The sequence below is a fragment of the Colossoma macropomum genome, unplaced genomic scaffold (assembly GCF_904425465.1).
Source record: "Colossoma macropomum unplaced genomic scaffold, Colossoma_macropomum, whole genome shotgun sequence".
NCBI lineage: Eukaryota > Metazoa > Chordata > Actinopteri > Characiformes > Serrasalmidae > Colossoma > Colossoma macropomum.
In genome coordinates, this window is record NW_023494802.1 from 34,368,259 (window position 1) to 34,482,217 (window position 113,959).

The window sequence follows — 113,959 nt, forward strand, 5'->3', positions numbered from 1 at the left end:
TAGCTATAGATTTATGAACCAGTGTTTTGAACAACTTACCAGATGACATAAAGCTTGTTAAGGGACAAAGGCTGCACAGGACATGGGATAACTAACAAAAAGATGGGTCACACAGTACATGACAGAAGGTTAATTTGTGCCCATACTGCAGTTTAAGGGATATCTTTTATCATTGATTTTTGGAAGAGGATCATGTTAGTCTCAAATTGAAACTATAACACCAAACTAAAATTGGACTCTTATTCTATCTATGAAGTGAATGGAAATATAAATAAATCCATCACTTATGGATTTGGTGGCTCTTCTCAACATGAGTGTAGATGACTACAGGTAGATGTGCATTTCTTTTCGTTCATTCATCCATCATTGTAGCCATGTGTAACAAGCAACATAAGTAAAGGAAAGGGTCTGCATTTTCAATAATCGTGGAGCAAAAACACTGAAAGGCTTTATGTACTGTAGATGACAGGATATTGCAGTAGCGCTTCATGAATTAAATGTCTAGCCTCTCGCACATGGGGTCAGCACAGCTTGTTTGTTCAAACATTGTAATTGTACTGTATATTTAAATATATATGCAACAGGATTGTCATTACAAACCTCATACTTTTTTTCCTTGTCTGTCTTTGTCCCTAAGTAAAGAGTAAAACAGTAAATGATGGCCAGTTAAATGTACATGATGTTACTGTGCTATGTTTTTTAGTTAACAGACTTGAAGGAAATAAGCAGTTCCAGAGGCCTGGGGCTTTAAGGGAAAGGTGAAGTTGTTTCAGACGGACGTTTACTTCCTTGATAGGGTTCCGTTTCTCCCAGACATGACTCAGAATATGCTGGAAAGAACCTGGACTGTAGCACTGTTAGGTCAAGTGTTTTCCATCTGTATGAAGTGGCTAGATTCAGAAAAATTCAGCTCCACACAGCTGTACTAGTGCTGTACAGTATATCGTTTGTTAATCTTTAGTGCAAATGTGTGAGTTACATGCATGATGTGAACATCCTGACTACAGTTCCAGATAAGTATTTTTGTGGGTGTTTAGAAGTATCAAGCAGTTCAGCAAGGTCAATTATTTTGGTTAAAATAATGCTAGGCAGTCTTTATCTGTGTCACTCTATTGATTCACTATGTTTTTAATATACTGCTAGGTGAATCTCAATAGCAATATGTAGCAATATAACTGCAGTACTGTACAGTGAATGCCTGTAGAGGCTGCAGCACCCCTAGGGGAACTTTAACATTAAAGTGCCTTTACTTAAAGTCAGATTTACCAGTGCTGATTGTTAAAGCAGGTCCCATGCTAGACAAATAGGTATACATATTAGAAACCCTGGTAGTTCTCAGCAGTCACTCCAGTGCTGCATAATCACCCAGGTGTTTTTCATTTAAGCAAAATAAGACATTAGAAAACTAATATGTACTGTAATACAAAAATGTATAATATAATATAGTTTCATGATATACTGTGGCATACTTTTTTTTTAATTAAACTCAAAAGCAGTAGGCCTAGTCAAAGACTTAACTAGAAATGCATTGTAGTGCTTCAGCAAAATTGAACACATCCACCGCTGGTCAGTTACTCAATGAAGTAATGGACCAGATAGCCTTACAAGCTGAACCCTTAAATTTGGTATTGATGCAGGAAAATGCGGCACATGGTTTTGTAAAATGCATTTTATAAATTGAGTATATCCGTAGACAATCAGTGATTTTACGGCACGGTAATGGAGTACCAACATAGTGACCAGGCAACCTCGCTTCAGTCTAGGTCTCTCACATGTACACCTGTGATTAGAACCTGTAGCCCAGTGCACTCTTTCCAGGTCCTGTGTCCCTTCATCTGCACTGCATGTATTTGCGTTTTTTCTTGCTCCAACACGCCTTATTCAGTATTGCAGTGTTTAAACCAGCAGCCTTCCAGTCACAACACTGCTGCCATTCCTACTGAGCAGCCTCCAAGTACCTCTGACAGTTTACAGCTTGAAACCGTCTGGCGTCTCTTGGCTGCTTTGTTTCCAGAATTGTGGGGAGGCAAGATGAAAACCTTTTTTCCTTCATGCTCATTTCACAATGTTCTTCCAGGAAGAGCCCACTGAGTGGGCGGGAGAAGATGAGGGAGGAGCGGTTGTGATTTAGTTTAGGCTTTACTGTACCTGAACATTTTGTCGTGCCTTATTGAGCTGATTTTACAGGTCAGTGGCTGCTTTGAATGCTTTGGTAGAGACAGGAGTGTGTTATGAACATGTATTATGGGTTCCTGAGACTTAGGAGTAGGTCGAATGGTGTTTAAACTGACCTCCATGAGTTAAGTAACCTAAAAGAGTACTAGGCATGATATGTTTCAGATAGTGTACACATAGAAGATCAATAGTAAATGTTTTACAAACACTGATGTCTGCAGTCCAGTCCCATGTGGTTATATGACTCTGTGGGGCAAGTCTCCGTGGGAAGATCAGTTTGAATCCAGCCATGCTGAGTTATTTACCATCCCTAGAGGACCAGTTAAACTTACAGCCTTGTAAATATTTGTTTGTGTGTTGAACGTAATGAGTTCCTCAGGAAGTGCTGCAGTAGGCCTGCTATTTTGGGTAAACTTGATGTAAACATGCATTAATAAATGAATAGTTCAGTGACAAGTAGAGATAGTATAATGGTATCTTTGGATATTGGTATTGGGACAATATCAGCTGAAAATGCTTGATGGGATATTGGGAAAAGAAGAATGAATTAGATCAGTCCTCTAACAAATCTAGCCATTATTTATTGTTATACACCGATCAGGTATAACATTATGACCACCTCCTTGTTTCTACTCTCATTGTCCATTTTATCAGCTCCACTTACTATATAGGTGCACTTTGTAGTTCTACAATTACAGACTGTAGTCCATCTGCTTCTCTGCATACTTTGTTAGCCCCCTTTTACCCTGTTCTTCAGTGGTCAGGACCCCATGGACCACCACAGAGCAGGTATTATTTGGGTGGTGGATCATTCTCAGCACTGCAGTAACACTGACGTGGTGGTGGTGTGTTGTGCTGGTCTGAGTGGATCAGACACAGCAGTGTTGCTGGAGTTTTTAAACTGTGTCCACTCACTGTCCACCTTGTAGTTGTAAAGTCAGAGACGATAGCTCATCTGCTGCTGCACAGTTTGTGTTGGTCATCCTCTAGTCCTTCATCAGTGGTCACAGGACACTGCCCACAGGACGCTGTTGGCTGGATATTTTTGGTTGGTGGACTATTCTCAGTCCAGCAGTGACACTGAGGTGTTTAAAAACTCCAGCAGCACTGCTGTGTCTGATCCGCTCAGACCAGCACAACACACACTAACACACCACCGCCACATTAGTGTTACTGCAGTGCTGAGAATGATCCACCACCCAAATAGTACCTGCTCTGTGAGGGTCCATGGGAGTCTTGACCATTGAAGAACAGGGTAAAAGGGGGCAAATAAATTATGCAGAGAAGCAGATGGACTACAGTCTGTAATTGCAGAACTACAAAGTGCACCTATGTAGTAAGTGGAGCTGATAAAATGGACAATGAGAGCAGAAACAAGGAGGTGGTCATAATGTTATGCCTGATCGGTGTAATATAGATATTTATTGTTATTGTGATAAATTACATCACAGTATGTCACAGTATGCTTTTCTGAAAATATCATGGATAGGGCAATATTAAAAATACTTTCCAACTGCTTGTTTGATTAAAAAGAGACTATCATTAGTCCTAGTTACCTGGATTTTGTGGAGCACAGTGTGTGAAATGTTCAGTACAGATAATTGGATTAATAGTTTTTGATAGCATTTTTTAAACTGTAGCATTGCTGAGTTCAGTATTCCAACTTATACAGTGTTCCAACTTATCAGATGTCAAAAAAATATTGTTACATAATGTGTATCGTGGAGTTTAGCTCCAACCCTAGCCTAACACACCTGATCCAGGTAACGAAGGCCTTCAGGGAGGATCTGAAAACTAGAACCAAGTTTGTGGGATCTGAACTCTCCAGGGTGGTAGATCCCCAGGACCAGGATTGGGCACCCCTGTCATATAGTTTCAGAAACCACACAAGTAAGTCTGTTTGAGATTACATGTGTTCAGCTGTGTGATGTTTTAGGCATGTCGTTCAGACCATAGACATACATACCTAGATGCCGCATTGGGTCCAGCCAGGCACGTCAACGCCGCCACCTTTTTATGACGGTCTACATCGCTGCTGGACAGCATTACAGCATTACAGAGCAGCAGTTTAAGAAAGATACTGTCCAAAATTACACTATTTCAAGAATATTGCACTCAGAAAGTGGGCTATGATTATATAATGGAAGGGAACACAGCGATCCATGCTAATGTTTGTGTGATGTGTATTGTTTGTGTGATGTTTGTGTAGATATGGCCGTGTGGTTGGTGAAGCACAGAGAACCTGTTGATGTGATTGTTTTTCCTCTGGTTTTATATTAAGCTTATTTCATTTAATAGTCTATTCAGGGGATCTTAACTGTGTGCAGTAGATATTTATTTACAGTGATGGTTAATGTTTTGTAGCTAGGTAAATTATAGCATTAATCCGTGATATTCATAATAGATCAACTTAAGCACCTTCTTACAAGAACCTGAAGTTAGCTTCTTATTTGCCAGCTTCTTGTTGAAATTTTCCCGTTCCACCTTAAATGGTGCATCAGCCAGCTTCTTGTTCGAATTTTCCCGTTCCACCTTAAATGGTGCAGCTTCAGGCACCAGAAAGTGACAGCTGCACCATTTAAGGTGGAACGGGAGAACTTGAACAAGAAGCTGGTGAATAGGAAGCCAACATTAGTTTCGTCCTTCTTACTGTGTTTTGGGGGGGTTTATTTTATTTTTATGTGTATTCAGATCAGAAGTGATTCACACATTGATGGATTTGCTGGTTGTGGGATTATGTTTCTCGCGCTAAACTCAGGTTTTAACATCAGGTGCACACTGAATACTTACCTGCAGGTCCGGCTAATTATCACAATCAGTTATTAAAGAAATGACAGCTACCGAGAGCAGTCTGTACATTTATCTATGTCTGAGGATTATAACAAAACAAATTTGGTGAAAATCGGTTGAGTAATAAGGAAGTTGTGGATGATTTAATCCTGAGATTCATCTCTCAATGTAAGTGAATTTGTTCACACGCGGATTTTGACCGCTCCAACGTGGCAGACGTTCAGACGTATCGCCTCAGATAGAGAACAACAGGCAATGCGGCATCTAGGTATGTATATCTATGGTTCAGACAAACTGGTGCTGGCTAAGTTAGCCTCATAGGTCCATTGCAAAACCCGTGAGAAGCAAAGACTCTAAACATGTCTTGACTGATTGAATGTGAAGTAAGGCCAAAATAGTGGAAAAAATGATTTTCAGCCAGATGTTTTTCTTCGTTCAGAATGTTTGCCCCATACAAAATGTTCACTGGGCTCCACCTTAAACAGTGTGAAGTACTGCGCCAGAGCTCTAAATCCCCTTTTAAGATGTGCTTCTGTGTCGAGAGAAGTTAGCTCAAGGCATGTAGTGCCAAGCCCACCCTCACACAAGCCATCCATGTGATTAGGATTATGGTGATGAGACATTCATGTAGACAGCACTGTTGGCCAAGACAGAATAGGCTATCCCCCAAAAGCTTTGCCATGGGATGGTTATTGTGCATGTCTGCACTACTTAACAGTTCAAATCTGTTTAAGCTTCAACTGTCTAATGCAGTGCTTCAGCCAGAAGCAAATTTACTCTGTTTTCCCTTTATCCCAAATGCAGTTAGTTGGCCAAGACCTGTTTGGTGTTCAAAGTTTTCCTCTTTCAGTTTTCCACTGGAGTTACAAGGCTAATGTAACAAGTAATAGAAGGTCACACCCCACTAACTAGCATCATGCAAACTGCATATCCAAACCACACGCTAGCCTTAACGTTTTCAAACAGACATACTTATGTGGTATTTTACATACTTTTGTTTATATAAACTGGTACATGCACAGTGTACAACAAACAATATTAGCAGTGGAAGCCTGAATTTTGTCCCTACTTTTTGTTCATTTTTATGTATAACAATGATGGGTGGTGATTTATTCAATTTACATAATTCTAAACTAGTGGCTATAGGTTTCAGTTACTTTTTAGATGCATTAGCCAACTCAAAAAAGCAAATATCATTTGATTACGTAAAGGGCAAGGACAAAAAAGGAGAAAAAACTGATTTTTGGCTGAGGCAGTTTAGTACAAGTATTGTGGCACTTTTCTTTGCACTCTTTCAGCAACAGCTACACTTTGATTTCTGGGTTTCCCCTTAACTTCAATTCTTTCCTCTGGACAATAGTGTTCCATGGTCTTTGTTTCTTCATATTAGGACATAAAATGAACTCTACATAAACTTAACCTACTTTACAAAGTCAAAAGATTTTTTCCATTAAGTTTCTCAAGAATTGTGATTTGTGCTTGTTTTCAGATTTATGATTTCATTTAGAAGGAAGTGGAGACTAAATGCTATTTCCAGGAACTGTGAGGGTTATTCCCAGTCCACCAAGGGAGTCTGGAGTTGAGTCACCCTGATTGGCCACGCTGATAGTGTCTGAAAAGATGGGGGTGATGATGCATGCTTTGAATGGATGAAGCTTTACCTGCTAGGTGAAAGACAGCTGTATCCTCATTGGCTGAGAGGAGCCACAGTATTTCACCCTCCCACACATACACGCTCACACAGTGTGTAATAGCCAAAAACCGCTCAGACTGAGCTCACACACGGTGGAGGACAGCAGCAGCCTGCAATCAGTGAAGGAAACAACCTAAAACCTACATATTTCAAGCATTTGACAACAAGAGGAGGATTGACCAACTACCCAGTGCACTTGTTTAAGGTATGTACTCTTGTGGAGCAAGTCATTATTTGTCATGCCTGTTTTGTACTGTCAGTTGATAGTAGTACAGGACAAGCAACTATCTCTCCTGCATTTTACAAAGTATTCTCAGTTAGCAAGATAACTAAAGTCCAAAGTCAGACCAGTCTAATAAGTGGAGAGCAAAGGGGTGTTTCTATTGGATAGTGCTTGCTTTTGGCTTAAATTACCAAGCTTGCTGGTAAATCCTGCTTTGTGAAATAACCCCTGGTGATATTCATGAAAATGAGTAAATTAATAGGCTAATGTCAACATGAATAACATCCTCAGAATTTTTTTCTGTTGTGTGTTAATATTTTTTTCCACTGCTTCTCAGCTCTGTTTTGAATGTAGTTCTTCTTAATTGTAACATCTCACTTTTTTGTTTAACTGACATTTAATGTCTTTGTCACCAACAAAAGATGGGACACATTGTGTCTTTGCTTTGCAAGTGTGGGACATGGAGGAAGGCAGCAGGATGAGTCTTTCTCTGGGATGTTGGGGGACTGTCATATCATGATGTGCTGTTGGTGTGGTTTTGTTGACCCAATGCATCCTGTCATTACAGCAGAATGATATGGTGGACCAGCCACACTACTTTAGCTGTGAAATTTTATGAATTACCGTAGCAGGATGACTGGCTAGCAAAGCATCCGTCTTCAGCACGTCTGGAAAACCCCTGTGTTGAATTTGATGGCTTAAGATGCTGACCTTTGACCTCTCAGGGTTTTGTGTGGGGGGAGTTTTGGATGTAGCAGGATCTGAATCATATCCTGTAAGCCAAGGGCCTCAGTGAGCCAGCACTTCTCAATAGAGCTGCCTTTCCATGTGTCATGGGACACGGTTCACTCATTTTTTTTCACTCATCACGTCCCCTTTCACTCTGTAGTGTAGTACTTTTGGAGTCTCCCATTTCATAGTGGTGGTGAAAGCAGGCAGTGTGACTGTTACCACAGAGTGATGAGTAAACCCATTTAACTGTTCACAAATCATTTGCTTGAATTACAATTTCTGTTCTTTATAGTAGTGTTCTGTATAGTGCCCTTGGTTTTTACAATATATGGAATTATGATTATGGGCCCATTTCAGACTTCTCTTATCTTGCCTTGTCTTGTTGACTGCTACAGTGTTTTGTTTATGAGGACTGACTGAAGATCAGGCCAGATAGTACAGAGTAAGAGCTAAGGTGGTGTTGCTGAAGTTTACCTGAATAAAATGCTTACACAGCAACTCCCCTTAAGGAAGTGGGGACAAAAAAACATGACATTACAAAAACTTTTGAGGGCCTTAAACTCACTGTAGTCCAAACTTGAATAGCTTTTATATTGTGCTACAATGAGTCACAATGAGCTTAGAATTGACAGCGTGAGTCAGCTGCTGTGTCAGGGCTTGCCATGCTTCTGTCTGAGTGACACACAATTCTCTTCAAGTACACCGTTATCTACAGCAAGACGGTGAACTTCTTTACACATGGCATTAGTGCAGTATGTGGTAATGATACTGGGTCAGGAATTTGCTTTATCGCTCATATGCTATTTTAGCCTAGACTTAGAATTATAGCCTCAGTACCTCAGTAGTCAGACAGCAGTTTGTAGGTGGTAGCAGTAAGTGAAGCAATAAGTCTGTAAGACAGTAAGTATGTTCTGTGAGGCAGTAGTTGTCATCAGCAGTAGTCACCAGCCCTCCTCCTGGAGATCTGCCTTCCTTTCACCTTTAACCCAAATATAATACACCTAATTCAGCTAATCAAGGACTTCTTAAGGCAGTAATTAGATTGATCAGATGGGGTCAATTTAGGGTTGGAGCTGAAGTCTGCAGGAAGGTAGATCTCCAGGAACGGGGTTGGTGACTATTGATATAAGATAATATGAGCAGACGTGGGTAATTCAGGTCCAAAAAGTAAAAATTCCCCCCAGGGCTTGGTTCCATCTATGTGGATACCTCTGTTGCTGAATTGGGCTAACTAAAGGAGCTAGGCAGTTGGAACAATTGAAAATTGTTTGAAAATTGCTAAGAATTGAATTTTATTCAAAAATGAGCACATACTATGTTTATTATTGCTATAATTGATTCTAACATTGCTGAATTAATGCAGTTAAATTACCACCTTTACGTTAGTTTTACATCCCGAGTACTCAGTAAAGTATTGAATCAGTAATTAGACAAGCAATAGCTGCTGAGACCGTAGTCAGTAAGGCAGTAGTCATGAAGAGAATACATACATACCTGCCTGTATCTTGACACACTTCTCCTGTGAATGCATCATGCAGTGTTTTCCATTTTCCATTAAGATTTTTCCACTCTTGCTGCTGATTTAGAAAGAAGATCTCACCTGTAAGTCAGTCTGCAGGTTAAGTTTTCATGCAAGTTTCCACTTGCTTTCAGCCAGTCTGTTTCGCCACTATTTCTCACCAAGTACGGGCTCAGACGCCATGCCCTGAGGTACGAGTGACACCTGACTGACTCCTATCTAAAGTAGGTCATAGCTCGTGAGAGAGTGGGTGACGGAACCCCAGGTGAGCAGCAGGTGTTTGGAGCCGAATCAGAACAATGATTCATTTCCTGGGTAAGAGGAAGAAAGTAATGTTCCCATAAAATTCTCTGTTTTCTCTATGTTGTCAAGACAAGTCAAATCAGGTCCCTTTGTGTCATAGAGGCTTTATTTTAAATTTTGCTGCCAAAAGCTTTTTGAGTAACAAAGAACGAAAGTAAATACTTCATCATCCTTATCAGTTTCCCAGGTTTGATGACTGAACAATACATGTACATAGCAGTTACATTTCAAGTATAAATGTACAAAATTGTAAAATAAAGTATCAACACGAAACAGTTACAAACAACACAAACTCTCATGAACAGTATCTTTAGACACTTAATAGTTTTTTTTTTGTTTTTTTTTTATGTGAACATTAACTAAGCTTCAAAACATACCTCACTCCCAGCCCACATAATCTAAATATGATAAATAAGTTAAAACAACCTGTTTTGACTTTTTCATGGACACAAGGAGGCCGTACAAGACTTTATTTGCTGATGTTTTCTTTCTTCCTTCCAGCCTCAGAATCAGCGATGGCAGTCAGCTCTTTCGACAGAAGACAGTGGGCCTCCCAGTCCCTGCGCGTCACAGCCAAAGAGCTGTCCATTGTGGGAGCACGGGGCAAGAACACAGCTATAGCTGAGCGCTTCTCTAAGTACGTACTTGCATGCTTATCTGAAAGCACATGCCCATCCATGCACAACTCTATCACTATCTGTTTGGCTGCATTTTGCTTTTTGACTCCCCATCAGCATGAGCAGACTGGCTCTTATTTTCACTTTTGCTTACACTGAATCTTCTTGCAGCCTTACTCTAAAATAGTATCCAGCTTAATTTCACTTTTGTTTGCTTCTGTTTTTGAAAGTGGGACCTTCAAAAAAGTCCTTGTCGTTTACCATGCTGTTATTTATAAAAATGGACAAAGGCAAGTTGCATAGACAAAAACAGTTATAGCAGCATTCTTGAACACTGAATTATTTCTCTACTTTTGTTCATTTTTATCTACCAGTCTATTTCAGATAACCGCTTGACACAGTTTGAGGTTTGAAGTATGGGATGATTTAAAACATACAGTTTGCTAATTGGTGGGGCGTTCCAATACTTGTTAGCTACATTAGGGGACTTTTGGACCACGCCTAAGATCACATAAAACCCAATTTTATTATTATTATTATTCTTTTTAATTAAAGAGTTTGATGTAGCATGCAAACATTGTACCGTTCCCTCCACAGCCAATAAATGGAAACAGTGCTGCAAAATCAGCTTGTTTTGAATTCGCTGATTTTTCGTTGTCACAAAACCCAATGTATTATATATATCCAGCTATTCAGCCTACAGCAGTTAGTTATATATTATTATATTATATAATATACAATTATGAATGTTTTTGATATATACCACACAAACCTTATAAGTGGATCTCAGAGGAAAACGGCCCTTAAGCATGGTGTGTCTTGTGCTTAAAAAGAAACAGGATGTGCTTAAGAGGCAGGCTAACACATTTAATTGACATGTAGGTAAACACAAGACAGCAATTTTAGAGAATATGAAAGACTGTAGATAAACATTTAGAAACTGTAACAATAGATAGAACATGTAAAAAATATTTTTGTAACAGAACACATATAAAAGATGACCAAGAAAAAAAGTACGAATACAGTCAGTTGTGTTCTAAAAACTAGACTAAACCAGCTTTTCTGTCGTGTTGGTTGAGTGACTAGAGAAGGTATTCTTGATGGTGGTTGAGCAGCTGGAACGACGTATGCTGCTTTTTCATGCCGCTCAGCTCAAAAGTTGACAGCATATTCCACAGAGGAGTGCCTTCGGTTGCTCAATAGACAACGATGAAAAGAAATGTGCCTTAGATAGTTTAAAAAGATCTGAACACCTGCTTAGGTCAGGCGTGAAGCTAAAGAAGAGACCTTGACTACATTTGAAATAAGGCAAAATCATGTAAATTCAATTAAGCTGTATGAAGAACTCTGGGCCATCTCTGCTTTAGCTGTGATTATGTTGTTAGGTCTGTGCTAATCTTTCTTTTTCCATCCTTCACCGTTCTGGCCAGCAGACTGTCATACCTGATAATTATGCCTGTTTCTGCATTACATTCCACTTTAACATAACAAACTTGTTTCACCAGTGTGTCAGTGGTACAGAGTCCATATGAAACGGTATTACTTTAGAATAGAGGAAGAATTGGTGGGATTTGGCCATGAATAAATTGTGGAGAAATTTGGTACCCGTCACAGTTAAAAAATTACCTTCGGTTACTATCTGAATGAATAAGTAATGATTAGTTAGGAATGATGATAATCCATAATTTAATTTCTTGTGCTGTTATTTCTTACAGTAAGAAATATTTATATTCATTATTTGCCCACTAAGCTTTTTAAACTAAGTATTTTTGGACTATCTAAGTCTGTTTTAATTGTTTGGCCTGCAACTCCATTTTTCATCAAAATAATAAGTAGAGTCAATAGTGGCAGCTTTCTATTACAAATCGACCACATTTTAGTCATTTGTCCCCTTTACACTGCCATTTTGCACCACCTGAGGCCACTGTTGTTCTATATAAAAGGGTTTTTGGCAGCCACTTTTATGTGAGCTACAAATCTCCTTATCTTCTAAACTTGGATAATTTGCTTAGATGATTAGATATTATGAAATGCACTCCTCAGTGCCACTGGTTAATCTGTTTTCAGTAGCTGATGTGTACAGGATTGTAAAGAGCACCAAAATTTTGCTTTCTATGTTGATTCTATTCTAACCATATACCACCTAACTATTTCTCTGCAGGTACCAGAAGGCAGCAGAGGAGATCAACTCGGACAAGAAAAAAGTGAGTGTCTGTGATTTCACCTCCTAGAATTAGAAGCAAAATGGGCATTCTGGACAGCACGTTCTGTTCAGTGGGAAACCACGTTAATTCTCAGATGTCGTCATGCAACAACTAATGTTTCAGCATAAATGATTCATTTGGTCTCATCCATCTAAAACATGCATCAGAATGCTATAGCATTTTCTCAACCCCTAACCATGCACACAAAAAAACATATCTTTTTACTTTTTTTTTTTTTTAATAATTGTATTTTTTGTGTACAAACATGCACATAAACAAAACCCAAAATCCCTAAAAAGATATTTTTAGATGTTTTATTCAGTAACTCTAATTTTGCGAATAACAGTGTTGCTCAGTGAATAATGTACTTTATCTATTTAGTCATTTTTGTCAAGTTATCTGCCTCAGGATTTGATCATGTCTTACCAGGAGTTCTAGATGTTAATTTTAACTTAATTGTTCGTACAGCTTTCTCAGTTACTATTGACAGCTCTGTTCATCATCCTGGATGGACTAGAATTTTACACTTGTTTATCACAGCTTCCAAGCTTCCTATTGATTGATATGAAAACCTGTGAAGTTGCACTAGCATATTAGAATTAGTTTATGTTTATCTGCAACCAGTATGGCCTTATATCACTGACAAGATTGATTCTGAACTTTTGAACTGTAGTGCAAGTATACATTCAGTCATGCCGTGAGCAAACAGACAGGCTCACACGTGTTGTTTCCTTCCCAGCCACACACTGCAGTTAGTGGCTAGTCAACTTAATCCCTATTTAGACTCCTTAATCTGCAGGTAAGTCCCCTGTAGTTGAACAGCTCCAGATATTTTATGCAGAGCCTCATAGCATGGAAAACACAGCTGGTGTAGCTGAAGAGAAGAAACTGATTGGCATGTAGGCCCAGGATCTTTATCAGCATAAAGACAAGACTGCAGTAGCTGATCTGAAGAGGCAGAGAATGACTCTCCACTGGAAATAAGCAGGTAGCAGGAAAAGAAGGCGTTTGTGAAACAGTCTTCAGCCAAAGCTAGATCATTAACTGATGTATGTTTTAAATGTTTGAATGTGAGACAATACGTTTCTTAACATCTTCCAGTTCAGTCAGTGTGGGAAATGGTCTTTAGTTAGCTAGTTAAAGATGGGACAAAGCCAGTAAACAAAATTATTATACATTTTCACTCATAACATTGTTAAAATATTCAGAAGCTGATTAAAAAGCACTAATAGACCTTTTAAATTTCAATATCATATTTTTAGTCTTTGAGTCTTTTATAACACCAATAAAATCAAGTACAGTTTTAATCAATATGAAATCAACAGCACTGTTTTTTACTGTTAATTATAATTACAGTACAATATAACTGTTTTCCTGGTGTGTGCAGGGAGACTATAGCAGTAGTCTTATTAAAGACTTAATTATTAAAAAACAGTAATTATACACAGTTGTCAAACAATAATTTGATTTGAAGCAGTACGATTATCACTGGGGATTGTACTGCGGTATATTATTAAACTCCTAGAGCTAATACAGTTTCCCGTTAATGTTGCAATAGTGATGACAGGGTTATTGTTTTATTTTTAATTTTATTTACTTTTGCCTTGGAGACAGGGAGGTCAGGACACCTGAGGTCAGCCAGAAGACGCTTGAGCATAAGAGCAGGAAGGAACATATTTTCTCTTGTTCTGTTCCTTTTATCACTCAAAAGTTTGGTAACACCTTACTTTTCAAAATAAATTAAATAAACAAGTTTGTTACAGTAACCTTTTGCAAAACGAGAAAACTGACAAAAGTACTACCTTGGGAATAATGCCAAAGCCCACATGTTTTCTCCCCTTTTTAATCCACCTTTTAGCTGTTTAAACCACCTTTGGGGCAAAAGGGGGATTTTCATTCATTCATTCATTCAGTCAATACTTAGGAAAAACCTGCTCTTCATGCCAGTTAAGACTCGGCATAAAGTTGGGTGTTGGAAAACACGCACAAGTCTGTTAACAAAATGGAGGTATTTTCCTTACTTTACTGAGAAGTAACAGTGAGAAAATTAAACTCTCTTGACAAGATATTGCCAGACTTTTGAAGGGTTTTATTTTGGTTCCACAATGCTATTTAAGCAGGTCCTTATTTAAGCAGGCAGACATACGTGGCCTGTAGTAGAGTTCTCCCATGAGACTAATGTGAGTGTTTTTGGGGCTCATGTAGTAGAAGCTTGTATGGTTCAGTGGTTTATTATAGGTGGGTTCTTTGTTTCTCTGGCAGAGAGCAGAGCCTCTGCCAGTTTGCTTTGAATACTGAGGGATCAACTGGGTTTGGCCTCAAGAGTGAACCTGAAAATTATCTAGTATTGTCTAAGTATGGAATATTATGTGATAATGGGTTTGAGCTATTTTGGCATCAACTGTGAAAAGTCTCTAAAAAAGTGAATGGCGGCTTGTTTGTGATACTTTGGAGGCACACGCTGATTGTCTTGTAGTGTTATTATATGTGGAAGAAAAATTTTGAAGCAGTATATAAAATTTACACAATTTTCCCCTGACGCAATTCTGTAATATTCTGCAGACTGGGGTTCAATACCCCGCCCGGGCACTATACCAGCAAGAGTCCTTGGGAAAGACTCCTAAAGCTACACCCACCTACCTCTAACATGATTAAAAATTTCGCTCTGGTTAAAAATGTCTGCCAAATGCGGTAAATGTAAATATGTGTGCATCTTTGTTTTAAAATAACAATCAAATTTTCTTATTAGCTCCTTCTTCAGCAAATGTTTCAGACTTTCACTTTTCATGTATTGGCTCTTCTTTGCTTTTCAATGCCTCTTTTTCCTCCATTCTCCCTGTCTTTCTGTGTCTCTCCTCCACTCCCCTTTTCCCTCTTCCTAGTTCTCCTCCCGTACCATAAGGGGGGTGGGCTGATAATTCCTAACAGTTCACATCTGGGACAGCTTTCTTTCACTTCCACCTGCACAGGGAGCTGAGGGAGCTGCTCAATTCACCAGGTTTTCTTCTTTTACTGTCCTTGTTTCTAACATACTAACCAGATCATACTGTCCCCTGGTACTAATTTACTTTATGCAGAAGAAATATTTTAGAGCATGTAACTAAAACTGTTTTCCTTTCTCTGTTCCCAGTTTCTAAGGGAACACAGTTATAGAATGACAGTTTTTTTTTTTTTCTCTAAGTTTGTTGTCTGACCCATGTCTGCAATCTCAATGAAGAATGCCGAGATTTTTAGATACTTTCACTTGTCAATGCTTTTCTGTAATCTTTTTTGATTATATGTGTTTATTGAAATGCACTCACATTAAGCTAATATATTGGTATATCATTTTAGTAAAATTAAAATTGTGGTCTCTTTTTGTCTTATTCAGACTAATGTATATTGTCTCTGTCATATCAAATTATTGTATCTCAGCTTTTTAGTTTTTTTTTTATTAAACATTTGAAAACTACAGCAGCTATTAACATTGTATGAACATTTCATGACGCGTAGACCAATAGAAAGGATCTGAAATTACTTTGGAAATCAACGTACATTAAACATGTGTACTACATAACGTACGTTAAAGTTAAGGATGTTTTTCCTTCTACTATAAAGTTACCATTTTGGACATAGAAAGTTTTGTTGCAACGGTAACAGTATGCTATCTGAGAAGGAAAAAATGCTTTCATGTCCTGAAGGCTACACTACATTGAATAAATCAATTCTAATAAAGAATCGCTTATGCTTCCAGTCTGGGGAGGGTGTAGCCCCTGCCCTGCGCAGTGGCAACCTCAGTGTTCTGAAGAAACGGTGGGAGGCCCAACAGCCTCTCTCCCCTGAGCCTACAGCCCTGCAGCCCAGGATTCAGGACCAAGTTAAGGACCCATCTACAGACACTCCACAAAATTCTGTAGGCTCTGCCTACAAAAAGACTCTATCAAAAGCTGCAGATATCGATATAGACACGCAAGACCAGGTTAGTCAAGAACCACCTCAGAGCCCCAGAGAGCCAGCTATGGAAGAGTGGGTGCAAGAAGATACAGAGAGTCCAGAGGCAGCAGAAGTATCCAGCACACCAAGTGACAAACCCAGCATACCTCTCAGCAGTCTCAAAATGATGTTTGAGAACAAGGTGGGTAGATAATCTTCAGTCATTTTTATGGCCATGATAAATAAATGTCATGTCTCTTTTTTTCGGGGGTTGTCGTCCAGTCACACCACACAGATAATAGACCAGTGAGGTAGAGGCTGGATTTTACTATAGTCACCTTTCAAAGATTTTGTCGTGGCAAGTTCCTCAAGAAATCATGAAGCAAAGGAAGGAAAAACCATTTGAGTTTAAAAGAAATTGTAAGTCTTCTGTTGGGGGATGCAAAAATAAGGGAATTGTGGGCTGATGCCCATATCTGATATTTTTCATGTATATATCTGCCAATGCTGATATATAAACATTTTTTAAAAGGAGATATTTGGACCAAATGCACCTGGATCAGCATTTTGGAAAAATATAACATTTTTAGTAGGTTTTTAGTAGGTTTACAAATGCCACTGACATTTTCCAACAGTAGCTTGGCGTCATCTAAGCATTCAGTACTTCCAGTAAACGTAACGTCAAATACCGGTTTGAAATATAAACATCTGTCTGACAGAGATCACTTTTTATGCAATTATCAGCTTATACTGATGTGATCCTGATATTGTGCATCCCTAATTATATGTTTATCTATCAAATTTGTATGTATCTGTTGAAAGAACACTATGGTAGTATATGAGTGTGTTATATGTTTGAGAGTGTGTGTTTCATAACTGGTCAGTGTTGTGCGTATTGAGAGGTCCTTGATACCAAGATTCAAATCACCTCAATAACTAGGTAAATATGTTTGTTGACTTTTAAAGAGGCTTGTCATGGTGCCAGTCACATGTCCTATCATCATGAAGTCATAAATATGCCCCTTTTTTCTGAATGAGCAAATGGCTCATACAATGGACTCTAGGACCCAGTTGTAACAGTTACTGAATTGTTATGGAAAAATATTTCAAGCAGCACTTTTACAGTTTGATCAAGAGAGTTTATACCTATAACTTAACCTCCTAAAAGGAACCATTTTGTTCACAAGATCCTGCAGCCCCTCAGTGAATGCGTATTGCACATGATTGCTTTTACATTTGTTGTACAACTGCTGCTGGAATTGTTGTACTAAACTGAATCCAGTCCAGATCCTCAAAGCTGTTAGATGTTTCTAAACATCAAATGTGTGGAATCATTCACAGTGCTGGCTTATATATTTGATGTTTTACCAGCCTGTGTGGGAAAGAAGGAACTTTTGTGTGTAGACTTCTTTTCATCTGCATTCTTTAATCTCATTGCTACTAACTCTCAAAAGGTTATGTGTTCAAAATAAAAAGGGCCATAACCAGAGACAGTGGCTCTTTGTCTCTTCGCAGGGTTGTGAGGGCACTCGTGGCCAGTTTCTCATGTGGTAATGAGAAAAAGAGAGACAGAGATAGGGAGGGTGGGAGGAAGACTGTAAAGGAGAAAAGAAGAGAATATGGATGCAAAAGCAAGAATAAGATTAGAGGCAGTAGTACTGTACATCTTAATGCCTGAATTTAGTTCATACTTGTAGAAAACAAGATGTCATACAGTGTCAGAAACCACCGAATCAGCTTAACATATTTCAGGAACAGTGGGTGATGATTCAGACTGCAGTTTGTAAAGTGGAAATTGGTGGGATATAAACTTCCATTACTTGTTAACTGCATTCAATTTGTAGCTCCAGTACAAAACTGAAGAATTGAACTTCGACACCAAACATGTCCTGACTGATCAACTACATTTGGGATTACATTAAGGGAGAAACTGTAAATTTGATTTTCTCCCAAACTATTTTTTGAATCTTAGACTGGGCCTCATAATTACATTCTGTCTAAAACATTACAAACTTTTAATGGGCTCATATCCCACATTTTTATTTTACTTAAGTACCACTTAACATTTATGTGGGTATATGTACTCAAAACAGCCATAATTTACTTTTACATGACCATCCAACCTCTCTTTATGCCTTAGAATTAAACAGGCTGCTTTAGGTGCTCAGGCCTTAAGACTGATGTATGTAACTGAGCTTTGTTCTGATTGGGCCTCATTCAAAATGCAGTACAGGGTGAAACACTCTTTGTAACTTCAGCGTAAATGAGGGGGCCAAACTGCTGTACGCTGAATAGGTGGATATGCATATATATTATGGATTTGTGTGGCCTCACATAAACGATCCAAATCATTTTTGCAGCTTAATTTCCATATATAGACTGGGGAGTGAATGGTGCGTTAAAATCCAGTTTAAAATTATATTAATCATTGAGCCCAATCACACAGTGGTGGTTTTGATTTTATTGTTGTTAGGGGTGGTGTTTTGAGCTTTGAATCTTAATTTTTTGCCATCTGTATATGTGCATATGTTCCCTTTTGTGTTCTTTCCCCTATATTCGCATATCCTTCCCAGCCCTGCTGCCTTTGAAAGGTGAGATGGTCTTGATTTCCTCCATATGGAGGCACTGAAAGAACACATTCCTGGAGCTGCTATTAAGGCCTGACTAAGCATCCCTCCTGCCCTTGCATGGCCTCAGCACCCCCTGCTCATCACCTGACCAGAGGTCATGGTCACTCTACGCCTAGCTGCACAATGCACTGCTCCCTGGGGTGATGTCATGGGATAAGGCTCCACATGACCACAGCAGGGCTGAGAGGCACAGGCCCTTCCTCAGCACAGCTCTTTTCAAAGCCCGGCTTCTCCTGCGTTAGCTGGAGGGAAGGTCATGAGGCAGAGAGATTGAGCGGACAGAATGAAAGGAATAGTTCAGCAAAAATTATGGTACACAGTTTTCTCCTTGCCCCAAATGTAGTTAATCAGCCAAGGCATGCTTGGTGTCCAAAGTTTGCATCTTTAGTTTTGCTCTGGAGGTTAATGTAATGAAACCGTATATTCCACCAATTAGCACTATGCAAACTAAATCATCACACAATTGCTTAAGCAATGAAAAATACAGACAAAATATGAGCAAAAATATCCATATTCATACCCTAGCTACAATGACTTTGTTGTTCCAGTACAGAACTAAAGGACCAAACTTTAGACACCAAATAGGGCAAATTAGATTTTTCACTGAACTGTCCCCTTCCCTCTCCTTCCTCTGCATACTTTTTTTCTGGAGAGAGAGATCGAGATTGAATGGCTTGCTCTGAGAAATTAACCACCTTATGAGCTTCTGGCAAGGGTGGTCATTATGAGACAGGTTGTGCTTTTGATTAGATTTCAGCCATATGCTCTTTCTTGAAAGGGCTTGTTGGGTGGCTGTGATTGCTCTGCAGTGATTGGCTTCTTTGTGAGATTCCTGATGAATCAGATGTTATATGATGATGACAAAGCACAAGCTCAGGTAGCTTGAAAGTCACTCATTTATCTGATTATACTGCATGTGAGGAGCCTGTGTTTACCTAGTCTTTCATTTTCAAATTCTTTAAATAAACAGTTCAGCTAAAATATTGGTCCCTTCAAAGTTTTCACCTTACCTTAAATGTAGGACACTGCATAGCTAAAAACTACTAGCAGCCACCTGAATTTCATCTGCACTTTTGTCCATTTTTGTAGATAACAGTATGACGTATAGTATCAGTAACCAGCTAAGAGGATCAGTTTAATATTACTTAACAAAATGTAGTTTGAGGCTAGTGTGTGATGATTGACATGCAGTTTGCACAATTTAAATCCATTAAACGTCCATTACTTCTGAGCCACATTTGCCTTGTAGCTCCAGTGCAAAACTCAAGAACCAAATTTGGGACAACAAACATGTCTTGGCCAGTTGTCTACAATGGGTAAAATTTGTTTTTTTTGCAAATGATTCCTTTAAACCTCAGCAGTTGTTTCTTCTAGCTTTGACTGAATCTCTGCTTTGATGGAACAAAAAACTGAAAGTGTTCCTGGGCTCCCCTGTTTCCTTTTTGGATGCAGTCATGGCCAGCCTGTCTCAGATGCTCTGACTCTTTTGTATGTTGGATTAGCGTAAGAGGCCTTTGTCTATGCTACCACCCCCTTGGGGCCTTTGTGCTACATTTGCCTCCTGCTCCCCTGGTGTCAGCACTCAGTCTGGAGACTGTAACCGCAGGCCTGGCTGCTCGCCTCCCCGCCTCTCCAACTGATGGCTAATCCACGGAGGGCTGGAACAAGACCGTTTTAACCCCCCTCCCTGTAGTTAAAGGCTGCACCAGCTGCTCGGGGCCCATCCCAACCCCCTTTTCATCCTCCTGCCAACAAAACACAGACAAGCTCCCCATCTCTAATCTGGGGATGTGAGTACAGTCAGGCATTGGACAGACACTCATACACTCACGCACGGCTCTGCGCGGCTCCAGGAATCAAATTTAAACTGGATTGAAGACTCTTTTAATAGGTAAGACATAATTAGGGAGCTTTGGCTGAGTAATACCTGCTTGAGACTATGGCAATTTGAGCAGTGGTTTGATGATGACAGGAGTCAGGTTGGAGACTGTTTTATTACCTAGTCAACTCAAACCATCGACTTGCCAGTGAGGAAATTTTGAATATTTGGCTATTGTGAGCAATGTATCTCTTGCACTGTAAGTTGAATAGTATGGGCAGTTCAGTTCAGCTTCAAGACTTCTGCAGTGCTTTTAAATTTTATTAGTAGTCAGTTTAAGTTTGTTTTGCTGCATTGTCAGTTTAAACCATTAAATTGCTAGCATCACTAGGGGCTGTTCTGTTTGAGCAGTGTTTCTGTTGTGCAGTAATTAAAAAATAGCACATCCAAAGTTGTCTTGTTTTAAAATGTAAAGCAGTCAAAAAAGTTATAAAGGCCATATAAAGACACGTTTTTATATTTCAGTTTTAATGTTAAAACATAGTAGGAGTTAATTCACAGTGTGATGGGTCTTTTGCAGGCTTCCCCTGAAATTTATGTATTAGCTATTGTACATTTATACTATGTTTTCCACATTTAATATATTATTACTGGATTTTATACTGACACCTTGACAGTTGTACGTCTTGTACTAATCAAATGATTCTGATTCTGGATTATGTGTTATGGACATTATAAAAATGATTAAGGAAAAGCTCACCATGTTCAGTGGGCAGCAATATGCAAATCTGTCACACAGTCATAGAGAAGTGTGACTGGCCTGTGGTTCCTCTTAGCAAAGGAGGTGAGGGGGGGGCCTGGCACCCATCCATTCTGATGAGAATGCAGCCAGTCTTTCGGGACCCCCAGTCATGACTCCATGGTTGGGATTCAAATATTAACTAGTAGTAGGGTTCACGTCTGCATAATTAGTGAACCTGAAAGAAAGTGCATTTTATGAACACTGTTTAGCGTTTGGCAGTTCCCGACGCTGGCCTTGGAGTACCCTTGACCTGAATGTTGTTTCCTCTTAAAGCAACACAATGCCAAATTGAAAGTGGGTGATATTGCAAAAATATGGCATTATGATATTTGAACACATTTTCACAATATATGATGTATATCACAGTTATTTAGAGGTTGGCAAGACAGAATGGACAAAGTAGAGTAGTGCCACATTTTAAGAGTCATATGAAAAACTTGAGTTTGCAGCAATACACTCAGTAAGAACAAAAAAAAAAAGAAAACATCAAGACAATTTGTAAAAAATCAAATTAATAAAATAGAATGGCATCCAGTGAGCTAATTGTTGCTTTGCATTTTTTGTTACTTTACACTGGCTGTTGTGGTTTACAAGCTTTCTATATTGGTTTAAATGTCTTTTTAAAAAATTCTAAAAAGAATAATGTTCTGTCAGTATAGACAGTATCCATAATATACTCAGAAAAGCATGTTTTGATACAATGTATCATAATAATAACGTCATATTCCTCACCCCTTTGCTAAACCAAAGAGAGCAGACTAATCCAATGGTTTCTGCAGCTGTGTTGTCCTCTGCAGGCCCTGTCTGGTGTCCTCGCAGCAGGCCCAGCTGTAGGGGCAGGCTGAGGTTTAGCGGGATTGCTGGTGGCTCTGGCAGTGGCCACGGTGTATGTGGCCAGACGGTGGTGTCTAGCCATGCTTCCGTCGCTCTGAGCTCATTAGTGGATTATTAACGGCAGGAAAAAAACAAGAGGCTGGCAGGACATTGCAGAGTCAGGGTCAGTTCTGGAGAAGCTTTTACCACCTCTTTAACGTCATGGAGTGGCTGTAGGACAGCAGACACTTTGCACAAGCATGGTGCTTTGTCATAGCTACTGTTATGACAATTTTCTCTTTACCCCAACTGTGGTCTGCAAACCCAGATGTTTGGTGTATAGAGTTTGCATTTTAAAGTTTTCCACTGGTGCTGGAAGGCTAAAATTACAAACAGTGTTAAATAATTTGAAATGGACTTGTTTATATGGTTTCTGACACTGTACCGTTACCGTTATCTAAAAAAACAAATACAAAAAGAGCAGAAAAATTCAAGCTTCAGGATGACTGCTACTGCTGTTTTTGCTAAGCACAGTCCTTCTGACCATTTTTGTCATGTCTTGGTTGAATGAGTATATTTGGGGTAAGAGGGAATTTGTTTACATTGTTTATCCCTACATATTTAATACTACACGATACACCTGAGTGTTTACCATCTTTTCATGCTATCTCCTTCTCTCATGTGGATCTAGATTGCTGAAAGAAAATTCCTTCCATTCATAGAGTACAAATGTTTTACTATAGAGATTCTACAGTCTTATTCTTTATATTCATATATCAACAAATACTGTGAAAGATTTACGCAGTTCATCGCAGTCCTTGTCCTGTCTCTATGCTAATCTAGCTCTGTTTTGTCTCTGCAGGTATCTGTGGAGCAAGTGAAAACAGGAGGAAGTGGCCCTGAGAAAATGGAACTTGGAGACAAAGGTACTGCAAAACATCCCAAAACACTATGTACTGAAACTCAGTACTTAGATAATGGGTGAATTATTGAAGTCTTGAATTACGTGTCATTTCCTTTTGGCCAGAGCTGTCAGTGAGAGAGAGTTCAAGGGAGCAGTGGAAAGTGCTGATGGCAGGCTTAAAGTGATCTAGTACTTTTGGTGGAAATGCTTGTTTTTCATTCATGACCTGACCTTGTGTCTTTCTCAATGTCTCTTTTCTGTGTCTCTCAGGAGGTTTTGATGCAATGGTGGAGACTACTCCTCTCAGGGACAGAATGGCTCTCTATCAGGCAGCTGTGTCTAAAGTAGATGTCCCTTCTTCCACTCCTGTGAGTGTCCTGCTGTCAGATTTACTATTTTTCTTTCACATCACACACTTCTATTTGCATTGAGTTGCTAATAACCTTGTACTGATGCTTATGCCAGTGCAGCACGTTACAATTTGACTACAGTGTTAGTGTGCCAAGGATTGTCCGCCACCCAAATATCTGGTCTGGGATGGTTGTTTGGTGGTTCCAATCCAATAATAAAAGAGACAAGAGATGGCCTTGCAAAGTGAACTTACATGGTAGATGTACCTGAAAAAATTGGCAGTGAGTATAGGGTAGATGTACCTTAGAAACAGCCCAAGTGTGGTGATTTATTTCAAAGTGTGGTGATTTCATTTGAAAGCTACCTTTTCTGGTAGCTTTCGTCAATTAACATGGCCAACAAACACCTACTTTGACAGAAAGGGGCCATTTGACTGACATGTGAAGGGACCATTGTTTTTACATGACACAAGAGCAGGAAATGTTCAAAACGGTGTTTCAAAACACCTCAGGAGTGTAATAATTAAAATATCTTTTAAATATATTTTAATATTGTCAACTTTACTACTTTTAATCCAGCAACTATATCCTTTTACGAAAAAGGAAACTCGCTTGCTACTGATTCAGGCCAGTATGTAACTTTAATAAAACAATAAATTTGTTTTCAGTTAGAGTGATGAAATCAGTGCATTGAAGTGCAGATAGCCAATCAGAATGCAACTGAAAATCCTTGATGTTGCATGTATGTGTGAGCGAAGCATCTGAGGCGGAGACAAGGGCTACATTGGCTCAGAATTAATGACAATAGTAACAACCAGCTGTAGCTCTAAACCATTGAATCTCGCATAGTTCAAAAGCCTCTGCTAAATTCTAAGAGGTCTGTCTAATTGATGTGTAAGCACTAATATGTGGTTTCATTGGTCTGCATCTTTTAGGGACCCTTTTTACTCAGTGGCACCTTTTTTCTGAAAAAGGTACCACTCATTTAAGTGGTTTTACTGTGAACTTTACTATGTTTTGTTTCTCCTCATGTGCAGAGTGAACTGGACATGGAGTTATGCAGCTCCAGTGTGAAACAGAAGGAGAATGTCCCTCCAGCTTCAAGGGATGTGGTACGTTCATAATGACCTTAATGTGCAACTGATGGGCGAATATTCTGTTTTGCCTGTAGGGGACACTATTGCTACTGCTTTACTCAGTATCTCTGTTCAACAGATCTCAACCTCTGAACCCAACAGCAGAAAGGGTTCATCAGCAGAGAGCAATGGTGAGACACAATTCAGCACTCATTGGTAGCCTCTGCAGACTCAAAGGCATTTATGCTTCTACTAGTGATTGTAATCCCAGTGGGTGATGCGTGAGTGTGTTCTTCAGTATTGTACTATTGGAACCTCTAGGGAAATCTCATGCTCCTTTCTGGGAGCAGGATTTTGGTAACGGGTGATTTAATGCTTAATTGTTTTAAAATCTAAGGCACCCGTATATCGCCCACACTTCAATTACTCTGTCTCATAACTAGGTAACTTATTGTAGTACTTTTTAATAGTAATTACCAAATACTTCATAGTAGTTTATGAATAATATATCCTAAGATTAATAACTGAATACTACTGCAGTTTAAGGAGTTGAGCATGAATTTTAACAACGAATAATGTGTTCCAAGTCCACTGGCTCCTTCTAGTGGCCTCAGTTTGGTATTGCTCAGTGATGGCTTTTCTCTCTAACCAGGCCCTACTGCGACTACTCCTGACCAAGGCCAAAGTAAAGCTTTCAAGGTGATCAAGATTTCTTAGTTTGATTAGTTAACAGCTCACGATATTGCAGATTTCTACTTATTTTTACCACTGTGTGAAGAAAGTATGGTTTTTGTTGAATCTTAAGTAGAATCTTCTAGATAATTTCATATAAAAAGGATTAAAGGATTTTGAACATGCTGAAACTTATTTTTATGTGTGTTCAGAAGTTCCGCCTGCCTGTGCGTGAGACCTGCGTGATGTGCCTGAAGACCGTGTATCCCTTGGAGCGCCTAGTAGCCAATCAGCAAATCTATCACAACACATGCTTCCGCTGTGCCCACTGCAACACCAAACTGAGGTGAGTGAAATGAGACAGATTTTATAATCAAACTTAATGTCACAGAGCTCAGAGGTCTTGATCATTTTATGTTTGAAGTCAGTCTTTGCTTTTTTGATGTGTCACTCTGTGTATAGTTTTCCCAGTGATTTATTGCCGCATTTCTCTCGTCGTTCTCTTTTCTCAAATCGTGCTTTTTGTGCCCTCTGCTGGTCAGTATTGGGAACTACGCCTCTCTGCACAGCAATGTCTACTGCAAGCCCCACTTCTGCCAGTTGTTTAAGGCAAAGGGCAACTACGATGAGGGCTTCGGTCACCGGCCTCACAAGGAGCTGTGGGAGGCACGGGGAGATGAGTTAGAGGAGCAGACGAAGGATGTCCCAAAGGAAAGCACAGTCAGTCCTACAGTAGAAGAGTCTCCCCTGGAGAAGGTCAACATACTTGCTGCCACTTTAGAGACACGGGCCCAGTCTGCATCAGAGTGGGTGGAGAAACCAGTGGAAACTGGCCGGCTAAAGATTTCCTGGCCTCCAAGGACAGATGAAGGTGAGGAAGGTTCACCTAGGGCCTCGGTTGAGGGTGCCATCCGTCCCATTCTCCCAAAATGGCCACCAGAGGGCGACTCTTCCCCAATCAGCCCTGAGAAAGCAGAGCTGTCCTGCCTCGGCAGAAGCTCCTCCCTCAAAGAACGCAGCCGGCCATTCTTGATCACTAACTCCGCCTCTCCAGTCATTCAGCCTAATGTTCAACCAGTAACGAAAGGGTTCCTATTTGAAGACGAAATGACAACCACAGACTCTCCCCTGAGTGCTGAAGACCCTATGGTTGAACTGGCCAGTCCCGCACAGGACGAAGAGGAAGTAGTGGCTGAACAGGAAGAGGAGGACAAGAACAATGAGGAAGAAATGGACAGAGGAGAACAAGAGGAAGAGGATGTTACAGAGGAGAAAGATGGCCAACAGGAAGAAGAGGAGCCAGCATCTTTAACATGCCAAAGTACTTCACTGGATATCACGCCCCCTTCTTCACCCCTAAGTGAATCAGAGCCAGGCTCCGGATCTGAATCAGAGCAGCAGAAATGCTCTCAGGACGTGGGATTCTGGGAAGGAGAGGAAGACCAGGCTGACGAGTCGGTGGAGGAGCTGATCAGAAGGAATCGTCATTACGATGAGGAGGAAGAAGATTGATTGTTCCTGACTCACGTTTCCAATAAAAGATCAAAACCAAACCAGTCTATTCAATTCCACTGACGAGAAGGGGGTCAGCATTTTTCATTGTCTTTCTGTCCAAAGCACAATAGGACATTTTCCCAGACGTGGATTAAAGGAATAGTAAAAAAAAACAAAAACAAAACAACTAGTAGAAAAATCTAAACTTCTCCTTATCCATAATGTAGTCCAATCAGCCATAACATGCCTAAAGTTTGGTTCTTTAGTTTTGCACCAGAGTTACAAGTCTAATTTAGCAAATAAGCAGTGGGACCTTGTTCCCCACCAACTGTGCAAACAACTACATTTGGATAAGAGAAAAACATATATAAATTAGATTTTTCACTAAACTATGCCTTTAAGGCTAGTCTCGGATTAAACTGTGATGCCAATGCTGATTCACAATTAAACCTGTAAGCTGACCTAATATGGGTGTGGGAAACCACATATTATTAGATGTGTATCGTCTAAAGTGTGCCAGTCTCGCACACTGTGCAATTAGGCTCTTTGTCCTGAGCTTTCTTTTTTGTGCCTGTGTATTTGAATGTAAGTCAACATATACAGAAACCCTCAATAATCATTTGGCCATCCACAAAGGTTTTTAGGGCCACGTTATATGCAACCAACACATGAAATAGATGGACAAGCACAGTTTCCAGGAACACTGATGCATTTGGTACTTTTTACATGTATATCTTTGTTTGTCTTTTATTTTCTTTTTTTGTATATTATAAATGCATGCTTCATGCCACTTTTATGGTGTTCTAGTCAAAACCTATTTTGTAGGGGCTTTTATCATGTTGCCTATTAGTTGGTTTTAGATGGTGCTGCACAGTCCTGAATAAAAAAGCAGTAGATATATAGAAAACAGCCTACTGTTACTACAATACTTGTTAAGGTCGTTCATTGTGGTTCATATGCAAGGTTCTTTTTGTTTTTTCATCAACTAAGACTTTGTGGTTATTCAACTGCTACATGTGCTGAAGAGTGGTGTATTACATTTGCACAGAGTTTGGATTTGGAAAGGAAATTTATTCTCCAAAAACAAAGACGTTTGCGTTTTAGTTAGGTGCGTAGAAATACTGTGGGACGCAAGTGGTCTTTACTTGCTGTAATGAAAAATTGTGTGCACTATTTGTGTATGTCAACCTAGAATCAGTTACTTTTAAACTTTTCAATTGCACATTTGATATTTTTTATCTGAGGACCAAATTTCCTGCAACACTGTTGTTCAATAAATATTTAATGTATAACTGTTTCTTTGTTTTTTACCAGCATGTTTGTTGCTGTACATTTGCTTCTTTAGTTTTGCACTGTAGCTGCTCTACATGGATAAAAGTACATGGACACCTGAACATTATAGCCATGCGTGCTTGTTAAACATTTCATTCTTAAACCATGTGCACAAATATGGAATTGGTCCCTTTTTTGGTGCTCTGACAGCATCCCTTCTTTTGGAAAGGCTTTCTACTAAATTTTGGAACGTGGCTGTGGGGATTCACTTCCATTCAGCCACAACAGCATTAGTGAGGTCAGGCACTGGTGTTTGGCGAAAGGGCCTCGCTCACAGTCTTTCCAATTCAACTCAAAGGTGATGGATGGGGGTTGAGGTCTGGGCTCTGTGCAGGCCAGTCATATTCTTCCGAAACCATTCCTGTATGCACAATGCTTTGTGCAGTAGGGTGCTGTCATGCTGAAACAGTAATGGGCCTTCCCCACGCTGTTGTTATGAAGTTAAAGGAATACAGTTCTGCCATTGTATGCTGTATCCCCTTCAGTAGAACTAGGTGTCTGCGCTGTTCAGTGCGACCCATTCTGTTGCCACAATGTCTATAAAGACTGCATGGCTTATGCTTGATTTTATGCCCTTATTAGCAATGGTTGTGCCTGAAATAGCCAAACCCACTGATTAGTTGTGGTTGGCCATATCATGTATGAGGCAAATATAATTAATAAGTAATGCCTGTTGGTTACCCCACCATTCAGCATTTTGCAAAGCCTATCACAAATGTACCTTAAACCATGAACATGTGCTAAGTAATATCTGACATGCAGTTATATCTAGAAAAATATCAAAAGCACAGACACAACTCGGGCTTTGAAATTACCGCTGCTGCTGCCACTACTGTTTTCAGCCATTTGGCCAGTGTGTTAATATGTGGGTATAAGGCTGTCAGCTTCCAATGCTTATTAGCTACATTATCATCAAAGCTCCAAGACACAGGGCTCTATTTGAATTCAGACAGAAAGATCTAAAGACAGCATCAGAGGCATCTGTTTAAGCTCCACTGCACAACAGTACAAAAGTAGCATTGCTGTGGATGCACCATGTCTTGACCGATTACATATTTGGGGTAAGGGTAAAATTGTGAAAATGTTATATTTCACCATTTTAAACTTTTTGACCTGGCCCTGTATTCACTAAGCTTGTGCTGATCTAGGATCAGATTCTGCTCTTATTTACTGTGACTGCATTGACAGGAACAGGCCTTTGTAGTCTTTAAGCCTCAACAAAAAAAAGTGACCCCACTTTGAGTAATGAGTAGGTCTTGTGTATGGGCCCTGATCTATCTTATTTATCTAATTTATATATATATATATTTATATAATCACGCACACCCCGATCAGGCATAACGTTATGACCACCTCCTTGTTTCTACGCTCATTGTCCATTTTATCAGCTCCACTTACTATATAGGTGCACTTTGTAGTTCTACAATTACAGACTGTAGTCCATCTGTTTCTCTGCATACTAACCCTTTTACCCTGTTCTTCAGTGGTCAGGACCCCCATGGACCCTCACAGAGCAGGTACTATTTGGGTGGTGGATCATTCTCAGCGCTGCAGTAACACGGATGTGGTGGTGGTGTTGTTAGTGTGTGTTGCGCTGGTACAAGTGGATCAGACACAGCAGTGCTGCTGGAGTTTTTAAACACTGTGTCCACTCACTGTCCACAGGACGCTGCAGGCTGGATATTTTTGGTTGGTGGACTATTCTCAGTCCAGCAGTGACGGAGGTGTTTAAAAACTCCAGCAGCACTGCTGTGTCTGATCCACTCAGACCAGCACAACACACACTAACACACCACCACCACATCAATGTTGAGAATGATCCACCACCCAAATAGTACCTGCTCTGTGAGGGTCCATGGGGGTCCTGACCACTGAAGAACAGGGTAAAAGAGGGCTAACAAAGTATGCAGAGAAGCAGATGGACTACAGTCTGTAATTGTAGAACTACATAGTGCACCTATATAGTAAGTGGAGCTGATAAAATGGACAATGAGCGTAGAAACAAGGAGGTGGTCAAAATATTATGCCTGTGTGTATATGTGTATATATATAAAACGTATGTCTTTGAAGGAAATGATTAAACTCGCATTCCTAAAGTGCGCTAAGCCAACCATAACTAACACGGCTTGCGCTACAAATGCTCAGTGGAATGTGACCTCTTTATTCACTGTACAGTTACACACATTCTGTTCATACGCAGAGTGCATAATTCTGTCTGATCATGGTTCTGTAGAAGATAAATCTCAATCTTGGATATGGGGTTATAATTATGAAACGGAATCTCACTGAAATGCTGGACCCCAAAAACCCATATGGAAATAATAACTTTATAGTTGTCAAGACCATATGTTTCCAAAACAGTGCATGCCACAATTAAAGATTTCTTCATTTATAACACAGAGAGATCCCACATAGCAGCAGCGTTCATGGCCATATCAGTCATCCATGATTTGCCAAACACACTGACCAGCCACATTCCAACATTAGAATTTGAAGTATTCTGCAGAAGAAGACCACTTGACTGTCTGCTTCTTGCACAATCTGAACTGACAAGAGGTATTTGGTTTTGGCTTCCCTGCACAGTGCTCATTTATGAGTTTTTTTTTATTTTATTATACATAATGGTCCAGTCAGGTGTTTTTCATATTATGGACAGCATAGAAGCTTTAGAAGATGTGTATTCATGTCAGCACATCAGGAAAACTTTCGCTTATATGCATATATGAGTATTTCATTTTATAGAACCTGCAAAAGGAAATACTGAATGGAAACTGAAGAGACTGTTGAGTTTTCATTGCTAAAATTAAGTCATACAAGCATGCTCTGCCTGGAGTCTCTTATCCAAAAAGGGTCCCGAATTAGTGACTCTACAGAAACATACTGATCAAAGTCTTAAACTTGATCAATGTCCATGTAAATGTGATCTGTTACTGTTGTCTTACCTTTTTTGGAGACTGAATTTTAGGCCTGACGTCCATATGTAGATTCTCGGTATCTTATATTCTCAGTATGAGGAAGAAAAAATCTGAACCACCACAAAGTGAAGCAAACACTGCCAGACAGATGTAGTTTAATGTAATCCTTCAATGATTGATATGCAAGACAATTAATCAAATTCTCTTTTTGTGAGATGGGTTGAGGGTGCTAGACACAAGCTGACGAAATGCGACAATTTTGGCATTGAACAGTATGAAAAAATACATCTAATTTTTGTGTGACTATCACAAGAAAAAGACAAAGCAGGCTGAACATTATTACTGTGTCAAGTTTGCAGATTGGTCTGAAGGTGCAAAATGGCATTCGTTCAAATGGTTGGAACAGAATTTCTAATTTCACCACCACCCCATCTCCAACATTCTTCAATACAAACATACATAAACTCACAGCTCTATTCCTCTCTCCTCCATACGTTTAGGTACACACAGCTTCAAATCAATCTGCCCTAAAGTGCTTGTGGCATCAGTGAACCGGAATAGCTAAACTGAAGTAATAAAGTGATCATGAGGACTGGGGGAGGGAGGGTTGTTGGGGTACAACCTGATGCAAGGTTAAGACTATAGCTTAGAACTGATTGAGGTTTTTCATTAACTGATTTGCACTGAATTGCATATTTGTGTAGCTATACCAGCCTAGAGAAATGAAACCTCTCTCACTTGCCTGGATTTGCTGAATTTTGCTTCATAGCAGCCGAGTAAAATGTGCATCACTGGAAGCAAAACGTCAATTTCCTCCAACCTTAGCCCTCATTTCAGGCAGAAGAGATAACAAAGTGGCACATGATTAACTCTGACATTCAGAAATAAAGAACAAAAAAAGGACGGAAATGTCACTAGCTTTAGGATTGGCTGAGGGGAGGGGGAGTTTGCGGCAGTGAATGGGAGTGTGAAGACGATGCTCAGGGACGTGACTGCCCCTTGAATGCATGCTATTTTAAACCGAAATGCCAACCTCTGCCCATTCACCCCCTGCATTCATTCATTCATTCATTCATTCATTCATGCATTCATTCAACATTTTCCTGAAGTGATTCTTTGTTACTTTCTGTGGCATCTTTTGTACAGCAGCCCATATAAATTTACATTATGTACAAGCACGTTAAAAATATATAGTAACATATGGTCTATGCATTTTACAGAAAAAAAATCTTCATACAATCTGTTAATTCTCTCGTTAGTCAAATATGGTTTGGTTTCATACAGAACCGTCAACAAAGAACAAAGAACATAGACCTCTGTCTGAACTCAGACAAAGATCTAAAGATGATATCAGAGGCAACTGTTGTCTGTGTTTAAGTGGAAATCATGCTTTCGCTGTTTTTGGGGCCATGGCAATTGATATGAAAAGCATTCACCTCCTCCTACAGTGTCTGTTTTCACCCATGAATAAGAAAAAAAATAACATTAAATCGATTTGCAGATTCTGATTCAATCTCAATCTGTCCAATCTAACCTTGTGGTTCTGCTTTAAGCGACAGACAACTGAAAGCCTGCAGACTGGCTCGTGGCATAAGGTGCTGACACCAGATTGGCTGCACCTGCTGTCTTGTCAGCCACTGAGAGGATGCAGGTCCACTTTCACCTTCTCCCCGCTGCTGAGCATGCCAATGGTGGGGTAGAAGCCCCCTGCTGGCACCATGACTTCCCTCTTCCCAATTATCTTGCCATTCCGGGTGAAGAAAACCTACCAGGTGCACACAGGGGGCAACAGTGAGTCAACATTTTCAGAGCCACAGGGCTTGAGACGTAGCCAACAACAGCTGTCTTTTAGAGCAGACAGAGCTTAGTTATAAAAGCTGTGTCTCAAGCCCTATGTATTAGACATACATAAACAAAAGATTCTGTGCTTCATTCTTTGGCTCAAAAAGCTCTCTCAAGGTTTACTTGCTATTATTCGCCAATCACCCTTTTACTCTGATTAACTAAAGTACTTTTAAGAAACAAAATTGAAATCTGTTTTTGTTTGCCAGGTATGTTAATACATTTGTATTCATTTGCTGCATGGCTGCATGATATGGACATACATTTTTGAAAATTCTATTGAATATCATCTCGAATATTAGAATATTCTTTTCTAATAAGAAAATACATTTCCTTAAAATTTGGTGAAACCACATTTTTTATTATTATTCTTTTGTTTTTTTTTGTACCAGTGCAAACATTCTATTAATTTTCTTGTTTTGTTTATGTCTTTCAATGAAGTCTAACAAATGGTACTAGGTACTGATCAACATTAACATCATCACTAATAAACAATTATTTTTTTAATAGCAAGTGGTAATCCAAGGGATCTGACCCAATCTGGCAACACAGCCACAGAGAGATGCAGGAGTACAGAGGAAACAGCAACTTTTGAAACATCACTAGCCAGCAGGCCCTCATTTATTCTTGGTATTAAATGTAACTCAGACCGTGCTAGCTATCTGGTGCAGCAAGAAGCTTATTGGGACTGAAAGTGGCTAAGACTGACATTACTGACTCAAATTTAAGCTCTAAAACAGTAGTGCGGAACTCTTGCAAGCTTCTTCTGACTGTCGCCAGAGAGTCTGAACAGTTTTGTCGAACAGTGAGAAGAACAACTGGTAAGTGGGAGCAGGCGATTCTTTGGGTCAGTGTAAAAACATTGCTACAACAAAAAGCTGACCTGCCATTTCCTGGTGAGCACTGCCATGACTCAGTACTCACCAGGAAATTATGTGCTGGTAACACCAAAGTGTCTTACAACTACATTTGAGACTGTATCTTGCTCTTAAGGCTTGTCACATTGTGCAGAACAAAAGACTACCTACTAGCTTGCATTTAGCTTGATACACAAAAGTTTGTTTCCAGAAAGCAGAGCTGTATTTTCTTTAAAGCATTATGTTATGAAGTATCATAAAACGTTTTTTAATGGCTTTACTGTTTCCAAATATTTGTATTCTTTTGATTATTAATTGATATCCATTGCATCACTAATTGTTATGGTGTTAGAAAAAGAGTCAGCATTTCCCTTACAGTATTTTTCTTATATAGGCTTACCAACACAAATATGTATGAAACACCTTAAAATCTCCTATTTTGAAACATCTCCATGATGATGCAAGTTTGTTGTAACACTTGCCACAACTACTTGCCATGTTTTACACAACACAGTGCAGAGAGAGTAGTCAACCAGTTTAAAGTTTTACAGGCTAGTAGTAATGGAAAGCATAGATTTTCAGTTGTGAACATGTATGTACATTAGGGGTGTCAAACTGAACCACTAAAAGGACCATTTTAAAAAATTGTAATAAATCCGTGGGCCAGAGAACACTTACGTTTGATTTCATTATTAACATGCTATGACCTGAGCTGGCCATTGTTTATTATTTTATTCAGCAAAATAAAATAAACGTCTAGCATATATGGCTACAGATAACTTAAACCTCTAAAATAGTAGGTAGGTTTTTAAACCTTTCTGCTTGCTTGAACTTCACATCTGCCATCTTTTCTTTTTGTGGCATAACTGCTGTCCTATAGATTGCTGTTGGGGAGAGTGGGCTCAAAACACACATTACGTAGCAGTGCATGCTGGGGACTGTAGTATAGCACACTGTAAAACAGGCTAATATTAATAGAAAATTAAAAGAATTTGGCAGGCTCTATAGGACCACGCCACTGCTCTGATGTTAAGCACGGCTCTTAATGTCACTCTGTACTGGAGATCTGTAGAAGTAATTTGATCCGTTCTGTTATCACAAGCCTTTGCAATGTGTTTAGAGCACAATGATGATAAAAATGTGCAAATGTTCCAAACAGAGTGCTGTTTTTCTTTTTCTTGCAGCTTTTTACCATCAAGCAGCAACGCACTGCCAAACCTAGTGCACCAATCAATATTCTTGTGAAAGTGTGGCAAGGCACGTGATAACCCTTTCCCAGTGGGCAAAGCTGAAAGGCTCTGTGGTCAAGTGCTCGTCCAAAATCCCCCATGAATAAGACTGGCACTGCTCAATTTTCACACCCATGGAAATGAAAAGCACTCGGAGAGTGCATGCTCAGAACTGGCACATAAAACTCTGCCCTTTGCTACGGGAAAACATTGCTGACTTAAACAAAGTTGTGTGCAACCAACTCCAGCCTACATTTGAAGCAGCATCTAACAAAGACCATGACGATTAATTTATGTAGCTGTCAAATTAAGGATTTGAGGTTTTGCAGTGACAAATGAGTGCCTGTCAGGGAGCAGTTGTTATAAAAAAGAAATATGGATGATTATGCTTTTAAAAAACACCACTGCCCATGATGATGAAAGAGTCTGGGTCACACGCAGTCATCAAAAGCGAAAAAACACAGGGATCTCTGTCAGATGGCCAACTGCTACAGCAACAAATGTAAAGCAAACCTTTTAAAAGAAGCATTTGCCTGTGGGTCTTTGGATGGGCGTGGGTGTGTATGTTTGAGACAGGCAAGACAAAGAAGCAGTTTACCAGCTTGCCAGTAAATGATATTTAGCTAGGAATAAATAATTAATTAACGGGTAATTCATTAATTCACTATATTAAGCAAAAATGGCATTAAAACTGTAACAGATATTTATAAAATGCATCAATAAAATGCATGACCTAGATATAAAAACAACTTCATTAAGATACATTACTTTCATCAGAGCATAAACATACTCAATAAATGTAAGGTAATTTGTGGGCTTTGACTTGCCAATTTGTATGGGACAAAGTATCTGTGTAATTTCCCCAAATCACCACATACAGTCCAAATATTCACATTGGCATTACAAGACCGCATCACATTACAGTCACGTCTATTAGCAGGTTTTATTATATTACTATTACAGAGCGAGTTCCGCAATATTACAGAAGGCCATTTGCCCTATAATTATTAATCAGACTTGCAAAAACTACAGCCATTCCAAGTTCATACTGGATTAAAATCACTGATCTCATCAGTAATTACTTAAATTACACTACTTCCCCAGGTAAAACTAATCACGCTCAGAAAGGGCTTATGATTATCGTACTGTAACCTTTTTATATTGTCCTAGCTCTTGTGTAGTCCAAGGACTGGAGTCAGCATGAACGTCAGAACCGCTTACCATAACTTTCCTGCCTTCCTGCTCCTGATCTGCGTCATCTCCCTCTTCCTCCTCGTCCTCATCATACAGGTACAGAAAGTTCTGTACACGGCCCGGCTTGGGGCGTTCATCCGCTGCTTCCCCATCATCAACTTCATCTGAAAGAGAAAAAAATATATCAGCTGAACACAATTAAACACACACTACAGGAATACTTTACACAGAAATGCTAACATGGCTAACAATTAAAAATAGGAAGGCTCAGTATGATCTTTATTTTAGCTTCCATTAAGCTCCTCTAGGAGTACTATTCATTAAACATTATGAATTTCTGCACACTGACCATGAATTACTAAGAAACTGGAGAATTCTGGAAAACTGCCACAATTTGACAACCCTCATCAGCTCTAGCCAGCATACTGGCACATCTCTGCAGCATGTTTCATTCAAACAGTTGAATTACCCTCAACTATAAAGATCTCCATACTGGATAAGGTAAGCACACTATTAAACTAAGACTGTTATGATCAATCAGTTAAACTTGATAACTCAATTGAAAAAGATTAAAATTTACTTTCTCAGTGATTTGCCAATAATTAGTTGTCAGAATAAATAATATTTTTAAAACCATATTTTTAAATTTTCCTACTGCTCTCTTATTAAGAGAAAAAAAAATGACACACCCAATTATATGCAGTTTTGTCAGTGTTTTTATACCTTTTATGTATACTTTATGTATCTTTAAAGTATTTTTAAAGTCTCTAGTTTCTCTACAGAATTTTTGAAAGGCTTTTTATGTCTCAAGTCTCTAGTGTATCTATGGAATCTTTATAAGGCATGGTTTGTAATTGTTCAGTTAAGTAGATAAAAAAAAATATATCAACAGCCCTATATTAAACATGAAGTCTGGGAGGAATCTTACCTTCATAGTCACGCGGGAACATGATCCCACAGCCCATGATATCCCCTTCAAAGCAGCGAGGCCCAAACGGATCTCCAACTCCACTTCCATGGAAGATCTTTCCATCATCTATTGGAGACAGTGACACAAACCAAGCAACCTAGTATTGGTTAATTTTATGCTTCTACATCATGTACAACAACAAAATACTAGTTTTATCTATCAATTACACAGTTTCAGGTCAAAGTGCAGTCCAGTCTACGGTCTTACGTTCAAAAGGCCTATAAGGCCATGGCTGACTGTGGCAGTGTTTGAAACTCAAAGGAATTTCTTGCCCACCATTTGTCTTATAAAGGCTAAAGTTCTCTGGAAAACTAGGATAGCATTAATAATTTCTTTGCACAGCTGATGCTTGGCGTAGCTTAAACCAAGGCCCTGAAGAGTAATTTAGTGTGTGACACAGACAGATTATACTGTCAAGCTATGAGTTTCAGCAGGGCATTATATTTTATTTTATGTACAGCACCAGCAGGCCTATACAACTAACATTTATTCTGAAGACAGAACTTCACTGACAGCACATATACGGCAGACTGAAGTGACTTCATGGCTACAGGCTACCAATGCAATTTTACAGACCTATTCTCAATTTACAATGACCCACTCGAGGCCCTGGCTATGGAAGAAAGATCCCCTATCTGCTAAAACTAGAAAGTACAAGGGCTGAACAACAGAAAAGTTTTTTTTTGTGATGTGTGATGTAAAACAAAAAAAAGTATTCAAACATTTACCTAGATAAAGCATTTCTAATGCAGATAATTATGACTCTATTAAGAGAAAAATTGTGTGTAGAGAGTAAAGTAAGGTAGTTCAGTGTTTTGGTTAGGATATGCACAAAATATCATACTGCAGTTATATTGCTACATATTACAACTGCAATATAAACCCCACAATTTATCAAAGTGAATTGTAGATGTGACTTGGTTACAGTCTGGCCTGCATTATATATGTTTATGTTTTTTGATAATGTGAATGCCTTGATTCATTCAAAACAGTCAAAGCAGATTTGTGATTTGCCAGGATGCTCAAAGCACACAAGAAAATGTTCAGTGATTGGAAAGAGGATCACTGCACACTTCTGTGAAATCATTACTGCAAAATCAGATGTCGCAATGACAATTAGGGAAACATGTTGTACAACCCTAGATACTATTCATAAGACACAAATGCATCTGAGAAGTTGCAAAGAAACTTGCAAGAGAAAGAGACAATGCCAGAGCCAGTGGTTTTCCGCACCTGCTCCTCCACGTTGAGACCTTGTCTGAACTTAAACGTCCCTGTACTGCTAGAACATTCCGCTCGTGTTCAGCTCTTAATGATCCCAGAACTTGTTATGCTCTTGATGCAGAGACTGACAGGTCAAAACAAAACATAGCTCTCTCCTCTCTATCTAAACTTCTTCCCCGCTCTTTTATTTGAGCGCTCTGGCGGAAAACAAAACCAAAGAAAAGATGCCAAGATGAGGCAACAACAACAATAAAAGAGGGAGTGTAAGAGAGACACTGAAAAGGTAGCCTGCAGAAAAAAAGCCTATTGCACTGCGTGGCGGGTAAATATTTGTGGAGTTGTCATGGGACCCGTCCCCGGCTCAGGATACTGTTTAAACAATCTCTATCTGAATACGGGGAGGGCGATGGAGACACTGTATCATTAAGGCTCCCATGCGGGGCCCTGTCACAACACCACACACTCAGCAAACACCACAACCAGTGTGGGAGAGGAAGATGGCTAAAAATAGATGAGGGGGGCAAGTGGTGGAGAGGGGTGCTTGGGCGTGCTTTCTCGGCCTGCTGGAACACTTTTAGGCCTTCTGGCACCTGAGCAGATAGGAAACGGTACACCAGAGAATGCACAGGGCTTTCCTCGTACGACAGGCCATTTCCCAGAGCCCTGTCTGGAAAAGACGAGAGAAGACATCTCCGCCGGGATGCTGCTGACTCCAATGCTTCCATAAACAAGGCGAATAATTTTATGGTCCTTCGGACTAAAGAGCAAAACCAGGGGCAGAGGTCCGCAAGTACGTTTAGTACAAGATACAGGGCGTTCTGGAGCCCTTGACAAATGCTTATCATGCCTGCGGAATATGGTCAAAAACGAATTTGTTTTCAACAAAAGACCTCTCAAATACTCCTGGCACACCGAACACCCTGGCTACATTCATTCAAAATGTAATACTTGTGAAAAATTAGAGGTAAAAGGCTATTGAAAACAAAATCATTAATGATTTTAAAGTCCTTTGCCTGCCAAATAAGGACAAGTTAACAGTTTTTCCCACACACAGATACACAGCCACCCAATGCCAAGATATTCATATTGTTATGTATAAAAATGGTCACACTTCACGTAGCATGTGATATAATATCTGTTTGTGCATCAACATTTGTTGTTCAATTCTGCATACTCGTGCATATCTGTATATATTAATTTACCCTACAATGCTACCCCAGGTTTATTTCAGAACTGTGGGAAACACTGTTTGAGGTTGTACCCATTGTAAAAATTACTGTGCGTACCACTGGCCAAGGGGCTGGTTGCGCACCTGCATTTCTCTGGAGTAATGGTGGATTTTACAATACTTAAATCAAGCAGTTTGGGGAATGCCAAAAGTTCTGGCCCACTTGGCAGAGTCAGGAGTTGTATAACACTCTGAGGAGAAAAGTGCCCCTCCCAAAATGTTTAGCTACCACTATCTGATAAGACATTACTGCTTTACTACACAACATCTTTTTCAGATGAAAACCTCAAACCCCAAACTCATAAAGCTTCTTTTATTATGGACAGGAATCACGTACCAGCACAGAAGAAGAGCAGGTACGTGATAAAACAACAGACGGTTTGGATTGATCCCAGTGAGGGCTTTGCCCCAGGGGTCTGTATAAGACAGTACCAGTCTCACAGATGGGGGCTTCATATACATCGGGGTACCTTAATGAGGCATGGCCTCCTCATCTAGACCACTGCTGTGACCTTGCCAAAGCTCCTTCAGGAGACACGCGCCATAAACATGGCACTGTGAAGCATCCCAGAAGCAGCCTCCTCAAGAAGCCTCCCAATAACAAACAGCCATGGCTTGATGGATGTGATAAGCAGGCAAGCTCCTTCATAGCATAGGGAACAATAATAGTGGAGGAGCAGGGAGGATATGGCAACCTGAAGCAAAGCACAGGTTTGATGGGTAAAATCCTACGCGTCCAAACTTTTACTACACACTCCTATTAATTAAAACTAAGCCAGTCTGCACTGTGGTCCATATAGTTACAGAATAATACGCCTTACAATAAGCCTATGATATCAAGGGATTAATGCCATCACATTCATGTAATTGATATTGTAAAAATACTCACTGAGGGTACAGACTAGCACCAGTAACAAGTCACATTCTCCTAAAAGCAGGCAGAATCGGTAAATCAAATCCAAAAAATATGAAGACAGTTAAAAAAACAGGACTGATATTTTAGGTTATTTTCAGGAACAATTTCTTGGTCTTGGTCCATCAACTACATTTTGGTTGAAGGGAAACTGTGTAAATGTGATTTTTCACCAACATATCCCTGAAAAAAAAAAAAGCTGTCAGACATTAACATCAATAGAATCACTACCTGATTCTTATGCACAAGAAACACAGGCCTTGTTCACGCTTGGTATTAACATGCATCTCAAGTGATCTGATCATAATTGGACAGCAAGATGTGTAGCTGTTCACACCTAGCACTTCCATGGTTCTTAAATGCGTCTCCGGCGATCGGATTTCATGACTGGAGGAAAGGTACCACTCACATTTGCTACATCAGTCTCTTGCTGCATTTGTTGTCAGACAAAAATGTACCGCAAGTTTGTGTTTGTGTAATTAAAGGGCTGTTACATGAGTTTAGACCACACAAACCACTAACACGACTTGTAAACAAATGATAAAAGAGGCAAAAATGAAGCTACACAGCTGCTCATTGCTAGCGAAGTGTTTTTCAGCACACAGAGTTTTGTGCCATTTCCACCATGCTAGTGCATTAAGATTCTCTGAGCTCTCATGTGCTGATGTAGGAGTTAGCACTGATGCTGAAGAAACCATGCAGAGGCATCTGCTGGAACTGTGGAACCATGAGCACACTCCTGCATTTGAACTCAGGCATGGTAAAGCAAACCTCGCGCAATGCATGGAAAACCACATCCATCATTCACCTCACAAACAAATAAGATTAATGGGAGCTGTGCTGGGGCGCTCACATTTTTGCGGCCTTCTCCAGCTCTGAGGCCAGGAGCTGCGGGAAACCACAAAACCCCCAGTGAGTGGCAGAGCCCTGAGTCTGTGCCACATAGGTCGCTGCAGGGGGACGCACCGCACCAGCCACAGTGCACAGCGCTTAATTAAAACCAGCACCTTCACAAGCTGGGGCATAAAAACACATTGATGCGTTGTGATCCATCAAGCTGAAGGTGGGGATTCAACTACATTGATTTTGCACGATAAGTATCATTTATAAGTATGCACATGTTTATTTTTGACTGAAATAAAACTCTCTGGTTATTCACAAACGTAATAAAAGCTTCATGTATTGTCTATATCGTTTTAGTTTTCATGATGCATTCAGTCATCTCCTGAAGAATCATGAACAATCCAAATTATTGTCAGATTTACACCACTAGCCAGCACTTGGAATGTTTCACCACATCAAGCTCCTGCATCCAGGCCCAGTCTGGTCATGGAGATATAGTGGGTCATCCTAGGCAGGCTAATCCCCTCAGCACAAAGCCTTGGTGCCATGACAGATGTGTGGAGGGATAGCACAGAAGTGGCTGTCTTCACGTGGGGCCAACTGTGCATGGTTACTCAACTCTATCTGATATAGCGGAACTGCCTTTCTCTACTGTGTGGAGATGGGAGGCTGCAGGCTAAGATAGCGCTTTTTATCCTCTCCAGGTCTTCAGAAGCCCCGTTTCCCTTGCTAATCAGCCTTCCATCTTCCATCTTCTGAAGCCTGCTATCAGGCCTTCGGTGAGCTGCAGACATAGAGCTCACAGATTCAAAGATACATGGCAGCCCTGAGGCTCCTGACCACACTCAAAAGCCCCTAACAGGAATTCAATGTAATCCATGGATGAGCACAGGCACATGAAACAGGAGCAGATTATTGAGCAGATTTACAGTTTTAGATAAAGCCGGTTCTAAAAAAGAAAAAAAAAGGGTGTAAACACTACAGTACCAAAAAGATTTGTTTGTCTTGATTACTAATTGTTTTTTATGTGTGGCAGTGCCTGAGGGCATTCTCAATAGTTATTAGGCCTGGGCGATGAGCAGTTACACAGCAGTTAATCAGCTGTTCACCACCTATTTAAGGCTGTATTTGACTCCAGCCTTGCTTCACACATAGAACGTTTCTTCTTTTGCTCTCAGCCTCGCTATCTCAAACTTCTTTGAATGATAAAACTGATGCTTTCTTTCTGAACTAAGCATCAACACAAGGAAAGAAGGCTTCACAATAAGATGCCCTGTAGAAATAAACCCTGAAAATTACTGCAGCTGAACATATAAACATATAAACATTTTTTGAAATTGCTACAACATGTTGGGAAATTGGGGTTCACATTTAGGAAGTGTGCAAGTGCACACCCCAACAGTGAGGTTTTTTTCCTGTGTGTGTGTGTGTGTGTGTGTGTGTGTGTGTGTGTGTGTGTGTGTGTGTGTGTGTGTGTGTGTGAGAGAGAGAGAGAGAGAGAGAGAGAGAGAGAGAGAGAAGAAGGAGATTGTTAAGAAGCTGTCTGGTTCTCTCTGGTATGCACTGTAATGCGAGCTTTACACACAGCTTCCCCTTCTTGCTTGACGTTAACTTATGCTTTTCTTCAAAGTGACACACTGCAGTAAAAGAAAAAAATGAGCTAAAATGACTGGATATTACTCTAAGTTTGCTCTAACCTGGAGAGAAAGCCCTTCTGATCCCCATCTATGGCCGGTGTTCTCAGAAAAAAAGGTAATAAATAGTACTGAATGGTACGTTCACATAATGTTTTATTCACTTTTACTGTTAAAACACTGCATTAGCTGAATTATTAAAACGCTGCTGTGTGGACAGAAAACGCCTTGTTCTTAATGATGAAAGCACGTGGCCATGAAAAACACTTGCAGTCTGAAGTTTCTCCAGCAGAGGAACCTACTGAAGAAATCTACAATCAGAAAAAGCTTGTGAATGCTCGTGAATGTGTTTGCAGTAACATCTATTATAAGAAAAGGTGAAGAAAAGGTTTCCAAAGTTATTGGGTTACTCAATATGTAGTTTCAGATTTTCATTAGAACAGTTAATGTTCAAAAAAAGCATATACACAACTGAAAGTAGGTGAAAGCTGCAGCGGACCATATCTATGTGTTTCACGGGCATGTGGGGTTCACAGGGCGGGTTCAGGCGATATCAATAATCCAGATTTTTTTCAACTAGAAATTATAGTGCTAACTGCTTTTAGAAATCGCCCAGGCCTAACAGTTACAGCTGACCAGTAGGCTTGTAAAATCATACGCAATACGGCATCATCTGATTGCACACGCTAGCCATATTAATAATCGTGGCCTGGGGTGGAGCTTTTTAGGTATGGCAGCAGGCAAATGAAAGTCACTTTCCAAATGACTAACTAAATAAATAAAGAACATTTATAAAATTATTAAGAACAACAATAAGAAATTATTACTTATTATTAATAAATATGTTTTAAAATAAAATAAGAAAATAAAAAGAAATATATATTTTCTACAAGAAGAATATTTATTAAAGAATCACCAATATGGGAATTGTGTACCAACGCTGATATATTTTGTAAAAATGTAAACATCTGCTAATGCTGATACCAATGCACATATGTGACTAAAATGCAAATATTTTAGTACAGTAGCTTAGTGATACTTAAACATTCTGCTTTTCCGGAGCACAATAAATATGTCATCAAATATTATTTTGAAATATCACTCACATCTAAATGTTGCCAATATAGTGATACGACTGTTGTTGTCATGCATCCCTAATATTTACGTATATGCGCCGCGAGCACACTATCTGAGCACGTTTTTAGTGTGTAAAGACAGATGACAGGTGCCATGAGGCTGTGCAAAACCCTAACTTAAAGCTGAGGACCTTCTGAATCCACATTCGCTGCACTTTTCTTCGATAACCCATTTCAGCATGGCAAGTAACACAGTAACACCACTGAGAAGCCTTCTTAAACAGGAGAAAATATGTTTCCTGGTCAGAAACTTGTAGGTTAACTTTGGTAATTCTTGCTGTAGGTTAAATAAATAGTACATTATCAGTCTATAAATCGCTTCTTGTTAAAAATAATAATATGGCTAAAACTTACCATGGCTTATCTATTTAGCAAGCACATCCAAAGCAAAGAAAAAGTGCTACCTTGTATTGCTGTTCAAAGATAGTCAACATATTAGGGCCAACATAGGACATGAGCTACCAAATATTTTTGTGCATTTAAAACTTCCCATCACAAAAAATGTTATCTGATTCATTAATGTTTATGGCAGAAGGTCTTGCTTCCGAAGGTCGTTGCTGTGCTAACAGAACGTCATTCATAGAACATTTTAGGACATTTTTGTTGTACAATGGTTTACGAAAAACTTTGGACTACTGCAGTACACAAAAAGAAGGTAAAGATACGCACCTGCATGATATGCTACTGAGCCTCTGCTCCAGCCAGGGTGTCTGTTCTTTGGGTAGTCCTGAAAAAGAAATAAAAAGAAGAAGAAAAAAAAAACATTATGCTTTCTTATTACGGATTCCTTCAGCATGACCACTGAACCCTTATTTATATGCTCTATGAAAGCCTTTAATATGGTAAATGTACAAGATCATTAAAATCAAAACATCTCACTCAACACTTCCACATCACTTTAATTACTCATACTTCAACACTAAAGACATAGAACAATTACTGTGTTACACTTGTGTGTTTTGGGTTTTTGGGGAACGGATTGCCAGAGTATTGTCACATTGCACAGGATACGTCTTTTGTATGTAGCCATGCCACGCCAGCACAAACATTCAGAGCGGCCAATTTGTTCCTTTTTTTTTGTTGTTGATAAGATCAGAGAATGAGTCAGAGTTAATTATATGAAATGTGTTTTCGCATTTTTGTGTCTCCATAAGGGGAGACAACCAAAGCACCTGCACAAGTAATATGCAACCCTTATTCATTCCTCAAATGTTTCATCTCTTCCTAATGTCTGAACACACAGATTGAGCATTCATTCCTTAATGGTGTGATTTATGGGGATAGTCCTATCAGGATCTGAAGGAAAATTAAACAGTGGACCTTTTTCACCCTGGGGAGCCACAGCTGCATCCTGTGGAGCCAGAGCTGCAGTCTCAATATCATTGAAGACATACATTAAATGTAAATAGGGAAGCATCAATACCGATATTGGTATCAGGTATTGGGCCTATGCAGTGCTCATTTACTCGTACTCATAAAAATTCACCAAAACCAACATTTGGATACCAGCTTTGATGTAGGCCAAGTGTACACTGCCATGCTAACAAATAAAGGCAGTGAAGGAGGCTCTGCTCACAGAGAAGTCTTAACTGATTCTGTGACAGTCAGGCACAAAGTTGCTGATCATGTTAAACATTCCACCTTGGGATATTCCCGCCAGCCCTACACTGTGTGATTTTAGCCAGTTTTAAACACAATCACGACTGCTTCCCCAGTAAGAGTGGAGAATCTTGATGAAAACTGCTTAAGTGTGTTTTAGGAGGAAATTTCTTCTTAAGAACAATTGGTGAATGAGGCCCAATGTTTAAAAATTACAGGGTGTATGTCTAGCTTTAGAGAACATTCAACTACAGCACAACCAGCCAAACGAAAGATTCTGAAAAGACATAAAACTCCACATGGGACCTCCTTGGAAGCAGTAACCTCAAATGCGATCCCTGTAGTCACTGTGCTTCGCACACCGATACTGAAAGACACAGATAAGAAACAAAACTACAAATAGTACTTTACTAACAGTTGTACAGAGGCACTTTTCTGACAAAGCCCACTCTTCTCCAATGAAACGCTTCCCTTGTAGTAAATGTGAGTGCAGAGAGTGTTCTCCATAAGTTAGTAAAATATTAAAAAGAGCAGTTTCAATGCCTTACTGCTTTTTTCTACTTCTTTTATGTTGTTCATTATTTATTACGGATGCCATTTGTTTAATATTCTTCAATTTTGTCCCTTGTTTCAAGTCGTCATAATGACAGGAAACCCTACCATTTCTCAGAAAGCAGCAACACTGCTGGGCAGTGGGGGGATGGGGGCAGTGTAGCGCCAGAGAGGATGGGAGACAAGGAAAGGAGAAGCGACACAACTATGTGAGTTACGCTCTCTGCTTTAGCCAAATCCTCATTCTCCACTCTGTAACCACAAGACCTGGTTTTCGTAAGCTCATCTCCAGGATTACGTTTCCTTATGTCTTCAGGAAATTGTCTTGGTTCAGGTTCATAAAAGAACGTGGCTGACAACAGTGTTGCGCTGAGGTGTTGTTTGATCTGTTTATCTAATTAGGAATAGAGACGAGGTCAGTGACCAGTGGAGTAAAAGCTGATGGATTTACTGTCTTGCTAAAAAAGCCACAGACCCCAGCCTTAACAAGATGGATGATATGCTTAACTATCCATTCCCTTATTTCCATCCTCTGGGTACAGTTAAGAACCATCTCAACGTAAGCATTCTTTGGGGTGTTAGGATTAGGGCATGAAGCTGAGCATAAGAATAATTTGCAAAAGAGGATTTAGGTGATGATACCTCAGGCAAACCTGACAAGCATGCAGGGACAATAGGAAGCAGTCTTGGGAGATTATACATGTCAAAATTAATCATTTTCATACGTAATTTCATTTTGTATGAGTTTTATGTCTGGGTTCCTGACAGTGTGATGAATGTTTGCACATTCCATACATCTGCTCGATTGCATCTGTGTTCCAGATCATGTTACGTACACAAACACACACACAAGCACAGGCACTTAACAATAATATTACACAGAGCACATTATCGTGTCAATCAAGCATGCTGGTAGCATAGGAAAAGAAAACACATAACCGTTGTAGGGCTTAAAGAAAAGCTTTCAATTAACCCTCTCCACTGCTTGACAGAGAGAAATATCCAAGCAGAGAGTATCTACCCTCCAACTAGGCTGCAAAAGCCATTAAAGGGAGGCATCATGCTTCCAAGGAACACAAACAGTAGAGCTTGTGTCAATGGCACAGTCCTATCTGATCCACTGGGGCATTTTATCTGCGTTATTTGAGCAGCCTGCATTTCCACACTGTGGCAAAATCAACAAGTGGCCGAGAGGCTGCTGATGGAGGTTGATGCCCATCTCCCAGCTACAAATTTAGCACAGAGATAAGCGAGGGAGAGTAAGGTACGGGCCCCCGACCGCCACAATGAGGGTAGGGTAGGAGTGTGAAAAGATTCCTTTGTGCCAACCTCTCGTCACTGTTGAATTATAAACATCAAATTCAACTGGAGACAAATTCCCTGGCCTCTGCTGGTCTTAGTATTGTGTTTCTGAAAAGCAGCAGGATGTTATGGTCTAAAGGGCACTCTGAGCTTATATACATACATACATACATACATACATACATATACACACACACACACACACACACACATATATATATATATATATATATATATATATATATATATATATATATATGTACACACACACAAACACACACACATATCACTGTTGTCTGAAGAAAACCTTGTATCTCCATTTTTGTCGTTTTGTCATTTTTGTACCCTTTTCATTGTGTGTAAATGTCATGATGACTGGACTAGTCTTGTTCCATTGATATTAAAAGTAAAGTAGGTTTTTTCCTTCTCCTATAAAGTTATCATCGACATATTTGTGCGATATACATCGCACTTCTTTGCTTAGAACTCTCTAAGTGCATCTGGACACGCGCACACACACACACACACACACACACACATACATACATATATATACACATATATACACATATATGTGTGTGTGTGTGTGTGTGTGTGTCCAGATGCACTTAAAGAGTTCTAAGTAAAGAAGTGTGCACACACAAAGATATGGAGGACGTTTTTTTTAATACATGGATATTCAATCTGATCTAAATAACTTTTTATTGGGGTGTTGCAAGAGAAGCATGTCTAAAATGAAATGAACTGTGTACTATCAAATATGTTTTTGACCTGAGTGTGCGATAACTACAAAAAATATTAGGGCACAAGCAGCTCATGTCACAGAGGAACGGTTACAGTTAGCTGTCTTTTATAAAACATAGTGCTGCATCATACCAGAGCTATGAAAAATAGCACCATCTTTATTATCAAAGTCATTTCAAAGAAAAAGCCTGGAAAAAAACAGTCTGTAAATGTCATTTTGTCTTTATCAATCAGAGAGGGAACTATCACGGTGCCATTACATACATGGTCTATCCACACCAACACCCTTCTTTCTTGCAGTCAAAACATCAGAAATGCAGAACTAGCCACTGTAGTTGCTGGAGCATACTATTAGAATATCTGTTTTTTGTGACTGGTGTCTACAAGGTCACCTTACGAATGCAAAATGAATTTACATTAGTACATTACAGGTAACTTTACTTAGGCAAATGTTCTTACATTTTGTAACTTCATAAAATAGGCTCTCTTTCTAGTCGCTGCAAAGTTTCTTGTTAGCCCGGGTTGTCTTTTGTAGTGGTTCAGAGTTCTAGATTTCACACTGGTTGAAAAAGTCAAAATTCTTAAAATCATCTGGCTTCTGAACATACATTTCTAAGTCCTTACAACTGTGTGTTTTCATTGATATTTAGGTTACCAATAGCAGACAACCACATTTTTTCAAATGCTTTCAATAGCATGTGATAAGACTGGCTTTGCATCCTGCACACTCTGCAACAGCAATTCAGCATTTTGACTGACTTAAAGATGTTCCTTATCTATAGCTATTAGCCGTTTGAAGAAGGGCATACCAATTTGCCATGGCTGTCACTAGCCTGGCCTCACTATTAGCTATATTTTAACAACAGGATTCAGCATATTGTCCCACATTCATCAGAAAAGTCATGAATTTTTAATAAAAAGATGTAGAAATAATTAAACACTAGAAATGAAGTCACTTTCTTCAACCTAACAGTGCTGCCAAAAAGAAGAACCTTGAAGTTTTGCATGGGCACAGGGCACGGATGTTGTCTACGAAGCTGTTGATGTTTGAAACGTACTTGCAAAGAAAATCTTCAGTATCTGGTGTTGTGGTATCCTGCAATACAACAGGCTGAATCTGAGCTCATGTCTGAATCATGTGTTAATAAATTGTTCTTGAATTGTAGTGTATCCACAAATAGAAAACGGTCAAATAGTGAGGCATTCTTTTCAAGAGACTCGAGGATACTGCAAATTGTCTTGTTTTATTCTGAACGCATGTTTAGGGGGCTAGACAGCTGATTAAGATTTGACTGTAATTGGTCTGTTTTAAGTGAAACACACATCTAATAAGAGCTACAAGCTAAGCAAGACCTGCTTTAAACAAAAAACAAAAAAAGCACACAGTGAGCACGATTCCTGAAAAACACCTGCAAATACTGACTGAGAGACTGCTCCATTCTGCAATAACCTGTTTCAGCACAGCAGGCTATATGGTAACACACAAAGAAGCCTGCTTAAATCAGACAAAATAAACTTGCTTGAGTTTCTGCTCAGAAACTTGCAAGCTAATCTTGTTTTTGGTATGGTTTGGTTTTTGCTCTAGATTTAATAAACTGTGCACTTACAGCATATAAATCACTTCATGTAAAAATAATAAAAAAGGCAAAAATTTCCTGTAAAGTCAGTCAATAAGCTACTGTTTTTGTAGCCTTCCTTCCTATTATTAGGCTTTTAAAAACAATATTTGTTTTTATTAACTTCGATGTAACCTCAACATGGAAATCTTTTAAGCCCTCATGAAGCTGAGCTAAGCCCCTGTTTCATGAGGCAAGGAGTCCAGGCTGTTGAAGGCTGCAACACGGTTTTATCTGTTTAACAAAAATGACCACGATAAAATACAAACACAAGGGCTGTCTTGTGCTGACACAGAATGTACTGAAATTGTGTAACAGATTGATGTGGACATGGAAACACACTAAAAGAACATATTAAAAGAAAGATTATGAGACAAATATGATTAGTGCATCTTAAAGCCGCAGCGACATGTTCTATGATATTTGAGTTGTTCAACTTGAATGCCAAATCGCAAGATGCAGTCTACAGGCATTTCATGATACTACCAATTAACTTAATCGTAAACTACACCACACTTATTAACACCAGCGATCATTTTTCAGGATTAATTCACATATGCAGACATTAATGAGCTAACATGACACACTATCAATGCCACTAATATTAATTAACGACCCTTCAAACTAGTTCCAGCTTAAACAGCCTAAAGCCCAGCTGCTTGCACACTGAAACTTGATTCTGTTGCTCTAGTCCTGTCGTTCAAATACAGCTACTGCCTTTGTGAATCTGTTTATCACCAAAGTACATTGAGTCTGCAGTATTGCTTCCAAGCAAAACATACACATATACACACACACACTGGTGCAGCAATGTCAGTAAAACCGGTAACTAAAGCACTGGAAGGCATCTTGAGTAGACTACACTGGAGAACTGTGGATAAATCAACAACCCGCAATCTAACAACAGCAAATTGGCACACTATAGTGCTCCTCAAAATTACATATAACAGCGAAATGAGAGCGAAAGGGCTACAATCGCAGAGGAGTTGGAACATGTAGCCACTGTTACTCTCATTTGGCTTCGGTGATGAAACTTGGTTCACTCTATTTTCATGTTTGCCCTGTGGTCATAAGACTTTCATGTTCGGGTTCGTGTGAACTCTGCGTTCACACAATGAAAATAAATGTTACTGAACAACTGAAAGTAATAAAGCCATATTTGCTCTTATTTTGTCCACCAGCTATAACAAAATGTGTACACACACACGCACACACACACACGCACATTCCATGGGAACTGTTGTAGAGTCAGCTGAAGTGGTGCAGCCGGAAGGGAAGAGAGGAAAGGGCCGGCTCAGGTCGGGAAGGCCAGAGGCCGATAAGGGACGAGGCCATTGATTCGGCTGTGGCTGCTGGGGCACCGGCCACCGGGACACGCCGCCGCCTCTCATTAGGGTCATGCAGACCTTTGTCCTGTATCCTAGCAACCGGTGTGTATTCCGGATGCAAGCAGAAGTGCTCCAGAGCTGCAAACGAGCTGTTGGCGGCACACGGGGTGGGGGGGATTCAGGCTAAAGCTGAAGCAGCTCGGTAGCGCAGTCTTCAGCCAGCGGGGTGAGGGTTCACTGATCTCAGATAACAGCCTTCTACCTTCACCTCAGCCCCCATGTGCCTCTACACATTCAAACAAACTCATACTGAACTCAGGAAAACACATTAGCAATCTCAAGAATGTAATCTATGCACATCCATTGCATGAGCTAGAGAATGAGCCAAATCTGCCTTTAGAACTCCAACCAAATCCAGGGGTTGCTGCATATTATTTCAACTTCTAATATGCCTAAAGTAGATAATAAAGAGCTGTAAAATCTTTATCAACTGGAAGAGGAGCTGAAGTGGACAAAGTGATAAACCTCTAATGCTTTAAGCACACATTGCTAAAATAACATTTTCAATATAACTTACTCTCCGTTATTGACATCTAGAGGGTTGAAATCATAGCCATCTGAATCAGACTGATAAAACAGCCTGTTCTTCTGTGAAGCGGCACTTTCAGGACTGCCAACTCTGCACTGGGTTTCCCCTTCAGTTCTGCCAGTACAAGAGGTGAGTAGGCAACTGAAAAGGCCAGCTATGACTCTCTCTGGGACAAGTGAACTTCCAGCTTGCAAGCGTACATGCCACAGTCTCTCAGACACAGGATGCTGTGAGAAGCCTGACATCCAACGCAAGTAAACAGTAATTAAGCAGCCCTGCAATTACCTGCTTTACCACCTTTGTTGGCCTTTGCCGTAAACGTTGTGTAACGAAACACAGATGCACAAGGACCACAACGTTCCAGTGGAAGTAACAGTATCGTTGATAAACCTCCCCTACCGTTCCCACTTCCCTTTATTCCCCTCAGAGGACGACAAGGCAGTGGCCTTGCTCAACCCTCTGCCTGACAAGTCTGTTTACCGTCTGTGGTTGCAGACCTGAGAGTAATTATCCAAGCTCCTGGTATGACTGTCCAAGACAAAAGACAAGGAGATGTGGAAGCTGTGCACCGGTCTCTGTCACACATTTACTGCACTTTATTACATTCATAACAATATAACAAGGTAGGGACAGTAAGTTTGTCATGGTTAACACAAAGAAGGCAGAGTGAAGCAGAGCCAGGGATATCCACAAATAAAAGTCAGTTGTGTACTAAGAAAGAGTATTTTTCTTTCATTGTTTTGTAGGTCAGAACACTCCTTTGATTATGCTATTGAAAAAAAAGGTTTCTGCTCTAAACACTCCACATGCTTTACAGACAATGCTGATTATTCTTTTCCTCTGACCATCTTTCGTCAAGGAAAGAGCAAGAGGTGAACCGCAATAAGGATGTGACTCATGTATGTGCGCTACCTTGATGCAGGCAAAAATGGACCCTGCATTATATTCTATCATACAGAGCCAATATGTGCAGTCCCAAGAGAGGCACTGAATATTTTAAATGACCTGACCATGTATCTTCTTTTGCTGAAAAAAAATCCTCATTTTAGACAGAAAGGCAACTTGCTTTGTTCTTTAAATTACTTAAAATAAACTTTTTACAAGTTCAAATGTCTTTGGAAAACGTTTAATTTTAACACTTTATTCTCTCTAAACTTCCAGCAATATTTCATCATCATAAACTAAACATATAACTACATATAAATAACGGTAAGGCTTCACTTACTCTTCGAGCAAGGCCCAAGGCAATGTAGCATTTCTCTCCAGGGTCCACAATCTCCACCTCAAAATAGTGGCTCCGTGTGCAGAGCGGCTGCCGAGCCTGAGCCAGCCCCACATCCATGATGCTTTTCCCCTTCCCTACATACTCCAGCAGCTGAGGAGACACATATCAAAAGAATTACGGGTAACCGAACACACGTGAGACTTGCAAGTTCAGTATGGTTATAAGTAACACAGTTGCTAATATTTCTAGCACAGTAAGTAAAAGTCTAGATCGTTTAATTTATACAAATGACAGGTATTAGGAACTTATGCCTGGAGGAAAAAAAAATATATAGAATCCCATGTTAACCTCTGTTTGGCTAAGGTGGCAGTGTATGAATTAGATGAACCTACGTTAAACCATAAAACTATAGCAGACAGAGGCAAACTGGTACATATTTACATTAAAACATTAATTTATTTATCACATATTTATAGCAGTTCCCAATTAAGGGGTTACACTGGCTTCGATATTGCCCACTACAAATGAAAAGACCAAGACAAAACCCCTGCAAATGATATAAAGCCTGCCAGTCCAGCTGTTTCTGTACTAGAGGAGTCACCTTAGTTTTAAGTCCAAAACTCTCAAGTGACCATGTACATACTGTCTTAGACCCAGTTTTTTGATTGCATCAAAATGTTATCTTAACCATTAGAAGGAGGATCCAATCCATTGCTACACAATGATCACTACAACAGTTGTCACTGTACTTCTCTAGAAATCAAAGTTTCAAAGAGTCACAGATGGAACATGCTCCAGATAGAATTCAATCCTGCACTGCTCTGCTAGGCACCAATTGTACAATAGGTGTGTCCTCTTTTGAGAAGTATGTCTACCAGATGAGTGATCTTTTTGAGTAACTTTTTCCATGTTTGTTTCCATGTTTATAGGTGTGTGCATAGAGATGCTGCTGTAATACGTTGACTTAAGAGGAGAAAAGGTTGACCATTCTAATAAGCTCAGAGAAGAACATGGGTGCAGCCACGTGAGGCAGGTGAGGTGGTGGCATTTATTGGCCTCACCTAACTTCAAAAAACATTTACTGAGCAAGCTAATTTTCAAATGATTCTGACTACGAACTAAATGTGAAAAATTAGAGTACTGTAAAGTCATCTCTTTGCTTTTTGCATCTGACCTACTCACAAGAAAGCACAACTCACTGTAACTGTGACTGGACTGCTGTACACCTTCTGAGATTATCTGAGATTGCAGGACACAGTCCATCTTTTACCTCATTTCTCTCCAGAACAAAGGCGCTTAATCTAATCCACAACACACCACTGTAATTACTTTCAGATTTTAAGCAGTCTTCATTAATTGCCCCAAAATTTCCGTTTGCAATGTCAAAATCACCATGTGCCCGAACAATGGAAACAATCCTCTGATGCCATTTACAACACCTGGCATCCTTGTTTACTCCAGAGATTGAATGCTGCTCAGACAGTCTGACAGACAGACAGGCAGACAGCCTCAGAGAGTGATGAAGAAGCTCATAAAACCATACACTACAGAATCGTGATAGCCCATATTTTTGTTCTAGCTCTATAGCAGACATATACCAAAAAAGCCAAATACAGCATTGGTCTAAACAGGTCACAGTCTCTAACCCTGAATTTATTTTACTACTTTCCACTGAGGCTTGCTGATCTGTTGGTCCTCGTCAATAGTTTTGAGAAACCCGGTCAAGGATAGCACATGGCATAGCTAGGATTCAAACCAGCACAGCACTGTCAAGCAACAATAGCACAAAAGGTGGTACCCTTTTGGGCAGTGTTTCTACTAAGCAAAACATTTATATTAATCAGTGCTGACATATCTACATACACCAAAAGTATTCTTCTTGAGTTCCATCCCCCAATACTTTTCATAATTCAAAAAAGGATTCTATTCTTATCTCTAGAGGATCAAGCAGGATTTATAACGCATGCACTTGGCTGTTGATTTCCATCAGTGGGTATCGACTGTGGGATTCTTTCGTTTTGTTTTTTTTAAGATCCTGCTACTGGTGCTGCTGCTGTTGTTGGTTCTTGTTCTTCTTGGCTCTTTAGATTCTCATCCACCTCCTCACTCTTCATGCCAGGACCAGTTGCCTGCTCCATTCTGAAGGCAGAGGTAAAATTGCACAAGTCACACCTTCCTGCCTACTCGATCCTGAGTAACAGGGGGAGGCTGGCCACTCCCAGTGGCTCCCAACAACTCCCAGCACGCTCTGGTGATGGCGCTGACAGATCCGACCACTTTCATCCATGGCCCTGCGTGGGGGTTTTCTGCTTGTTTTGTTGACCTGCTGCCCAGGCAACAGGTGCAGAGCTCTGAACAGCCTTCCTAGTTTCTGGAGCATCTCAAAAAGCTGTAAGAGGTGAGGAGGAGACTGTCTGGCACGCATCCATCAACACGAGTACTTCTGTCATTTGTGCAATGTGAGTCCTGCCTGTCAGTCACTCTTGGCCTGCAGAACGTGTTTTCATCTACCATCACCCTGTGATTGATTGCGATGGAAACGATACAGACAGCTCATGCCATTAAAACAAGAGTTAAATGGAGCTTCTGCTGGAACCATGCATGTCTCTGCACTCTGAAGGAGAGGCACTTCAATCTAATTGACACAATCTTCCATTAAGAGGCTTGATGGAACATTTTCATGCTGTCTTATGTGCCAGATACAACTGCCACTCAAGGTTTCCAAGGAGTTCCAAAATATTTCTAAAGTTCCTTAGCAAATGCACATCAACAACCAGTAAAGTAAACCAGCAAAAAGTGACACTCTAAAAAAAACACACAAAAAAAACTCCTGCAAGGCTTAAATACACATATAAGGCATCAAGTAAAGGACAACAGTTTTAATCTAGACCTACAGTGCTGATTAGGCATGAAAAGCACAGGGAATTTTTTAATGGCTTAGGTGATCATTTTGCACTTCTCAGCAGACGGTCAGATCAAAACAAGGGGGGGCTGTGCTCTGAGATCTTATCTATTACTTTTCTTGTGGAGGTTTTTACTACCTTTTAATATTGCCTGTACAGCCACTCTTATTATTCCTGCAGAGATGCTGCCCAACAGTAATAATGCTTCTGTCCAAAAAATAGTGGACGGATGTATGATGTTTTGGACATCTTACAGAAAGGTAATCATTTATGCATGTTTGAGGCTATAAGTAAGCTGGGTATGCAGTTATTGGGAGCAGTATGTCCTCTAAAACTCTAGAACTACATGGGTGAAAACTACATGGTTCAATAAGCCGCTGATGATGAGCCAATGCTATTACAGGAGACGTTTGTGTTATCAAAGACCTAAAGCATGGCTGTCCAGGGTCTGGCTAAACACAGCCCGTGGACAGATTTTAGCCATTCCTCTTTTTAGTCAAGACAACAGCCATAAAGCATTAACATTCAGCAATTTGGGTAAAATCAAAATTTCACAATTTTTTCATTGACACCCCCAACAAATGTATATGTCAAAAGACTGTAATGAATTTAATATCAATAGACATGAAACAAAGTATGTTACAAAAAAATATTTAGGGGAGGAGAGGGCAGGGGAAGTAAAGCAACTGCAAGCTACCTGGATCTTACAGCACCAACTTCTTATCAGAGCAAATTCGGCAGTTCAGTAAATAGTAACCCTTTAAAAATGTGGCGATTTAAGCTGTTTAATCTGCTCTACTTCTGTAATTAAGTGATTTCTGAAGACTGTTGTTGCATTATTTGATATGTAAATAACATGATCTAACAAAAACAAAAATTGAGATTTTTATCTAGTTTGTCTCACAAATTATATTTTTGAACAAGTAAATGCTTGAATACGTAATACATCAGTCATGTTTTGTTGTTACACCAATTAAACAAATTAATAATTTGTTACAAGCGCTTACTGATCCAAGTTGCTCTGAATGAGCAATCCAACAATAAAACAAGTCGCATGCATTTTTTATACAGTGATAAGAACCACAGTAGCACACAGAAAGCTCAGATTCTACATGCTGACTCCACTGGCGGCAGATCTGTACACATTTAATGGTCATCGTCAAATTCTTAGAATCAATCACTAGCAAGGTGCTTGGTTCGATTAACTGCTCTATACGGTATTTTTCAAATTCTACTTTTTTTTCTAATCTTTTGTGAATAATATTTTGGCCCTCAGGTATTTTGTCTAATCTGGCTCTCGGAAAAAAAGTTTAGACTAGGCTCCAAGGGTTTGCTTAAGCTGAAAAAGTACACAGCCAACGGTGCAGATGAACTCTAGAGACCAGGGGCCATATTACAGAAGCTTCCTATCTTTTTGTCTTAACTTAAGATTTGCAAGGTCAAGATAAGATTTTTCATAAATTCGTATTACAGAAGCAAATCTTATCTTTATTTAGGAATCTTATCTTACAGCATCTTATCTCAAGTTAGGAAATTTTAACTTACTCGACTTGAAGTCGACAATCAACTGTCACGTCTTTTACCTAACAACCGACTATATGCACACAGCTGAAACGTAAACACGTAATCAAGTTAGTTAGCCAGACAGCTAATGTTAGCTACCGTTACTGAGGTAAAAAAGTCAAATAAAACTAAAGCGCAATAAACTGAAAGTTAATAATGTTGTGACAACGCTTCATGCTGTTTATTAGAGTGCCGCTGCTCTCCACTTTCAGTTTCACTTCCCAAACACTTCAGCCGAGCATGCTAATGTTATTCCTCCTAATAAACAGACACACGTTCTGCTCTGTCTGCTCATTATTCACCACCATCCCTGTAATATTTTATCTGACGAGTTTTCATCAACATTAACACACAAAGGTAATAAGAGGGGACGGTGAAGATCGTGTCTGTAGCTTATGGGGCTTTTAAACGCTGTTAAAAAAAAATGGAACATTAACGTGATTATGCTTCTTATAGTGAGCTATGCTGCCTATCACTGCATAAAACAACAGAAACAGATGATTAAAACACAAGTTAAGACAGCTTTGGGGTTGTCTTAAAGTTAAGAAAATATTTAGGATATTTTGGCACCTTAGGATGTTTAAGAACTGTTGTCTTAACTAAAGTTACCATGACAACAAAGCAGATATGATCTCAGCCCCTGGACTGATTTTCTTTCTTGAGACAATTCTGGAAGCAGTCAAAAAGGAGACTTGTTTTATAACTAAAACTTCTTACTCCACTTGCTTTTGCATCCAGCTCAGTGGTACACAATATAAAATCTTTCCTCACGTGATTAGAGGACCATAACTGCTAGCAGTTGCAGGTTCTTCCTGCCTCCAACGCTCTACTGCTCATCGCTGTATTTCTCCAACGTGGCAGCACCTAATCATTTTATGATACTGAGTAACAAATGAACTCTAGCATTAGCTGTGGAAGTCTTTGTGATGCTTTCCAAAGAAGTTCTTCACATGAAGAAAATGCTTCAGACTCCTCTTCGGAGAATTTTTAGATGTCTTTCCAAAAATACAAATCATTTCTGTAGAGAAAACTTCCAAAACAACAATCTTGCAGGAGAGAATAATTCTACGCTTTCCATTGCCTTGGACTAATCATCATGACATCATCATAGAGAGATCACCTTTATATTTACATAAAACTGTAAGCACACCTATTCAGGACACAAAAGCCATCTCTTTTTTGATTTCTATGAGTACTTAACTGTGTAAAGCCTTAGTTATTGTACACTGACAATTTCCACACTCAGCAAGATTTATGAAATGCACATGAATACGGGAATTTTTTTTCTAAATGCAATTTTATATACTTACTGTACCATACTGTACCATAAGTGTTCACACAGTCCACGAAAATCATGGGCATTCCAGGAGAGCTCTGTACACTGAATAGGCTGGAATGTTTTGATCACTGCCAACTACAACTGCAAGCAATCATGAATATGATTTTTGTCAACCCTACATGGCCCAAACCAGAATCTTGACTCATTTTTCTTTAGTGTCATCTCACTTTCCATCATGAACAGGGCAGAAACAGTCACACCCACAGTGGAAATCTCTTGTTAAAGCAGGTTACCAGGCCTCACCCTGTGAGCGATAAAGTCTGCATTTCCTTTTTTCTCACACGCTCGTGTTCCTAGAGAAGAGAGAACTCAAAAGATTGTTCCACAGCTCTCACCCTTTGGTAGAGTTTCAAAAGGAATCAGAGGGTTTACAGGAAAATGATGAACCCTGTTTGACTGAAGGAGCCAGCTCATTGTCCGTGCATGGAAGACACCATCTTTAATCTTCAAATGGGTGCGGACTCAACAGAAAATAAAGAGAAGGGTCTTTGAAAGGTCACTACATGGAAAGGAGGCGAAACAGCCCAGGCACACAAAACAACATCCCATTTGCGTTAGCATATTTATATGCTATGCAGGCTAGCCAACAGTGGTTAGTGTTACTGTAATCCCAATAGAGTTGCCACAGTGATTTAATTCTCATAGAAATTTAATTGTTAGAAAAAGTGTACAGTAAGCATCTTGTGGCCCCAGCACTGTGCTCAGAGAGCCAGTGTGGTGAGAGCTTTCGCCACACGGGTGTGACCAGGATTGCAATAAATCAGCAGGCTGAGCGGGTGCAAGAACCACTGCAGCAGCATGATACACATCTGCCGCCACTGACTCTCCAAGTCACTGCATCTGCTGGCCGTTGCTAACCTCAGTGCTGACACATATGGGCTAAGCTTCTAACGCTCTACATTTGTGAAAAAGACCAGGCAACTACTCCAATTAATTTTGGATACTGGAAAGTTGACTGTGTATCTATAGTATCGTGCAAAAATCTGAGACAATCCTTCATTCATTTTAGTTTTTCTTTTGTCAGCATCATTGCACAGCAGCCTGAACAACTTATTACAATATTAAAATGATCAATATTTAATGTGCTCACCTTTTGCCTTTATTACAGTTTCCATTATTTTCAGAAGCTCAGCCATGAAGTGGTATACCACCAAACCTCTGCTGAATCACACACTACAAAGCTCTGCCTCTGGAAGCAACATCAGCACAAGGGCTGTGCGTCGAGAGCTTCATGAAATGCGTATCCACGGCTGAGCAGCTGCACACAAGATTAAGATCACTATGCACAATGCCAAGTGTTGGCTAGAGTGGTGTAAAGCATGCCGCCACTGAACGATTGAGCACTGGAAGTGTGCTCTCTGATGAAACATGCTTCACTATCTGGCAGTCTGATGGATTAATCAGAGTCTGGTGGGTACCAGGAGAACGCTACCTATGGGAATGCATAGTACCAACAGTAAAGTTTGGTGGAGGAGGAATAATGCTCTTTTTTCAGTGAAGGTTAATATTAATGCTACATCATACAAAAACATTTTAGACAATTATATGCTTACTACTTTGTGGCAACAGTTTCAAGAACACCCTTTCCTCTTCTAGTGTGAGCTCCATAAATACATGGTTTGATGAGTCTCGTATGGAAGAACTCCAGTGGCCTGCACAGAGCCCAGACCTCAGCTCCTTTGCTTCCTGCGTTAGTGCCTGACCAAATGCTCTTTTGACTGAAAGGGCATATATTCCCCCAGACACATTCCAAAATCCCAAAAGGATGGAGAATGTTCCAGCCGCAAAGGGTGGGTCACCTCCATATTAAAGCCAATGGTTTCAAAAATAGAAGTCCAGCAAGCTTATAATGGTGTGATCAGTTGTCCACATACGTTTCGCCATTGAGCGTATCAAACACTTGCCTCCAACCGCACTGATTTGTAATCGTTATTGGTAATAGTAGACATCGGTATTGGCAGATAACTGCTTTGAAAAAAACATCACTGGACTGATGGAAGAGCAGAACGTTACGATGGCACTAAGCTACTATGCTAAAATATCTGAATATTATTCACTTTCCTGCATTTGTAACTCTATTAAAATGAACGTTATATTTCTCTGTAATGCTAATCACCTGGATTAGCATTACAGAAGTAGTATGAATTTCTACATTTTTAAAATGTTTATGTATTGGCATCTGAATAGGAAAAATATATTGGCATAAGCCCACAATTGCCAAATCAGTGGATCCCTAACAGAAACATAGAAAAATTAGTTTTCAACATGGCTGCTACTACTGTTTTTAGCTATGTACTAACAAATGAACAGGGTTTCAGACGTGTGATTATTTAGGCATGCAGTTTGTATGATGCTAACTGGTAAGATTTAAGCCACCATTACTCCGTGAGAGTACAAAACTAAACAAACAAACCTTGCACACCAAATATGTCAAAAATGATTGACTACATTTAGAGTAAAAGGGAAAACTGTGTATCACTTCAATTGTCATGGGTGCGAAGGTTTGTGCTTGTGGGTGTATGTTTGTGAATGTATATAGGATTGTATAAATCTGTGTCTGGTGGCTGGCTGTGTACAAGAAAAGAAAAGAGAGAGATAGAGGCCCAGGTGGAGTCTGCCCGCTCCACAGCACAGAGGGATTAAACGGCCGGGCACAGCCGCTGCTGTGGCAACAGGCACAGGGATCTCTGCCTTGTGTTCGCATGGAGCGGCACGTACACACCGGCGCCAGCCAAACGCCTCCTCATAATACAAACAGTACAGCGGGGGAGCAAAAAAAAAACTATTAAATGACCTGAGTCTACTTATCTTGCGTTTAACACCACAGAACAGCAACAGCTCTAGGTATGGTAGTTAGGTCAAAATGCGTTTTGGGTAATGTCTCAACACTAATGACGTGACCATCATTACCAGCACCACTCATTAAATTTGGACAGAAACAGCTGAGGCCCTCAGTGTTAATGCTTCTCCACTCTCTGACCCTGCGAGTTTAAATTTAAAACACATCATTCCTTATCAAGACCACAGACACAAAATTAAACAATCTGTGGTTAGCTGTATGATGCATAAAACCTAAAAATGAAATTAAGCATGAGTGTCAGCAACTCTGCACTCAAAATATCTTTGTTTTTGGGAATGAATGTCAATGTCACTTCATGTGAAAATATCGCTCAATTCAAATATAAAGAATCATTGCCCTTGAGGTGGCAAGGCACTGATATTTCAAAATACGTCAAAAAGCACTGATATGTCAAATTATGTCAAAAGGCATCTTCACACTGCCTTTGAGGCACTTCCAGTAGAGCCAGATATCTTTGCTTCAGAACCAAGATGCTGGTTCAAAGAAGGAGATTAGAAATCAGACCCAGATAACAAAATGTGACACATAATTATTCCCCAGTTATTATCTGAGAGATGCCTATATGCAGAATATAAACAAAAAAAGAATGTGAGTGTTTGGGGTCGACCTAGACAGCTATGATGACAGTTAGCGCTGACTTAGGATGCAGTGCTCGCTTATCTACACAGGAGTGTCCATCCCACAGACAATGAAAGTAAACAGAGCAAACAAACGCCTAGGCTCCACAGAGGGCAGGAACTCAATATTATGTGCATTCTGCAACTAAGCCCTCCTCCAATCCACCTCATAAAATACATACCAGTCAGAAGGGTTGAGCATAGCAAACCAAATTATCTACACCAAGGTGATGGTACAAGAATCTATCAAGTATATTTATCATGTAAAATATAGGCAGGTTGTTGGACACACTGCATTAAAATGCATTCTGAGGCAATGATCCTTAACTTTTACCTGATGGCTATTGAAAAGATTACTGCTTCAAATAAACCAAGATCAATTAACACTTCAGGCCATTAACACTAAAGAGAACACAAAGAATACACAGCCAGTTGCAAACATATTGCTTGCTGTTGTAAGAGATCCTCTTCTAATGAATGGAAATCTTTTGGCCCTGGAAAAAGATACCAGTAAAACAAAAGCAGATCACCATAAACACAGAAAATGACTTAAGTGCTACATGTGCTCCAACAATTGGCCAAACCATTCCAATACAGCTCACAAAACTGACTATCCTTGTATCTCTTCTGACAGACTTTACTTGAACACCTGAAGCCTCAGTAAAGCCACATTATCAATACAATGTAAAGCCTAATGTTAAATGTTGACTTTATTTTTTAGTTTTATCTTTATATGTACATGACGCAGTTAGATACTACAAATTACCCAGTTACAAAGGGCTGGGCACAATTGTTTTTGTTTACTAAAAAGTACTAACCACACCAAATACAGGTACTGCGTAGGCCGACTTTAAAATACTTTGAATAAAAATTATTAAATTTTAACTGCTCTGATGAAAGCTGGTCTTACTTTGCCATCTATTGCGATGATGTATAAAAACACAATTTTACAAAACTACCATGTTTTTTTTATGTCGCCCTATGGCGGTTTCTAAGGCCTGCATAACCAGTAATTCTGCAGCCACTGGCATATGGCTGGGATTAGGACACATTTAATTTGTCCATGCCTACATGTACACTTTATTGAAAAGATCTGATCGTATGGAAGTCTACAAACAGGAAACACTCAGGTGTTTGGTGCTTTTAGGTAAAGCAATGTTCGTAGAGCAGGACCAGGCTGATGTCATCTTTCACAGACCAGTTAGCCGAGTAGTCTAACGGATATATTAGAGAAGGTAGCCCAAGGTAACACCTTAATAACCACTCAAGTTAGGTCAATAGGTCTGAAACTATTGATACCTTGGTTTAGTCACTTTAAAGCATTGCAGCACTTTACAAAGAGCACAGGAGCTGTTGAAAACAGCAGTATATGCTGCTGCCAGCTGAGAGGCACAATTGCTGAACACAGCAGGACCTGCAACTTTCTTCTTATTTAGTTTTTTGAAGGCAGTTCACACCTCTTTTTCCATGACAGTGGGCGAGAGGAGAAGAGTCAGGGGCAGAGGGGGGAGTGAGGTATGTAAATTATTAAAGCAGTAGACACAGAACTCATTAAGCCTGTATGGGAGCTCTGAGTCATCTCTGAGTGGGAATACTGGAGATTTTTTTGTAGTTCGTCACTTTCTGCAGGTTTTCCCCTACCATTCTGGTGTAAGTGTATAATTAAAACTGACATCCATCACACCACTCAGCATGATTAAAATTCGAACAAAACACAAATACAGAATGCAAACAACATATTTCAGTGGCAGACATAGGTTGAAGCTCTCACGGGAACACAACTGCAATGAGAACAACAGAAGGGCCATTTACTGTACTGTTCACCAAACATAAGCCGTCCTCTATGAAAACATTACTGCACCAAAGTTGATACACCAGAAAAGAGATGCTGCATCGTACAGTTATTAAAGAAAGTTTGCCCATCTGTTGGCTATGGAGACTTAAAGTCCAACCAGAACTGTCTCCTAGACTCCACAGAGCTGAAACATCTTTGCCTGTTTGCCTAGCATACGCATGTCATCCAGCTAAATCAGCTGTAATCAATTACTACAGTATTCCACCCTTAACAATAGCCTCTTTGATGTGTAACAATCCTATTGGATATTATTTAAAGAGTAACTACAACTCACTATTTTCAGCTAACTCTATCCCTAGCTCATCTTTGAAAAAATGCTCAAAAATGGGAGGGGCCCACTGGGAGGGGCACTGAGGTTAGCGACCAGAAAATATGGAGAGTGACAGAATCAAATAGTACCTTTGCACCCGAGAGGTCTTCCAAGGCTGAAGATTGTTCTCCACTACGATCCCTGTCTTCGATGGGGGAAATGTTTCTGATCAGATAATGTGTCTTGGGCCTTAATAGTATGAGTCACTGACTCAAACCGCTGAAGAGTTAACGTAGTGCCAGAATATTATTAACAGTGAGCAGGAGAGACATTAGAATGGTAGAACACTCCCTTAAACACTAACAGCTTCCATCTAATTATCTGTTCAGCAAGTTCCATATTCGATAAAACAAAGAAATAAGTTCAAGAAAAGCTGTACAGACGAAATGCTGACATAGTAACAAGCAGACGTCACGAGTTGAGTATGCAAATTGGTTGACTAATTTGCACAATGTGACATGTCATCGTACTCTGGTACGAAGACACAACATCCGTGCCTATAGCAGAGTTGACCCAGAGGGACGCTGCAGAGATGGAACTGGCCAAGATAAAAAATGTTATTTTTACAGTTTTGAAAGATGTGTTCACATTTCAAGCAAGTCTGGTACATTTTATTATCACAAAGCAATGCATTTCAGCTGTTAATGAAAAAAAGGTCTTAGGGTGAAGCTGCTCTTTAAACAGTGGCTGAAGCAAAATCCAGGTCATGGGAGGAGTTCGGCGAGGCCATAGAACAAGACTTTCGGTTGGCTTCAAGGAGGTTCTGGACAACCATCTGACAACTCAGGAGTGGTCGGGGTGGCTTCACCCAAGCTGTACTCAGTGGGGGTGGAGAAACTCTGACTTCAAATGAGAATATTGCTGGTCGGTGGAAGGAGCACTTTGAGGAACTCCTTAACCCGAAAGACATGCCTCCCTCACAGGTGTCATGGCCAGAGGTTTCTGGCATGTCAGACTCCATTTTCCTGGTGGAGGTCACTGAGGTAGTTGGCAAGTTCCTCAGTGGCAAGGCACCAGGGGTGGATGAAATTCGTCCGGAAATGCTTAAGGCTCTGGATGCTGTGGGGCTGTCGTGGCTGACACGCCTCTGCAATGTTGCATGGACCTCGGGAACAGTACCCTTGGAATGGCAGACCGGGGTGGTGTTCCCCAAGATATCCTGTGGGAGGTCCTTCGGGACTGTGGGGTGCCGGGGCCGCTACTCCAGGCCATTCAATCTCTGTACTACCAGAGTGAGAGTTGTGTTTGTATATTCGGCATTACGTCAAGCTCGTTCAGTGTGAGTGCTGGACTCCACCAAGTTTGTGCCTTGTCTTCACTCCTGTTCATCAAGGTGAAGCCGAGGTCTGAAGGGAAGGAGAGTGGCGTCTCTGCTATTTGCGGATGATGTTGTCCTTTTGGCTGGATCGCATGGATGCCTCCAGAGCTCACTGGAACGGAGTGTGAAGCGGTTGGTATGTGGAGCAGCACCTCCAAGTCCATGGTCCTAGCCCGGTAAAGGATGGCATGTCCACTCCAGGTAAGGGGAAAGGACCTGCCACCGGTGGAGGAGTTTAAGTATCTCGGGGTCTTGTTCACGAGTGATGGGAGGCGGGATCGTGAGATCGGCCGCAAGCTGGGACAGGCAGCAGCAATAATGCACTTACTGTCTACATCCCAGCCCTCACTTATGGTCATGAGCTGTGGCCAATGACCGAAAGAATGAGATCACAAGTACAAGCAGCCGAAATTAGTTTTCTTCGCAGGGTGGCAGGCTACATTCTACTTGACAGAGTGAGGAGCTCGGTTATCTGGGAGGAGCCCGGAGTAGAGTCGCTACTCCTCCACATTAAGAGGAGCCAGGTGAGGTGGTTCGGGTGTTCGATCAGGATGCTCCCTGGACAGGGGTTTACCAGGCATGGCCTACTAGGACGAGACCCTGGGGTGGTCCTAGGATCCACTGGAGGGATTATATCTCTAAGTTGGCCTGGGAGCGGCTCGGGGTCCCCCGGAATGAGCTGGAGGATGTTGCGGGGGCCAGGGTCGCCTGGAATTCTCTGTTCTCCCAACTGCTACCATGACTCTATCTGGATTAAGCAGTTAAAGATGATGATGATGATGATTATTTAAACCGACAAATAAAAATGACAAACGTCTAAAACACCCAGTCAGAGCTTGTACCAGAGGGAGTCATCCTGCCACCATATTTAAAAGCACAGATATAGATGTTATGCTCTATCATACTAACAAATTACAAGTCTCTTGTAAAGAAGATACATAATAGAAATCAGCATTTTAGTGAAATTTAAGTTAGCCGTTGAAAACAATTCAACCAGTACCCAGCCTTGCAAATTAGGCTTTACTGCATGAGTATATAGATGTATAAATGACTCTGGTCAGGACACAATAACTGATCATGGGCCAGCATTACAGGCTGAGAACTCAGTCAGAGATCACTGTCAAACCAGCATGATGCGACTTATCCACTATAAATAACCTGTTTATAACTATGATAACACTGACTGTTGGATCAACACTGTCAGACCACCCTTCAAACAAAACGCTTTTGTTATTATTCTACTCAATAGTGACTAGTGTGAAAAATGAACTTCAGGACAGTCGGTCCTCTATTTTCTGTGCCCAAACTCTCAATGCCTGTCAAAACATGCCTTTATCATCTCTGGGTAGAAGTGTTAACTACACTGAGGCATGCAGGTAAAGGCCTCTCTCTCCCTCTCAATGGCAGGTCAAAGCCAGAATGCATTTAAGGCCCCAGGTTACAAATCCTAGGACCGGATTTATACAAGGAGAAAAAGACCAACTAGGTCTAAAACTATGTTTCTAACACATTGAATTCAACTTTTTACTCTTAAAAATTCCTAAACAATTATTAGCTTGGATGTACAGTTTTAGGAAAAACCTTTGATTGGTTTAGAACTTTTGTAATATATAGAGATTCTTTAACCTTTGCAGAAATGTTCCTCATCTACCTCTCATTTACAAAACTGGTCTTATTCTATTGGTTCGTAATGTCACTCAGACAAGAAAAGAGGACTGGGCATACAGTATTTACAATGGGTGGTCAGGACAACCCAGGCAATCTCAGGAATGGCGCTCTCACCACTACAGGACATTTCCCATTCCAGGGTCCTTAGAAGGGGCCAAAAGATCATCAAGGACAAAACTCACCCCCAGCACAATCTCTTCACACTTCTCCTATCTGGTAGACGATATAGGAGTGTGAAATCAATGACCACAAGATTACGAAACAGTTTCTTCCCCCAGGCCACTGGGACTCTGAACACCTCGCACTCAATGGCCCTCCCTCCAACCACCATAACACCTCATTCTCCATAGGCCTCTGGCAAGTGATGTGGTCTCAGGACATGAAACTCTTGAATCTTGAATAAGAGCGAGCAGAGCCTGTCTTTCTAGAAACACATCTGTGAGCTAAAGTTGGGCTAAATGAACCATCTAAGCACAACTGCATGTTGCCTGCCGCACTTACTCTGGAGAATTATGGGTGAATATTGTCGCCACTGTCACACACAATTCTCTTCCATTTTGTCATAAAGGAATCTTGTGCGAAAAAACACACATGCCAAGCACAGCGCGCCTTCCTCTGTAATACTAGCCCTCCAGGTGCTTTTCGCAAGAGTGGAGATGCTGTAAACTATGTGTGCACAGGCAGCCAAGAAGAAATCTCAGGCCCAGTTCTTTCATAATTCACTCTGGTTTGGTAAAACACTAACTCACTATCCTGGGGCCAGTAAATAATTCACATATTTGAGACGCAGCCTTAATCACAGTATTGCAAGACCACTCTTTCAAAATCGGGAGGATCAAATTCGGCAATAGCAACATTTCCTGTGTAACTTCAGTAATATATTTGAATTGATAATCATTAAATCACGATTAACTATTAATCATCATTTATTTTTTGGAAAGAGAACAATGCAACGTTTTTGTTATTTTTTCATCCTAAGAAACCCATCAACCCAAGTACACCTTGCACTTTTAGGGAACTAGAGAATGGCGCTGTTGCCTTACCGTTCCGCTGACTCTGACATCATAGAGACGGCCCCACTCGTCCTCATGGCTGTCAACCATCATCACACTGTCTTCTTCCTCTCTGCCCCACTCAGCCTGAAGGTCTAGCCGCACCTCCTCCCCCAAAGAGTGCATCCCGATAGCGGGGAAGAGTCCATCCGGAGCAACTGGCACCACCACAGAGCCGACCTGCACCAACCACCCCCCACCGCACACACACACACACACAGGTTTTGAGTAAGCAGAGAATATTTGCACTAAAAAGATGAACTATTGAAAAACAAACAAAAATCTGTTGCTTACTTCATCGTTGCTTGTGTTAACTATGTGTGCATTGTAATTGTTTGCAGGTCATTAATACTCTAATGATCAAGGAGAACGAAAAGTCATAACAGGGCCGTTATTTACAAGTTACGGATCACTTGGTCATGTGAAAGTAGGCCGTAGAAGAACTTGCTGTGAAATGAGGCCTACATTTCTGTCGGCCTTGAACTTGCCCGATGGAAAGCATGGGTTTATTAAATGGCTTCAGCATGGAAGCTCACCATTGGTTGAGTGAATTTAATGGCATGTAAACATTTGCAATCACATTAGTGAAGTGTTTATGAACTTTCTCACAGCAAGCATTTACCCACAATGCACAACGGCATAGCTTGTTTGTTACATCACAGGGAGAATATCAACATGGGACAAATGCCAGCGCCAAATAACTTCTTCACAGTCTGCCGTAACCTCATTCATTTGAAGTTACTGTTCATTTCTGTGAAGTTCCTTTTCAAAGAAGGCCACATACAGGAAACACTGAACAAGAAAAATAAAGCCAGGAAGCCCTCATCTAAAAGAACAAATAGTTCGAGAACAACATGACTACTGTGTTGTGCTGAGGTGAACTGACAGCCAGCTAATAAGAATTATCTGTGGACACAGTTTACATTCATGTACATATATCTGTCATACAACAGTTTCAGAAATGGAAGATGTTTGTGGTGAGCAAGAGTGACTCACCTCTTTGCCGTTCTTGGTGAAAAACACAGTTGTTAGTCCAGCATCAAAAGTGTCTGCATAGATTCCACAGCCTATTCGATCACCACGGTTACACTTGGGGCCAAACTGCTGGCCAACTGGGTTGCCGTTATACAGTCTGAAAAAGACAGCAAAGACAGAGTCAGCAGACCTTCAGCACTAACATCTGATTAGCTGTTCATTTGGAAGGTGGGGGCTGAGAAAGCAGGAAGTGTTTCTCATTAACAGAAAAACAGCAGAACAAAAACACCATCAAATTACAGGGTGTAAAAGCCAAAAGCACTTATATAAGACGTTCACATTTACCTATACTACTTATTATCTACCTGGTTAATCATTTAAGGGAAGAAAAGAAAACCAAAAACTGACTGAACACTTTCAAAAATTCTAAATGGTAATCTAAATGGCAAGTTTTGTATAACTTACTTCCCGTCGTCAGCATGGTAAGCTATGGAGTGAGGTAGCCAGCCAGGCTGATGGTCAAGCTTGTAGTACTGAGGTACCAAGCCCACAGCAATCGTCCCCCTGACTCCCGTGTCCATTATGGTCACCTGTAGGACCGCAAACACACTTCAGCCCATTCATGCAAAATTGTTCATGTATTTTTTTGTGCTGGGTAATGCTGCCTTTTGACTGTTGGCTCTGCTCAACAACTTAAGTCACAAATTCAAAATTGTGATTGAATGTTACCAAAATAATTGGAAAATGACCTTAACACCCACTGGATGGAGATTATTAGCACTAGCGCTCATGACCTCAATTTGAGACTTAATAAGCAATATTATTGACATGACTTTAACACGACAAGGGGGGAATGGGTGGGGTATCTAAGAAAGCGCCAGCAGCTGTGTACATTTGAGGGAAAGGTTGCCAGGAATAACAGACCTCAGGTCTACTGAGTCAGAGGAAGAAGTCATGGCAAGTAACCTGCAATTAAGAATGTGACCTCCCAGCTACTGCTTAACTGCCTGTATGCAAAACATCACAACAGTGCAATACGCCCGACCACGCCCTACCAAGGTGCATAGTAGGAGCACCATACAATCGCAACTCAACTTGCTTCTGAACTTCTTCTTCTTGATCTCTAACAACTGGAGACTATTGACACTAATCACAATCACTAACCCTAATTAGACTCTTATCCTTCTCTGAGTAATCTTCTTGATTAATTTAACAACATCCTCCCATGCAATACTTAATTAATGATCTTTACAAAGATCAGAATAACATGAAATTCATGGCTTATGAGGACATTTGACCACAGCAGAAAAGCAGGTAAGATTCTGGTCCACGTGGCTTAATGTTTGTATCCATCTCCAGTAGAATGGCTGGTGTACAGCTGTTGGCTATCCACATCTTCCTGCTCTACAAACTAAACCCTACACACAGAGCCAAAGCTTATTCATAGCCTGAGAGAGTCTCCTCAGGTTCCTGCAGGTTTAAAGCCAAGTCCACCCATCACCTCCCACCCCTCGCCTGTTGACTCTTTCGAGGATTTGCTCTCCAAGCTTTACGAAGCTACAGTAAATCCTAAAAGCATTTCCTAAATATTAATGTTTGCTGTTCATTCTACAAGCATCCTACTGTGAATTTAATGTGCCATGAACACTGAAGACATGCCATTCCTCAAAAGGGAACCCTGCCGTGAACTCGGCAGCTAAGAATTCCGTCCCACACTTCCAGAGAAAATAATCAATTAGGCTAATAGAGAAAATTTCCACTTGACTAAGGACAAAATTGATTCACACACACGCTCCCTGAAAAAGCAGACGGCTTTAGATCACTGTGGAGGTTTTTTTCTTTGAGTGAATGAGGTTGTTTAAACAAGAGGAAGAGCTTAAAGAGCTAAAGGTTCAGCAGCGTATGTGCAGGGGTTTTGGGCGATCAGGCTGCTGCCTGGGGGCCAAAGGAGGTGAAATGAAACTCCTGTGAAAGTGTAACGAGGAAACTTGAGCGTGCCGCTGACGCATATTCCGCTAGGCACATGACCTTTACGGGAATCACACTCCCGTGATCCAGGGGATTCTCTCAGAAACGTGCGTCACAATCAGATGTCCTACATCACCCAGAAGAATCAATCCCACTCAAGTCATGGCTGAAAATGTCAAACTCGTTTCTGAGGACCGAATGTCTTCAAGAAGCATGCATGAAGGCTTGTGTGTGATTCTCCCCTTCTGGGGCGTTCTGTAACACCATTTAAAATAGCCAGACACTGCTAGCTATACTGCAAATACAGTACATCCGTAATCCGACGATGAAAATCAAGTGATGCAGCATATCTAAAAGACAATAACTACACGTCTGTCAAAAATTTAAGGACACGTAGCTTTGCCTTTCTCTTCGTCAGTTTTTTGTAACTTTTGTAATATTATATTGGTTTGCAATATTTGCTTTGACGGATTGTTACCATACTGCAGTCTTACCAGGTTTATACTGAGAAACAAAATATCGCATACTGGGGGTCTAACAATACACAAATTTCACAATATGACACGTATTGTCATTTTTGCATTACAATACTAGAAAACAAATGCTAAAATAACTTTACATTTATTTATTCACTTTTTGTAATTTTCAAAACATTTTTTGTAATTCCCACTGTTGTCCCCATAAGACAACAATGACAGATTAATGAATAACAAGTGCAAGTCATTTTCTTAAAAGACATAAAATTTAAAAATAATAATAACAATAATAATAATAACAACAACATAAACAAAAGTTCAAGATTTATGTTCAAGAAAATGTGTATCATAATAATAAAAATAAACCAAAAATGTGTAGACCATAAATTAATAAACTGAGCACTACAAGTTAACTTTCAATTGGATCTTGTGTTTCTATAAAAAGTGTGGCTCTTATTTTCTGGCTGAAATGAGTGAAAGGGGATTTTCTAATGTGGTTCAATCACTTCTAGCACACTGTGAAGTCCAAGACTCTCTACAACAGAGTAACAGCGCAAATCGAAAGCTACGAATATCCCTATGGAGCGAGTTATTTGTTTTGCCGGTTCAGAACCGATACAAAAAGCGGATGCCTAGAGAGAAGAAGCTCCTGCAACTTGTGTTTTCTCCATGCTCTGGTAACTGAAACATTTGAGTGAGGTCTTCACAAACGAGTCAGCATATTTGAGGTATTAGCACAGGTATTTGTTACTAGTGTTGAGCAATGTTTGCACACTGTAAATGTTCAATCAATTATTGTACTCAAACGGAAGATTGCTTTCTCCCCCTTTCTAACCATACAAGGTAGGCTAATCAAACTGATAGTACAAAGTATCTCTTTTTCTCTTTTTTTTTTGTTGTTGTTGCTATCGTTGTTGTTATGATTTTAAAAAAAATCATGGATTGTGTTAAACAGAACTATAAAATCATGTATTTAATAGCATGAATCATCTCGCAACCCCCATATCAAAAAAAGAATATTAACATGCATACCATGACACCCCTACAGCATATATAAATATCAGTACCGTTATCTGTGACAGTATTTGTGACGAGTGGCCACCAGAGGCATACAGACATACAGTACAGCACAACGTCTTCAGGTAACTGACGCACAACGTCCTCAGGTAACGTGATCAGAGAAGACAAGTTCAAACACTTTAAGTGGGAGCAAAAGGATGCATGAAAGCATTGGCCACGTACAACTATTTCCCGGTACATTAGACAAGGATATTAGACAAGGCATTAATAATTTCTGTTCACAGTAAGTGTTAATAGTGGATACAATACCAAAGAACTTCTCCACCTGAGGTTTGATAAAAGAAAACAAGACATCCAGATTAATACATAGTGTACAGCAAACAACAGACAGAAGAAAGAAAAGTCCCAGCTAGTATGCCAACACTATTTGTAATTAGTTTTAAATGATGAAAAAGTTACAAACAACAGTGTCAATGCGCTAAGTATAATTTAAGAAATAATGGAATTAACTCCCTTGGATGACCAACTGTTTTTGGTCGAGGACACAGGATTTTGTAGGCATATAATATAGCCTACATACTGTAATAATTTTAGTAGGTTTAACAGTTTTTATCTATTTTCACTTTTTTCCCATTTGTAGTTTCGGTTTTCAGCCTAGTGTGTCCTAGTGTATTTGGTTTTGGTCATTTTAATTTCAATCCATTACTAATTAAAATAATAATATTACTAGAATTACAATGTAGCAGACACTAAATGTCCTAAATCTAAATGAAATATTTAATTCAATAATACAAACAAGCATTACTGAGCAGTTGAGCAGTTACAGCTGCTAAGTGAGATTTTTATGATTTTTTTTTTTTTTGCATGTGCACATGCCGATATAGTTTTTCTCAGAATTAACCTGGTTACTATTTAACATCAAATGCTGTTAAGTTATAGCAAGCACGCTCATTTATCACAATTTTTGAAAACTTCTGACAGACAGTATATGAACTGAGTTGAGTGGGGCTGAGCGCTGGGCCACATGTATGTACAGCACAGCAGGATAATGGACAGGGTGTTACTTTCCAGGTCCAATGCCCAGGAGAGGAAGTCCATCAAACCAGGCTGTGCTGCCAGCAGCCCACAGCCCGGCAGCAGCTGCCTCTCATCCAGACGGCCTCAGCCCAGATCCATAAATCACACCCTGCATGCCCTCTCCCAAAACCTAATTTACAGCCCAAACTCACAGACTTTCCCGTATTAAATCACTTGGATCTTCTTTCTCCCAAACTGTATTTTATGGCAAATGTTTCAGGACAGGTAAAGCTTGTACACCTTCCTCAGCTCGTCAATATGTTCTGGAGAGTTGCAAAAACTGAACTTAGTTGTTTTTCAAGCCCTTGCTTGGATGTCCCAATACATATGAGCATGAGTATTTTTTATGGGTGTCAGTACTTCTGGAGCACTGCACAACTGCATGCATCATTAACCTACTTGTCCAAAGGCCTAAAAGGTACAGTAAAGATTTTTTTGTATTTGACCAAAAAAACTCATTTGGTGTCAGGTCACTTTGTCTCCTATTTCTGTTATTTATGCCAAGATTTCGTATTCTGTGCCAGTGTCTATCCAACCAACATTTAACATTTTTAATAGCAGTCATGTTTCATATGACTAATTTTACTGTTGTACTTTGTAAGCTTTAGTCAAAAATGAAATATTTGATATATCTGAATAATAGATTAATGTTAAATCCATCTCATTTTGTTAAACTGTAAGCTGACAAAACAAGACAATCTCAATAAATCCACTTCAACATTTTAATTATTACCCCACCCACACATTTCTTATACCGCAGGATTGCTGCTGATGAGATATTATATGAGTGGTGGACCATTCTCAAGTCAGCAGTGACAATGACATGGCAGGAGCATGGCAGTTTGTGTGTGGCACAGCACCACTGCTGGAGGTTTTTAAACATTGTCTCAGACAAGAAAACTCAAGAGAAGTGGAAAAAAGGTGACTGAAAATGTTCAGAAACCAATGTCCCTTACAGTTATTTTTAAGTATTTTGCCTAATTTGTGAAAATTCAGCTGCTTAACATAACAAGGTCAAAAGGCAGACACTCCACAGAAATCAACATGTTCTACATAAATTTCAGACTAAAACAAATCTGTACCTGACTGTCTTGGTCTTCTACACTTCAACAAAAGCTTCTCATTGAAATATCTTCCTATGTAACATACACTCCACGTTTTTTTCTTTGGTAAAGATTTAGTCCAATTTATGAGAAAGTAAACATGAGATAAATAAAACAAGTAAAGACTAAAGTATAGTTTTCTGATTTGTGCTCAGTTGACCTCTAAGAACAGCTGTAGTAAAAAAAATAACAACAACAACCAATGCATAGTAACTTTATAAACTGCATGGTAACAAGTAGTTGACTGGATGTCAGGCCATTATAACAATCTTGTTTAACAATTTATTTTTACCTTTTGTTTGTTTTTCCCTCCTTTTGCTTTTAAAAAGACTAAATAAAATTTAAAAAACAAAAAAAAACAAAAAAAAAACTTTTGTACTCAAGAGTTTTTCACAGCCTTTTTAAAATATGGCACTACTGTTTTGCTATTGAAATTTGGCCATACCAAATGGTATTCAAATCTCTGAAAAACGAAATATTGTAATATGTGTCATGAAAGCGTCTTCAAGTACTGTGATGATGTTTTGTTTTATGGCAGCCTAAAGCAACTCTGAGCAAACAGCACATAGTGGACAGGAGAGTGTGTGACTATGGCTTATTTAGTTGGTGTTCTGATGATGTGTCCTGCCGAACCACGTTTTAAAGTTTACAGAAAAACCTGTGGCCTGTGTTCCATGACTCTAACGGAAGATATCTAGACTCTTTTTACATGAAGACAAGGGAAAACAATTTTCAGAAAGGATAAAAAAGCTTGTGGCAGGATATTCATTATTATGTGATTTACAAGCTCAATTTTCATTTCAAATCTGTTTCCATCTGGAAATATCATAATTTGTTTGCACTGCTGTCAAAACAGGGGTTTTGGTTTTGCATAAAAGGAACCTGGAATCAATCTTGAAAATAAACCAAGTGTAGAAAGTAGCCCCCCCAAAAAAAAAACCTTACAGAGGCTACTGCAAGTTGATTTCAGCACAGTACTGTCACTGAATTTCTCAACAAAAGCAGCAAAGCAACAGAATAACACCATTAATTAATTTAACATCTGCATTGGCATTGTCTCTCAATCCTGACGTGCCACCTACCTCAAAGTAGCAGTTTCCCTTTGACAAGGGCCGTGAAGCCACATAGCAGCCAACCTCATCAGAGTTCCCTTGGTAACTACAGCAGGGAAGTAGAAAGAAACTCATTTAGAAACTCTTAATATAAAGCACTGTTGCTATAGGTACTTATATCCTGTCAAAGAAATAGCCAGTAAGATTGACAACAGTCCGTGTTTCTACAATGATCATCCTCTAACAACCTAACATGAATTCAGTCAGGTTTGGGAGGAATTACCACCCTCATATTAAAAATGCATCAGTGTTTCTCACATACTTACATAGCATCATCTAATTCCAGAATATGTTGTTTTTAAGAGTCACAAAGCTGTCTCTATCGCCACTTAAATATAACCTGACCTGCTGCGTTGTTAGAATAAGCCTGTGAACCTCTTTTAAGTTTTAGGCCTATGTCATTTTTTGAATGGGATTAGTATAACATCGAAAGGTTGGGGGATGTTATTTTTACCAGTGTTTTTCAGTGATTTTAGTCCCATGCGAATTCATCATGTCAGTTATTTTTACACACTGTGTGCTTCCAAATCAGTAAAAACTGTGGCGCCGTTTAAATTAAGTCGTAGAAATGGTTATATTAATCCGATGTGAATTAAAATGTCAATAAAAAGGTATCATAGCCTGTGAAAAAGAAGTATGGGGACACTCAAAGAAGCGTTTACTTGCATTCTCTGTGGCTAAAATCAAGCCAATATGTACTGTCCTACCTCAACTGTACAACACAAAACATTAAAATGGAGAAAATTACAGAAAAAATTTTTGATTACATACATTGATGTTGACGGCTGGCTATAAATTCACAAGCTAATGGTAAAGAAAACTACACAGTGCATTCACTAAGAGAGTGAGACAGATGGTAAAAGTAAATGAAATAAAGACATAAAACTACCTTTTTCTAAAAACTTACAAAAAAGGGAAAATTAACAGAAACCAAAAACACAAATAATTCTGCTCCATGCCCAACACTGCAATATTTATATAAAACTAAGTTTTGTCGTTAACTTGAGTTTTTAAAAATGTGAGCGCTGACCATTTAAAATTATTCTGACCAATATTATCAGTTATCAGAATGTTTAGCCCCTTGAAATCTGTATCCACATCTGCTACAGAGGTTTAATATCAATCAGGTCCTACATCTAAGCAGTCTTTAGCTGACTTAAATGAGTAGCAATTTTTTTTATGGGAAGCACAAATTTCCTCCCTGGTAACCTCCCATGAACATCACTATTGTTCAGTGTTTTCCTTATGCCAGACTCATGGACACAGATGTTATAAGGTGTAAGAGATGCCTGGAATCCTTTGGCATTTGATGGCTATTCGTCAGTTGTTGAAGGATTTTAAGTGGTTTCTGAATTTGTTCCATTTGTAAAACATTTGTCTGACAGCTGACTGGTGAAGGCTCAATTTTTTAGAAACACTTTGTAACGTTTTCAAAGACTTTTCTTCTCAAGGCCTTTTTTCTTTTGACCAGGCCATGCTGCACAGAATTCCTCTGTGGACAGCAGGCAATCAAAACTGCAGGTAATTTAATTTTTTAATATGGCAGCACAGCCTCTTTTCAACTGGTCATTATGCTAGAAATTCATGTTTTATACAACCGTGAGCTTGATCTTTTAAACTTTTTGTTCAAAAAAGATAATGCACTGTAAAATGTTATGTTTGTTAGATTAAACTGCATTTAATTATAATTCTAAAAGGATCACAAGCATTCCTGCAACTGTACATACAAGTCATTTGTAATTCAATATGACAGAGACAGTGAATCCTCATCAGAGGACTCAAATATCAGAGGAGTGCAAAAAAATAGAACATTTAATGTTTTGTGCAATTCTAACACCATATTGCACAAAGACTGATGCTTTTTCCAATACGTCAAATGTGCTTTCATCTTTTGCTGACCAAAAAACAAGCAGCCCATAACGTTCCCTGGGATTATAATTGTTTCAATCAGTGAGGTTGAGAGAGGCAGTCTTGTTTGCGTTTTTGGTAGAAGCTGATGGCTCGAATGCACGCACACATGATGCTTTTCAGTCCCAAGTCCACCTCGCTGACAAACCCCAGCATTTCCAGAGAAACATAAGCACTGGGGCTAGTTCTGACTGTGGCATTTAAAAACAAAGAGTGACAGATGACACTGACATTCAAAATCCTTAAATAAATGCTAAAGGCACAGACTGACAAACATGACAAAACACAAAAATCAGAGGAGGATTGAAAGGACTGAATTACTATGATAAATAGATAAACAAATACAATTCTTTTATGAAGCACTATCATTTTAGTAACACATTAATACAAAACAAGCCACACACACACTGATCCTCCATATGCTTCATGTAATTACAAAAGAGACTAATGAGCCCAAAACATTGGTAATTAAATTACATATACAGATCTTGAACGTGGCAATTTCACTGTTGATCTTTAATAACAAAAATTAGACAGCATATACAGGTTCAGGCCACTTGTCAGACCTACCTCAGAGTGTCTCCATCCTTCAGCATGCGTTTGTAGCGCTCCTGATAACGCACAGCACGCACTTCCCTGATTTCTCTGATCCTACGCCTCCAGTTCAGGAACCTGTAGTGTAAATTGATGTCGTCCATCTTGGTGGGGGAAGAGGGGGGTGTAACCGTGGAAACAAAAACATTGACACAAGATTTTGACTTCTCGGGTTGTGAACAGATGTTTAGAAAATGCAGTCAAGCTGCAACCTATTTTCTAATCTAATTACTGCATGAAAGAGGCTACAATAGCCTTGCTTTGATTGCCCCGTTTTGATTCATAGAATATTTACACTGATATGACAATTGACGTGACAGAAAGTCCCTCTCCAAGTTTCCGTCTGAATGAATGTCAAGTGATGAACTTCCAGTCCCTTGATAACATATGCTCAATAAGCAAATGTACAAACAGACATGCTAGATAACACAAAATGCAGTGAAGTACAATTCTTTGAGGGCAGACTTTGGCAAACTTTTTCACACACTTGACTAAAACACATTTGAACAATAAGAAGTATGAGCGCAGTTTTACACATCTATGTTCACTAAAACAAAACTAGTAAAGTCAGTGACAATACTGAAGCGTGTTACGGATGTAATGTTAAAGCCAAGGGAACCAAACTGGCAACAAAGAAGCTGACGTCCTATCAATGGTTAGGTAATATTTAGAAAAATGTCACACTAAAGTGAGTCACACTAGACACACTAAGGTGAGTCACACTAAATGACCGTCGCTGGCCTGGGATGACAGCAGCTAACTGACTGACAACGTAACGTAACAACGACGTAACGATTCAGCTGTTACTTGTAAAAAACAGTATTGAGAAAATATCTGGTTTAGCCAACTATTTTAAAACACACTGATACGGACAGTTGACTGTTTGCATATTTCATTGTGCCTCTACAGTTATAAACGCCATGCTGGGAACGAGTTTCGACGCGTCGACCTATTCTACCTAAAGTTTACAGGCTAACATGCTAGCTGGCTAGCGTGTCGCTGATGTACTGGCTACATTAGTAAACTAGTCAAACACAATGAGGGCATTTTAGGCAACCAGCTAGCTAACTTTCGCTTTCGAATGTGTTCAACCTCGTCAAACTAGTTAGCTAGCTAAGTGCTAACGGCTCCAAATAAAGGCATTGTAACTTCATTTCTCGTTCGGCTAACGCATTAGCATAACTAACCACGTCAGTAAAAGGTAAGATATTCGATCAGCCGGACCACTAACCTATCAATCAGTTTTTACCGAAGTATAATCATTTCGTTTAACTCCTTACCTTACATCAGTAGAAAAGAAATTAGATTATTTAAGGTCACTTGTGTTTACTTCTAGCTAGGGACTCCATCAGCTAGCTATGTAGCTGAAAAACTTGGCTAAACTGTGTAGGACTTTTCCTGTTTACATCAGAGGCCGGTGGATAAGACGCGCCAATGGAGGCAAAAGCGTGGCGCTGCTGATGTGATATTAACCAATTGGAGAATTAGCGAGAATCTCCGAGGCGGGATTGACCATGTTCACTGCTCACATAGTGCTCTCCTGAATCACTGATACATTTGGTAAAGAATATAAACTCACAGATGATTAGTTGGAATTACGCAGATTTTTCGAAATTCCTGCATAATTAAACGTTGAAATGTAAACGAACTCATTCGGTGTTTCGATGTGAAATGGGTAATTGTAGAAACACTTACTGATTCTAATTCCTTTACAGTGGTGGTTATAGGAACCAGGCATCACAATGTCTACAATGCAAATCTAGCCATTTTATTTACAATCCAAAATGACCAACCTACAAACGCCTTCTAAGTTTTATGTAATGTTGGAAAATCAGGGGAAAAAAGCTTAATTTGTGTTCTATTTTACCTCACATCAATCTGCATGTACTTCTTTGCCACAAATGTATTTTGAAAAATACATTTTAGACCAAAAGCTTCTCAAAGCTTTCATAAACCGTATCAGGCAGTAGCAAACATTATTTATAACCGTTTCATATAATAGCTTAATGTGAGGTTTGTGTCTGGTTTCTATCAAAACCACTGTGAACAATTCTGACTATTTCTCTGAAACAGTGCATTTCACATGAAACTACTCTGAATTGCTTTGTTTACAACTTAACAATTCAAAACATTAAGATACAAGTGGGAATATATGTCAGTTTGATTTTGTTCACAAGAATTTCTAGGAGTGCCATTCATTGTCACTGTAAATATAAATACATACTTGTTATTTTGTTGAATATTTTACCTCACTGAGGGGTTTGAGCCATCTAATTTTGTCAGTGTAAATTCAAGCTGATCAACAAACACACTTTTCATAGCCTTTTTTTGCTCACAATGATCCCATTAAAGAGCTATTAATTTAGTTGAGGCATTACCTTCCAGTTTCCATTCTCATACTCATTTGGATATAACATGCATGATAAACTCATAACATTAAGACTGTCTGATTTATTACTTTAAAATATCTATATTTCTGATTCTATGAGGCACACTTGTCCAAAAACGACTGCTGAAACCATTTAATGAAAAGACATGGGATCTGCGTTAACCTTAAAAAGCCATTATTTTCCAGTTGAACCATTAGTCAGACCATTATCTTCCAGTTTCCATTCTCGGTAGTGATGTGTTTCCAGGCAGCTGAAAGGGTCTGGTGCAAACCCTGCCACAACAGTACAGTTGAGAACTGATTCACAAACCTCTGGAACAATGGAAAAATCCATAAGCATAGATGACAAGAATTTAAAGCCTAGTAGGCAAGAAGGCACCTGTAGGACCAATCTGTGTACTAATGTGTGAAGGCTCCTAAATGAAAGTGGCAGCCTGTGCAGTATTTATGTATAGATAGATGTTTTCTTAAGCAAAAAAGAACACAAGAACCTGGAGAGAAAGATTTGAGTTATCTCACTTGCCCCCAGACAGAGGTGGGGAGGAAAACCTGTAGTCCTGTGGGGCAAGTTTGGAAAAGAGAACCCCCATTAACCCCCATTGGCCTGGTGTGCCTCTTGGAACATTCTCCTGACAAAACATGTGCAAACTGAGCATGAGGCTGGGCTGTGCTGTGCTGTGCTGTTCTAGGCCTTAGATGGGAATGCAAGACAGCAGGTGATTTTTGCTCCCTTTGCCAAGATTAATCATCTTTAATAAGAACGCCAGCCAGCTGACATTCGAACAGAGAGAAAAAGAGAGAGATAGACAACCCCAGCCTGGTGGGGTTTCCCAGAGTTCAAGGAAGTTTTGTATCAGGATTCTCACAACTGCTCAACTGAAAGCAACAGTTCTGCTTAGATTTTGTTCAGACATCTCTGTGGATAGGGCAGGGCTAAACGTATCTTTGCTTGAGAGTGGTGCGAGGACCACACATGTCAATATAGTTAGATAAACATCTAAATCCTGTTTGCCTCTACTCATACCAGCTTATCTTTGATATCGCAAAATTCCAACTCCTTCGTGACAAAATCAAATAAACAAAGTTTGTCCTTACAAGACCCTCCCAGCTGCTCATGAACTGAAAGCATCACCGTCATAAACACCACAGATTTCAAAAGACCCCAGTTTGTGGCCTAAGTTTGGCTTCTCGAAGACAGAAAAACATGCTTTCAAATAGAACCACCTGTTTCTAAATCTGGACGTGTTCATTACAAAGCAGCAGTCTACTGTTTGTATGATGTAAGTAGCGCCATCCACAATATGGCACCATTTCTATGCTATTTTTGCTAATTGCAGTAGAAGACAGCACAGCACATCTCATCCAAGGTCTGGGCCTAGAGGTATTCAGGTTAAAGGAAACACACATGGACGTCACAAAATCTCCCCCAGAGAACAGATTGAAATGGTTCAGTGAATAGACAGATTGCATTATTAGCTGCTGGAATGGATCGTCTTGTGCTCATTCCATGGAAAACACTGCCACAATTATCCAGATGATGCCTTCCTTCTCCAGCATAAACTTTGAGGTGACAAAAGTCTGATCGGCTGCCTGCCATGCCTTCCCCATCCTTTCAGCCACTGTACACATAGAAATAAATACTTGCACTTATGCTCTTCTACTGCACATGGACTGTAGCAGACAACCATTTTGGTGTCCTTAAGGTTAGTGGTGCAACTCTTAAAGAGTCTCATAAGACTGCGGTCAGTATGGAGTCATGACAGAAACACAATCCCTCGCCCTCATTGTGTTACCATGGCAAACGTTGCCAGAATGGTCTGACATGTTCATATGTGAAGAAAACAAAGTATACATTGCTTGACATAAGTGGACAAAGTATTTCAGGGTAAAGGACTGTTTCCAGATGCAGTACTAGGTGAAGAAAAGCTGGAGCTGGAGCTTGATCATTTCTGAAAGGAAAAATAATCTCTCTTTCTCTACCCCCTCTTTCTCTCTCTCTCTCCCTCCCTTTTTCCCTTGCTCTCTCTCTCTCTCTCTCTCTCTCTCACTCCCAGCCCCTGAAGGTGTCATAACTGTGCTCTCTCTCCCTCTCTCACTCTCTATCACCGCCTTTCTGATCTTTAAAAGCCTCCCTCACTCTCGGATCGTATCCCTCTGGCTGCCGCGCGACCGAACGGGGCTGAGCACCAAGCTGAAACAGAGGAACGTGTAAAGAAAACAGAGAACAGGGGGGGAAGAAAGAGGAACACGAACGTCCAGAAATAGCATCAGCCACGTCCGTACAAGCATACAAGGGAGCATGGAGAACCTCCTGAGACCGGAGCGCAAGAAGATGCCTTTCCTCTCCAACTTGACCGCTATCGTGCTGTTGTTGGTGGCTCACTGTGGATCCTGGACCACGGCCAGCCGTTTGGGCCCCCACAAGCTCTGTCCATCCTGCAAAGACTCACTGGGTTCGGGCCGGGCCTCACGGGACCATGTGGGGGTATCCAACACAGCTGTCCTGGCTTTGGGGGAGCCGTGTGGGGTGTACACCCTAAGCTGTGCCAAGGGCCTGCGCTGCATGCCTCCTCCGAGGGAGCACAGCCCACTCCAGGCTCTGCTGCAGGGCAGGGGCGTCTGCGCCAAGTACAACAAGATGAGTCCCACGGAGAGACCGCACCCCGCAGGTAAAGACTTTAGGACATCTTTTTGCCCCTTCATAAATAAGCATTGAATATTTCAGGGGCCCCAAGAGCTAGAAAGGGGCCCTGAAACATGCCAGAGATTTATAGATGCCATTTTTAACTAATATTACTATGTGTTACTTTCAGGGGTATGAAAATGTACTGATGCATCATGATGGCCAGATTTTGAAATGTTAGAATTGATTAGAATCAGTTTGTATGATACTCAAAGTTGCTATTTTGTAACATAACCCCCCCCCAAAAATCTTCATATATTGTTTTTACTCCAGTCACGTTTGTGTGTTCAGTGTATTTTAAAAAATAGCTCTGAATCACACTGACATAAATAAAAATGAGGTGAAACATGAGATTCCATGATGCATCAAATTGTTTCCTAAAGAACTGTTATCTAAACAAATCGTTTGGAGCTCAGAGATTCACACCCTTGGTTACTTTCTGTGCTTTTCTCAGAGGGTCCAGGGTTTCTAGCCTCGCCCTGCCTTGACCACACGGGTACTGGCCGTATTTCTCCACGGCTTCGCTCGCACAGCGCAGCCTCATCCTCTGCTCTATCATTCTGCCGGGCAGCATGCAGCATGAGAATGACAGGCATAATCCGCTTTAAGCGCTCCGGCAAATAGCAGCAGCATGTGTTTCAGGTTCCAGGGACGCATTGGCAAGCGCTCGCCTCGTACAGCACGCTGGTAGGATGACAGAAATGTTAGTGGAGGAAGGGCAGGAGCATAAAAACACCAGGAATAGCTGCTGGTTTGCAAGCAATGGCAATAAATTCCTTTGCGGTATGAAAGCATTTCTGTGACTTGAGGCTCTTGGGTGGTGCAATTGTGCTGATGGTTAACAGATCACTTGCTGTCATTGTTCATGTGTGTCTATACGTCCGTTCTTGGTGTATATGTGTCGTAAGTGCCTAAGTGAGAAACTTATAAGTGCTTGAGTGTCTTATTGTGACACAGAAATGAACCAAGAGACACACAGAAACAGAGGATTGCGTGCACATTTTGATGGTGCTGATTCATATAGCAGGCATCTCCATCTACTGTTCATCACAAGCTACTGCGGTTAAGCAGAAAACTGAGAATGGGTTCATTCTGACATTCTCAGGAATATGCATTCAGTGTAATATAAGGGGTAAAATATTCTATGACACACAATTACATGTAATGAATTCTTGAAATGCATTTATATGCCTGTGTCATCTTGTTGTATTCCCAGGTCCGCATCCTTCACACAGCGGTGAAATTGATAAGGTTAGTCTTTTCATCTAATAGTCCATTTCAACAGCAGATCAATTCCTTAATGTTTATTTTCTACTCTTTCCCCCATGACTGATCCTACTCACATGGGCAATCACAATATGCCCATGAAACTCATCTACTAAAACGTCCCCTATTATCATATATCTGTTATAATAGTGGTGCTGAGTAAGCAGGATTTAACACTTAAGTGGTCTGCTGATGACTGAAAGCCCCTCATTTTCCGTGAATCATCACAGATTGTTGCCCAAAGTGTCTCATGGTCGATCTCATACCTTTTCGACTGTTATCAGCAAAGTGGAAACAGCTGTTTTTTTCATTAAAAAGAAAAAAAACCCTGGTACATAGAATCAAGAACAGTGTTATGGGATCCCTGATGTGCAATGAACAATCACCAATGATGCTTATCACATTCTTGATCAGAGAGGTATGCAAGAGGTTGTCTCTTTGCTTCATATTTACCATCTCTCCCTCTGTGCTTTCATTTCCTCCCCAGGCTCCGTGCCGGAAGCTGCTCAATGCTGTGCTGCGGGGTCTCGAGCTCACCGTTTTCCAGTCTGACCGTGATATCTACATCCCCAACTGTGACACTCGTGGCTTCTACAGAAAAAAGCAGGTAGACAGACATACAAGAGCCACAACTCAGTATATGGATCCTTATACAAGTGATTATCAAATCCCGGTTCTAGAGTACCCTTTCCAAACTTCTACAACTCAGAAAGGGTTTGGCAGTTTACACAATGCTAACCTGGTAACTAGAAACTTCCATTACTTGTTTGCTACACTACCCTCACAGCTCCATGCAAAACCAAAAAGGCAACCATAAGACACCAAACATGTCTTGGCTGATCGAATGCATTTGGGATAAGTAGAAGACTGCATTTAAGTTAAACATAAGTTTGAAGGTACTCAAAATATAAAGGTGCCACGTGGAACAAAATGGTTCTTTGGAGAGAAAAAAAGGTTCTTTGGAGCAATGCCACAGAATAACCACTTTTAATTTCTTAAAAAACCTTTCAATAGATGGTTTAAAGCAGTGTTACCAATCATGGTCCTGGAGATCAACCTTCCAGCGAAGTGCAGTTCCAGCCATAATTTGCCACACCTCCAATGAATTTACTTCTTTAGAAGACTGTGATTGGCTGAATCAGATGCAGAAGTGTTTGATAAGAGGTGGGGCAGCATTATACCCAGGTCAGAACTAAACTCTGCGAGAAAACAGATCTCCAGGAGGAGGGTTAGTGACCACTGGTTTAAAGAGTCAGTTTGGTGGGTACCATAAAAAAACTATTTTTGGTTTCACAAATAACTTTTGAAAAAGGTTCTTCTTAATGGTTTGTTGTAGAACCTCTCCTTCATCAGTCCCTAAGCAGTTTGTCCAAGAACCAACATCACAAGGTTCTTAAGATGTTTCTTCAATAGTAATCATGTACTAAGAATACCCTTTGAATAACATTCCAATAAATAACCAATATATTTCACCATATTTCTTTCCTCTTGATGTACACTGCGCGATCCTAATATTGAGTAATGCTTCCATAATGCCATCCCTTACCAATCACAAGGATGACCTCTCTTGCCCCGCCCACATAAAAACACTGAGAGTCAGAAAAACTTAGCAGGCTACAGCTAATCCAACGTAACCAAAACCATCTGTCTATAGCTGCCTGTCGCCCGTTGATATGTTTATATAAATACACGAACATTGTTCTTTCATCCATTCGTTTATTTGCACGTTGCTTCGTCCGTTCGATTGTTTCTTCATCCGTCTATGACATTTTTCGTCCAGTTACCGTCAGATGAAAGCTGGATAATCATTTTATTTCTGTATGAATGGCGGAGCAGGCTAGGACTGTGGGACAGAGAGCTGTCAATCAAGCTTCTAATCAGCCACACCCACACTGTTCTCAGACCGGTCTGATCAGCAGTTGTTAAGCCGTGTTTCATCATATTTAGCTAAATTTTATGTCTTTTATTCAAACTTTGCTGGATGTTTAATGTAAGACTCAAGTTTAGTAATATACACATTTTTAATATTTTACTCCGTGTTCCCTAGGACATTCCCTAGGAATGGTGGGAGGCGCTTAATAAGCAAATAAGAAAACTTTGTTTAGCATGGGCTTCACTTGGTGGTGAAAAGTACCATGGCCATGTTTTAAAAAAAAAAGTTAATGACATTGCATTCCCTCGCAAATGTTTTGCGTTCCCTTGCAAATAAAATGCATTCCCTCACTAATATTTTACGTTCCCTCGCAAATGTTTTGCATTACGATGCAACAGTTTGCATTCGCTTGCAAAAGCTGTGCTTTGCTTAAGCTCAGACATGAAGCGGCTCATTGAGTTTTACGTTGATCTTGGATTGAAATATAAAGACATAGTGTCGCTTCTCAAAATCAAACATGATTATGCTGTTAGTGAGCGCAAACTGAAACTGAGATCGAGTGTCCTCGTACAGTAAAAGCTACATTTACAGAGACTGCAGAGAACAATTGATGAATAAACTCAGCACAGACTGCGAAAACAGCTTTTAACGTTAGCCATGCTAAAAAACAAAGCTCTAATGTAGGCAGTGTCGTTGGGCACCTCTGGTGCCACGTTTGCTTACTGTCTTGATATTATATTATGGAGAATTATTATATTATAGGGAATGCATATATTTTGTGAGGGAATGCAAAACAATTGCGAGGGAACGCATTTTTTTGCGAGGGAATGCAAAACATTTGCGAGGGAACGCAATGTCTTTAACTTTTTTTTTTAACCACGGCCCCTTAGGGGTTTCAGTAGAAAAGCACTGCAAACAAGGACAAATTAAACAAGTATGAAACATTACAGTATTATTGAAAAATAGGTTCTCAGTTACAGTCTTGTAACAGTACTACACCATTAAATCACAATTAAATTTCTTCATCTTCTTTTTTTAAACAGCTATGCTGACCGCAGCTGTATTACTGCTTTACAACACTGGACACATCTTAGCACTTAGGTTAGCTAGCGTTAGCTAGTTAGCTACATAGGTTAGCTGTTACTGAGTGAACATTAACTTACTACTCGAATGCCTTGAGATTCACACGTTTTTTACACCACTGTGTTTCATACAAATGAATAAAAATACAACTTAACGTTACTGTACGTTTAAACCTACCTCAATATGGAACTTTGCTAAGCTAACCTTAGCTAGCCTTGCTTGCTAAACTCACGTTTGTCGGGACCTGACGTTACTGTCGTCAGGTCACGACAAATTACCATAGCTAAAGTTGATTATAAGTTCAAGTTAATTTATCAGACGTGTGACACATAATTATAAACTTATTAATGTGTATTAATATTAATTGTGAGGAAAACCTTTAGAAGGTAACTGTTTAGCTTACTTGTTGCACTAACCGTTGACTCGGGTTTCCGTTGAGTTTTGAATTTGAAAAATGAGAGCGTAATCGTGCGCGCGGCTGCAGCGCGGTAGCTCGTGCCGCGCTGGACTGACCTCATATAGCATTTGCGGTCCGGGAGATACAAACCGTTGTCAGGCTGTGGAGAGGAGCAGTGAGTGGGTGGGCTTAAATTTCAGAGAGAAACATAAAGAAAACACGAAGGGTCGAGTGCTCAGATCATATGATAACAACATACGTTTTCAAGAATATTATGTTATTAAGGTACATACATACATACATACATACATCATCTAAACCGCTTATCCTTCTGGGTCGCGGTGGGGTGCTGGAGTCTATCCCAGCTGTCATTGGGCGGAAGGCAGGATACACCCTGGACAGGTCGCCAGTCCATCGCAGGGCAGACAGACAGACATACACATTCACACACACACACACACACACACACCTAGGGGCAATTTAGCATGTCCAATCGGCCTGACTGCGTGTCTTTGGACTGTGGGAGGAAACCGGAGTACCCGGAGGAAACCCACGCAGACACGGGGAGAACATGCAAACTCCACACAGAAATGACCCCAGTCGCCCGGCCGGGAATTGTACCATTCTTGCTGTGAGGCGACAGCGCTACCCACTGCGCCACCGTGCCGCCCTGTTATTAAGATATTATTAAGATAAAGGTATATAAAGAGTATTTTAAAAAGTTACATGTTTTGTATGGATCCCCCAGGATACATGGCCCAAACAGATGTAAATAGCAATGTAAGATATATAATTGAATTGTAGGTTTACATTTGAGCAATTATGCACTAACATTTGCAGAAAAAAATGTAATTTATTATTATTTTCGGTTAAAAACCAACAAAAGTTTGTCCCCTTAAGCCTAATGAGGTCAAACAACCAAGACACGTTTGGTGTCTGAAATTTGCTTCTTTAGCTTTGATTCTAATGCTAATGTAGCTAACAAGTAATGGAAGCATGTACCCCACAAATTAGCACTGAGAAAACTCCAGCATAAAAATCATCTCACACTTTCCTCAAACTGTGTTGAGCTGTTTAGTAATCTCAGATAGACTTGCTTATGTGGTTTCTGACACTGTATGACATTCTGTTATGTGTTAAAATGGACAAAAGTACATAGCTACATAGCCATAGCTAAAAACAGTAATAGCAGGCTGAACTATGTCCATTTTCATAGATAGCATGGTACTCTGCTGTAGAGTTCTGTTGACCTTGTCTCTCCTGTGTACTGCAGTGTCGCTCCTCCAAGGGCACACAGCGCGGCCACTGCTGGTGCGTGGACGAGCTTGGGGTCACCATTCCGTCCCGCGCGGGCGAGGACGGCGCCCTACCTTGTGATGGAGAGTGACGGGCAGCAAGCGGCCCCACAGCTCTGAGCCAGGAGGAAGAAGAGGGAGAGGAGGGACGCAGGGAGAGGGGATGACAATTTTAGCTTGCGCTGAACACTGCCTGGCCTGGAGACAATAGAGAGAAAGTCACACCATATGGGAAACAAACACCCACGTCCAACCAATCCTGACCAATCCAAAACGAAGGTCCATGCCCACTGCCATAAAGTTGCCGCAATCTTGTGGATCAGGCATGGACAGCGTAAGCACAGAGCCAACGTTTAAGCTGTGGTAGGCCGCTATGTCCCTAAGAGCTAAGTCCCTGGCCCCCAAACAGTAGAGTCCCTTTCTTTGCCATAGCCATCACTGCCTGTGTCTTGTGTCTTTCCAAGTAGGCTGTAATACTGTTAAATCAGGTGGGGCTGCCATTTTGCATTTAACTAACCCCCTTCCCTCCCACCATCCCCTCTCCCTCTCTCCAAAGATACACTGACTTAAACTATTACGTATGAAAGCGAAATATACCTTTCCGTCTAATTTATTCTGGAGTATTACTCTGTTTCCTCGAAGACTCACGTACTTCTGAACTGTTGCCATGTAACCAAGACATCGACACACTATCCTATGTGCACATGATTTGGGAAAGCATTCAGTCCTTTCTTTTGTGTCAAAGTGACACGCTAACCGCTAATACATAGTGGATTGTTTGTACATAAATGCATTTTTTTTGTTTGTTTTTTGTGGTAGATAGATAACATGGGGTGACATGTTCTTGAGAGCTGATGGCTGTTACTCTTTCTGAGAAGTTGTTAGGCATATTTTTATATACTTCAATATTATATTTTATATATAAATTGCAGGTTTATTTAATGAACTACAATGCCATGTATTTTTATATTGTCAGCATTTTTTTCATTATCGAGACACTCATAAAAGAAAAAGAAAAAACAGTGAATACCAAGCTTTAATGGCACATTTATGAAAAGAAGCACACTCATTTAAACATACCCTCCAGTTATCTCGTACTGCTGTACAGGTTAAAATCATTATTATTTCATTTTATGATGGTTGCTATTTATGTTGAGTCAGAATTGGAATGTACTATGACAATGCTTGATTTCAAACGTTTCTAATTCTGTTGTAATGCAGCATTTCAGGATTTTCCTTCCAAAGTCTGATATACAGTATTTTCTCAAACCCAAATGCATAGAGGAAATGAAAGTGCACAAAAGCTGTGTGATGACTCCCAATTCACACTCATTCTCTTGTATCAGTGTGTGTGCCAGTGGTTGCAGGTCCTTGCAAAGGAGGTGCAAAAAAATAAACAAAAAAATAAAATAAAAGAATTAATATGGACGAAAAACACATATAAGCTATATTACCTTATAAATGAGAGTCTACTGTGTGTTATTTGGGATCTCCACTTAAAGAAACTGAATGGGCGCCTATGTACCATGTACCAAGAACATCATAAAATGGTACAAAGTGAACAGATAAATCATTTTTTGTGGCACTTTCTGCAGACACAAGCTCTAGAAAAACAATAACATACCAAATTTAGTTCACAAGAAAAAACAAACAGGGGCTAAATCTAGAATAGCTCCCTACTCCCTACATAGTGCACTATGAGAGTCATGAAATAACGGCTCCTACACCTAAATAGTGCATTATATATATACAAAAATAAAGACATTTGTATTAAGGCATAAGCTATACAACTCTCCATGCTATCATCACTATTTGGGTGCAGAACCTCTAGTTTTATGACCAGTGCAGTGCACTATGCAAGAAGTAGGGGTCCATGTGAGATCCAGCCGGAAAGTCACGACTGATCCAGCAGCAAGAAAGAGCAGTTATCTTCTGCAAACGAAAACAAGAAAACTACATCTACTGTATAAATACAATGCTCTGTGTATATTCAGATATGATGACTACTGATACTGACCAACCATGACTCCTAGTTTTTTATAAAGGACACCCAAGCTGAACCTGTTCTACTTTTAATGCTAACACTGCTCTTATATCATAGTAATACTTTATTTATGCAGAAAAAATGAGGTTTTAATTATTATTACTTATTATTTGTTTTTTATATTTGTGTATTACATTTCCTAGGCCAGGAGTTCCTAATTGACTCACAGCCCACATAACTGACCACAAAAGCTTCCATGGCCAACAAAAAGATTTAACCAGCCAGATTGTTTTACATGCAACAATTGATATCAAATATCATATGTACATATATATATATATATATATATATATATATATATATATATATATAAATTTCTGTTTGTAGCCATTTACCCATGATGGATAAATTCCATACAAACAAAAAGAGAATTATTACCATATAGATGCACTTTGTAGTTCTGCAATTACAGATTGTAGTCCATCTGTTGCTCCGCATACTTTGCTATCCCACTTTCACCCTGTTCTTCAGTGATCAGGACCACCACAGGACCACCACATAGCAGGTATTTTTTGAGTGGTGGATCATCCTGAGCACCACAATGACGTGGTGGTGGTGTGTTGGTGTGCATTGCAGACACAACAGTGCTTTTTACACCAACAGTTTTTAAACACCTCAGTGTCACTGCTGGACTGAGAATAGTCCACCAACCAAAAATATCCAGCCATCAGCGTCCTGTGGGCAGTGTTCTGTGACAACTGATGAAGGACTAGGAGTATGAATAACATTAGTTTTGTGGTAATGCCAAAGGCCCCCTAGCAATACCACTACAGCCCACTGGGGGGCCGCGGCCCGCAGGATGAAAACCACTGTCCTGGGCTACAGGCACACGCTCATGCTAAACTTCCTACAGTAAAGAACTACAGGTTTCCGCATTCAATACATCACATGATTTCAGTATGACCCGTTTCATTGGCTCCCCACATCTGTCCAATCAGGGAGGGGCCAGGTGAGCCAACCGGAGACATTTCTTGGCGATTTCTCACTTAGCTGTCATAAAGCACTGTCATAAAGCAGGTGGAAGAAGGTTATTCAGGTACTATGTGTGCTCCAAAAGTTACAAGTGTGTGAAGAAACCAGGCCAGGAGAAGTTAAAGACAACGACGAAGAGCGGTTGCGGTATGCTGCTCGCCCACTCGACCTTTGACTGACAGCTGAGGCGCCAGCCGGAAAAATTCGAGTCAGTCTACTGAACCGATTCTGGCTAACTGTTCGTGTCAGTGAATCGAACGTCCGTTCACTGATTCCTTGATTCAAAGTCAAGTCAATTTTATCCTCATCTTCATATACACTGGTTTTCGGCCCGACCGGAGTAATTTCTACAACGATTTAACCAGGTCAATTTCATCCCCTCCAGATACGTTAATGCTCGATTGAAAGCAAACAAAAAGGTCGATTCAGTTGGACTTGCGAAACGGCTCATTCGGTTTAATTAAATGAATCGGTTCAAAAGGAGTCGGTTCCTTCTGCTAGCAGGAGCAGGAAAAGCAGCGACAGCAGAGAGAAACGGGCTGCTACAGCTTTCTCACAGCCAGCCAGGCGGGCAAGCCGCATGATGGCCTCTCACAGCAGCACCGGCCCTATGGTCATACTGGCCCCCAAAACCAAGACCAAAAAGAAGCATTTTGTCCAGCAGAAGGTGAAAGTCTTCCGGGCCAGCGACCCGGTGCTCAGCGTCTTTATGTGGGGTGTGAATCATTCGGTAGGTTTTTTTTTCCCTCAGCTTCGTTAAACTTCCACAGACAACTCCCATTTTTGTAGGCTAACAGTTTATGCTACGACCTCGTTTCGACGTTATGCGCTCGTCCAGGAGGGATGTGAATTAGCCTGAACCATTTATTTCTCCACATAGGAGGCAGAAATGGAGTTGTTTACATGTGGTATCGCCGAGCTAGCTAACCTAACGTTACACGAAGCCAATCTGGAACTCGTACATAAACACAAGCACTGAAGCTAAAAGGCTAAATTCAGCTACATTCAGCTACGTTAAAAGTGGAGGCGGATTTGATTTATTCAGTGATTCTGAATTTCATTCCGCTTATTATTGACAGCATTTATGTAGTATTTACTCTCTAGACGGAGTGCGTGTTATTATCTTGCAAATGTAGTTAGCGTTATAAAGCGTCGGTTAGCTAATTACCCATTCTGTGAGATGCAGTAGGATCACACTTCAGGTGGATCCTGTCAGGTTAAATAGGATCAGTAACTGCTCATTTTTCAGATGCCTGGTAGATTTATGAACTTCTAACGTAATGTTAGCTTATATTTTGAGCAGAACAGACTTTATGTCGCTAGCTGATCAATAACTGATGTTAGCTCTTCAGTAGTGTGTATCCTAGCTCCAGTCTTGCCCACCTGCCCTGCTGTTTCATACATTCTTCCTCTAACGCACTGTTTCTCAGCCCTGGTCCTGAAGGCCCACTGTCTTGCACTTTTTATTTTTTTCCCTGCTCCAAACACATCTGATCCAACAAATCAGCTCATTAACAGCCCGTTATTATTAGTGGCTGTGTTAAAGCAGGAAAAGCTGTAAAATGTACAGGGCAGTGGGCCTCCAAGACCAGAGTTGAGGAACACTGCTCTAATACACCTAAATCAGATTGATCGTTAGCTAATGATATGACTCAGTTGCAGGGAAAACACAGGACTGGGCAGTACAGATGGACAAGAGAACTGGAGTAGGGAACCACTTGCTTTAGATTGTTTAAGTGAAAGCTTTACTCAACACCCAAAGGCACTGAAGATTTTGGGGGTAGTTATTTCAAAACTAGACCCTTTCAGTTAACATGCTTAGTGATGTTCACACCGTTGTACTGTTTTCCATAAAGGCTTTTACCGCTCTGGTGCATTTGAATATTTAAAGCATTACATGACATATTTGTGTTTTTCTCTTCTTCAGATAAATGACCTAAACCAAGTTCCAGTTCCAGTCATGCTTCTCCCGGATGACTTTAAAGCCAACACCAAAATCAAAGTCAACAACCATCTCTTCAACAAGTAATCTCCCCACACAGCCCATGATTGTGGCAGCATATTTACTCTTGGCAGTATATCAGTCTATATCAGTAAATCATTTCTTATTATTGGTTAGGCCTGGTCACATTTCAGTTGTTTTATGAAAGGGCTGAAATTTTTTGAATGTTGGTCATGATGAGTTCATCATAAACACTGTCAGATGCCTTTTTGTTTTTACTGAGGCACAGGCTTTCATACATGTTGGTTATTATAATGACTGGAGCCATAACTAACAGAAGTGCCTGGAAATGAACAGGCAGATGTAAGAAGTAAGAAATTCCTGTGGTGTGTGTTAGTTAGAAATGATTGAGGGAGCCTGTTGGCTGCAGAGACAGTAATTATGGGATGCATAAAGTGACTAGACTTTCTCCTTACAGGGAGAATCTGCCTGGACATTTTAAATTCAAAGAATACTGTCCTCAAGTCTTCAGGAACCTGCGAGAGCGATTTGGCATTGAAGATCTGGACTACCAGGTATTTAATGCATATTAATGTGTCTGCTTCTTGCAAAATGTTTCACCTGATCAGTCCATTAGCATTAATGTATTCATTTCAAGTTTGCACATGCAGCTGGTGAAATACTAGCTCCATTAGAGTTTTTTCAGAGGCTAAATAAGAAGTCCACATGTGAGGTACTACTGAATTACACATCAAGTTGCATAAAGCGTACATTAAATATGACCATGCACACAGTGGGCCTCATTCACCAATATCTGCTGAAGATTTTTCTTAAATTTGTTCTTAAAAGAGGTTCTAAGGAAAGTAATACATCAGCTTCGTGAAGTAAACCCCAGAATTATTTTTACAAACCCAAATGCAAAAAAGTTGGAACAGTAGGTAAAATGCAAATACAAACAGAAAGCAGTGATTTATCTACTTTTAAATCTACTTTGAGTTGTACTTGAAGGAAAACGGCACAAAGATGTGTAATGCTTTACCTTATTGTAGTTGTGTTTTTGTAAATATACACTCATTCTGAAACTGATGCCTGCTGCACATTCTAAAAAAGTTGGGATGGGGCAGTTTAAGACTAGGAATGTTGTGAAAGGTTCAGAAACATCTTAAACAGGTCATGCACATGGCTGTGTTTTTATGGCATTGTATTACCAGATCGGCTTGGTGGTAACATATGTCATCACGTTCAGTGTTGTCACTTCATTGTTACCAGCCGTGTATATCATTACATCACGGGTTAATGCCAGTGGTGGACGAAGTACACAAATCATGTACTTGAGATTAAGTAGAGATACCCAAGGTGAAATATTACTCCAGTAAAAGTAGAAGTCCTCCATTTACACCTCCACTTGAGTAAAAGTACAAAAGTATTTTCCTTCAAATGTGCTTAAGTATTGAAAGTAAAAGTACTAAAAGTTTAATTATGACTCTAATGTCCTATTACCATTTTTGTAAGAAGACTTTGGCTTCATTAACTCATTTTAGGTGAAAATACTTTTTAATTCATTTTAATAGAATGTCATTAATTAGTCTGATGCTGATGTCTATTGCAACTTAGCTACAAGTTTAAGTTTAATAAAAACTTGCTTTAAATACAGGTTCACAAATGAGTTTTCCTTAACTATACTGAATCTGTAGGTCTTTGTTCATAAACATAAACTAGCCAAAACAAATGTACTATAAAATGAAATAGTGTTTGTTTAAATTCAGAAAAAAGACACATGCCAGTCACAACTTCATATATGTACATATTTCTGTATTGTGGTCTATTAACACAAAGTTAGGTTAGTTCCATCATTTAGGTTTTAAAATGTAAAACTTATACGCTGCTGCACTGATGTTGAACCGTTTCTTTCAACGCTTCTTTCGTTTTGACATAACGTTTTTATACACACATAAACCAGAAGGAGCAACAGATTTTGCATAATGTAGTGGAGTAAAAAGTAAGATATTTGACTTTGAAATGTAGTGGAGTGAAAGTAAAAAGTCGCCCAAAATGGAAATGCTGAAGTAAAGATACACAAAAAAACTACTTAAGTACAGTAACGAATTACATTTACTTCGTTACTGTCCACCACTGGTTAAAGCTGAAGTAACTGTGTAAGTACTTCTTAATTATTTAATAACTACTGCTGTGATAGAACAAATTTCTGCTAGCACATCTTTGGAATTTGCAGCGTTGGTGCCAAGCTAGCAGTAGTATACATTCACTTTTCCACATACCTAAGTTAACACACCCTCTACAGGAAGCACATTTAAATACAGAATTTTTCGGTTAATTTAAGTGCACAATTTATTTGCTCAGTTTAATATATAGAGAAAAAAATAAAATGTACAGTATAAAATGGTCCTTTGTACACAATGTTATAATTATATAAATATATGTAAAGTTTACCCTTATGCAGTACGCACTGAGTGCCAGTAAATGTAACATAGTATATGCACGCATGACATACTCAGTACAAATTGGGCAGGGGATCAAGTAGCCACCATCAGTTTCTTCTATGTAACAAGAACTTTTCCTGTTTTATTGTGCAATGAAACAATCATATCACCTCTGCACTTCCTGTACTGTAGTCTGTCAGAATGACTACTTGTAGTATGTGCCAGCTTTTTTCCATAATTAGTGCTGATGATGAATTATTACCCAACTGTTGCAGCTCTTTTTGATATGCCGTTTGTTTGTGCGTGTGTTATTCTTCAGGTGTCCCTCACCCGCAGCCCACCTGTGAAAGGGGACGGGCAGGGCGAGGGTCTCTTCACTTCATATGACCGTACTCTAGTGGTCAAGCAGATCTCCAGCGAGGATGTAGCGGACATGCACAGCATCCTGTCCGAATATCACCAGGTACTTCTGCTAGTCCCTCAAGTCTGTTCCTGAATCAGTAGCATGAACATTTAAGTTAGCCATGCTTCTAGGTGACATAGCATAAGAGACACCAATTCAATGGTGAAAAAGACCTTCTTAACAAATGTTCTGCAAAATATTTTATTACTAGTAATTTGTCAATGAAAGTTTAAACCATTTGTTAGTTATTTGATAGTGGTGATTCAAATCAGTTGTGATTCTTTAGAAAATGATTCAATGAATCAAGAAATCTTAGACTTGCCATGTGATGAGCAGCATTAGGATCTTTAACTGTACAAAACTGTACAAAAAAAGCAATGTGGTAGCATCCAAATTTTTAAAATGCAAGACATTTTAAGGTCTTGTGCATTTTTGTATGCTTATCTCATCCTAAGTGAGGGTGATCTGTCTTAGAAATCCTCTGTGCCTGAAGAATTCACCCTTCGTCTATTTTTATCCCCCTTCTGGCCTCCAATAAAGGAAAATAGGGCAACTGTGCATGTTGTGTGTTACCTCCGTACGTCAGGCCATTTTCATATTCCCCTACACTTCCCTGACATAGGCAAATGCCCTTGCTTATTTTCGTACTGCTGACTGTTGTCACTTCTTATGTAAAGCAAATTGTACTTGTAGGATAGTTTAAAGCTCCTGTCCACTCACGTTTCTGATTAACATCTAACTGTCGCCTATAGTTTTTGTGGTGATTTTACTGTGAACTGGCAGAGAAGGAATAGCGTTGGTCTTTTCTGTTGAGAAAATTTTTGAAATTTTCTACTGTTTTCTTCTGTTTGATTTGAGTTGGGTGTGACAGTACGGGTGTTATCAGATCTGCCAAAATACCAATCAGAGTTAGCGATATGTGTTTGTCAGCAACTCGCGTTCCACTCACTCACATAAACTGACTGCTGCGCCCAGCCAAAACTCTCAGCAAGTAGGTGTTTAAGCTTTTCTAAATTTGTTAACAGTGCTTGTTATGGTTTAGTACACCTTTGTTTGTAGTGTAGCCAAATGCTGCTCCCTTCTTGCTTTAGCCACCTGTTGCAGAATTCACTTATAAGCGATTAACTTTATTTATGAGCGCATAATAGCTAGCTCTCCACCTTAACTGTAGGAATAAAATGATGCGTTAGCTTAGCCCACAATACGGCATCAAGGCTCAGGGTTTCTCCACAGTTGAACTTTACAGGCATGGCGCACGATAAGACACGAGATGTCTCCACTGTGTCTGCAAATATGGCCATGCTGACTCATAACGGGAGCATGTGTTCAAGTGCAGCGGTGAGCCAGCTCAGTAGCTAACATAATTGCTGTTGAGCATTCAAATATTGGACACAATATGTCTGTGATCTGCCCATTATAAGATAAAAGCCTGAGTTCTCGAACATTAGCTACAAAATTTCATTAGTAGGCCTATCACAGTTATTACATAATCGCCTGAATCGCCTAATAGCAGTTATTTTCGATGATTACAGTTATCATTTTCCATTAGATTTCACAATAACAATATGCCGCCACAAACAAAATGCGAATTGGGTTGTGGCAAATAAGTGTAAATAAAAGAAAGCAGTAAATACATTCATTGAGACTCATGAAGTCATGGGACTCATGAGAACAGACTTTTAGCTTTAACCTTTTTAGTGGGCAGTGTTGAGTAATGTTTGTAATCTATGTTTTTGGCTTACATTTCACTCTCAAAAAAAATATGTAAGCTTGGCTCAACTCTTCAAATATGTAAGCTTGGCTCAACTCTACACATGAATTTGTGGAACTATAGACATTTAATGAGTGTGTGCGCTTATCTACTATTAAATTGTATTAATTTAACTATTTCTTGAATACAACACTGGTCAGTGCTGCTTCTGCAGCATATTTTTACTACTAAAACAAAATTTTAAACATTTGAAACCATGTTGACAGGGACTTTACATGCTAATACTGATGTGCATCATTGTGTGTTAGCAGGTGGAAGATGGTGGGTGTGGTTAACCCCCCTTTTTTTTAAATACAGTAACACTGTAACCCCATTGTGTGGCTGAAGAGCTGAGTCAGATGTTTGTTTAATGGCAGTGGTCATGTCATGAAAGCTGTGTGAGAGTGGGTTTTTTATCTGATTATTTAAATGCAGCGGAATGAGCAGAGGTTAAACAGAACTGCTGCTTTGCTGTAGTTTTTGGAGGACGTTCAGATTTTACATAGGTCCCGAGGGCTTGATTTCACTTACCCAGGAATTTGTCAGGAGTTCAGCATATTTGCTGCGTCATAAACAGATGTTTGGGCTTGCAAGCTGCACCAGAGTCTTTGATTTTCTGCTCTCTGTCTGCTCATCTGTATGCCTTTTCTAGTCGTATGCATCCTCTGCACTTTACCTCTCTCATGTACTGTTCAGGCAGAATGAGTCCTTGCTTACATTAATGTATTGCAATAGGTTACATAGTGCTGCTGAAGACTAAACAGATCGTAATTACGCCATGGATAGTTTGAGAAACAAGCAGTGAAGAAACTGTGCACTTTGTAATTTATTAATCCCAGAGGTGGCTGCGACCTTGTTTTGAGAATTCTGGGTTATGGTCCCCAGCTGAATGTTTTGTTATGTTAAAACTTTACATTACTAATGTCAGAGTCTGATTCAGAATGTAAAATTGTGCACTTTCTGTGTATACAGAGTGTATTAATACATTCTGTATTACATTTATGTAATTAATACTATTTTAAATGTCATGTATAAACAGCAACTACACAATATGTACAGCACTGTGCACAAAAAAACAACTTGGCACTATGAGTCTGAAAGGATGTGTAGCTGTCAAGAGGCCATTAATGAGAAAATGAAATGGACAAAAAAGAACATTTGCGAATCAAACAAAGGAGCTCTTGGGGGTTTTAGAACAGTGGACTCCACCCCAGAGTCCAGAACTCTTGAGATTGCTTCGGTCGTAAGAAGCAGGAAATGCGACAGACTTCAAAGACTGAACCATGGAGATCTAAAAAAAATATATATCCCTGGAGATTTTTTTTTAAACTGAAAGCGAGTCTCCTGAAAAGAATGGAAGCTGTAATTGGCAAAGAATGGACGCACTAATACTGAAAAAAAAAATCATCACACGTTACATCTAGAGTGAGTCTTTTGCACTTACTTTTCTAAATTTCCTAATAGCTACGATCATAGGGGTGTTAATTACACAGACAAGTGTCATGATAGGGAGAAAAATATCACACAACATCACTATGCAGTTTGTGGTGTTATGTACACCTTTTTGTAGTCTCTTAAGTCTGAGATTGTTGTGGGAAACTGTTTAAGGAATCACTGTTTTATGTTATATAAAATAAATTTACTTGCGCAGATGTATATGATACTAATTACTGGTGAAGGATCCTCATCAAACCAAGGAGCAGCCTTATGTCTGCGGAATCAATCTTCATTTCTTCCGCACGGGTACCCAGACATTCAGGCCAGCCCAATGATTTGACGAGGGTTTGGATTCTTTACCAGAGGACCACCATTTCTTGGTAAATTTACAGCCACTGATAGATTTTTATACTCTGTTGCAGCACATAGTGAAGTGTCATGGCAGCACACTTCTCCCCCAGTTTTTGGGCATGTACCGCGTCAGTGTGGAGAGTGAGGACACTTACCTCATCGTCATGAGGAACATGTTCAGCCACCGACTTGTCGTCCACAGGAAATACGATCTTAAGGTAAGATACTTCAGAGCTGAACCACAGCAAATGTAGTGGAGACTGTGCTATAAGGGATGGCACAGATCTGACATTCGGAAATCACTATTCAGGTTTTTGTTATGTTTCATCGCAGGAAGACAGAGTAAATATACAGGCTAACAATTCAGAGAAATGCGAATGTCTGAACTTGAGCTTTTTGCCAAAGACACATAGTGAAGGACGTGACTGGGAGGGCAAATTTAGCACAACTATATCACTGTCTAGGCTAGCTACTCTAGCTGATGTTAGCTATGTCCAGAAACAATGACAATATATTTCTCTGACAAACAGCATGTTGATCGTCCACTGAGGAGAGAATATCTCAAATAGAAGATGAGTCCTCATCAGCATCCAACATGACACTTATTAGCACTTTTAGCTTATGATCTCATCTGAAGAGGCAGCCATTGTTACTTATCTAACACAAACATTTGCCAATTTACCTTGACTGTCTTTAAATAATAGAACATTTTTCCAATAATTTGGAATTCATATTCCTTGTTGATATCGGTAGAGAATGCTGAATCAGATATTGGAGGGAGGAAGAATAATCAGTCGGATTCAATCATGTAACGAATCTAGCCTGAAATAGCACACACTCACATTGTGTGATGTGGTGTTAGCTGTATTTTTTTCCTCTGGGGAAGTAGTGTGTTTGAGATGTTTGAGCATGTTGGGTGCGGTGTTTTAATTATAAATAGCTCATTTTAAAGCTTAGTAATTTTTGAAGAAAAAATATAAACTGATACTCATGGTTTCAGTGTTGCTATCATGCCATCTCTAATTGTTTTAGTGTACACTCTCATGCAAAAAAATGGCCAAGAAGCAAACAAATAAACAAAGTTGATAGACAAACAAATAAAGTAACTTAGCATGGGATAGCTTTTCCCTTTGATTTCTTTAAATGTTGAAGTCTCCAAGTTTACCCACCAGACATCCTTTTACAGAAAGAAGTTTGACTCAGCATTGATGGCTTGAAACATTTGAAAAACATTGCCAAGCTAGTTTGTGTATAATAGGAGACCAAATATGCGCTACTTGGTTTAAATCTGGACTCCTGCTAGGCCAAAACCTTCAGAAAAACACACGTATTTTGGGCTTGGCCTGTTTTTTGCACAGGAGTGTACACTGAGGATCAGAGATGCCAGGATGATAATGTGTTGTTTTATCTTTGTTTTCAATCAGTAGCCCAGGCACTTGGTTTGCCATGCATTTGTCATTGCGTAGCACTTGCTCTTAGACCTGTAGTCCCACTCCAATGCAGCTGCATCCAATTGTGCTACTGAAAGAAGGCCACAAGAGGGTGTTCTCTACTACCAAGCTGATATTTTATGATGACTCATGATCACATCTGTCTGTTTGCTAAATTGTTTGAAATACTTTAACTGTTGTTTTGATGCAGGGTTCCTTGGTATCACGTGAGGCCAGTGATAAAGAGAAGGTATTCAATGAGATTTTTTTTCCATAGAATACAATATTTATTAAAATAACTCCTTGTTAGATCATACTGTAATGTCTTGTTGCTGTGGTAATGGCAGGTAAAAGAGTTACCGACCTTCAAGGACGTGGATTTCAGGAACAACATGCAAAAGGTCTATGTGACAGAGGAGCAGAAAGAAAAGATAATGGAGAAGCTGAACAGAGATGTGGAGGTAAGATGGAAGAGAATTCAGTATGTGGATTGTCAGAGCTTGTAGCACTATGTATTGTGAACATCAGTCTATGCAGAATTGATTAAGCACGGTTTGGTTGTAACTAGGTTTGTATCAGACTGATACTGTAGTTCAAATGTTTGAAGTCACTTATCAGCAATATGAAACAAATTTGGTTGCAGATATATGTATAAAATAATTCTAATATGCTAGTACTATACAACTTCACAGGTTTCAGATAATTATGATAAATAATAATTAGGATACTATCTGTAATCTGAATGGAATATGGAAAAAAATAAAATACCTAAAAAATGCCTTCTGCACTCTCAGGTATAAAATGTACCTTTCAGGGTACAAACACTGTTACTGGGGTGGTACCTTCATATATACACTCTTAGTATGTTTAGGTAGGGAACATGATAGCATCATATTGCATTGCAATTATATTATTTTTAAATTGTATTGACTCCATACATCCTGTCTTGACTGCAGACTTTTTATTTTATTTTTCTATTTCAACTCGTTAGGTTAGAGATGCACCACTACAGACTTTCTGGGCCCAATACGATAACCAATAATTAACATCTTATTGTGGTTATGATACCCATATCATAAACCAATAATTACAATTAGTTGAGCTTAATAATTATCTTAATGTCTTATGTTCCTTCATGTAGATGTTTTTGATATTTAGCAGACACTCTTATCTAAAGCCATTCACAACAGTATGGAAATAGATATAACAATACCTAAAAAATTAAGAGCAAGGATATAGAATTGACTACCACAGCTAACAGTGTTTAAGATTATCATTACCTTATTATAACCTAATAGGAGGCTGTCCAAAAAAAAAATCTAGATATGTACACAAAAGTAAATGGTCCCCTGCAAATTCATTTTTGGGCTCTTGTTTTAACATTCGAAGTGCAGCTGAGCGCATCCTTAGGCTCTCATCTCACCACAGTGTGTCTGAACATGGAATTAACAGGTTAACAGCTGATTCAAATAGGATGTGAAACGATATCTCTATAAATGTATATGAATTGACTGGGTATTAAACACTGGAATACTTTGCTGAACCATCAGTCCTAAACAAGATTTTTGTTAGCTGATCTTAATCGCCTCAGAATTTAAGATGGATCATGAATTTAAGCTAAATTAACTAAACATAGTTAAACAGAAATTTGAAACTACTCATATATTATACTTACCTTTGTATCATTGCTGCTGTCTCAGTCAACAGAAGTCTTAAATGTCTCTGCCTTTTTAGAACATTCATTGTAAATTCATCAGTTATTAGTGTTAATACTATCTAATTACATTACTTAGCATCAACAACTGTTACAGGGAAGGGCAGAGCCACCAGCAGAGGGCACTGTGTGGTCTAGAAGAAGGGAAATTCCCACCACAGTTAACTACACTTGCTTCTGCACAAGCTTCAGTGCATGCACAAGCAAAAAATGAGCCATGGAGGCTCTTTAAGAAAAGCTGCGTAGTTGCATTCAAAAGGTTGCAAGCTAAAAACAGGACGCCAACAGTAATCGGTTGTAATTATTGTCCAGAATCAGCCAGAATTTCAATATTGGTCCAAAAAGTTTTTCTGTTTACCAGCAAATAATACATTGGCTGTCGATATATCTTGCATCCCTTTAACAGGTGAAATGCCAATTTCCCCAGTGAAAGTGAAAGTAATTTACCTATAAAACTCATTTAATGTACACAGTTGGATTTTAAGGACCATTCTTTGTACTTTGGGGGAGTAAAATTGACCAGGATAGTACCTTTTTTCTGACAGTGTCTAGTTTATGACATTTAAATCAACAGTGCATAAATTATTGTTAATTATTAAAAAGAACAAACATAAATTTTTTGAGTGGTAGCATAAATCCAGGGTTCTGGGGTGTGTAATATCTTCTCATTTCCTGCAATGTTCTGGGTGTTGTAGTTCCTAGTGAAACTGAAGATAATGGACTACAGCCTACTGCTGGGCATCCATGACGTGGGACGGGCCGAACGTGAGGAAGAGGAGGCTGAGGAGCCCAGCTGTGAGGATGAAGGAGAGGCAGAGAATGGCCTCAATCCAGCTCCGCAAGTGGGCTCCTTTGGCACGTCCCCCGAGGGCATCGCCGGCTACATGAACTCCTTTAAACCGCTGGGTCCTGGGGAGTTTGACCCGTATGTGGACGTGTACGCCGTCAAAAGTGCCCCAGGTTAGTTTTCTCGGAAAGGTGAGCGGAAGTTGATTCATCATTGAGGAAGTGTGGTATCACACTACTGTTATTTATGAGTCACTTCACCATTCTCTGAAAAGAAAATGTCTAGTCTGGGTCAAGTTAAAGAAGGAAACAAATAAAACGCTGAAGTGTCGGACACACAGGGCTCTAATTGGCAGAGAGAGTCTTAAAGTAAGCGTATCATTTCCTGTTGGTTTCCAGGAGCACCGCAGAGGGAAGTGTACTTCATGGGCCTTATTGACGTGTTGACGCAGTATGATACCAAGAAGAAAGCTGCACACGCTGCGAAGACTGTTAAGCATGGGGTGAGTATTAAGGCAAGATGGTGCAGAAACACTTGCAAATAAATTGGTTGGTTAAATGTTAAATTGGTTAAACGTTTTCAAGTGGGTTCCATTTTCAGTGCTGGGGGAAAAATATATATATATTTCATTTTATACTGTGATTACACTGCCCATTTTGTTTTATTTTAATGAAAAGCTCCAGTCGTAAATTTGTTAGTTTGACATGGGCTACAACCAAAATGGATCACTGTCTGCATTGTAGGGTGCTATTACATACATCAGCTGTTTTTCTCTCTTTGTCTGAATCATAAAATTGAATTTCAGAATGATTTTGAGGTTACTACAATCTCCCACAGTGCACTCATAATTTCCGTTAAGCACCATAGATCTCTACACCAACAGAATGTATACAAGCATGCGGAGCTACAAAGCAACAGACAGAGGAATGTTAGATAATGTTAATGCTGAGCTGCTGTAAAGGCAACTTACAGAACTCTCTTGACTGGCAGAGCACAAACACAGCAGTTAAAGACAGCAGTACAGTTAAAAACAAGGACCCTAATGCGTTTACAGTCTGCTGCTTATCACACAGCAAAAACAGAAGGGATCTGGTTACTGCAGTCATGGCCCTCAAGCCCATGCAGCGTGTAAAATGTTTAAAATGTCTGTGGTTATGAAAATGAAAACAACTTCAGTCTCGCTTAGGCGACTAATGTTGGTTTGTTATTACCAGTGTTTCTCAACTCTGGTCCTAGAGGCCCACTGCCCTGCAAATTTTACTGCATTTCCTGCTTTAACACAGCCACTTAAACTCAATAATGCGCTGTTAATGAGCTGATTAGGTGGATCAAGTGTGTTGGGAGCAGGACAAACACTAAAAAGTGCAGGGCAGTGGGCCTCCAGGGCCAGGGTTGAGAAACACTGATTTATGCAATTGGTGAACTCTGCTTGATGTCTGAAATTCACTTACTGATTCAAGTGTTTTTACTACTGTTTAGTAAATTAAATAGTTCACCTCTGCTATAGCACAAATGAAGTAGAAGGGATCCATGAACTCCCAATACATCCATTAAAGTAGCTTAAATCTCAAAGTTGGACTTAATTGAAACGTCCACAGCAGACAGCTGCCATCACTAATCACCGTCATTAGTTGGCAATTAATTGTTAACCGACAAGCCTAAAATCAAGGACTCAATCCATCAAATATATAATAAACTAATAGTTCCAGCACTGAAATTTAATTGGCTGAGCCATGGTCAAAGTCATTGTAAAATACTTGATATACACACACACTTATAAGCGCATCAGCTGAATTCTGTATAAATCCACTGAGATACTAAAATGTGTTGCTTGTATGGAGTGTAGAATGCAGTACTGATAGGTGGGGCCAGGCACCAGTGTGTGTATTTGAAGTAAACACCCTCATACGTACAATTCAAAAGCATTTCTCAACCCACTTATTCAGAGAGTACCTGTTGTTCATTGGAATAAACTTTTAAATCAGCAGCATTGGTTGAGGAGTTTTATCATATTGCCCATTACTAATGTATTGCCTCATTTATTGTTGACCAAAACTTGGAAATTAGCAAAGATCCAAGAAATTTGTCTTGTTCTTTTTCAGGCCGGTGCAGAAATATCCACTGTTCATCCAGAACAATATGCCAAACGATTCCGTGACTTCATCTCCACTATTTTTGCGTAGCAGCACCAGTGCACCATCTCTGGAGTGAAAAGGATTCCTGCTGTATCTTTCCACGTTGCTCAGCTTGAGTGTCTCTCTGATGGTTTTGTATATATATTTTACAAAAGCTGACATGATTCCATAAGCACACTAGATAAGGAAGACATTTTTAAGATGAACTTAAACATAATGATCAATGTGAAGTAAATCATGTTCATATTTATTGGTGAATAGGGTAAGATGAGACTGAAATCATCTTGTAATATCTTATATCTCTCATTGAAGGTAGGGGACACTACTTAATCTGCTCTTTCTCTGAAGAGATGTGACTGAACCTGTAGCAGTTCCACATTTTACACACTAAACCTCCTGTGTGAGCTTTTTGTCTCTCTCTCTCTCTCTCTCTCTCTCTCTCTACTCCAGAGTGAAGGAGGGAAACTGCCTTAGCTTGTTATCAGTGTGAACAGAACAAATGCATAGAATTCAGCTGTACTCTGTAGCGCACTGCTTTCAGCAGCTTTGCTGTCTTTAAGCTGCGCTAGAACAGTGATTAACATTCGGACTGGTTGTCTACCTTTAGGTGTCTTGGAAAAAAAAGCAATATTTTGAATGTTGAATATTTGTACCAATGCCTAGAGTACAGAGTCCTGACATGTTTTCTAGCTATTTTATGCAATTTAGCTTTAAGACTGAGAAGAGACATTTTGTAGCTTAGAGAATAGAGGCTGTTAAGCTCAATTAGGATCTCATGCCTTATTGTTGCATTTTATTTATATTGCAAATCAGTGTTTGGACCAAATATATTTTTCAAAGGTTTTCAGAAACGTGGCTTGAGTTTGAGTTATTTCATTGATCACAGTCTCTCTTTGGTTTAATGAGCACCGCAATACCATCTGTAATTAGCCTATAGGTCTTCAGGCTAGCTGTTTCTTGTTAGTGCTGTAACCAAAGTTTTTGGGGCCAGGGTGATAATCAACTTTGAAAAATCACATTTTTAATATCAGTTTATAAATATTAATATTTTTATTATTTTAAAGGAACAAGTGTTGTATACTTCATTTTTCAGTACATCTGGGAACAGTTTCTGTTTGCACAAGGTGGGGGGGGGCGGGCAAAGACCTAGGACAGAGCTGCTTAAGTGAAGACATTTTTAAAAGTATAATTAGCTCTATACGGGTCAATGATGACTGCTCACTTTTTTCAAGGCAAGTGGTCTTTGTCATTCCTCAGTATAACTTGTGAACTATACTGGAACAAAATAGACAGCGTGAAACGAGTGCAGAATATACAATAAATACACTAGACAATAAATACTGGACAGGACAACAAAATAATATATACAAATGGGCATCATATCGCTGCTGTCGAAAGGAAAACCTTGTATCTCCATTTTTGCCGTTTTTTTTAGTTTTTGACATAATTTGAAAATGTCTGTTGCCCTTTACATTGTGTAAATTTCATTAAGAATGAACCAAAAGAAATGGATCAAAATGACTTGGCAAAAAGTCTGCTTTTATTGACTTGCATTAAAAGTAAAGTAGGTTTTTTACTTCTGTAAAGTTACCGTTTTGGAGATACAAGGTTTTCTTTTGACAACAGTGATATGTATGTAAATACACACATGCATATATATTTATGCATATATATTTTTTAACTTCTTACAAAAACATTAAAGAACCTTTAAAATTTCATAATTTGATACTTTTTAAAAAGGAGACAAAAAACGCTCAAATATGGTGTGTGTGCACTGCTGTGAGTCACCCTGTAAAGCCTGAAATAGTCATTTTAAAGTCTGAGGCATTGGGTCTGAATCCCCTGTGGTTTTTTTGACCACATCGTCACATGCACCGGCTCAGAAAGAAGGTCTGGCACAATGTTTAGGTCTCAAATGCAACATCAGCATTATACAGATGAAGATATGATGACAGTAATAGATAATAATGGGTAATTCACTTATGTCCTCGGAAGGCACGTCCTTAACCTTGTTTTGAATGGTGTTCTTTTTGGATATACTTTCAACACAGATTCATACGCTCAGGGAAGGAGTTTGAAGCACACCCAACTTTGTTAAATGTTCTTCCACATTTTGCGTGCAGTTACACATTTCCACCAGAGAGATTTCCAAGTCCCTCTAATATCTTACAATGTGTAGCTTTAAATTAAAAAATGTTTAAGCAGTATAACGAGGCAAAAAAGCTGAAGTGTCATTAAAGACTGACATGCTTCTGGGAAATCTTTATTCACTGCTTTCAATAATTGTACACTCAAACACTATAAATAAAACTAGTGAAATAAAAAATTCGAAAACTATTCAATCCACAGCCATCCATGGCTGAGATTTCAAGATGGCACAATTGGTCTCGCTCTCTTTGGCCCTCCCTCCCCCCATCATTCAGTGCTAGCCAACGCATAGGGCAAGAGATCTTGGGTTGCTTGATTCAAATGCATGCATTTGAGACAGACTTGTGCGACTTGCAGGTCCTGCATGTGCCGCACCCAGCATATTGGTTGTACTTGTTTTTTTAAATGAGGTCATTTGTTTGTCTACAGTAGCTCAATTCAGATTACAAGCTCAATGCAGCTTAATGACTAGTTAAATAAATAAATACATAAATAATGCATTTTTACTTACATCTGAATATCTTCACTGTGCCATGTTAGTCAGGCAGCTGTAAACAAAACCATCGACTCTGATTGGTCCTTGCTTGTATCTCAAGGAATTTTGAGTAAGAGATTGTTGTTATGTCAGCATCGTCAAGGCCCTGAGCACCCCTTTGAGTGCCAAACTGAGAAATGGGACGCCCTACACAGTGCATGTGAGTGTGCGTTTTTGGGACAGGGCTGTTATTGCATTAGCAGCACTTCACATCACTCAGAGGAAGCGCATGCTAGCCTTCACCCTCCCAGCTTGGTTGCATTGTGTGTAAGGGGAAAGCCTAGGTAGCATTGTAGAATTGGCCACAACTAAATAAGGGGGAAAAAATTGAGAGGAAAAAAATAATTACAATTTTAAAAACTTGTCCACAAAGTCATTTTGCTCAGGTGTCAGCACGGTGGAATCAGCATGCAGAAAGACATATTGTTGCTGTGTAAAAGGAAAAACAAGATCATCACAAAACGAAACCCTGAAGACCCTCATGCTTTTGTGCAAAGTTCAGAGTTTTTAGAAATGAATTAATGAGAATTTGACCAGACTTTTTACTCAAAAGTAGTTTTTAAGAAAGTTAACATGAAACAAATACTCAACCTTTAACATAATGCATTCACATACTTTTGGAAGATTTCAAAATGTATTTCTTTACAAAGAAAAATAGACTAAAAAATTAACTACCAAAACTTATAAAACTCACAAAAGATCACTTGTGCAGTTAAATAAAACAAATTATTCAGTGACATTTGTTTTCAGCAAAATAATGATTATGCCCATAGTCTATTATTTATTGATCTGAGCACCATTTGACATTTTAAGGCTTATTATATCAAAGATTTTGTTGAGAATGGTATAAAGCTTGTCCAGAAACATGAAACATTACATTATTGCAAATCTAGCACATGCATTTTAAAGCAGTTATTAAGTTCAGTATTAAACCTCGTTCAGTATCCAAAGCGGGCCAAGAAAAGGAGACCAAACAGTTTTGTCATTTTTGCCTGTAATATACAGTTGTATGCAAAAGTTTAAACAAATTTCATGTTTATTGATTTTCTAAGAAAAAAAGATAATACATCCTCTACAGGGAACTTAAATATGACATTTTTTTTGCTAAGTTTGATGCACAATTTCAGTTTATTAGCCATGTTTAACATATTTGGTGAAGAAAATGTGCCATAACCTTTTTTTAATATATACTTTTCTCCAGAATGTTAAAGTCAGCAAATAAACAGTAATTGTGCATTAAAATGTGCAGAAGTACATTTTCTGTAGAGTATTCACACTTTTACCTACGACTGTGTAAAGGACTCTGCTTTCTTATGTATGTAAGGCACATAAAAGCAAGAACAACAAAAAGAAATCACTCATTGTCCTGTCCATGGCTTAGCATCTTTCTTTTTGTTCAACAAAATAATCATGTCCACGTTCTTCAGTTCTTTATATGGGGGAGGGGGAGACACATTTACCTCTCAATTTTGGTACCACTCTCATCAATAATTATTAATAATGTAATAACTGATCCCAGCCAACACCCAGTACTTCCCAGTAACAGGACTGATGTACATCAGCCTTTTTTTAACATTATGCAGCCTGATAAGAGTTTGAGAATTTATTAGCGTGGGCCTCAGATAAGTCTAGCCCAGCATGTGTTGGGGGTCAGGGACAGGATTCGCTTTGCCTCTTCCAGAAGCCCCAAATCTGCTGACGGACCGTTTCCTGTTGCTCCAGTGAAAAAAAAACATGACTGCTCTTAACAATGGAGGAAAACAAGGCAGGAAAGAGGGGAGGGAGAAAAGTAGGATCCTACTAATCGAACAAAATGCTGACCAAACCGTGGCCCTGTTTTAGGAGAGGCTGGAACAGGGTGTCCTGCAACCCAGTGCATTAATCTGAAGCAGGGAATCGAGGCCAACACAAATCATCCTCCACCTTACGCTCGCAGCATTGAGGCTCCACGACTCCTGATGACAGCAATTAGCAGACACGCACCACCACCACTGCTGACAGCTCTGATGACTGCATTGAACTTTTAACAAAGCTGAATGCTGTTTTATATACAGTAATAACACATACATGCTAGACACCAAAGGTATTAGATGTTTTATTCATTTGTGATTTCACTATTGGTTTGCCATTTAGCCCTGCTGACTCTTTAAAGTGAAACTTTAATTAATTTTATTTTGTAAAATCATTTTTCAACATTAAATAAAATGAATTAAAACATGCATTTAACGATTGACCATGTTAAGGAATCAATATCATTTTTTTTTTTTACAAGGTTTCTTTGCTGATAATGGCTTAAATGAGTAACAAGTTTGAGCATAGGTTTAGCAAATACACAAATGCAGATATCTAATATCCATGCTAATGGAATAAAGACACTAAGGACATACTAAAAGTAATTATTATATAATTTATATTCACTCTGGAGTTTGGGTAAAAGAGTTGAACTTTGACATTTACCTTGTCAGCCAATTTCACAGTATAAAAAGAATAAAAGAACTTTTCTTCACCCCATGATCTTAATTAATTTCCCATTCACTGTGTGAACGATGAAGGACACAACAAAAATGCACATAACCTATAATGCATGACTCATGAATCAAGATGAGATGTCAAATGGATTCACACATTAATGCAAGAACAATAGGATTTTCTAAGTATTTAAGGATTATATTTCAAAGTATAATGTAGTTACAGTGGGCTGAGACAGGCAAAAATCCTGCTGTAGTGTTGTAGGTTTTATAAATGTTTTGTCACTGTTTTGTTACTTTTCTCAAAGAAGCACATGGGTTGTTGTGAAGAACGCCTGTGTTTAAAATGTCCTCACTGTGAAGTTGGGAGAGGACAAGCATACTAGAAACATTTTATACATATACCTACAACCAGATTGGCTTTATACCATTGACAACATTGACTCCAAACTTTTTGCAATGTACTGCATGCTTGCACACACTGGGGGATTTGCGTTCAATTACACTTGAAATTGCTTAGACACCCATTCACTCTTTCACCTATATGCAGAAAGAAATTAAACCTTTATGAACTGATTGTTTTATCAAAACTGTACGTCCATAGCAGAAACTGTGAGAGGGAACCATACATAAGAGGCTAATCAAACAGCAGTGGAACTGGGGGAGAAAAATCAAGGGAAATGTTAAAGAACTACATTAGTGAGCAGTTTGTTGACCCTTTACCGTAACATTAACATTTTTCCATACAGCATTTAGCCGGGGGTTTTAAGTAAGGTGCTGAAAGGAGCGGGCAGGGAGGCAGCGCTGGGTTAAAGGGCCCCCTTGCTTATTGAGGTTTTGATGTACGGCAGGCTTCCTACCTCCCCTTCGCCCGTGCCTCTCAGTTAATGCTCCTCTACGACACTGGCATTTCCCGCTATTGTCTAGCTATATGTTTTTCCTAGAACTTTGGAAGAGGCATAAAAGATTCCACAGCGGTGCAGCCCAGCGGACAACAAAATACATTCCATTTTCTGGCTAGCTTAAGTATAAGCTTGAAATTTGTTTTCTTGCCACATTAAGATGAACATACAAGCCTGTCTGACAGTAATCAGCATTGTACAGTGTTAAAAATGGTTAAAAAAGAAAAAAAAAGTATAACATGGCTGAGAAAGCACATGTACATGATAATTTGATGGGCCTGAAAATGTGTTTTTTTTTGGAAGTATTATACCACCATATATACCATTATATAACAAATAAAAAACATGTTATATAATTTGATTATATTTTGGAAACAAGTGGGCCTAAATACTGAATTACTGAATTACACAGTCAGCGCTTCTATGGAAGTCTTCTTTGAAAACATCCACTAGATGTAATCGGTGCAAGATCTGGGCTAATTGCTGTACATAAGCACTCAGAAAGTCAAAATCAGACACCAAAAGAAGAAGCTTGGTGATGTCAGTTGGTGGTGAACCTCAGGCAATGTAAGAATTGATCATCAAAACTTGCAGTTTGCATGGTTTTATGTATCTAAAACAGTTGTAATTCATGTTTATGACCAATTTCCAACCTCTCAGATAGAAACAGGTTGTTTCTGTTGAGTAAATATATGTAAATGATTCTGTTCTAATTGGGTGCCCTGTACTGTGCCTAGTTCAAAAAGCAGCCTTGGCTGAAACGCTACTTATAACCCATGTGTCAAACATGAGGCCC

General features: G+C 39.6%; 4 protein-coding genes across 5 annotated transcripts; 3 read left to right on the forward strand and 1 right to left on the reverse strand.

The window, feature by feature from the left end:
* The first annotated feature begins 2,149 nt into the window (after positions 1-2,149).
* Positions 2,150-28,009, forward strand: lima1a (LIM domain and actin binding 1a). The gene is made up of 12 exons (XM_036591400.1): positions 2,150-2,187; positions 6,455-6,863; positions 9,937-10,072; positions 12,214-12,256; positions 15,990-16,370; positions 23,095-23,158; positions 23,407-23,504; positions 24,524-24,598; positions 24,702-24,753; positions 25,215-25,261; positions 25,447-25,580; positions 25,777-28,009. The coding sequence occupies exons 3-12, from the start codon at positions 9,951-9,953 to the stop codon at positions 26,744-26,746; spliced, it is 1,986 nt and encodes a 661-aa protein (XP_036447293.1). The 5' UTR covers positions 2,150-2,187; positions 6,455-6,863; positions 9,937-9,950; the 3' UTR covers positions 26,747-28,009.
* A 3,722-nt stretch (positions 28,010-31,731) lies between these two features.
* On the reverse strand, positions 31,732-80,139 carry spryd3 (SPRY domain containing 3). Its single transcript, XM_036592071.1, has 11 exons — positions 79,999-80,139; positions 78,695-78,822; positions 76,187-76,262; positions 69,926-70,050; positions 69,482-69,617; positions 68,477-68,665; positions 53,001-53,150; positions 44,715-44,772; positions 37,026-37,133; positions 36,125-36,261; positions 31,732-32,740 (listed from the first exon to the last, which is right to left on the reverse strand). Exons 2-11 carry the CDS (start codon positions 78,820-78,822, stop codon positions 32,606-32,608), a joined length of 1,242 nt encoding a protein of 413 aa, XP_036447964.1. The 5' UTR covers positions 79,999-80,139; the 3' UTR covers positions 31,732-32,605.
* On the forward strand, positions 79,904-90,552 carry igfbp6b (insulin-like growth factor binding protein 6b). 2 transcript variants are annotated; one of them, XM_036592074.1, is made up of 5 exons: positions 79,904-79,919; positions 83,162-83,776; positions 85,007-85,041; positions 85,544-85,663; positions 89,683-90,552. In XM_036592074.1, exons 2-5 carry the CDS (start codon positions 83,407-83,409, stop codon positions 89,794-89,796), a joined length of 639 nt encoding a protein of 212 aa, XP_036447967.1. In that variant the 5' UTR covers positions 79,904-79,919; positions 83,162-83,406; the 3' UTR covers positions 89,797-90,552. The 2 variants fall into 2 exon arrangements, with proteins under 2 accessions (XP_036447967.1, XP_036447966.1); XM_036592073.1 differs by lacking the exon at positions 79,904-79,919 and having other exon boundaries at positions 83,131-83,776.
* A 2,144-nt stretch (positions 90,553-92,696) lies between these two features.
* pip4k2ca (phosphatidylinositol-5-phosphate 4-kinase, type II, gamma a) lies at positions 92,697-107,961 on the forward strand. The gene is made up of 10 exons (XM_036592072.1): positions 92,697-93,450; positions 94,648-94,745; positions 95,141-95,237; positions 97,423-97,566; positions 101,116-101,262; positions 102,686-102,724; positions 102,822-102,935; positions 104,884-105,148; positions 105,374-105,477; positions 107,078-107,961. The coding sequence occupies exons 1-10, from the start codon at positions 93,301-93,303 to the stop codon at positions 107,156-107,158; spliced, it is 1,239 nt and encodes a 412-aa protein (XP_036447965.1). The 5' UTR covers positions 92,697-93,300; the 3' UTR covers positions 107,159-107,961.
* Positions 107,962-113,959: the final 5,998 nt, after the last annotated feature.

Excerpts from the sequence above, each read along its gene's own strand:
- lima1a (XM_036591400.1), top strand. The coding sequence starts at position 9,951 with ATGGCAGTCAGCTCTTTCGACAGAAGACAGTGGGCCTCCCAGTCCCTG. Across the intron at positions 10,073-12,213 it reads ATAGCTGAGCGCTTCTCTAA|GTACCAGAAGGCAGCAGAGG; the intron begins GTACGTACTTGC and ends ATTTCTCTGCAG. Across the intron at positions 25,581-25,776 it reads CACTGCAACACCAAACTGAG|TATTGGGAACTACGCCTCTC; the intron begins GTGAGTGAAATG and ends TCTGCTGGTCAG.
- pip4k2ca (XM_036592072.1), top strand. The coding sequence starts at position 93,301 with ATGATGGCCTCTCACAGCAGCACCGGCCCTATGGTCATACTGGCCCCC. Across the intron at positions 97,567-101,115 it reads TCCTGTCCGAATATCACCAG|CACATAGTGAAGTGTCATGG; the intron begins GTACTTCTGCTA and ends ACTCTGTTGCAG. Across the intron at positions 105,478-107,077 it reads CGAAGACTGTTAAGCATGGG|GCCGGTGCAGAAATATCCAC; the intron begins GTGAGTATTAAG and ends GTTCTTTTTCAG.
- spryd3 (XM_036592071.1), bottom strand. The coding sequence starts at position 78,822 with ATGGACGACATCAATTTACACTACAGGTTCCTGAACTGGAGGCGTAGG. Across the intron at positions 37,134-44,714 it reads CTCAGTAGCATATCATGCAG|ATGATGGAAAGATCTTCCAT; the intron begins GTGCGTATCTTT and ends TGTCTCCAATAG. Across the intron at positions 32,741-36,124 it reads AGGAAGGCAGGAAAGTTATG|GTTTTCTTCACCCGGAATGG; the intron begins GTAAGCGGTTCT and ends TGCACCTGGTAG.
- igfbp6b (XM_036592074.1), top strand. The coding sequence starts at position 83,407 with ATGGAGAACCTCCTGAGACCGGAGCGCAAGAAGATGCCTTTCCTCTCC. Across the intron at positions 85,042-85,543 it reads ACAGCGGTGAAATTGATAAG|GCTCCGTGCCGGAAGCTGCT; the intron begins GTTAGTCTTTTC and ends TTTCCTCCCCAG. Across the intron at positions 85,664-89,682 it reads GCTTCTACAGAAAAAAGCAG|TGTCGCTCCTCCAAGGGCAC; the intron begins GTAGACAGACAT and ends TGTGTACTGCAG.